This window comes from Drosophila ficusphila, unplaced genomic scaffold, assembly GCF_018152265.1.
Source record: "Drosophila ficusphila isolate 14025-0441.05 unplaced genomic scaffold, ASM1815226v1 contig_607, whole genome shotgun sequence".
Classification (NCBI taxonomy): Eukaryota; Metazoa; Arthropoda; class Insecta; order Diptera; family Drosophilidae; genus Drosophila; species Drosophila ficusphila.
Genome location: NW_025064537.1, coordinates 1,895,356 through 2,036,479, shown reverse-complemented (window position 1 = coordinate 2,036,479; position 141,124 = coordinate 1,895,356). Strand labels below are relative to the sequence as shown.

Genomic DNA, 141,124 nt, shown 5'->3' with positions numbered 1-141,124 from the left:
AAGCCATAGTAACTAATATGAACTAAACTGACAAAACAACAAAAACTAAAGGAAACCTTAAATAAAACTATTGTTAAGAAAAATTTTAAATAAATCACTAAAACGCTCATTAAAGTATTGGCAGGGAAAACATTTTATATTACAATTTCGACATTTGTCCCACTGTGCGTTGCAGTTGCAGCTGCCGCCGCCGCCTGTGCCCGGCGCATGTCAACATGGGTTTCATAAATGGCAGCGGACAGCGTTTTGTCAACGCGTTATGTTCTGGCTGGTTGTTGCTGTGTTTTTGCCGGTATTGCTGCTGATTTGGCCGCTTATGCCTTTATGTGTCGCCTCGGTATTCAGTTCAATTTTTTGCCCATTTTTTCGGTTTTCCTTTTTTTGCTCGCTCTTTCTGCTTATTTATTTAATCTCTGTTTTTGTTGTTTTTTGCTCCGCATTTGGCAACTGGTTATGAAGTCTCATTTTTGTATTTCTCTTAATTAAAAACTGCACTAATTTTTAATTAGGTTTTTTCAGGCCTTTTTCGATGCAGTTCGAAGTCGGTTCGTTTGGTCGGCTACTATAAGTTTGGGTTCGCTTGCTCGATTTGTAAACTCACTTAATAATTAATAATTTATTTGGCTTGATTGCCTGTCGATTTATATAATACTCATTCCAAGCGAATACCGATTCGAATCAATTAAAAATCGCTTCGGTGGAAAATGCATTTGTATATGAAGTATATTTAAAAGAAATTTCCAAAATGTATTGAATTAAAAAATTAAATATTATTGACTTGAAAATCAAAAGTTGTATAGGTATTGCACACAGTATATAAGTCGGAACGGGCCGGATCGGTCAACTATATCGTATCGTAAATTGAAAAAAAAATTATCACGCCGTTGTTTTTTATCATATCGACTTGATTGCTTCCAGATGGCGTTTTTTAACTACTATTGAATTTCGGAATAAATTTTATCAAAATCGGATAACTCTATCATAAAGCGGCCATAAGAAAAATCCAAAAAAATATAAAATAATAGCAAACATATGATAACGCCGTTGTTTTTTATCCCACGAGCATGATTTTTAGAACATACAATTTTTTAACTACCTAAAAAGTTTCATAAAAATCGGACAACTATATCATATAGCTGTCATATATATATCTATAAAAAAAATTAACGGAAATAAAATGATAGCATCTTAGTTTTTTTATCAGCCAAGCGTAAATTTTACTCTTGAATCTCGAAATAAATTTTATTAAAATCGGACGGCTGTATATTATGAACAATCGTCGAAAGTAAAAAACTTAATAGAAAAATCGACATATGTAGCTTCGATGTTGCTTAGCCTGGAAGGGTATATAAGCATCGGCTTTCTGAAGCTAGCTTTCCTTATTTTTTATTATTCAATAATAACATAACATAAAAAAAATTTTCTTATCCAAAAACGCGTTAAAACACTTTTGTATTCTATGAAAAATTCAAATGAAAAATAATCGACATTTTTAAATGCTTAACATAGATCTTGAATTTTCATATCCTCAGAATAAAACGAGTAAACTTTCGCCCCATCAATTTTGAATCATTTTTCATTGGGCTAGATTTATTAAGTCGAAACTTGAGATGTACAAACACTTATACATTATTGCATTGTACTTGTACCTTTCGAAGGCAGGAGACGCGAAAAATTAATGGGCCTGCGATGGAGCACAACGCTTATAATGATTTCGACCCCAATTTATCAAGCGATTTCCCAGCGAGAAAGTAAAAAGTCGCCGGGCATCCCCTTCAAGTTCGACTCGAAATGCTAAACAAAATGAAAAATAAAGTTTTCGGCGTGTGTATACGTATATAAAGCACGAGCAATCAAACAATGATGATGCGCAAGAATTCACATTTTCGAAATGGATGGATGGGCCCGCCGGCGAATGAATTATATGGAAATATATCCTGGGAAGGCGGATCAGAGTGGGAATGGGAATAAGGATGAGGATGGTGATGGGGATGGCAGCGGAGCGCGGCTTGTCAAAAAGTTTCTGACTCGAGAACTTGAGGCATGTTTGTTATCATTATCATTAGCCCGTCGATGGGGGGTCTTGAATTTTTCAGCGTACTCCAAAAAGGGGCGTGGAGGCCTGGAAAAGGGGGCGGGTACACCCACCCACCCATCGCAGACGGTCATGAATTATGGCTGTCAGTTTTTCTTAAGGTGGCTGGCAGGACTCGAAGAAGGAGCGGGAGTGGAAGGACGACGAGGCGGAGGCACTTTCATTAGCTTTAATTTGCCGGAAATATTTTTGAGCCCATTCTGGGGCAGAACCCCACTTCCAGCTAATCTCTTGGCATTTCTTTTATTTTTTTGTATATTTTCCTGACTCGACCCTTGGGGTCGGCGGTTCTGCTTTGCTGTTTCCTCTTCGACGCTTTTGGAGCTGTTTTTAATTCGGTTTACAGATTATTAGCTGCTCATCGCTTAATGCAAATTCGATTAAGGAATTTTAGCTAGGTGTTGTCGAGTGCCCTCTCCTCGGACTTTGGTTTACTTTGGGCTCTGCATTCTAATTATTGCGGCTTCGGCTTTATGTGCTTCTGAGTGACATTTTTTGGTTTATGTAATTTCATTTTAATTTTGGTAACTCAATGACATTTTACTGCTTTCCCTATCACCTACGTGTGATATACGGAAAGCGATAGTCGCCGTCATATTTTCTTTTATGAGAATAGTGAACCCTTCTGCAGTACATGAACGACACTTAAAAAAATGTGTTTTTAATTTTATTTTACCAGAAGAAAGGGACATCTTCAGTTTTTAAGTGCTATAGGTATTTTTATTTATAAATTTAAAAATTGATTAACAGTTAATTAGATAAGTAATTATCAAAAGTATAAAACTTTTCTCAAAATTTATCCAATTACTTATGACCTATTCCCAAGAATGAATACTTTTTAATATAATATTAGTGAGTTAAAAAAAAGTTTTTGACAGGTCTTCTGAAGGCAGTTATTCTTGATGTTTTTCTATTAAATATAATTTAAATTCTAGTTAGTTCTGTTCATATAAGATTGTTTCAAATTGTACTTGTCAAAACAAATGTCTTATGATTTCATACCTTCCTCAGTATTGCTTTAACCACAATATAATTTCATCAGACGTACATGGTTTTATTTTCAGTGTGCTAACCATCTCGGCCACAATTTGTGGCACGCGTGAGCCGAGCTGTGATTCCTGGAACAACAAGTCCAACTGTCGTCGAACGTGTTTGCTTAGCTGGGGAGTGGGATTGGGATTCGGAATGGGAATGGGAATGGCCACGGGAATGGGACCGAGTCCCGCTTATGACATGTTCATTGAGTTCGCTCCATATATGCCAGTCGGTCTCCAACTCCGTTCACGCTGCTGTGCGACATAAAATTTTCATAATTTTATCGCTTTTCTTGTAAACGCAGCACTCACGCATTTCCCGGCCGCACGTTTCCAGCGGCACTTGATTATGGAAAATAACAATAAAAAGTTGCCCCTTGTTTATGACTTGAATGCATAAATTTACAATCGCCCCCGTGACCCCGCCCACTCAGCCTCGAAACCCCAAAATCGGGTAAACTGTGATAAGAACCCTGCAAGGTGAAAATCGGTAGAGCCCTTAACTATTTATTATGCACATGAATTATAAAAGCGAGCATATCATATTCAATGAGCATTGAGTGCAAAAGCTAGCAAAAGGTTTGAATTTATGCGCAAAAACTTCGTTGTGGTTTGCCCAGATAAGCAAATGAAGGCAACTTAAAAAGTATCAAGCCTAATTGGGTTTCCAAAGTAAACATTATGTGTTGACAAGTAACGCTGTTTCCACATTTGAATTAATTAAAAGTCTTATGTCATAATGATTGAATACCGAAAAAATGGTATGAGTTTATTATTTAAAACAAAATATTTATTACTATTTTTAATAAAGTAGCAAAGTAAATGAGGTCTTTACATATATACCTTTAATTTTAACGATAATAAGAAATTTAAGTTCAATATAAAATTACCTTCATTTATAAAAAAAAAAAACAAAAATTTGTCGTCAACCTGTATTTTTCCCTTTTCTCAGTAATTAAACGTTTATTTTGCAAAAGCAAGTGGGTCTGAGCTTTTTAAGTAATTATTTCCCTTTTCGCAAATATGCAACATAAATAAACATTTTTCCCAATATAAAAAATTAAATGTGTCAAAAGTCAAATTTTATAACAACCATTGTACGAAAGGTACAAAAATTAAAATTTAAATTCCCAAGCAATATGTTGCTGTTTTTAAACTCCCAAAATAGTTCCTAAAAATACAAACAGGGAGGGAGGTTGAGAAGTGCCCCAGGACTGTGTTGTTAACACACTTACCGGGGTGACTGTGTCCATGAATCACTTTTTAAGTGACTGTCGCACACGTTGCCCGTTCCCACTTCCAGTTTCCCCTCCCCTCGCAGGATAAGGGATGGTGTCAAAAGGACAAGTGCAGGACAAACCGTTATGAAAATTCAATTTTGTGTCGAATTTATTAAAAGCAGCTTAAAAATGCTAAGCGCATTGAAAAGCAGACATTTGGGAATTCCGGCAAGTGTGGATTTGAGAAAATTCATGCCCTTTCCTTGGGGGCGGTTTCCATTCCGTCCGTAATTTTTTGGCCGCAGGCTCGGCACCGCCCAGCCCTAATAGAATAATTCCTGGCCTTAAATTAATCAAATAAGAGTTCGATCCGAGTGGTCCGAAAGTATTGTTCATATGGCAGATGCTCCAGATGGCCGGTTGGAATTGCAAATAGATTTTAAAGAGAAACTTATGGAAACTCAATTATCGAAGGAACTTCCATGTATAAGAATAGCTCAAACTATTTTAAAATAAGTTCTAAATGATACGTATATATAATATATAATTTCAGGTTGATCTATTAAATACTTTCATACCATTTATGAGCTTATTTAATTTTAGAAAAAAGCGTAAAATAAGATTAATGATAGTCAAGCAATTAATCTAACATAATGTCAATCAAAACACGTCTTCTTTACAACTTAACTCAAACAATTTCCACCAGAAAGTCATCTTCCGACATCCACATTCCATCTAATCTCTGGCATCGAATGCCTTTTTCCACCGTAACTAATCCCAAACTTTGCTCACTTTTTAAACATTTAATGCGCACTCACATATTTTCCCTTTTTATGCAAATGTACTGCCGGCCCAAATGGCCCAGACCGACCACGCCCACCTCACACCACCCACCGCCCAGCAACCCTTAGAATCCGGGAACACTTTGCTGATTATTAAAAGCATACTTCTGGGCGGCGTTGAGATGACGATGATGAGGACAAGTGCATAATTTTCCAATTGCTTTGTTTTATGTGCGACTTACGGGGGTGTCGTTCCGTCCGTCTGTCCGTCCGTTCGTCCGGACATCCCTTTATCCGGACACGGGTTCGCTCCTTTATTGCCGTACAATGTAAACAACAACATCGCCACAAGAGATCTCGGAAGCGTTTCAAAATTTCATTATTTTAATTTAATATGCAAAAGGGGAACGCCGCTCTCGCCTTCAGGGGGTTGTGTGCTGAATCTGTCCTTTTAACATATTTTCATTTCCATTTCTCGCCCGCCATAATTTCCCTCTTCATTGCGGGGACTTTGAAGCCCATTCCGGAAGGTGTGGATGGAAATGCGCAGCTTCGAACGCAGCCAGCAGGTTGACTTCCGCACCACCCATCAAGAAACCAGCGGTGCTGATGGTGGTGGTGGTTTCGGGTTTCAACCCCTGCGCTTATGATTATGATATTATTTCGAAATTATCCGCTTAGCTTCACGGAGTGGAAGCGGACCATATGTACCGCCACTGTCCCGGAAAATGGAATCATCTCACTGTTAATAATGATGACATATGATTTCCATTGTCGCATTTGTTGGCTCCGCTGTTAAGTGAATTGGACGCTTTGTCATCTTTTTTATTGAGTCAAGTCAAGTCAGTTATGGGTATTATCGGGGAGCGGGTAACCGGTTGCGTTAAATTTGTTGGCACATCATTAGTCAGGGGAATGTCGAGAAAGGTGCTCAAATTCAAACACGAAAGCGACAAGGATTCTGTCTGTTGCCGCATCTGTTTTGATATTTTCAAAGTTTGTTTTTTAGAGGGGTAAAAGGAAGGGTTAGACACAACACATCATACGGACCACTGACAATGTTTGGGTTACACAAAGTGGGCGGATGAGCCAAACATTTTGATTTATGATTGGCGAGCCTAATGTCTGCCATTAGCTAAAGTCAAATTCCCGTCCGGATGGGTAACTCGTTGGACATATTTTAATAAAAATGTTTTACAAACCGGTGACTCCATGGAAAGGAAAATCCAATGGAATTCAGCCGAAAACTATGTTTAAGAATGCAGTAATTTGGAACAAAGTCAGAGTTCGATTAATTGTAGCATACTTTTTGTCAAGGTTTACAAAATTTATAATAACAAGAATCATGTTCTTTAGAATAAAAACGAAAGGGGCCGTCCATAAACCTCGTGGCGCTCCTAGGGGGTGGGGGGGTTCATCAGAGAGTCACGCTTTGTTGTAAGGAGGTTGTAATTTGTATATAGCATGCGTCACATAGGGGGAGGGGGTCAAAAAGCCAAAAATTAGCGTCACGAGGTTTATGGACGGCCCCAAAGACGTTGTGTTAGCACAGCTGTGCACAGTAAAGATCATATTGAAACTGCAAAGATTTTAAAATATTTATTAATTTAATTTAATTTACCAGCATCCATATTTTAGGAAGGAAACATATTTAAAAAAAAAATGAAAGGACATTCTTTTATCCGTAATAGGCTTTTGAAATCTCTCGAAATACTTGGCATATGCGACTTTTGTGAAATTAACCCTTTACACGTGAGCAAAACATATAAATGAAACTGTTAGGCACAATCTATTTATTAAATTGGATTTTTACAAACTTAACCTTTTTCCTAATAGTTTCTGCGTCATTCTACAAGTTCCCCTACCATTCCTGCAGAAGTTAAGAAGAAGGCAGTAACTTTTCATTAAAATTCATAAAACTTTAGTCGGTTATTGGGTGTAGATCACGTTCGGACCATCAATCACATGACTGGCGAGACACGAGTGAAATTTTTAATGGCCGCCAATCAAAGTCGGGCTAAAATTACGCCAGAAAGTGACACAAAATCCCGCCACGGGTGGCGAGTCCTTCGATATCCACCTCTCCACCTCCTGAATCCTGTCGGCTTTCGCAATTTCCACCTGCTGTGCGGCAAATTGTTCCTTTCGCCTTATTGAAAAACGCAAAATCTTGGGGGTGAGAGCCAAAGGGATTACGTTCGCCTCTCAGGGGGTGCCGGGTTATTCGAGGCAAATTAATAAATGGACTGAGCAGGAAGGTCCTTGCGAGGGCCTTTGAGGTGAGACGGTGGCAACCGCTTGACAATGGACATTTACAAATTTCGTGTGATTTGTTCCTGACTTCGCCACTTCCGTGATGTCTTGCCGGGATTTCAGCCCGCTCCTTGGCTGGTTGCTCGCTGGGATTATAAAAATAAAAATAAAAACTGCCTTTTGCCATATGCCATTTAAATGATAAAAGGATTTCGTTCTCCTCCCCCAAAACACAGACACACATTCTGCAACACACCAAAGTTAGGGCTGACCGCCCCCAAATGGACACGCACACGTGGTCAATTGCGTTTGGGGTCAACCCTTTCGCACCAGCGCCATCATTCTGCTGTCCAGCCCTTCTCCCACCTCCAGTCCAGACGCCCAATCTTAGGCGTCGAGGACACTGGAAAAAAAATACTGGACTTTAAAAAATACCTGCTCTTTAATTTTATAAATTTTTTTGTAGTGGGATGCAACAGAAACCTCCGGTTTCATTGTTTTAACTTGAATTTTAAAGATTTTTTCAATGCCCAAATAATTGTTGAAACACCTTTCAGTACAATTAAAAAATATGGTAAAGTTGCGCTTTAGCGGCTTTTGCTAAAAATGGTCTAGGATTTTTTTTTTTTTTTAAAGGATACCTTGGGGCCTAAACATTAATAAAAAAGTGGCGGAAAGCTTGATTTCTAATTATTTAGTTGTAAAAATAGCAAAAAAAAGCAACTGGCCGTAGCTTTTCTGGGTATTCACTCAGTACTATAAAATCACTCTGAGTCATTTCGCAACCTTTAAAGCGTTCAGTATTAAAATTGACAGTGCCTGACATGGTAAAATTGTTTAATTTCTTTTGTTTTTAAATTTTCACACAATTGCAGCACTCTTCATCCACAACACATTCTCAACGGTAAAGTTTTTCGCTAGAAAAACATGGCAATGTTCTAAAACGGGTTGTCTCGCGGCAGTAATAATTGCTATTTTAACACATAAATAATTAAAATTTACGCTTTCCGCCACTTTTTTTATTAATGCTTAGGCCCCAAGGTATCCATTAAAAAAAAAAAATAAATTCCTAGACCATTTTTAGCAAAAGCCGTTAAAGCGCAATTTTACCAAAAATATAATAATACCTAAATTAAAGTAAACTAAATAAAAGATCAAGCTTTATTTGAATGTGAACTGTTTTAATACAATTTTATTGTAAGGTTATATTTGTTAATTCTTTTGTCTGTTGGTAAAAATATTTTTTAGGCTAAAATATAATATTATATTCATAAAATCTTTTTCTATAATTTTTTTGGCATAGTAACTATACAAAAATATGTATTAATGTCTGTTGTTGGAACATGTGAAAAATGTAGTATTAATTTAATATTTGATTTAAAAAGGGCTTACAGTTGATTTGGATACCAAATTCCCAGAGAAATGATTCTAGGAATAATGGAACTAAATAACATACTCATCTTATCTCCCAGAATTCTTGTAACTATCCTTTTCCCCTAGATTCTTTCGCTCAGTGTGGAGCTCCGGCTTCGGCCCGAAGTGTCAGCACATTTTTCAAAGGCGCATATAAAATGGCAGTCATACATTATGGCCATATCTGGTCGGGCCAGTCGGAAGGCAGAGCAACCGTTGTCAGTGGATCGGGGAAATGGCCAGTGGGGGGTGGGATGGGGCTGCATTGGGGTTCGTGTAACCCCTGTTTTTTATGTGTGTAATGCCTCGGTACAGATTATGCATTAAGCGCTTATTTAGCATTTTTCTTACATAATGTCGCTTCCACTTTGCAATGTTCCGATCCCATCCCCAAAGTCCAGCTCGAATTCTCGAACGTTGTGGGCAAGGAATGGGGGTTTGAATGGGGGTTTGTCTACACTTATATGTAGCCATAAAAAGTGGACACTGTTGTGTGCCTTCTAATCTGTTTATGCTTATGTTACCGTTAGTACATTAACCCCTAGGTGGGAAAAGGGGTGGTCAACGACTTGGCTTAATCACTTTCCCTATACAAAAGGGGGAAACTCCCTCAAGGGATAGTAAACTAGGGATAATATCCAGAATATTTTAGCTTGATAGGAATTGAAAACTGAAATTGTAAACTCTTAGGATACCTAAATCAAGAAGAACATAACTGCAAATAAATCTAATAAACTTAATTCTAATGTTTATTAAAAAAGAAAATCTTGAAATACAATTATCGTTCTTTCATGGAAGGTAAGGCTAGATTTGAAATGTAATTTCCCATTCAATCGGGCTCAATGCAAATGGATTCGCGAGCGGACAGAACGCAGAAGGAATAATTGCTTTTTGCTAATTAATTTGTTATTTTGACTTGCTCCTCATCTGCCCGCTGGCATTTTCCCGCTTTTCTCCGACTGTCAGACGGGCTCATTTCTTTTTGCCTGTCCGGACCGGGCTTATTTCGCTATTAGCGAGGAGCGCTGGTAGGCAAAATGGATAATTAAATAAGGCGAGCGCAGTTGAGGGAATGCTGGCTGCGCCGATTTAATGAAAATTGCATTTTAATTTCATAAGCAAGGACTCCGGAAAATCGCCGCAATTAATTGGACGGCCCCAAGGACGGAACCTTCATAATTTCCGCATCCGGGCTAAATGACCGTTGCGGCTTAAAATAATTGCCCAATTGGCTTTAAGTGGACACACGAGCACTTCATAGTTAGCAAACCGCCCATCCACCCACCCACTCAAAATAAAAAAGGAAGCTCTGTTGGAGGGAAAAAATGGTTGCTTGAAAGTGTCCGTTTTTTACTTGATTCCCTTTTTTTGTCTTTGGTTAGCTGTCGCTCACGTAGGCAGTGTCCATGTAATTAAATTAAAATGGAAAATTTACTCGTACTGCGGATTAAATTAATTTTCATTTGCATTTGCATAAGTTCCTCCCCACTAGCCCCCTGCTCCTTTTTCCCCTCTGGGTTTTTCCTGGCCCTCGTCCACTCATTAATTCCTTCATTATGCCATTTATTGCTGAGTTGGCTAGAAATGTGCCTTAGTTTTTATTTCTGGCCCATGTTCATTACCAGAGACCTCAGCTAAGAATTGAGTTGGCGGACGGAAAAGCATATGGGCCCAACAATGGGAAAAGCCTAAATGAGGCTAAAAACAAATAATAAATATAACATATTTTATTTATTTATTTATCTTTTTTATAATTTAATATTCATTTTAAATAATAAAAAAAATACTGGTAAATTATGTACAATACAATAAGGAATAAAGTTCCACTTCCCTATTAAACAAAAAAATCTTTAAAATCCTTTTAGAATTACATTTTATTATTATTATGTTTAGTTCAATGAGGTATCCCTTAAATTGTGTATTTCTAACGTTATTATTACAATAGTATTACTCAGTCGTATGTATTTTTAATAATCTTCAATGACACTGTAGCATATCCACGGGACATTATCTTTCTGTCGCTTTTGAAGGGAAAGACTCATGTACTCCTCGTCAATAAAGACTTTCTAAAGATAAATAAATGATTAAATTATAAATTACAAAGGACGTGTTAAGTTTCCTTACCGGATCAACATAAACTTGGGAAACAAAGCAGTTTAACTTCAATGGTCTCCGAACTTTAGGATTCCCTTTCAGTTTCAATACTTCGATTGCCCGCTGCAGGAAATCTGCGCTGATGAGCTGCACCCGAGGATTAAAGTGCAAATCGATGGACTGAAGCTTCGAACATTGTTGAAAACATATCACAAGATTATCTGATATTTCCATGAACTTTGGGTAAGACTTGACTTCCAGGCTCTCAAGATTGATGAGGTTTTGCAAGAGATTGAAGCTAATGGCATTTTGGATTCCGCACCTCAGATTTTTCAAGGATGTAATTTCCGCAATTCTTGTCACCTCTTCAGTGCTTAAGTATCTGTAGGTAATAATCAGCTCCTGAAGAGTGTGTGTCACGCCCGTCGGCAAAGGATCGAATAAAGATTTTACCGACAAAACCTCACAAGGCAGCTCAATAACCAAATTTTGACGGTCCAAGTGCTGAGCTCCTCCATAGTCATAATACAAAGGCATCATATCTCGGGAAATGTTGTCCGGCAATCGAGTCATCAAGTTTTCATTCTCTTTATAAGCCATGGGAGCACTTGTGCATCCGATTATTAAAGTTGTTAGTTCAAATAGCTTCAAAAGAACACGAATGTCTTCTATGTTTTCGATGCTGTAATTGAGCCATTGGAATGATTCAATCTTCGAAATTTGCTCAGCTTCATTTCGATTTATGGGAAAATCTTTGATGGTTAGTCTTTGTAGATATAACCCGCTAGCCGCGACCAACATTTGAAAAAACTCCTCGAAATTGTCACCTCGATTCTTAAAAATTATCAGTTCCTGAATGGAAATTTTGTTTGGACGAATATCGAATTCAATTTGCCCTTTTGCAGGCAAGTTTGTTGGGACTGCGAAATTCAAGGCAACTTTGCTAAGAAGGGTTTTTAAAACACCTTTTTGATTAAAGCCAACAATTAGACGGTTATGTTGGTTCAATCCTGCCAGCATGGAAAGGTCTTCGGGATTGGAGAAACCGCACTTCAGGGTCCTCAGCGAGTTGATGGCAGCCACTTCTTTTAGCTCTAATGGGTTGAGAAAATAGGCATCTTTGCCAGAGTTCGATTCCATTATGAGTTCTTGAAGAGTTTTATTTTCCCTTGTGGCAAGTTGGGCCAAAAATGGACGAAGCGATCTTTTTCTGTCGTATTCCAAAATTCTAACTGAAGTTAAGGCTTTGAGATTTGTTAGAGGAGCAATGTCTTCTGCCGATTTGGATCTGTACGAGAAAAAATCACTGCAAACTGTTAAGCCTTTGTGGTTCAAACTTATTTTTTCCTGATTTAAACTGATGGTAATTTCGTCGAGAACGGAGTTAAAAATGTCAAAAACTGTTTTAGGAAAACTTGTACCAAAGGATTGTCCGATTCCAATGTAGGTCAAATGTTGCAAATGTTCAATGCTCCGAGGGTCGATCAATGTACCCCGAAATTCTCGGAGAGATTTCATATTGACCAATTCCTGCGTCTCACTTAAATCGAGTGAGCCGTAACCTATATGAATTTTCTCCAGATGGTTGTTGACTCTGGAAGAAAGTGCTTTGAAAAATGTTTTTAAACTGCCTTCTTTAATGGTTATTACAAGGAGTTCCACCCATTCAATGTTGGCTAAAGGAACCAGCAGGTTGTCATCTTCGAAGCTTTCGATAATACTCATTTGAAGCCTAAGTAACTTTAGGCTGCGATCCAACATTAATGTTATATCAACGGTGGACAAATATATTTCTTTTTCGGAGGCCTGTAAAACATTCAGTATACCAGGACAAGCTTTGCGGAATTTGTGCGATGTAATCTTGAGCTCCTTTAGGTTTTCTTTAGCAAGGCCTGAGAAGTTTCCGATGTCCTCAGCGTCAAAGAATCCGCACTCCACGACTTGCAAGGATCTTATTTGGACCAACTGCCCAGCTTCCAGGGAGTTGATCTTCCCACTAGAGAGCTCGAAATATCGGAGCACTGGCTCTTCCCTTGAAGCCAATGCTTTAAAAAAGGCATAAAGGGAACCCTCTGTTGGTTTAGTAATGATCGTAAGCTCTTCGAGCTCTGAAAGATTACTAAGGAGCTCTACGTTATCGATATTGGAGAATCCACAAACCAATTTTTTCAAGCACCTACAAGTGGAAAGTGCTGCGGTTTCTTGGAAATTAATTACCGGAACTATTTGAGGTCTTATTGGCCAGCCTTTATGAAGTAGGTTTCTAAAATCCGAACTGAAATCGTTCATTGTTTCAATAATCAAAGTCGATGTTGGGAATGCTAAGCTTTCGAAAAGTTTGACCAGAGTCCCAGGCTTAAAAGATCCGTTAATTTCAAGACATTTTAAACGTGGCAAAGTTAATAATGTCCTATAATCCGAGGCATCCACGTTGTTAAGCATAAGGCGAAGTTTGTTTTTGGGGTCATAATCTATTAGACTGTCTTTTGAAAGTATTTTTCTCTTCCATGGAGAGTTTAGAATACTGTAAATTTGATTCGATATATCTCCGAAATCTTGCCGAGAAAGTATCTCCAGAAAGGTAAGGTAAGCTAGATTGGAAATGGGTTCGATACTTTTTGGCCCAATGAATCCGCATTTTAAATGGTTTAGTGACTTAATCTGAGATAGGGCTGTGGTCTCGTCAAAGTCCAAGGGAACTTCGGCTATGGACAAGTGTGTGAGCAGCGTAGGTTCCTTTTTGGCCAGCGCTCTAAAAAGTGATTGAAGAGTGCCCGGTTCGTGTTCTCCGCCAATCTCCAACTCCTCCAACCTGGGCATCCTGGCCAATGGAGCGTATTGCGAGGCGTCGCAGTCCAATTTCATCTTGAAGTTAAGTTTGCTCACCTGATTGCAGTACGGAGTGATCTCGGCCAGCCGTCGACCTCCCGAATTGCTATCCATTACTTTGAGATCACGCAGGTTTTTATTACTTTGGCAGCATTTGATTAGTTCTTCAATATCCACCATTGCATCCAAGAAAAGCTCTTCTAGGTTTCCGAATCCCGAAAGGTCGTGTATGCTATAACCTACATGTATAGGGGACATAAGCAGATCTGTATTTGTTTACTATTGCACAGGGTGTTATAATTTCAACATATGTATTTATAATATACATTCTTAATCATCGATCTAGGAGCGTATGCACGTCTATCCGGATTTTTTTCTATGTAAACTATCTCTGTTAAGTTAGCAAATGTGTCTCTCAGCGTCGAATCGCTTAATTCAATTAGAAGTGCAACTTTACATTTCATTTAAATTGTTAAATGTAGGCTAACAAATTGAATTTTTTGAATTTTTTTTTTAATGAAACAAGTACAATTAAATTTTTTAATATAAACAAGTTGGAATTATGTTCTCAGTCAAAATGAATAAGGTGTCTGACTGAGAAATAAAAATCACCAACTTTTCAAAACGGCATACACAAACAACTTGGATTACCAGGCGCATTAAAAAAGCTCCCCGTGCAGTAAAAAAAAATACGCATACAATACGCATAAGCTGTTTTACTCACTGAGCGTGTTTTGTATGGTTTTAAGTTATTTAATATTATAGGCTCACCAGAAATTTTCATCCTCAAAGCTCTTAAGCTCTTCTTTCTTCTCAGCTGATCCATGACGGCTGCAAACACCTCCATGTGCTCTCTGTAGTGATGCTCTGGTTCGTATTTCAACTCGACTTTCCACAGTTTATCATTCTCTCCGATGGCCAAGATAAGGGATTTCCAATACGACTCTTTCGCCTTCGCAGACAGTTTTCCTAGTCGAGCGTAGAGTTCGGCAAAATCAATACTTAAGTCTACTGAATAGCTCAAGTAGAGTATATGGATACTTTTATAAAAGCCCTTATCCCACTCGTATAGGATATTCCGAAAATTTCGATGGCAAATAATAAAACTAATGAAATCAGAGTACTTTATTTCTTCGGGTGTTTGACTTGTGTTATTTTTCTCGCAGTTAATTTTCATTTGCTTTAATAACTCGTAAAAGCAAAAGTGGTTCAGGTCTAGTATGTTTTTCTGATTCATTTTCCTTTGTGAAGTATTTTTTTACTTATATATGTAGATTGACCGAATCTTTTTCCGCGAAACTTCACTCCGCGAAATTTTAATAAGACTGATGAAAAAAGCTCATTAATTTCGACGGCTGGGGGACCGCTCTCTGAAAATCGTGCCTTATCAGCTGACAGATAAGCTACTCGACTTGTGGATCTCTTTCCCTAAGAGAACCTTGCGATTTCTCTTGGGTTTAACTGCATATGTGGACTCCATGGATGCCAAGAATAATCTTTAAGGAGGGGTGAGGTTTTAAAAATTTTTTTTTTTAATTTTTTTTCTGAATGACCAATATGTCAAGAAGATTTTGTAAAAATTTTGAGTCAATTAAAGTCAAACTAACGGAGTTACAGCGTTTTTAACAACCGTATTTGGACGTATGTTCACGTATAAAAATACATACATACATACTTTGAATCGATTTTGCCGAAGACGTTATTTTGAAAGTCGGTGAACATCAGAACTCAAAATCTACTGAACCGATCCTTTTCAAATTTTTAACACAAATTCTCAATATAAATACGCAGGTAATCAGGAAGAGTTTTTTTTAATTTTCAATTTTTTTTCTATTTTTAAAAAATAAATTAACAGCGATTTTTTAAGCCAAAATCGCACTTTTCACTTTCAAGTGCTCGCAAAAATAGACAAAAAATAAATTTAAAAAAAACTCTTCCTGATTACCTCGGGAAATTCATTATCTTTACAACGCATATCACATTTTATTTTTAAGATGATCCGTTAACGCCCTATGATGTTCACCGTAAAACAACTTTTTCTTTAGGCGCTTCGGAAGATTAACCGCCACAGGCTTATTTCTTAATATTTTTTAATAATTTTTTTCTAATACTCTTCAAAGTTAAATAGTGGCATGCAATTAAGCTCAATAATAACCCACTTTGCATAATGATCAAATGATACAAATCTAGTGTCTTCTTCGCAGACAACTCACTATAAAGATCTTTTGGTCAGGTCTCGTTTCGATAAACAACCGCTCCACATTAAGCTTTGGTTTAGTATAACCTCATTCAATAAATAAAAATTAGAAAAAATATTTAAAATAGAAATATTGGCATTCAGCTTAGTTTGATTACAAAATTATTATGTGCTATTAACATTAAGTTGGATGGTCCTAATATTTACTTAAAAATCAATTTTACCATATATCGTTTCAGAAGTCTAAGCTCTGTTAAATGGTTAATAACATTTTTTTATACCCCTAAAAATGGAAGTTGGTTGAAACACATGTCGTTTTGGGTACCCTTTCCAGTAGAAGATATCCAGAATGTAATACTGGTATCCCCCGCTACACCTGCCACACCACTTCAGTTGGCAACGTGAAACGTGGCAACCCGAGTTTATGATGTCCTGGTTAAACTGGCGTGCATAAACATTCCATTCTCTATGGCATCCCCGAAACTGAGTATTTATTGTGCGTACAATGTTCAAATTCCAAATTAAAATCCTTCAACGAAAATTATTACATTTCATTTAAACCGAGCGAGCAACTTAGGGCACATCATAATTAATCCCATGCCAACCCAGACCAGAAGTGACGAAGAGAATGGCATCACAAGTTGATATGGGGAGTGGGTGGGTGTCATATAAATTCCATAATACGGTGTAATTAAATTTGAGTCAAACTAAAGCACGTAAAGCTCCCCATAATTGAGCGACATCCTATAAATGTCAGGCAGATGTAAACACTGGAAAAATTAAGACATTTTGCTTGTGTTTGATGAAAAACTGAACGACACTCAAGCAGTTTTAGAAGGCTAAAAATGTAATGGAATCATTAAGGGTTTTATACATTTCTAAAAACTGTTTAGTTTGAATGCCAACCCTTTAAAAAGTTTAAAATTGTACTGTTCATTAAAAGCTATGACTTATTAAAATATAAATATTTTATGTTTTAACTGGTTTATATATACAAAAGTGAAAATAAAACCAAAATGATTTTGTTCCTGTGTGGATACATTTACAAACTGAAGCTGAGTACGGAACAGTATCTTGTTTGGCATATGAAGTCATAAACCAAGAGTGCAATTAAGCCCGTCGGTTGACAGGGTCTAACCACTCCCCGCGCCGCTTTGTCCAAAGGAATTTCCCTTATTTTCAGTTGAACTTATTTTTACGATTTTATTGTTTATAATTTACGAGGCGGCAGGCAGTGTGGGGAAAATTCCCTCAAGTCAAAGTCGCGGACACGACATGGCGGACCGGTCAAGTGGCAACCTTTGTCCGCTGACAGCGCTGACCCTCAGTTGACCCCCCGCTGACCCCCCGGCGACCCACCCCGCTGACCCTTCACAGGTCGGCAGCTCATTACAAAATGTTGGCGTCGGCTGTCAGCTACACATGAAAATTGCACAACTTTTGCCTTATTACGAACGAAATGTACAGCGAATCAGGAGCAGGAGCAGGAGCCGGCAGGACCACGGAATCCTTCCTCTTGCTTGGCAGCAATTTTTTCATTTTTTACCAGTTTCCTCATTTTGTTTTAATTTTGTGCCTTGCTCTCTCACTTCTCCTTCGCTTCCGCCGCCTCGCTCTTTTTATTCTAATTAAATTTTTTCTGCCCAAGGAATAGGCGGTGGGGATGGGGTGATGGCGGCCCAACAAGGCGAATTTATTCTTCTGTAAAAACAAGAAAAATTACGCAAAATAAATAAATTTACATAAGCTCGGCGTGAGCTGAGGGGAAAAAAAGACAAGCAAGCATTTGTACATAACAATAAATAAAATTGCATTTTCATTTAGGTTTTTCCTTCTTTGGGTCTGACTTTGGGTTGGGTTCTACGTCTAGGTTTGGCCCGCTTTGTCCAATTTCTCAAAGAAAGCCAACCGGAAAAACAACAAACAAAAGTAGGGTTACGCAGTAAGATCGCTCGGTATTTGCTTGTTATTCGAAAGTAATTAAAAAAGGAGGCTTTAAGTCCGTCCATACTTAGCAAAATGGCAGGGAAATAAAAAAAATCACTTTTCGCATTTAAGATCTTGAGTTTGCTAATATTTATTGGGTTTTCTAAATCGTATTTTACTTAGTGTAGGGCTAATAAATATATTAAAGATCAATATAATTACTTTTTGTTTGCTTTTAAATGCATTTGATTTTTATATATCAGCTGAAAAAACTCAGCTTTTAACCCAAAAGCTCAGTATCGGAATGGAATCCTAGAATAATGTCCTTGGTTTCTCTTTTGGTCATTTCGCATAGATGGCGCATCCTTTAGAGTTCTTTAAATTTTCCCTTACGGCCACACTTCGATAATGGGAGAGAACCAAAATTTAAACAAAAGACTTTGTTTTTTAGCCTATTTACTGGTGGTATTTAAATCGGCGGTAGCAAAAACATTAATTACATTTAAAAAATGCCAATTATTAAACATAAAGAAGATATTTATAGAACGCAAAATCAATGTGCAAAAACCCCAAATTTCTATAAAAAGCTTTTGCAAAACTTACTTAATTTATAGTTTAAGTTTTTTAACATTTCTAATTGCGTATCCGTATTTTAAAAAATACTGAATATTGTGTTTAATTAATGCCTGAAAAGCTTAGAAGTTGTTACAGTTTAATCGCGATCGAATAGAGGATAAAGGAATCGTAGTATCTGGGGTTTCAACTTAGTCATTATACTTGCTTCCTTTCCAGCTGCCGGCAAATTTTGCCTGCCCGTCGCTATTTTAATAACGTGCATGCTGCGCATTTAGGATAACATCTGAATTTATGTAACGACACAGGCACAAACAAAGATGGCAGCCAGACAGGCGAAACGTGAAAAGCGGAAGGAAAAGTGGGGAGAGTGGGACAGCGACGATTTTTCCGGGGCGCAGCAAGAGATAGAGCGAGAGGGAAGTAGGGTCGAGAAGAAGACTCAAATGAAAACTGATGCGGATTAGTATTTAAAATAATGTCCTGCAGGGATATAACTTGTGCCCCCCCCTCTCAAAAGCCCGAGCCTCATTCCGTTTTCTTGCTGCCTTTATTTTTCTCACTTGATTTTTTATTTTGTGTTTCCTTACACTTTTCCCCATTTTAATTCCTTTGCAGCGATTTTTTCTTTCGGGGAATGTTTCATAAAATTTATATTTGCAGATAAGTGAGCTTGTGGGACGTGGGAGGAGGAATGGACGGGACTTTTTATTACGAGACAATTTACATATTTTTCTTGTTAAAATTCCTCAACACTCTCTCTCCAACTGGGTCCTTCGTGTCATATGAATTTTCCCCCATTTTCCTGTTTCTGAATTAATGTTAATTTTTATTACACTTACAGTGCTGTCCCTTTTCCAAATACAGACCCACTCCACTCATTTAAATTCAAGTTTGTTTGTCTCAACGAACAAAAACGGGAGAAAAAAAGGAAAAGCAGGCAGGGAAAATAGCGATTGCGAAGTCCAGATGAAAATGTTAATAATAAAACAACAAAATCCGAATGAATGCGTTGCAAATCGAAAAATAATAAAAATAGAATCGCTCGCCTCCATTGTCCTTCCAGGTTTTCTCCTGTTTCCTGTCTGCAGGACATCAACTCCCCCAGTCGATGCCTCATTACGTATTCCCTGAACAAATTCTATTAATTATCGTTATGTCCTTCTGATGGGTGGCTGCGAACTGAGGACACCCGCTGTTTGCCCGCTCGTTTTTTAATAAAAGTTACACGGGGATTTTAATTTCTCTCGGTAAGCTGACTTAACGTCCTCTAAAAGAAATTCTTAGTCTAAAAAGTCTTGTGCATTTTAATTAGTTCTTTGCTGTATTTTTTCTACAAAAATCACAGTTGGAAAATATGTAAAGTATGGTGCATTTTGTAATGATTGTATTTTTGAAAAACTGTATAAGTTATTTGTATCTCAAGAAACAGTTTTTCAATATATTTACTTGGCTAACGGCATCCATTCGACAATCGAGCATCAGAAAATAATTTTGTGTGCATCTCCCATGTGGAATCCAGTTACTAAATTATTCCCAATTCAATTTCCGATGGCCAAATAAAATCACAGGCAGCCAACTAAGGAAATGGGACATCGAGCACTTCTACTGGGATATTCAGAGATGAGCAATTTGTTGTTCTCGTGCTGCTGCTGCTGCCCGTCATGGAAAATTCTAAATGTTTCAATCAACTATTCGCAATATTAAATATTAACGTAAAACTCGAGTGGAGTTGTCTCGGGCTGACCCTTTCGATATCGGACCCAAAAAGGTCATCATGTGTCTGTGAACACACTTACTCCAATCACATCACATATATACGAGGAGATGCACAAAACAAAATATTTTGAGGACTTAAACAACATGTTTTGATTATTTAACCAAATGAATTTTTTTCTAACAAATAAATCAAAAGAATTTAAGTTTATTGGGAGTAATGGAAACTTTAAAAAATGATACACATATAAATCATCATTTATAAGAATTGTTTCCCTGTGTAGAAAAGCTAGCAAAGTAATTTTGGACATTTTTCATCATAAACAGCAATGACTGAGCTTGCAGTTGTTAGACTCAACCCCTTCTGGGAATTTCTTCCTTGGCCGGGCTTTGATTTCGAATTGGATTTGAATTTGGAATTTTTGGCTTTCAAGGACCGCCGGAGGTCCGCAGGCGGTTGGCAGTTCGAGTTGAATGGAAAGCGGCAATGGAGATCCAGTTGGTCAAGTTGGTCAACGCATAAATATTTCCCTTTGTTCAGGAATCGCATCGGAGCCAAAAAAGAGCATTAAGTGGGTGTGCAAGTGTGTGTACCTGTGTGTCCTGTCCAGTCTGCACTCATCTCTCCCTCCCTTTCACTCCTTTTCCCCATCTACCCCCTGTCTGCACCGACACAAACAAACAAGCAGAAGGATACGGAGTGGTGGGGATCCCATCCTGAAAGGATGCTCAGATATGAGCAACGGTCGAGTGGTCAAGTCAAAGTTATTGTCGTGTCATGTAAGTGCCAGCCGTCCACCTCCCATTCTCACCCCCTTGCGTGTCCTGGTCAGATTTTCCAATTTCATCTTCATCTTCCATACAGTAAAGTACCCCATTTTGTTTTTCATGTTCGAAGCACCGTGGGCAATAAAATTGTTTTTCCAGAAATGTGTGGAATATACTATTCCTGCCGGTAGAAACAGATATTAAGGTTGAAGTGCAAATTAATATTCCCTCAATAATAAATAATTTTTAAAAACTTATATTATATATTCACTAAATCGCATTATTAGACACGAAACATAGAAAAAGGCAAACTGAAAACCATCTTTAAAGCTTTTGCTTTAAAATGTATTTTATTTAAACCAACAAAAAAAACTTGTTAAAATGAAGTCAAGGAATAAAATAAGCTGGTATAGAGTTTTATACCCAAGGAGGCTGTAAAAAGTACTTTCTAGTCAAATAATTTAAACATAATTGTAACCATACAAAGTATTAAGAAATGACCCAATAAAAAACTGGAGATTATAGAAAAACTTTTAAATCATTTATTCCCGGGGAGATGCCATCTGTTCTTTGAAATCCGACGACAGTGCATGATAAAAAAAAGTTGTCACACGTGCGCTGAAGTTAAATGTAAACACACCTGCTGACACAGCATCATCAGAAATTCACCGAAACTTTTCATAAGTTTGAAGAGCACTGGGGAAGATCGTGTTTGGGAAAAGGTTTCCTCCGGGGTTGGGTAAAATGTAAATATCGGTTGTAATGGCCGCAGTCCCAGGAGGCGGAAAAATCAACTGACCAGTAACTTCGTCGCAAACTTTTATGGCATCTTGCGAAAGTTGAAAGTGACTTAAGTGAAATTTCCACCTCAGGCGGCTCGATTCCTTTTTCCAGGATTTTCGAGGGGTCACGCCATGAACATGAGTAAAAATTAAATTGATTTTCCTCGGACATTGTTCGGACCTGGACTGAAGTTCTGTTCGCTTTTCTTTTTGCCCCTTCAATGGACTTTTGACGACCTCATGGACTTCATTTTGTTTTTTGCCAATCCTTCAGTTGTGAAGCGCTTCAACTTCCCTGCATTGAATATTAAATTGGTGAGCAAATAGTGTGAGACTGTATTTTATTGACTCACTTCATTCAGCTTTAGTTATTCGCATCTGGCCAAATTTTTACTCAGCAAATATTAAGATGAAAGCCTTTCTTAAATCTTTTAACGAATCCGCACTCCCTCTCAACTTCCACTTGACTTAAGCGACAATTTCATTTCAATTAAATTATAATTATATCTTCAGTTTGGCCCCATCAAGTTTCACTCAAACAAAAAGTACAATTTTCATTTTCACCTTTTTGCGAAAGGCGAGGAGGGCGTTGATAATTCCCCAAAATTGTTTGACACTTCAAAGTCATTATGAAGATAGCAATCACCAACCCCGCTTCTCAATCCCCACAACTTTTCTCCAAGGGTCCTGACATTTCTTCACGGCCTGGCATTCACTCCAGCCCCCATTCCCACAGCCCGACAATCCTTCAGGACCACCCCACCTTCGTCCTTTTGACACTTTGCTCAATCCTTAGATGGAGCTCGCCACGTCTTCCTACATACCTACATACCCACAGCGCTTTTTGATGTAATTTTGGCATAAGCCAAAAAATGTTGCCTTCCTCGAGATGTCTCTGTCTTCATTCCCCAGCGAACGGTTTCCGAATGCGACACGCTCTGACGAACTCATCCGGGGAAAATGAAGAAAATTAAATTTGGAATTAAAATTTTGGCTTGGCGCGCATAACTTTATGCCTCCTCGTTTCCTTTCCCCCTCAAAAGGGTTTGCTGCATGAAATGGAGTCTCTGCGGGAGTCTTAGCTCTGTTAAGACAGACTCCACAGGAAAAGAAGATTTTGTTTTGCTTTTGTACATTTTTATAAAGTTTATTTCAGGAGAAATAAAGATACGTGATAAACTTTTTTAAAATAGATTTCTAAGGTCGTTTATTACAATTGTAAATTGATATTACACGATGTTCCCGTCTTCAATTTATACTTGTGCTGGCCGTGTAAACTATGTTACGTAATGAATATCTTTTGAACGACATCGATGGTCATAGATGTGATCTTTTTCTAACTGAAATTATAATACCCTCTGTAAGGGCCCGAAACGGCCCGGTTCGAACAACTATAGCATATAGCTTAAAAACATATTATTACGTCGTTATTTTAAGTTTAGAAAAATTGAAAGATTTCGTCATATTTTTATGACGGTAAAAATTATGCACATACCTCGACCATGCATTAACCTTAAAATTTGTTAGAATAATAGATCAAATTAGTTATTTTTAAAAAGATTGGACCACTAAATATATAGCTGGCCCAGAAAAAAATCAGCAAATGAATTAATATTATGTCTTAAATAATATACTGTTTTGCTGACATAGCTTCCTTTCTTTTAAAAAATGCTGAAAAATTGTATTATTATATTATATATAATATTATATATTATATTATAGGTATATTATATTATATATTATATTACCTACATATTATATTAATATTGTGTTTAGAATGTATTCAGTTCGAAATATTCAATACTTTGTTTTACTTTTTTAGAATTGTTTACTAATACATATTACATTTCTTTTTTATAGAATTCGTTAATTTCGTATTTGCCGCCTATTTATTATCAGCGAATCCACCAGTCGGCTAATCTGGTAAACAAATACGATGATGACGTTTTTTGTGAATGGCGTTTTATTATCAGCTGATCGCGTCTTTGTGATTTCAAAACAAATACATATTTAACAAAAAAGATTCTTTCAAGTTGTTGAGCTTTTTTCATTCTGGCTTTCACCGCTTCTGGTTTGGATAAAAAAATTCAGTTGCAATCTTCATATCTCCAATCCATTGTTTTACTGCAAAATGTAAGGCATAAGAATATTAATAAAAATAAATAAGATACTAAGATATATACAAAACCATATATGGTGAAATTAAGTATGTGCGTCAGCAATTAAAACTTGTTTTTAGCTTTTTTATTTAGGTTGTTTTTTATTTTATATGTAAACAACAAACGAAAAACCACTTTGATAAAAAACAACAAATTTGAATCTTTTATAGCTTTTTGCATATATCTGTATTCTAGTGAAAGATAAAGATATAAAATTATGCATGTGCGTTCGTCTACTTTTGTAGAATTTCATTTTATTATAAAGGCTATTAAAAATGACTTTCTTATTATAATTTTGCTGTTTCAATAGGTTGACTAATTTTTATAGCTTTTTAAGATTGCTTTACTCGAAAGTCAAAAGCTTTTCGTGCAGCATTGTACTTATCAACCATATGTTCTTTCATGTATACGTGAATATAATATTTTAAATACGTTATCACCTCAATGTTAAAACAAAAGTTAAAGATGAATCAATTGCATATAAGTGTTGTTTTGAATATCTTAATTTTCTTGTTATTTTACAGATCGTGGCAATATTTGTCGGGGATTAGTTCAGATGGGATGTCGGCGATTTGGTGGCGGTCACCATTCACGTGGAGGCCCACCTCCACACCATCATCATGGTGGACATCGTGGTGGTAGACACTCTTGGCATCCACACCCACCACCCCATCATCAGCCTCCCTGTGGACCCCCTGGTCACCATTGGGATGGGTATCCTCCTCCTCCACCCCCTCATCATTTCCCACCTCCAGGTGGATATCCTAGTGGTGGACACCCTTGGCATGGACACCCTCCTCCACCTCCGCCACCTCCCCAACATCCCCCTCCCCCTTCTGGACATCCGGGAGGCTGTCAGTACTGCGGATGCCCGTGGGGCGGTTCTGCCCAGAACGGGAATCCTGGGATCGGAACCCCTCAAGGGGAAACCCCAACTAACGATCAGCAGGGTAACAACGATCCTGGGAACACGAACCCTGGCAACGGAGAACCAATACCTGGACAAACCAAATACGAAATCATTGACCTAAGAAATCCCTGATTGTCTTTCCAAAGTATTTCCTCCACTACATAATATCTTTTGCATTTTATTGCTTTTAAAGAATGTCTTTCTTTAAAAGGCCAAGCGGTAAACGAAAAAATAATAATATGATAACTACTGTTGTCACTCCTGTTTAATATGAACTCTTTACTTTAGAATATTACTGTTTAACAATGATTTTTTTAATAAAAAGATTTAAAAATAAATCCCTATAATCCTCATAATTTTAAACAAAAGAATTACAAATTACAAGTAATTTATAAAAAATTTTTTGGTTCGCAATATTCTTAGATATCAATCAAATAGATTTTATTGTGATTTTAAAAAAAAGTATTTTGATTTTTTATTGTTGCCAGATGTTGACAACATTTGGTGGTGTACATTCCTTATATAGGTAGATAAATTTTTTCGTCAATACCTAGTTGTATCCGACCTAAATACGACATTCAGGTACCAATCTCCCGTCTACCTGCTCAGATTGGGGAAAATGCTATAAATACGACAGACCTTTATCGAAAAACTTCAGTACTTATGTAAGTGTCCTTCATAATGAAACTACTACTGGTGCGTTGTCTGTTTTGTAAAAAGTTACTTCGTAGATTGATAACTGTATTTAATATCCCATAGATTTTTTTGTTCGGCCTAATAACCACTGCTGTGGCTCAATATGGATTTGGCCAAGGAGGATTTGGCAGTCAAGGGGGTATTGGTGGACAAGGAGGATTCGGCGGACACATAGGATTCGGAGCACAAGGAGGACTTGGAGGCCAGGTTGGAGTTGGCCATGGAGGTTCTGGATCATACGCTCCGCAAGGACCACCAAATCGATTCGAGCCAAACTACGGAGGAAATCCTATTATACCCGGAACTCATCATGAACATGGTGCACATGGTGGGGAATTCGCCCCACAAGGACCCCCAAATCAATTCGAACACGGATATGGTGGGTATCCTTCCGGAACTGGTGATTTTCACGGAGATCACCACGAGCACTCCGAACATCATGGTGAACATCACCGCGAACATCACATCGAACATCATGAACACCATGGACACCATGAACACCATGGACACCACGAACATCACGGGTACCCTTAACTCTTTGTGAAATACTAATGAGTGCAAAATAAAGTTCAAATTTAAATGCATTATATATTAATTTTGACTTTACCTCGGGTTTAATGGGTCCTATGTTGATTTCAAAACCAAATTTCATTAATAGTATATTTTTCAACGAAGGTAAGATACAATAATAAATCCTAAATTATATTTTATACTTTAACGTTGTTGAAGAAGAAAAACTTACAAAAATTAAATCTAACATATAAGAATAGAATTTAAAGATATAAAACTTTTTATGTTTATTAAATTATCTACTGAGCGATGCGATGCAAGCTATCGCCCTTAAATCATACAGATAATTTTGTGTACGTTCTTAACTATATTTTCATTCTGTTACTTTATTTTTTTTGGATTGGATGTATACTTTCACACCCCATTCACCGTTGGTCACCGAAACTACTCAAATTTCATTGTCTGAAATCAAATAAGTGAGCCACAAAAATAGGACACATATGGGAAGGAAACCCTTTGCCTTGTCCACTCCATCCGAGACTTCTATAATTTATTTTGCAGATAAAGCATATACTATCCCGCAGAGGGTGGGCATCCACGTCCCATCTCAACCTTTGCAATCGGAGAAAAGGCTGCTGTCGACCGCTCCCCAGCGACATTTTCTGACCAACGCGACTGACAGAATTGAAAAATAAGCGACGTCCGACAGGGGGGGAAATGCTGGGGGTGGGGGAGGAGGTCAGGTGGGAGGGGGCTGAAGGTGAAAAATAAAAAATGGCGTCCAGTCGAGTGCTCAACCTCAAGATTTATAAGGAAAGAGAAAAAATAAAGGTGAGGGCAGGAGAAAAGAGCACACGTTAAAATAATGCAAAAGCTGAAAAGGACTAAAAAAAGTTGTGGAAAAACACACACCCACACACACACACTAAGAGCGAGAGGGAAAACCGCACACACTTATACACGCAACAACAGAAATGGAAAGGATAAAATTAATTTTTCTCCTGCTGCTTTCCTCCCACCCGCGCTTTTCCTGCGAGAAGAAGAACGGAAAAGTGGCCCGGGAAAAGGCGGATGGGTGGGTGAAAGTGGGCGGGAAAAAGGGTGACCCACCCAAGCGGCAACATTGCTGACGCTATCAAACACCACAAACACATTTAGTTTGCGGCGAATTTGTTTTTGCGTCGCTCACTTTTCTCACTGCTTCTTCTTCTGGCAATTTGCGCCATAAAAATGTGCAAAAAAATTGCAACAAAAAATGGAATAAAAATGCCATGGGAAGCAAGTAGAAACTTGCGGACACATAAAAATGGCATAAAAATATTCAACTTACCTGAGAGCGCGAAGTCTTAAAAACACTGTTAGGAAGTTTTACCATAGCCTGTCTATAATATTAAATTATTATTATTTATTAATATTACATTTTATTATTATAATATAATACGTTAGTCTATAATTCTAATTTAAGAACTACTTTGTATAATGCCAAGTGCTCATATTACTTTTCAATTCTCTGCATTTTGCTTATTATAAATGATTTATAAATATAATTGAGTTTATGAACAACTCCTTTCTTTGCGTTTGATTAGATTTTAAGCAATATGTATTAATATATAGGGGAATGTTGTCAGGGTTGGGCCATATTTTGACCTATGTCCATAAGATCTGAACGAATGACAGTTTAGAATAAGTTTATACATTTTTGGAAAGGTACAAGCGAGAGGAAGAGTTCACCAAAAATAGAGAATAAAAAAACAGAAACAAAAAAAGTTATAGGCGTTTGAAAAAAAAAAAAATGTAGTCAGCCTTGGGCCATGTAGTCAGGGTTGGGCCACCTTCAGAAAATCGTTGACAATATCGTAACCTGGTGGAATAAAATTGAATTCAGGTAAATCTGATATTATTTTGTTCATTCATTTAATTATTTGGGATTTTACAGTAAATATCAAATTATTCAGAGTTGTTTTTCGTTTGTAGCGAGAAACACTAAGGAAAAAGATAAAAATGATTCATCTTCTTTCAATCCATCAAAATATTTTTTTAAGGAAATCTATTTAATTTATTTTGCATATTTTTGCTACCAAAAACTTAAATATTACAACAAAAATCGAAAATACACGAATAAAATGTAAAAATTATGATGGCCCAAGCCTAACTACAAGAGTGGCCCAACCCTGACGACATGCGGTATTAGTCTATTATGGTATGATATAGCCAAACTATATCTAACAATGAAACTATATCTTAGTATTTTGTAATATAACAACCATATAACGTATTTTTATGTTCACTTTGCGGATGACATGTTGTAATCTTGTGTTATTCCACCTTTTCGGCCAGGTTAAAAAAACTTTTTCGAGCACTTTTTTTCACAGAACAACGGCACGTAGAAAAATGAAATCCCGAAATAAGTTGTCACGTGGAAAGTTTCGAGTGACCGATAGAAGTTTCTAGATACCCACTAACAGATGGTACTAGAACGAATATTCAAAATATTGAGATGGCCCAAGCCTGACAACGGCCCAACCCTGACAACATTCCCCTATATATAATTAAATAGGGGTTTTTTCAGTTACGAATAAAATATGTCTAAGTGCTTCGAATTCTTCAAACGTTTTTACTAGATAGAACTGTATTTTTCTTTGGCCAGAATTCGGATTCTATATCGGATCACGTTCACCAACGCCTTTTAATGGGCGTGTCACTGTCGTGCCACAAGATTTTTTCTGTATCCCTGCACTACATAGTCTGTACTACAAAATATCTATAATAAATCTACTTGTTCTGAAACAAAAAGTGAATAACCCAGCGAAGCCTCGTCAAATAAAAAAGGCAAAAAGGAGAGAATTTAATACAAAAGTCATGCACATGTGAGGGGAAGGGGTCGTAGAAGAACGTAGCCGTGTCCAGTTCAAAGGGAATAAAAAGTGGAAACCAATAACGGAAAATGGGGATGCAGGGGCATCTGGGATAATCCGCTGGAGTAAGTAAAAGGAAACAAAGCAAACCGAGGCGAAGTGAAGCAATAAAAATGAAATGGGAGTGCCAGGAAATAGGAAGAGCAGCCTGTCAAATGGGAAATATTATGTCCCCCCTTTTGGATCAGATAACCGGATGAAAGTGGAAATAGGATGACCTCACCTACAGTCTGGTCAGAAGTTCTGATCCCTCCAACCCTGGAAAATATTGCGCATACGCAATGTGCGGCAACGCCATTTGGGTGGGGAATTATGAAAGTGACCGCAGGAGTTATGAATTTGTTTCCTGCTCTCGGCCAATCAAAAAAGCACCCTGGCCTGTCAGCCAACCAGAGAAAGGGCTTTCTGAACCTGCGCCTGTTGCATAAAGTTATGTGTTCATATCATAATCCATAAAGTTCCATACACCACTAACAGAAAAAAAGGAAAACCTGCAAGGCAAAGTTGTCGTTGGCTTCAAATTACAACCACAAACACAACGGAAATGGGGGCGAGTGTGGTGGAAAACCGCCCTTAGAACGCACCAACACACACACAATTCGCTTAAGTCAACAAAGAGGGGGAAAACCCAGAGGAAGAAACGCTTTTTGGGGGTGAAACGGCAAAACGGGCGGCAGCACCCTCAATGCCACCCAATTATAACCTTATGGGTGGGTGGCTTATTTGAGCTGCGAATTCAACTGCGTCGCTCGCTTTGTTATTGTTTCATTTTTCTCGTTTTCCCTTCGATTTTCCTTCTATTTATTTACGTGACTGTGGGTGGGTGTGTGGGTGAGAGTGTGTTTGTTGTTGTGTGGGATATCTACAGGACTCACAAGATACACGTACGCACCAGCATTCGGGCAAAGTTACTGCGATACGTGCAACATCATAAAAAGGACAAAACAATAACAATAAAAATCATATATACTCATGCCCCACCACCCACTTCCACCACCCCCCACTCACATACATATACACCCCACCAGCCATGTATATGTGCATGGGTTATATGAAAATAAACGAAAACCGTTAAGATATGAGCGCCCGCAAGGAATACAGGATGGCATTCCCCCCGCCGCGCCTTCAATTCTTTTCGCTGCGTTCGACCGTCAATGGTCAATGCCTTCTGTTTACGACTACACGCATACATACATAGCATGTGTCCACAGAGACAAAAATTACAAGTAAATTACACAAAAACAGTAAGCATTTTCATTTTAAATGATTCTTAATAGCGTTTTATTTTATTTTGTTTTTATGAGACGGGGATGACTCACTATCCTAAACGAAATCCAAAGGAAAGATATATAATATCTTATAGACTTTAAGTATTAATAGTATTCTAATGTACATACACAGAAATATAAATATTTTCTAATAAACAACAAATTCCTTACGTTATATTAAATGCCAAAATAAAAATATTACTTTACTTAAACAAACCTACAAACTTGTCAGTTTCCCCTCATTTGGAAGGAGTCATTTGTCATTCCCCTTCATAAAAAGGGAAGCAAGTCGGATGCTTGCAATTATAGAGGTATTTCTAACTTGTCAGCAATTCCAAAGCTTTTCGAACGTGCAGTAACCCCCCACTTGCAGCACCTTTGTAGATCAATCATATCTCCATGCCAACACGGATTTATGAAACGCAGGTCTACCACAACAAATCTTCTAGAGCTCACATCCTTCGTGATAGATGGCTTTAAAAATAATTTCCAAACTGATGTCATTTACACAGACTTCAGTAAAGCATTTGACTCTGTAAATCACTTCCTAATGATTCGCAAACTTGACATGATGGGGTTTCCAGCAGATCTTTTAAGTTGGATCTTTAGTTATCTCAGTGGCCGAACTCAAAGAGTCCTTTTCAAAAATTCCTTAAGCGGTCTCCTCAGAGTTACCTCTGGTGTACCACAAGGAAGCCATCTGGGACCATTACTTTTCACTTTGTTCATTAATGATCTTCCATCGATCATTACGCATTCCCGCGTACTTATGTACGCGGACGACGTAAAACTCTGTCTGCAGTATAATGATTGCTCCCGTCATTTAAGCCTTCAGGCAGACCTAAACAATTTTCAAAACTGGTGTCACGACAATTTACTAAAATTAAACAGCTCCAAATGCAAGCTGATGACGTTCTGTCGGGTCAATCCGCATAACGTCACCTATTCGCTAGGTGGTGGTGCCTTGGAAAGAATAGCGCTTGTTGACGATCTTGGCGTCCTATTGGACCCCAAACTTAAATTCACTCTGCATATTTCGAGCATGGTTAATAAAGCTAGGGGAATGCTTGGATTTATTAAACGATGGTCGAAGGAATTTGAGGATCCTTACGTTACCAAGGCTTTATTTATATCGTTGGTCCGGCCAATCCTCGAGTATGGGGCACCCGTTTGGAGTCCTCAATACGGAGTACATGCTGATCGCATTGAATCAGTACAAAAAAACTTTTTAATTTTTGCACTACGCCGCCTTAACTGGAATGCAAACCTATTCCTACCCTCATATTCGCATAGATTGCTCCTCATTAACCTGCCCTCCCTTACTAACCGTAGAACGATGCTTGGTACTGTATTTATTCATTACCTTATACGTGGTGATATTGACTGTCCTAATTTGCTGAGTAGACTAAATTTCTCGGTACCAAGTAGATTAACTAGAAATTATGTTCCTTTAGTTTTAAATCAGTGTAGACGTAATTATAACGTGCATGAGCCTTTCAGAGTACTTTGTTCTGACTACAATAGACTTTTTCCTATTTTATCCTCTTCTGACTCTCTGCAGCTCCTTAAGCAATTAGTTTTAACATTTCTGGCACAAAATTAGATTGCTAAATTTAAACTTAAATTAAATTTAAAATTTTTCTTCGTTTTTAATTTTTTTTCTTAATTAACATCGCGTCAAATTTAACTTTTCTTTCGCGTCAAAATTATCGCGAATCGTGCCGTACGTTACACGGCGGTCGCCCCTCGGTCGGTTGGGCGGGAAAGTGGGCCGTGGGACTACGCGCGAAAAAAAAAAAAAAAAAAAAAAAAAATTATTTACTTATCGTACTTCTTAAAAGAATAATAACTTAGAACATGATTCAGTTAAAATATGTTAATTTAAGTTTTATCTTTTCTATTTTTATATAAAATTGTTCTGATTTTAAAGGCTATTTTTAAGCCCAAAGATGGATAATTAAAAGCGTTTGTCTGCCTGCGTTTATCTATGTCCCTTGTGGCATATGGCATGTCAGCGTCTTCTTGGCTGTTCTCCATCGATTTCCCTTGGCCACAAATAAAAACACATTAGACCGGCTAAGAACCTCATTTATGAAGAGAAGGAAGGACTAAAGGGAAGGAATAAGGGCTGTGCAGAGCCAAGGATACGGCGCTCGCTGTTTGGCTTGATAAAATGCGTTAAAACGAAAATTAAGCAACACAATTAATGGACTCGCTTTATCATACAATTTTAATGGCTCAAATAAATTGGCCAGAACTGGAGCGGAGAACAGAATGGCCGAGGACTGAATCTAGAGCACACACATACACAGCGCATCGTGAGTAGATGTAAAAGTTTCTGTATTTCTTTGTGTGCCATAAACACATTCCCACAAATGGATATACCACATATCTAAGCATATTTATATATTTGACTAGCTTCCATTTTCACGATTCAATTTGGCCCTAAGCTTAATTAGTTTCAGGTTGCTGTTCTTAGTCCATTCGAGTTTTATATCCCAGATGATCCGAGGCTCTCTAATGGAGTCATCTTTGGGGAGGATTATCCGTGGATATAGAAGGTGGATATAATAGGTGCTATGAGGTATTGGGTAATCGGTTTCCTTTATTTTTGTAATTAGCTACAAGATCTGTATAATTGCAGCTGCAAAACCAATATATAAATGATTGTACTACAAATGCAAGTATAGATGGAAATACTGAATAAATATGATTGTTAAAATAAAGCATACTATCAAAAAAATGTATTCTCTTGAACAATGAAAAGAAATCTAGGAAAAGTTGTGGTTTGGAGATCCAAGTAAAACAAATCTAAATAGTATGTCTTAAGATATACAGTAGAATCCTGTTATAACGACTCCGCTTATAGTGTCCGTCCGGGTATTGCGACGAAAACTCGATGGCTTGATTGGTCCCCAGACAGACTTATACACTTAAATCCTTCTGCTTAGTGCGTCTTCCGGGTATAACGACGAAAAATCGTCGGTCCCTTGAAAGTCGCTATAAGCGGATTCTACTGTACTTTCTTGTTTTTATATTATGTATACAGCCAAGTTATTTACAGCTCCTAATACAGAGTAACACGAAGCTGTTGAAGTATGACATCATATTTTAGGAGCCAACACCCCTCGTCACCTCATCTCATAGCTCTCCACCAAAAGAAAACCACACGACATGGCCTAAGCCCGGACTGGCCAACAATGTTATAAAAGTGCAAACAAACATGGCTTGCAGGAGGAGCTGTAGGGAAAATGCCACCCGGCCGGGCAGAAACCGAAGAGAACTTAGCTAAAACGAGCAGCTTGGCCAAAGCGAGCAGCGAGGATTCAGGAGCGGCGGCCGCAGAAATATTCGAGGAGGAAACGCGCAATCTTTTTTCCGGCACCACCCACCAGTGATACGAAGGGTACTATTTTCTCGAAAATTAGGCACCACCTTTTGATTGATCAATAAAATCATAGTAAAGATATATTTTTTAATAATAGCTTAATTTTTTTACTAAAGATCAGAGCTCCAACTTCTTTGTACTTTGCATTCAACAATTTTACAAAAATGTGTAAAATACCTAATCATTACACTTTATACAAAAAAATTGGGTGACGCCCTGACAATTTTTAAATATTTGAAAAGGATAATAAAGTTTTTTTTAATAAAAAAATGTATTTCTTAAGATAAAGTATAATTTGTTAATGATACGATTAATATACATATTTATATGATATGATAAATTGATTCATTTTAATAAAGTTCAAAGACCAGCTTTAAATTATTATGTTAGAATATTTGTGGTAATGAATTAATTTTTTTAATAACATTATAAAATGTACCTAAATAAAATGAAGTACCCAAATAAGTACGACATTCCACCTATCTAGTTTTTTCACATCACTGCGTCAGCGAGAAAGTTGGCGAATTCGGATTGAGGAGAAAGCGGGAAATTATGAAGCTGAAGACGTGGGTGGTTGGGCGGAGAAAGTGGGCGGTGGTCGGTGGGTGGTTTAGTGGTTGGTTCAGTGGGTGGGTCAGTGGGTGGGTCAGCGGGTGGGTCAGCGGGTGGGTCAGCGGGTGGCCGAGTGTACAGGACACTGTCGACCTGAGCAAAGGACAACAGAATAACAAAAGGAAAGCAACGCACACACTCACACTGCAAAAAAAATGAGAAACCGTGTGGTCCGCTGGCTCGGCAAAATAAATCGCTGGACATAAAAGCAGGCGAGTGCGAGCGAGATAGACGAAGGGCCAGCAGACGGAGAAGAAGAAGAAGGTGCAGGAGCCGAGGCGCGAAAGAGAAGGCAATCACTGGCAGAGCAAGAGAGAAGGAGAGGCAGCGAGCGCCAACAGAAATAAAAAATTGAATGAAATATTTTTATAACCACACATACAAACACACACATACACAGCAAACAGCAGGAAATAGAGGGAAGAAATATAGTAAGAGAGAGAGAGAGTGGGAAAGAGAGGGGGAGCGGAGAGTGGAGAGCGAAAGAGACCGGCAGCTGAAGGATATTGATGGGGCGCAACAGTAAGAGGAAGCCATGGAAGAAAGGAACGCCAACTTGCTTATCAAATATGAAGGAACCGAAAGTGGGTCGAGGTTTTGGGTGGTTCGATGGCTGGGCGTTGGCATCATAAAAGCCATGAGCTCACCTGCGAAGGGAGGGGAAGGCGAAGGGGGAAGGGAGGGGGTTGTTCCACCCCGGGTAGTTGGGTCGAAAGTTTTATGGATGCCCGATGCCACGACAGGTGGTCAGAGTCCGCCCACTAAAACCCACTTCCCCACGTCTATCGCATATTTTCCCTGGCTCTTTGGTCATAAAAACGGGGTGCAACGGGGGCCTTTCGAATGGGAGCTGGCACACGTGCGGATAATAAAAAATGTTTTACTTTTCAATCGACCAATAATATGGCGTTCAATGGACGGGCCAAACGTGCTAAGCCCAAACAATGGACCAATGGACCACCCATCCGAAGCTCAAAGAGAGAACGGATGCTCCACACAGACACACACGTACGTAGTTCAATCATCGTTAAAAAGAATTTCATTTTGAAAAATGCCAGAACTTCAATAAATTATATTGCTTCTGGACCTCTAAAATGGGAGCGGCATGCGGTGGGGGGTCAGAGGTCAGGGGTTGGAGGTTGGGCGTCGGATGCTCGTGGAGGGATGTGCCCAGCTACGCTATCATAACCACAATACAAAGAAATCGGGTGGGCAAACAAAAAAGTAAAAAAGGGAGCATCCGCAAGACACTCGGGTGTGGACAGGTGAACCAGGTCATCGGGGGGATCGAAAACGAGGATGGGACCCGGAGCCAATGGCATTCTGAAGCGTCAGCGTCTCCAGCTGCCCGCTCGATGGTTATTGGTTCGCGTTGCAGTAATATAATATACACACACCAACACACACACACACCCACACAGACGCAGATATGTGAAATAAAAATTGTGAAATGAAAGGAAAAAACGGAGGAGCTGAGAAAAAAGCGAGGAGAAAGCCATAGAAAACTATTGGAAATGCGAGGACAGAGAGGGCGGATTTTAACTCAACTTTGTTGCAACGCGACATTTTTGCCCCGAGGTTAAAGGGGGCGGCAAAAGGGGGCGGGAGTGGGTGGAGGCGGAGGTGGGCAGAAGTGGGTGGGCGCCATTGTCATAATGACGCGCATTCCTGTGCACTTGGCCCCGGATTGCAGGATCCCTTTTCGCCAGCTCGGCACTCGCTAATTAAGTCATGGAAGGTCCTGTTTTCCTACCACCAACACTGCAAGAAATTAAAAACATATTGTTGAAGTTGAAGTTTTTATTTCAGTCAGTTTTTATATTAACATTTTTTTTCCAACTTCTCCAAGGATTTCGTTAAACATACGAATTTAGTAAGAAACTCAAGCATTTTGTAAATTGAGAAGATAAAATAAATGCTTCTGTAGCATTAAAAATATTTGTATGCATATGAACAGTTGGTTTTATAAAATATAGACAAGTAGTATACAAATGTATGACGTAAGGAAATAAAGTATACTTTAGTTGCAAACTATTGCAATTTTCTAAAATTGTTTCGTAAAAAATCTATACCACTTAAGTAGTGATGATTTTAAACATTTAAAACTAAATTAGTATAAATACATAGCAGACACTATCCTTCGATTCACTCCAGAATTATTATAGGCGGCATAGTTCAGTGTTCATCCTCCCCAAAGAAATCTAGTTGAAATTCAAACCATTTAGGTTAAAAGAATTTAAATTTCTCAATCTTTTGCCTGAAGTTTCTGATTGAGGATTTTGCAACCAGCGTTTAAATGTGAAAACGTCCCAAAGCGAGGTTGTCCGACCTCCAGCCAAATATCCCCGAACGATATGACAAGTGTGAAGTTCCCCGCAGCCCGCGGAGCTGCGTGTGTAAATTCCCCAGAAGCTAATCAGGCAAGCCTAACGAAATTTGCTCGGAAAATCCGTCAAAGTCACAGGCGTTTGGCCCGCGGCAGCCATCGCAGGCCATTAGCCTATAAAAGCGCCCACACATGTCAGCCGAAAGTCCTCGAGGCGCACTCCACTCGTTGTCATCGCTATCGGAATCCACAGGAGTATCAGCATCATCATCATTTTAGAAGCCAAAACACGACAGAAACAGTGCTGCGGAGTAGGAGTTTTTATAGCTGAATAATTTGTAATTTCACCGAATGCAAACAAAATTTATTTCCAAAAAAATATTCTAGCAATAAAAATTGCGAAAGATAAGTGTTCTTTTATCTGTGGACGATGCAATAAAAAATTATTGAAAGACGTTTCTTATTTCTATTGATTTTTTTAAGACTTTTCTTTTTGTATTTATTTATTCTTACTATTTAAGATCCTTAAATTAAATCTACATTTTTGGTAAAAATTTTTTATAGATGATTAATTTGCTTTATTAGTTTTGTTTATTCTTTTAAGTTATTGTTTAGATACTTAAACCTTAAAGAACATTTTAAGGCTTACATTTTACTTTAGTAATAAATTCCATATTTTTCATATTTTTAAAGTTGTTTAAACAGCTACCTTTTTATTTTCCACCCCTTTCTTTTTATAGTTGACAGCACTGAACTGAAAGAAAGGGGAAATCTGATACTGGCCCGAAAACGCGTCAAACTTTTGGCAGCCGCTGGCTGACTGGAAGGAAGGGAGTGGGTTTCTAAAAAATGTGTTGCATGTTTATTTGAAAAATCGCTAAAGGATAACTAAGGGATTCGCCTCAAGGGTATTTCGCGAGCTCGAGTGATTTGTTTGCGAATTTACATACACACGCTCTTCAGCGCAGAACTCCCAGGGTGTTTTCCAACTCGTTGAACAGCTCCCCGATTTCCTTTCATTCATTCTTCCCAGCTTATCCCACTCAATACGGCGTGGCAATAATTTTGCATAACGAATAAGTTGAATAAGTAAAAGTATCCAAATTGAATCAGTGCAGAATGGAGCCCGCCGAGGGACTGAGGGAGTGGAGCCCAGGCAGGTGGCGGTGTTAAGTGGCAAATTCAATTTCGCTGGCAGTTTACAGCTCCGAGTTGACATTTATGAGACGCCATTTTTGTGGCGGTTTTGCAGCCAGGGGGTGTATCGATTTCCGTCGATTTTCGGGGGCGGAGAGCCATGAGCCGTCCCCAAATGGCAGCATCATTAACTAACCTGCCCCGGAGTCGGTAAATAATGTAATTTATGAATTACAATTAAAAATGCGACAAGGGGAGGAGGAGGACGGAGAGCCAGAAAGGCCACATGTGTCCGCCCTTTCTGGGGTGCTTACCCTCGGTCATCGTTGTCTGGCCATTTTTGTGCTTTGCTCATCAGTCCTGATCCTGCTCCCCCCGCTTTCCCCCCGCTTCCCCCCTCTTCCGCTACTTGCAACTGTAATAAAACTCCCCATTTGGTCATTTGGCAATTATCCCGATAAATTAGCAGCAGGACAATGGAAGAGCTGCGTCGCATTGCCAGCCAACCTCCCACTCGCCGGTGACCCTCAGCTTCCTCCTTTCCTTTATTTTGGGAAAACGAACAAGGGTTGGCACAATCGGTAACGCGAGTCCTTGGATTTAGCGGTTTCAATTGCCCGGGCAGTTTAAGGCGGTTTAACTTTGCGATTCAATGCGATTATGCACGTATGTAGGTTAATTTCGATCGAAGCGGTTTGCCATTTTCAACAGAAAATTCGATCTTCTGAAATTGTTGTTATTGTATTCACAAGTCCAAATACAATAAAGAAAACACAACTTTTTATGACCCATTAAAACGTATTGTATTACAAAAATAAATTGGTGAAATATACATTTTATGGTAGGTTAATATTTTAAGCTCAATATTTTAAAAATAATTATAGACTTTTTAAAAAGGTGCATAGAATGTTCGAAGCACATGTTATCGGAGCAAACAAAAAAATTGCAAGTTTAATTTCTTGAATTAAGATATCTTATTGGAAAACATTTGGTTAAGTTTCATAGATGATGTTGAATAAAGAGATGAGAAATGTAGATTAAGTCACAAACCCCTATCGTTCAATGAATATTATTGTTTAAACAATTTATTTTGTAAACCTTCAAAAAGATCAATACAATTATTTATATTTCCTAAGAAAATGTTATTTTTTTCCGATTTTCCTTTTTGCACGAACGTAACAATAAAAACAATTAATCAAGTATTAATAATTTGTATTTATTTACAAAGACTTTGTAAATTTAGTTTAATTTTTGGTGACAGCTCCTCCAATCGTAAAGCCTCTTGCAAAGTCCCTTTTTTTTCCTTGGACAGTTTTTGTTGGCAACATTTTTCAGGTGTGGAAAATCGGCTTTTCAGGTTAACAAAATCAACTTGGTAACGAATTAAAACGAACCGAAAAGCGAGTGGCCAGCAAAAACAGACACAAATGCAAACAAAAAGGGGGTGGGATGGAAAAGGGGAGGGGAAAGTGGGAGGGGGAGCGTAGGGGCTTTGCAAAAATGCAAAATAAACGAGGGGCTGGCAAAAACGAAGGCAGCGAGCGTGTAAAAGGCCTCGCAAACTCAATCAATCAACGGACAGTATAAAGCGCGTATACGCAGTGTTGTCCATGCCAAAGTAACAAATGAACACACACAGACACACTCACAGCGAACGCACACTCACATGCATGCAAACACAGACACACACACACTCACTAACACACACACAGACACAGGTTGTTAGCCGCTTGTTTCGCACTGCTTGCCAAATACCACAAAATCTATTTCGATTCGCAATCAAAATCCCAAATTCCATTTGTACTATGACGAGTCCGTACGATGGAGTCCGGACTTTGGTCTACGGCCGTATACGTACTATATTGTGCGTGTCTGAGCGTGAGTTAGTGTGTGTGTGTGTGTGTGTGGAGTAGGCCGGAGAGACTGCGATTGGGAAATCGTGGCCAACTTGTGCTTGAGTGCTTTCGTTTGTATTTAGTGGTGGACTTAAAAATACAAAGGCCCCTAGTCCAGATCCGACTGTACTGCACCACCACCACCACCCCCTCAATCCCCCCTCCCTTCCACACACACCCGAAAAAGCGGTACACCCACAAAGGCCGTGGCCACAAAACGCATCCGGCGCTGACGTTGAACGATGAGTCGCCGCTGAATGCCGAACGGAGCGCTATGCCCACGTCCATGTCCTAGTCCAGCGCCCCCTAAGAACAGCACTGGGAAAAATAAGCCTAACCTACCCGGTACATATTGTTTACTATATCATAAGAAGCAACATTGTAACCGTAATAAACAAATTGTAATAATATTATAAGTTTGCTTTTAAGTTTAATATTTTAAGACTTTCTAAATGACAGAGGGGCACTCTTCACTAAGTTGGAATATTAAACATAAGTATTATAAGGCAGTTACTGTAAAATAAAAGAAAATTTATAAAACAAACTTTACTTATTCGCTAAAAATCACGATATTTAATGCCAATACACATAATCTACTTAATGATAGAAAAAACCCAGCTAAAGTTTTATAAAAGCAAAAATTAAATTAAACAAAATTATATTAAAATTTTACTATTTAACATGTTATTTTATTCCCTACATAATAAAAAGTAATAGTAATGTTGTTTTTACTTGTGTGTACATTTTGTATCAAGTCATAATGCTTATGAAATTGTTTTCGATGAACTTCCATTTTCGCTCAGTGCATTCGTTTGTGATCCGCCAGTTGTGCATTCAGCTGCCATGTTTTCCAATTTTCGGGCACTGCGTCGCATTCAGATTCGCTCAGATGCAACAGCAGTGGAACAACAGCAACAAACGGCGAGGGAAAATCGTCGCTCGCTTTTCCCGAAATTTAGTCATTGTTCGCGAAATTGCTTATAAGCGCGGCCCTCGTCGGCGACTCTCCCCTTTTCCCTTTTCCCCAATTTTCCGAACTCAATCTGACCTGCCATGTCGCCGCTTTAGTTTTTGGAAAATTCGGATGGAAGGGCGTGAGTGGAGCTGATTGCAACTCTTTGGCTTTGGTTTCGGCGGTTGGACAACCGCAGCGAGCCGCTTTTTGATCGTTGGGCACCTAAGTAAAAATATTATTACAAAAAGGGGTTCCCCAGTGGGTCAGCACACAACCTGGTCCAATCCCCCTGCCCCTCGAAAAACCACTCGCGCTCAATCGCGAGTTTATTCGCGGGAAAAAGTGGTGATATTAACAAAACGATTGAGTGGAAGAACCACACACGGGATAACACCTCTTACAATAATTTAGCCTGCTTCAGCTGAGGGAAATAAATAAACATTAAATACAGTTGTATACGTTATAGTAAATATTAAGAATTATTATGAACACAGACCAATTTTACTCTTATTTATGTTTTAAAAAAGTATGCAGAAAAAAAAAAAAATTGCTTGGTTATGAATTTAAGATAAAATCCAAAATATGTACTTAGGTATAAAACGTTGCAGCCAATCTCAAAAATATTAAGCTTTATTGTTTGAAGAACATAATTCTAGAATCATAATAATACAAGAAAACGAGAAAGGTTACAAGTATTTTCACTTTTGTATATATGAACAATTTTGATTTATATGTTTCCTTTAAAAGTTACAATCTAAGCATTTTGAAGACATATAAATATTGGAATATGTTTAACAACTAATAAATTACATTACTTTCACTCAAGCTCTAATTTAGTTTGCATTATCCCTCCGCAGTGACGGGAATACCAACACTTGGCTTCGTTTCCAAGGAGGTTTCCTGCGGCTGCACCAGCGCCTTGGTGGGCAGAAGGTGCTTCAGGGGCTCCAGGATGCGCGGCTGCTCCAAGTAGGTGAGCTGCTGCTGCTCCAGCTGCAGCAGACTTATGCCCAAGTGAACGGTGAGCGACTGCGGCGGAAAGACACCGTGGACGCAGCGCTGCACGTAGGGCACCAAATCGTAGGCGAGGCACGAGCAGAGCCGCGTGAACGCCTCCCGTTCGCTGCCGGCGAAGGCCTGCTGCTCCTGGCGGTAGAAGGCGAGCACGCGCTGGGCGGCCAGTTGCAAGGAGTGCTGCAGGCAGCGGGTAACATCGGTGGCCAAGGCCAAGGGAGCGCACAGCCGCAGCTCGTTCAAGGCACTCAGGTATCCATTGCACAAAGCGGCTAGCGGATAGAAATCCAGCAGCGTTTCCGGTGGGGCAAAGGACTCCTGCTCGGGATCCACCTGCTTGCGGGCGTGGGAGTGCAGCGCCACCTTGTTGATCAGCGTGAATCTCTCCAGCTCCCGATCGAACTGCTCGTTCACCTGCTCCACACTGTTCTCAAACCGTCGACGAATCACACCCACGAATATGGGGGCCATCAGCGCACGGAAATCTGCGCCAACGCGACTGAAAGACAATCCGAAGTACATGCACTGACCCAGAACCGTTTCCACGGAGCCCACTCCCAGCTGAAGATCACGCTCTAGGGTTTGCAAAAAGTCGTTGATCTGGGAAACAAATAACATCCATTAAAATTATAATTAATCCATAATTACAATCTTAGAAAGTACAAACCTTGTTGTGCAGCCAGGCCTGGAAAAGTCGGTCTCCATTACAGCTGACTCCCTGCAAAGGCTTCAACGAACTCTGCGTTTTTAGGTTACCCTCCTCTTCCGGAAAAATAGCACGGTATTGGGTTATGATGTTAAACAGGTTGATGCGCGTGATCTCGATGGTTTTGGTAAGGTGTTGCTGGGCTGTGACGAAAAAAAAAATCAAAATCTTAATCAGTGAAAACTCCAAGAGTAGCCAATGTTATTGTTGCTTCTGTATTGCCTGCGTGATTTAAATGGAGTTAACTAATTACTCCTTTAAAGGCTCTAGCGAAAAGGAAATGTATTATATCTTAAATAAAAAAGCGTATTCATTAAAGTTCCTTAATGGTTTAGGAAACAAACAGTATTCTGTCGTATAATTTACATTCTGTTACTCCACCCGGGAGCTTAGAGCCTCTACAATTTCTTGTAGAAGATTCATTATCATTGATTTTCGATCGTACCGGTGATAAGCCAGTAGCGACTTATCCTAGCGGTGGGGTGCTGTCATGATTGAGCCAAATTATGCAGTGCTAATAATTCTATTTACCATCTCCACTGGGAATGGCTTCCAAGCAGGATGTCAGCCAGGCGTCCCTGGCCTGCAGAAACTTGAGTCGCAGCTCGTTGTCCCCGAAGGCCTGCATGCGTCGCAGATAGCCCACGATCTGCAGGCACTTGGGCAGTTGCAGATCCGTTCGCAGTTGGGCCACCAGTTGCACCAGCATGGTGTGCCACAAGGCCTCCACCGAACGCACGATGCTCTGGAAAGGATTGAAACTGGTTACAAAAGAAGGATTAAAGCGAGCGTAGACCACCCACTGTAACTACGGGAATGTGACCCTGGTGCTGGCCCAAACGCGTGGCATAGGCAGCCAGCTCAAGTGCCTCCTCGTAGCGTCCTTCGCGGATGCAGCGCTCCATGAGCTGCGGGAGCTCCAAAACTTCCAGCAGTTGAGCGTTTTTCTGCAGCGTAATCGAATTAAGGCGCCGCTGCTCATTCAACTCAGCAGAGTCCTGCAGGAAGCGCTCACACTGGACACTGAGGTCCGGCAACTTGTCCACCAGCGTGTCCAATTGCTGCTCCGAACGCAGGAATTCACTGAAGATTGAACGCGAGTTTTCCGCCGTGGTGATGAATGTTCTGTAGTTCGAGATGGCCAGGTCTTGCGTCTGCTCTAGGATGCTGCGCGCCTCGTCCGCCAGCCGCGTCTGCTCCTTCTTTAGCTGCTCCACCTTGCAGGTGCCCAGTTTGGCCAAATAATTGTCCAGCTCCGGATTGCCACGCAGATTGTCTGGTAAACACATAGAACATGAGTTCGGTGTCTATTTGAGATGTTCTTGTCAATAACCCACCTGGAACTCCATCGGGAAATATCAGCTTTAGCACCCTTTCGTTCTCCAAGTCCATTTTATCCGGAAAATCCATGTATTTCACCTTTTTAAATCTAAAACTAGCGAATCAACCAATTTGTTTTCGTCGACGAAAAAACAGCTGATTGCGTTCTGCCCCAAAATAGGTCTTTCTCAACACTGGTTACAACGCAAATATGAGAGACCTAGTGCTGTGAAGCCCAATCCTAAAATCTGTCAGGAGCTGGCTGATATGGCACCAGACAACGACTTTTCAAAAATTACTGGCCTTAAAATGTGAAATGTGAAAAAAAAAATAAGAGGTATTTCTGGTAAATATTTTTTTATATCTGCTGTATATACACTAGTCGGCATAATTATTTTGACAAAATAAAAGTGAAATATACTCGAAACTTGATCTTGCTTCGTTTAACTTTTTGGTATCAATGAAAAGGTAATTTAAGTGCCGTTTGAATTTTTGTGAAAATCTACTTATTTAACTTTTTCCCTCGTCTTGAAAACTAAAATTTTTGGATGCAAAAAGTTTCCTAAAAGAAAAATAATAGTAACTGCAAAAAGAATAAAAAAAATTTGCTTATTGGTGATATTTCTTATTGGGATGGCACATAAAAGTGATATCGTTCGTGTATTTTCTCAATTATTATTATTTATAAGTTTAAGAACATGTTTGGTGGATTTGTTGATGGTACCGATTAAAGGTGTTCTGCCAGTCGCTCCACAATCCACGGCATGAAGTAGGAGACGTTTGTGTTGAAGGCTCCGCCTGCCGATCCGCACTCGATTCTTCCATGGGCGATGATCCCAAACTGGAGGCGTTGCGCTATCATCGGTCCGCCGGAATCTCCTTGGCAGGAGTCCACTTTATGACTTGTGGTACAGAAGAACATGCCGTTGGAGGAGTAAGGACATTCGCTGCTCTGCACTTGGATTTGGATGAGTTCCGTCGACTGGTTGCCGTCCTCAGTGACTCCCCATCCAAAGCTGTGGTAATTTGCACCCAAATCTGGGAATTTCTGCAGACTGGCGGGGAGAATGGGTAGACAAACCGGCCGAATATATCCTTAAATTTTAGATTTTAATAATGAAAGAGAATGGAATAATAATCAAAAATAATTGTATGGAAAAAAGCTTGTGAACTTGTCTATTACACAGAAAGAGTAAGCAAGAAAATGACTAAATTTGTATTTTAATGTAGTGGATTAGAAAAATGGATTTTGAATTTTGTTAAGACCTACCTAATTTCCTTACTGAGCCGTTGAGTTTCAGCAAAGCAATATCGTTGACCTGTTCATAGAGATTAAATTCCTCGTGCATAATAATACGTTCGATTCCATAGTTTTCCAAGCAGTCATTCGGCGATGTTACATTTTTGGTTCCCAAGCAAACCCTTAACCTGTTAAAAGTCAAGCAATTTTACAGCAAACATATATGCGAGTAAGAGATATTATATAGAAATCTTCTTCAAATAATACATTGTATAGGACCATATTTAAACAATAATCCAGTCATTATAAATTATAATGTCAACTGGATAATTATTAACCTGATTGTTATATAATATGTAGTTAAGGTACATTTTTATTTTATGGGAATATACATAAATATATATAATATTTGTTTACACGAGAAATTTAAGAAGAGAACTGATAATAATCTACTTCAAAAATATATATTTAGAATTTGCTAAGCTAATCCGATTTAAAAAAAAAATTATAATGTTGTGGAAAGGTTTGTAATGTGTTAGAGGCTGAATAAAATGCCACATAAATGAAAATAATAAGTTTACGACAATACAAATTATTTTGGGTAATGATTAATTAAGAATATGTGACCTTAAGAAATTGAAGGTAATAGTGAAATTTTAATAGAGGTCCTAAAGTCATGTAAAGTATAATATATATTTGGCACTCTCAACTAACTGTAAACAAAATAAATTACTCACTCTTGATTTCGTGGACACAACTTTATGCAGTGGGCGGCAGTTAGGATAAAGTCTAACAGAAAAGAGAAAAGAGAAAAGATTACTAGTATCCAATAAAAATGAAGGATGCGTACTTGAGGTTATTAAAGTTCCTCCACAGCGACACGAGGATAGGTCATCTAGGAGGTGGAGGAGTGCCATCCAGGGAGCTGATTCCGCAGGCGCCCTTATTCCGCCCATCATCCTGCGGGGCGGCTGACAATTCCGTCGAAGAATCATTGAGGTTCTGTTCAAAGCGTCGCTTGAATCTGCACTTGCATTTGCATTTGCACTTGGGCAAATCAGGAACAGAATTCCCCACAAAAGGGCGCACGACTTGATCATTTCTAATTTTTTATTCGACTGCAACTGAGAGTTTAGATTACAATTTTTCCCATTTATATGAGAAGGTTGTCATTAGACTGATGCGATTATCATACAACTGATCTCTTATCAACTTATTGATATTGATTTCTGGGAAAATATAAAAGTGCTCTCGTTTAATCCGAAAAACGTCGAAACAAGGGGAAATATTTAAATAAAATCATTGTCATTTCAATGCTTAGGAAAAGTATTGTAAATAATAATTGTAAGTATAATTTCATTTGTTAATAACCATTGGATTTTACAAAAATGCCCAGATGAATTTTACAAGTTAGTCTTCATTTACAAATGTAATAGTTCCCACAACAGTTTGGCTTGAATTTCCTTTTGCAACGCCTTTCTTGGCGAATCTTATCTTTTCGAGACGCACATTAATTCGCCGGGTCCCAGACCCCGATTAAAGCACTCAGCTGGCGTGAACCTGCTCCTCAGGCGCAACCGCAGCCGCAGTTATTATTTTTGCACTTTCACTTGCTCTGGCCCAAATATCGATGGCAGTGCGGTGACTCGATTCTTTTTCAACACCTTCAGAATAAAATTATCATTTAAACGCATGGCTTTGATTTCTGTTTAAATAAAAAGAGGTGAAAGTAAATATTAGTTCTAAAAATATTCGTTTTTTTTTTTGTATACAAGAGGTATTACAAAATCGTATAATATTCGCCAGTTGTGAACTCACCTACACCTTTGCGAAAATTTCGCAATCGAAATAATTTGGCAATCGCCGAAGAAAACCAGTTTTGGGTTTTACGGGAAAGGGAGCGGAGAAAGGGAGTTAAAGTCCATCGGGGACCACCCACTCCACCGGTGGAACCGAACTCTCTCCACAAAGTAAGAAAGGCACCCCACCAGCACCTTGCCACCTTGCCACCCACCGCAAATTGGTGGCGCAATTCTTACTCAATGGGAATCTTCGTGGCCAATAAAAAACGGAGGACGAGGAACTGCAGTAACACAATATTCTTCGTGCCGCGCCTGGTGGGCGGAGATGGGAACAGCGGTACGCGGTGGGCGGTAGGCGGTGGGCGGTGGGTGGTAGGCGGAACCGAGGGGCGGGCGAGGACATAATAAACACACAACGATAATTAAACCGCGGTTAGCCTGGCCAGCAGTCCGCTTTCAACAGATCGCTGCTGATAGCGAGGGCGGCTTAAAGAGAATTTCCAAGAATAATTCACATACCATATAGTAAATTATTACAAAACAAATAAGTTTATTTTGGAAATGTTCACAATAATTTGTATAAACAAGTATTTTATTGAAATGTATATACATTTTGTGAAGTTTAATAAATTATTTTATTTGGTTTCTGATTTAATATCGATTTAAGGGGTATGTATGAAGCTCTAACATTTTATTTGCATCATCTCTATACTTCTTACCAGTAGATTAGTACGATCAGTAATATTGATTATATATTTTATCTTGGATAATATGTTTTTGTATGTGCAAATAATAATATTTCACAGATTAACAAAGTTTTCTTTTAGTTCATAATAATAATTTAACGAAATCTACATGTATATGCAATTCAATTGAATATAATAACGATAGTATAAATAGTACAATTAATTAAATAAATAATAATATATATAACAATAACAACTTAATACTATTTTTTTGCATTTGCATTGCAGCTCTTACAGTCGACCCTCGCTAAGTGCGGCTCCCGCAATCAAGTCCCGAAGATGCGCGCCAAAACAAGCTCTGTTCTCCGTTGGCGGCGTCTAATCCTCGGCTGCTTCAGCGGCAGCGGCGGCGGCGGCGGCAGAAAGCAACACACTGGCTGGCTGCAACACCAGCGGTCGCAAATGAATCAAAACAAAGCCGGGGGAGCAGCAAGAAGCGCTCGGCTCGAGTCCACTACTGACCTACTAAGAAGTCTGCGCGACGCACTCTCCGCCTTTGGAGCATTGGAGCATGGGAGCAGTGCGAGATCGAAGGGGTCTCGGGTCTCTCCGGTTCCCGAAGACGCAGCCCCCTCTCCGGCTCGATTCTTCGCGTCTTCGAGTCTTCGATTCTTCGGCTTCGGCGTTGCGTGTGGCGCTTTTTCTTGTCGATGTACTCCTCTGCTTTCTGGCTTTTAGTTTTTTTTCTCTTTTTTTGCGCTGGGTCGTTTTTCAGCGTTTGTCGTCGAATAATAAATAAGAAAAAGTTTTCCTGCAAAAGCAAACCAAAAGCAAAAACAAAAGCAAGCCGAACCGTAAAAATAAAAAGCGTTTTCGCTGGCGCAGCGCTGAAATCCATCGTCGCCTCTCGCTCTTCGCCACTCTCTACACTCGGAATAAAAATGGGGCTGAAGGACAGATAAAATATCTGTTTTTTTTTTTTCATTTTTAGCAACATTTGAAAGAAACCATTTTTTTATCTTTCTATTAACATAAAACTTTACTCTTTAACTAATAATTTTTATTTTTTTTACATTATTAAGTAAAGTAAATGCATCACCTTGGGTAAGTTACCTAATGAAATAAATTTATTTCGAACTAAGAAATAAATTTACTTTTAAAGTAATTTGTATTATTCTGCATGTTTGCAAAGTACATTATGCATTTGGTTAATTATTTTATATGTCATACTAATTTAAAATTTTCATCTGAGTTTCCTTATATGAGCTTCCTTTAAAAGACGTTAAAGACATTTTGCTAGAGAAAATTTGTTTTTGGATGACCTATTTTTACATGACATCTTTATTCTAGAATTTATTAGTATTTTTTTTTTAGTTTTAATTATTTGAGTAAAATGCTTAGATACTAAAATGATAAATTTGAGGAATCTAATTTAACAATTTAAAATAAATGTGCACCTTGACTGTATTTCATATTAAAAGATAATGGTATACAGTTCCTTATGTCTCGATGCCATATATATTGAGCTCTTTTGAACTATGTTCCGTTTTTTCCGAGTGTAGTGGAGCAGGGTGCGCGGCAGAGGAAGAGAGAGACGGTAGCTTTGCCGTGGGACTTGGAGCTCGATCAGCCGCTGGTGGCGTCGCAGTTGCAAACGTGAGTTCGAGGCGTGTGAACGTGATTTTAGGCTTTTCGCTGGTGTTTTTGGCTCCACTCGATTTCCTCGATTTCCCGATTTCGGCGCAGTGGGAAAAGCCCCCCTGCCCAAGGAAAAACAGAAGCGGGACCCCAGAGGTCGCGGAAACTGCATGCGATTTGCAGTTGTGTGGAAATATGGACTTTACCACTAATTTTCATTGCCCTGCGAGTGTGTGTGTGTGTGCGAGTGTGAAATCTGCGTGAAACATTGCCAAATCCTTCGACTGATTTCTATTTGCACCTATTTTGCATTCGGCATTTGGCATTTGCCATCGACGCGAGTGTCAATCGAGTGAAAGTAAACAATGGTGCGCACCCAAATGGATAGGCGATCGCCGATCACTAAACTAATAACGGTAAGTGGGGTTTGTCCCCAAGCGACTACCTTGCATAACAAAGTGTCAAAAGTTTAACAATTGCAATAAAACAAGGAAGGTAGGTCTTGTATCGGATGTCAAGTTCCATTCATTAAATAATAAAACTTCATATTGTTCAAAAACGTAAAGATCACACTAGCAACCAAAATGTAAACAACACTGAAAAGTTCTATTTAATTTCGGTTTTTAAATAAGTAGGTATATATAGTAAAACTATTTCTATGAGTGTATATATTCTTATCAGAAAGATAAAGGCTTATTTCAAGTTTAAGTTTTTTAGTACTCGCCAGGAAGTTAAATGTATTACAAGTTATGAGGAAATGTGTTATTAAATCGGATTTCAAAGGGGGGTCTAATTGAATTTCTGCGGCTAAAGTTTGTTAACAAGAGTTCCTAGCTAATTGTATCCCTTTTAAGTTATTAGGGAATAAAATAAACTTATTTCGCAATAATTTGGCATTTTGATGTTTCTTACATAAACAAAAATTTAAACATTTATTGAGTACAAATAGTTAAATTATGGAAAATAATAAAAACTGTCAGCTGTTGTTACAGTTCAAAAGAGAATCACCTTTGGGCCGAACAAAAATGAATAAATCAACCCAAATTAGTGTCCCCTGTGGCCACAAGCCATTGATGAAAATGAAATCGCAATTAAGAGGTGGTCACACGTCCCCTTCGGTTTTATTTCTGTTTTTTTTTTCATTTTCGAAATGTGTTGAAATCGATAAACGATAGGGCTAAGCGTTTTGTGCATATTAACAACTTCTGTCCAGCCGTCCGCGAGTGGGCTTTGTTTTCTTTTAACGCATGACTACGCAATCATAAAAGCATAACCAACAACCAAAACGCTCAAAGTTTCCGCTGTGTTTGCCGTTGTGGTTGGCGTTGCCGGTCCCAAACAGAGGAAGAAAAGAGGAAGAGAAAGACAGATAGAGAGAGGGAGAGAGAGAGAGAGAAACGGAATAAAATAAAAAGTTTCACTTTCTTCGAGAGCAATGCGGCCGACCGGGATTGAGTCGCTTGGATTTGGCCCAAGACCAAAAATCAAAGCCGAAAGCGAATCTCCAGCCCAAAAAATATCGACTTGCCAAAATTGGGAAGCGACCTTTTCCGGCGGCGTCCCATCAGTGAAATTTCTGCGTTTAATTAGCCATTTCGCCATGAATATGCATTGCCCAGATGTGGGAATGAAAACAATAATGGTGAGCTTGCAGCAAGACGAGTCGCATCGAGTTTGTTGCCTCAGTCTTTTGTTTTGGCCGCGCTGCAAACTTCGTCAGGTTTGTCGCCTGAGTCTTTTGTTTTTGGAGGGGAAAATTTCACCACTCGCCAGCTGCTCGCCTGGCAATTAGCAGAAACAGCAGCGGCAACGCCAAATTTGGTTAAGTGTAACATCAACTTCATTTCCAGAGCCAATTGAATTTATAAATAATTCATTCTAGACACTCGCCAAGAGAGTTGCAGATGGACAGATGGACGGATAGACGGGCGGACGGGGGCAACATTGTATTTGGGAAATGAAGACATAGACTGGAACGTCTCCTCCTCGTGCTTCTCCACTCCCCCTCCCCCTCACCCTCTTTTCCCCTTTCCCTCCCCCTTTGCCGCCCCCTTGACAGACTGGGTTTTCGTAGAAAGTCGCTGACACATTAAAGTGTTGCAATACGTTTCTCTGGCGACAGCTCGGCATCGTCTGCGATTGACAAATGTCTTCCTCGATGCGAGTTGACTTAATGCCCATTTGCACTGCACCGCAGCATCGACACTGCACCGCCGCATCCAGCGATGCCTACTATGGGCTCTGAGAATCGGCTAAAAATAGCCAGCAGAATAGGCTTCACTTTAGACTAAAACCATTCATTCTGTCGATAATAAAATGTAGATGAATATGTAACAAATTGGAATAAGTTCACGGAAGTAGGTCAGCTTGAGCAAAAAAAAAAAAAAATATTGATATGATATGATTTCATCAATAATTTTTATAGGGCTAATAAAGCATCAACTTTCAGTATCAATAGTATATATTTATAGTATGTTTCTTAAACAAAATATACTCCTATTAAAACTGAAACTCAGAATCTTTTGATTCATTAGCTCTTTATGAAATAATTAATTGTGCATCTGCAGTTAAAAATTAAAACAATTTTGTAGTAGACTAACTTAAAAAGGTCAAATCTATTTGGGAAGGTATTCTATTTCTTTACAATGACCGATTAAAGAACTTAACGAAACTGTCGGGCAAAAAGCCATTTCGCCAACACAGACTGCAGCAGTTGCAAGCTCTCACGGCTGATTGGACATATTGATTTGTTTCGCCGACTTGGGACGCTGACAGCAGAGCAGCATTTGCTCCAATTTCCCCGAGGCTCGGCGCTTCCAAGAAATACGACAATGTTAATGAATAAGATTCGGCTTAATTGTCCCGCTGCACACGACAATCGACAATCGGCACTAATGCCAGCCGCCTTATTTATTTTTTGCCGAACAAAGCGAAAGTAATTCTGCTTTCCATTTCAGGCGACTTCTCTTGCGGTCTGACCTGATTTGATTTCCAACACAAATTAGTTCGCAGAGAGCCATTTGCCTCGCACCCAAGTTGCCAAGTCGCCAAGTTGCGGTCTCATCCTCAGGTTTCGGATCCCATATCACTTTCTTCTCATAATTGCCGAGGTCTGGCTGCCGTGGAGCACTTGATTGAAGTGCTTTTCCAAATTGGAGAAAAGGGCATTACTGCTGGGAGGAATTCCACCTTGTCATTGATATTTAAATGGGATTTGGGCTCATGATGTATGAGAAGACTTTCAATGTAATTCATGACTTCGTTGCGTTCTACTTCGGTTTTGTTAACGAAATTGTGAAATACTTTGTAGCTCAAAAGGGAAAATAGATAAATTAATTTATATTTGTATTGATGCTCGAAAGCTGGAAATTTAATTCAATTAACAAGGGAACCTTAATTGTTTTCATCACTCTACAATTTTTTAAATCATTCATCAACTTTTTGTCCCCATTTTTTGCTTGTATAACGTTTTCATATTGTTTACAAGTTTGGTTTATTGTTTTGTTTTTATATTATTTTCTTGTGCCATTTCTTCAAGACCACTTAGGATAACATTGTTTTGTTATTTTATTAGATGTTTATTTAGTTACCTAAGAGATAATCTTCTTACAAGTTATAATTCCTGGAAAACGTTAGGAGGTTGCCTAATCATTGACCTTGCTTACGTATGCTAATCGGGCTGGAATTTTCCCGAAATACAGAAAGGCGTGATGGCCACAGACGAATGCTCGGTATTACCTAACAGCTTGGCCAATCGCTTTGAGCCCACATTTTGGACACACATCCGCCAAGGGAGCCGATCACTTTCTTTTCTTTTCGTGAATCACCACCAGCGATCGATATGTGTTAGCCATATGTGATTGTGGCTGCGGGTCTGGCCGATAACCGAACACCGAACACCGAACACCGAGTGCACATCAGTTTTGGCCAACCGGTTCGACTCGGCTGAGTGAGATAGTCGGGGAAAAAGAGCGCAGACATGGTCCGAAAAGCCCTATTAGGACCGAAACTGAAGTAAGTCCCGGCTTTCTGCCAGCAATTGTGCAACCGAAAAGGAAAGTTGAAAGGGCCCTTGGACAAATGCGGGGAGGGGGAAGGGGGGCGGGAAATGCCGCGGCTTTTCCTCCGCGCCGCAATTTACTTTTACTTGGGTAACCCATTTCGCTTTTGATTGCTCTTTGCATTTCACTTTGCCGGCTGCCAGTGGCCGGTGGCCGGTGGCCGATGGCCAGTTGTTGCAAGTTGTCCGCTGCCGGTTGCCACTCGGCGGTGGCAGCTCGGGTGGCGGAGTGCCGCGGAGTGGCCACGGTGGTGCAGGGCGGGGTGGATCAGTCGGCGGCCAGTCTGGCATGCTGGCATCCGATGCACATAGAGAAACAAGTTGTCAAGAAATAATTACAGCATTGCCATTAAACCTTTTGCACATTTTTATAAAGAAATAATATTGTAAATTAATTAAAAAGGTTTAATAACGATCATTATGATCATTAAAGATTCTTCATTTTTCCTGGTTATCACTACTTGGTTTTTTTAATTCATATTTTTATTAAGAAATATTAGAATTGTGTACAAATTACAAACTTTTTAGTTGATCTATAACTTTCAAGCCAAACTCCTTATCTACTTAGTTATATAAAACTATATATTTATTATATAACTTATAGACGTTTGTGAAGAATTTCATTCGGGTTTTTAAAATAAATTACTCATACGAAGCGTATGCCAGTGAGTTTTGTTAAGAGAAAGAAGCTTATTCCCAGTGGCAAATTGAAAGTATTTGTTATTTTGATAAAAATTGTATAACAAATATTTTCACATGTCAAGAGAAGTTTAAGATAAATTTTTAAAAGATAGTTAAAAAATCAAAAAAATGAAAGAATTTGTATTAGGCTTATGGCTGCAATTAGATTGAGTTCTTTTTTTTTGTTGAAAAATAATTGGCTCAGTGTAATGGCGGCGGAAATTGCGGCCATTCTCTCTGGCTCTGCAGTCTGGAGGTGGCATGCAAATGCACATCGATCATCTTTATGACTTGTGATTGTCCAGTTGGCTTTGCGTGAAAGTAAAATTTGATTTTCTACCGGCTGCAGTCGAGTGAGAGCAGCCCGGCCTTTTCAGTATTTTTTTCTCTGATTTTCTGTTCAGTCCTCCCAGGTGCATTGAGCCCACTTGACTCCACTCAGCTGCCACAAAAAATGAAGTTTTGGCGTCACGCCATTTGCTTATCAGCGAGCGGCTGTGGTTTCAATTAAGATTTCCTCCGCTCAGCTGGAGCTGCCGACTTTTCCCATTAGTTTGGGGGGTCATTTGCCCAATCAATCCAGCTGGAAAGAAAAGCCTTTCCAACAGCAGGAAATGTCGGATAATAAAATTCACACACAAATATTGATTAATCCACCGGCAATTAAAAGGGAGATTACCAGAGAAGTGAAATCTAAAATCATAAGTGGTATTCGCCTTGCAATATACACTTTTTAATTGTGAATGTGGTAAAACATCGGAATCATTCTGAATTAATGTTATTCTAATCTCTAATGTTATAATAATCTCGTGGGAATACACATAAAAGTATTTTTATTTCGGTCAAGTTTATTTCACTGATCCAAAAGCTATTTCTTAAAATACAGTAGTATTTGTACTTAAGAAAAAATGTTTGATAGCTATAGATTGACAAAGATAACTTTTATACATTTAAACGATTTTTAAGTTTGGCTTGTAATTACTTGGTTACTTGGTTACTCTTACTACAATTGAAACATCCATTTATTTTAGAGATACATTATATTTTGAAACCCAATATCTTTCCTTGCAGAGCCATGTTCTTTGGAGCCTTTTGCTGATCGTTGTGGTGGCTCTACCCTTGGCCACCGCTGGCTTCGGATTTGACTCGGCCAATTCGTGCAGTCCGAATGGCAAGATGTCCCGACGGGGTCGAGCCCAGATCCTGGCGGCGATTCCCTGCGACCTGGGGCAGCAGGCCTTCTGCCACCTGCCCGGATCCGCGTATCCGTGGCACGCTGTCCGGCGGTTCGTGCACGAGAACCAGGGACTGATGAAGCGCATGTACGGCGATGTGAGGCACATCTCCATTCTGCGGGACGAGATCCAGAACAACGAGGTGGACGCGGAGGACATGGAGGAGGCGGCGGAGCGGTACAGCAAGGATGGCGGTCGTCGCAGTGCCAAGTATCTGATGAATGGCAGGGATAGGGATCGCGATCGTGATGATTTCGGGAGCTTCAAGAACAACGATGTGCTGATGGAACCGCACTTCCGTCCGGTTTCCACGAGCACTACCAGTACAACCAAGGCGACGACGACCACAGCTGCTCCAGAAATAGTTAGTAGCTCCACTGAAAAAAGTGAGATCACCACCACAACATCTGGAAATGCCACCACTTCAAGTAAACCCACTGCAGTTCCACCTTCTGCTGAAGAAACTGAAATTGAGGCGGAAATTGTGGAGATTCAACCGAGTCCGGAATCAAATAGTGTATATGAAGTGGTTTCCTCCTCGATTTCACCCACTTCCTCCACTGCGAAGCCTTCGGATGCAGGTGGTGAAAACATCCAAATCATCGACTCACCGCAGCTGGGATTGCGTAACCTCAGTGGAGAGGCGAAGCCATCCCAGGAGCCACCGACTGCCGCCACTTCGAAACCCACATCTCTGCCGAAGAGTTCGCCAAGCAGGAGAAGGAAACCCGCTGAGACCACAACCACTGCGGGAACTCCCAAAGCAACGAGCACCACGTTGCCTACAACCACAACTTCACCCACTCTGCTGATCCGTCGCAACGTGACCAAGTACTCACCCGCATCCGTGACCACGCCCGTCAGCTTCGCCTCCCTCTTCTCTGGAACCTCCAGCGGGCTCTTCAGTCCGGAGAAGCTGCGCAGGCCACTGACCACCAGCAGCACCAGTGCTCCGCCTCCAGCTCCAGCTGCAGTTGGACCTCCAGCCGGCGCCACCGGAAGCGCCACCAAGTCCGGACTGCTGAGGGAGGGCCAACTCTTCCAGGACGCCATGAAGCAGGAGCCCGTCGCAGTGGCCAGCAATTTGCGGGGAGTGTAAGTTTACGAGCCATATAAATAAAAGTAGTAATGTTTGATCAATTCTCAACAGCAGAAAATGCTAAGAAATAATATCAAGTTAATAATTTATGATTTATAATTCAGATGACACTGGAGCCAAGATTCATTATTTAATATTGTTCGTTTTTTTCCGATTCCAAATTTTTATTTAACATTAAATTATTTCCTATCACGGTTATTAAAATTAACCTTAACAAATGACATGTTTCTTGAAAATTGGAAATTTAAACTAAGGCAAATATTAAAGAAACATAATTAGTTTCTTTAATACTTTACTGATGTTACAGGAGTACAATTATTAAATAATCGTTTTCCTCCTCCAGAAATGCCTGTCCTGTCAAGGACGAAGTGGTGGCCCCCTTCTGGGCGAACAACACCCGTGGCGAGGTGCTGGCCCTGCTCAACCTGTACCCCTTCGAGCAGTACGTCCACTGGGAGAAGTGCACCCACGAGTTCAAGCAGATGTTCTGCCGGGACGGGTGCAGGTGTGAGCAGCAGTACCGCTTGCACCGCCTGCTGGCCTACGATCCGCACAACGAGTGCCGCGGCATCTTCTCCGACTGGTTCCGCTTCCCGTCCAGCTGCATCTGCAAGTGCTACAACATCCCCATGGAGTTCCGGGCCACCTCCCGCAGTCCCCGATCCGACAGCCGCTTCGACGCTCCCAAGTCCGATCCCATCGAGGCTGCAGAGGCGGAGGTCCAGAAGGCCATCTACGAACACGCCACGGATGAGTGGTACCGCCCACGCGACGAGTTCGACTTCTTGGAGGGATAATCCATTCGAAATCCTTAGATACATTGTACAGTAGATCTAGATTTTGTATACCTAAGTTGCACAAGCTGTCTTTAATTAGTTTAATTTTTCTTGTTATCTGTTACTGAAAACCTTCAAAAGACTTAAATTATTTCTCTGTTACCGATCAATTTTAAAATTTGCAAAATTAACCATTTCAATTTATAATTTTATCAGTTCCAACACTCCATTTCATATAAAATCGAACAATCTTTAGCCACTTCTATGCAATCTTCTACTTTAAGTTATTTTTTAAAAGGCGGCATTATGTTAATGTAAATATAGGCCAACATAATGCCCGATTTAGGCGAACACTTACAGAGCGAATGTACCTTGAAATACTTGCGAACGCATCGCGGCCATTGAGCTGCGTCCGATAGTATTCACTAGATTTATTATTTATTTATTTATCCAGATCCTAGCTGTAAGCAAAACCATAAGAGTGGCCATAACATTAACCCCAAATCATTTTGATCCCAGAGAAAAGTTGAATGCATTTTGGAAAAATATTTATTGCAAAATGTAGTCTGTATATTTAGAATGCTTACGTATGTATAAAATAGATTTTATTGTATTTAATACGTTGATATATATTACTGTTTACGAGGGTACGTTGATAAATTAGATTTATAAATTGTATTTATGTGTAGAAAAGGGTTTCCTTTCTCAGCAATTTGAAGGCAATTCCAGGCACTTCATTTCAGTTTAACCGTTTACCACTTAAGGCTAGTGATAGCTTTTTTGTCAATCACTCAATTAAATAAAAATTCTAGTGTTGCTTAACTAGCCGCGTTTTTATTTTCAGGATCGGCCAAGGGCCCTTTTTCCAAAATAAGTAAGGTTGTAAGTAAAGCTCGATTTAGAAGCAGTTCTCAAAGAAAATTCAATTAGTCGAATCTATTTAATATTCACAGTTGAACAGTTGAAGGTTTAAAGCCAAACTCTCTAATGCCACCGAGTTTATCGAATCGTTAGGTGAATAAAATAAAATATATCGATGCTTTTCCTACAAATACATAATGATAAATTGCATTCAAACAGACTTTAGGCTTAGAATGTTGCCTTCGAGGGAAATCTAGTTCCAGGCGGTATATATAAATAAGATATATAAATTGTGGAAGCATTCCTCTCGTTTGTGATCGGCATTAGCTGCCGCACAGGGCAGGCGAACCGAGAACCGCGAACAGAAACTACATCTACAGACATAAATTAGGTGACAGAGACAAGAAACAGGTAGAAATACCGCGCCCTAAATGCAAACCACTCAGTTGCAAGTCGACGCCCGTTGAATACTCTGCGTTAAACGTTAAACAAAACGAATACGAACTCGATACTATTGATGCGCGTTGAAAAATACTAGGCGTGAGTGTCGCGTTGTGTGCTAATAACTAAAACTAGGAGGACCCCGAGTCCGGGCTGTCCGGGCGAACCGATCCAATCAGGCACTCGATACGGGCACCCAAAGCAGCTTGTCCTGCTCCTTGTCGACGGCGTCCTTGATTTGGGTGCACATGTGCTTGATGCTGACGCCGGGGATAACGGCTGCAATAAAATTAAATAGTTTAATATTTGGAACAATTTTACATAGTTAGATTTGACTTGTAAACTCGTAATACCGAGCATGTGTCAGATTTCTCTTAATGAGAAGAAGCATACTTATATCTTAAAAATTAACTTAGGCATGGATTACATATAATATTTGAATAACATATCAACTAAACAAACAAGCAATAACGAATATTAACCAAAGGGGTTTACAACGAATTTAAGCAAAGGCAGACAACGGTACACGTTTATATTAATGTAACTGAATTTGATTGCATGAACCATATATTCACATCATAAAAGAAACCAAATATAATTCATTAAGAAAAGGATAGTTCATGTCGAGTTTACAACCCAGACTCAAAAGAATACAACTCACCTGATATGTACTGCTTGTAGTCGGTTTCCAACTTCATGGCCCGCTCGTACATCTCCTTGGCCGCCTTGGCCGAGATTTTGTCGGTGCCGAAGTCGCGAATGTCTCGGATTTGCTTTGCCGACTTGAAGCGCAGCAGCAGAACAATGGGGTAGATTTGTAGGCGCTGCAGGCGCTCCACGGCGGAGATTGAAACGTCCAGAATGCAGTGACGACGATCCTGCAAGAAAAATATGGTGTTTACATGTTCCCACTGGCTTGTAGTGTAGCTACTCACGTTCTTGCAGGCATTGCTGATGGCCTCCACGGTGGTGCACTCGAACTTGTTGCCCCGCCGCCGGTAGTCCACAAAGATGTTCTCCTTCAGACCCTCCTCCATGGCCTCCTGTGAGCAGTCCATGGCCGTCACCTCGCAGAGCTTGAAGAGGTTGGAGAAGTCGATGGTCAGCCGGTCCATTAGGCACTCGGACAGCGGTCCAATAATCAAAACGGGTCGGCGAATGGGCGCTAAACAAAGCAAGGGATTGAACTCATATACCTATATTTAATTCAAGGTATGGATACTCACAATCCAGCAGCTCCACGCGCTGGTAGCTAAGGGCACCACCATCATCGTTCAGGAGGCCCAAGTCTGGAAAGAAGCTAAGCTGCGTATTGCTGAAGCTGGCAATCTCCGTGGAGTCGCGGGACGAGCTTCGCTGGTTCTTTTTGCGACGAAAAAACGATCTCCTGGCAGAAGTGCTGCCGCGTCTAGCGGTTCCCGTATCACAGTCCACCACCTCACCCGAACGCAGTTCCTCCTCCACCCTGCGGGAATAAAAAATTAAAAAGGTTGTTATTAGTAAACTTAAAAAAATCAATTATTGGATAAGAACACAAGTATACACAAAATCTAAAAATATTTTAAAGTGGTTTACAACAGAATATATTTCAGTTAATTAAATCAAGAGATTAAATATAAAAATTATTCTAATTGCTCACTTCATTTGACTGGGTATAATGCCGCATTCCTTCCGATGGCCCATGGCGTCCAGCTTCCAAGCTCGCCACAAGCCAAAGGTGCCGTTGAAAACTGTGTTGTCCACGTAGAGCACCTCGTCCTTCACGAAGCGCAAGTCGTCCTCGTTGAGCTCGCCAATCCGGTCAAACCCCACGCGAATGTAAAAGGAGTCCCCAGGCTCATCCTTAATTTGCTTTAGAGCTGAAAGAATAAAATGCAGGTTAGTTAAACTTAAGTTAAAATTAAATTCTTTAACTACTCACTGTGCAGTTTATTTTGCACCAGCATGGTGACCGTATCCGTGAGCTTGGATATCTCGTTGGCCGCCTGCTCGGCGGTGACTCCACTTAGGTCCACCCCGTTGTACTCCAGTATCTGATCGCCCTTGCGTATGCCTGCATGATCCGAGGGCGATCCTGACGCCACGTCGTGCACATAGATGCCTACTTTGTTTCCCCCAAACAGCTTGATGCCCAGGTTCTTCGACTTGTCCATGTGCAGAGTGACATACCTCAGAGCTGGAACAATAAATTAGTTCATGTAGTATGCACGTTACTTCGGATTCATTGCTTTGTTAGTAGGGGAGAAGCTTTGGAATCTAAATCGTATTCATTCATTCATTTGTGCTTAAGTTAAAGTTAAGTTATACACTTTACTGAGAAGTTAATAATTAAATATAACTTCCAAACAAACAATGTTCTTCTTGGTGAAATTAACTGAAGACTCTTCGCTATTTAGACGCCGAGAATATGTACCTTGCAGAGCTGGAAACGCTTCCTGCTGCACGGTTACCTTCTGCGCCGAGGGGACGGACTTGGGGAACAAGCTACTGCCCCGGGGAGTGTGGTTAGTAGTGGGTGGAGTGTGGTGGCTACGTACTCTCTGCCGGAACGGAAGCGGGCGGCGGCGGCAAGGCGGGCTTCGGCTCCTCGTCGTAGACCGTCGACGTGGCCGAGGCGGTCGTCGTGGTGGTGGTGGCCGCCGACGAGGGCATGTCCTGGCTGCTGCTGATGTCCGACTGGTTCTCCAGGCTGTCGGTGAAGCTCTGGTCCTTGATCGACTGGTGCGAGAGCGGGGCCCGCGACCCGGACCTGGTTGAAGGTATCTGCGTCTGCAGCGGCAGCGGGAACAGCGAGTTGCGAGCCGGGGGTCGCGGGGAGTTGCGCGGAGTGGGGGAACCGGAGTGGTTGACGGGAGATTCTGGTTCCAGATTGTGTGCTCCCTCGTACTCCATCGAAGGGAACTCTGCAAGAAGGATTGCGATTAGAAGAATGGTACTTCCTCCTCGATCAGATATACTTACTCTCCGGATTATACTGCACTAGCATTGTGAAGGAGTCGCCGCATTGGCGCAGCACGTTGGCCGCAATCTCCTGCGTGGCGGCACGCATGTTGATGCCACATACTTCCAAGAGTTGATCGCCCACCTGGAGACCGGCACGCATCGCTGTGCTCTTGTCGGCGACGGTGGACACAAAGATGCCGCCGCCGTTGTTGTTGCACTGAATGGTGATACCGAGCGACTTGTCGCGCTTGTCGATGGTGACTCTTCTAAGGTCTCCGGGGCAGAGAAAATCCGCGGGCACGTTGGAGTTGCGCTTGCCACTGCCTCCTCCTCCGTGGCTGAGTACCTCCACATGGACCTGCGGCATGGGCGATCCGCGGCCACTTCCGCCTCCTCCTCCTCCCACTCCCACTCCCGATCCGGTTCCATTTCCGCCCGCCATGCTGGCGCCGTAGCTGTTGTGGATGCTGGAACTCATCAGGGAGATGGGAGCCCGATCCGAGGACGAGGCCGACATGGATCCTCCAGAAGCGGGCGCCGTGCTCGTCACGTAGTGGTGGTCAATGCTGCCGGAGCTGTTCTTCACCATGCTGCTGCTCTTGCTGGCCACACTGGGGTTGGAGGGAATCCGCAGCCGCTGGTTGTCCTTCTTGCGCGGAAAGGTTCCGCCCTCGTAGATGATCCCGGCCACGCCCGACACTCCTCCCCCGCCCACTCCCATGTAGGGGTGTCCGTAGTCCAGGTAGGGAGCGTGCGGATGCGGATGGGGGTGCGGCAGTGGCAGCGGATTGGTCTGCGCATGGTGGTGCTGGTGGTAGTCCAGGTCGGTGGGGATTCCGACGCTGTCGTGCGGCGCCACCGCCGCGGGAAGCTGCTGCAACTGCTGCTGCGGCGGCGGCGAGGGCAGAGTCAGCGGACTGGACCGGCGGTTGCTCCTCACACCGGGTCCGAAAGTGGGAAAGAGCTGCGTGTGCCTGTTGCCCGGCATGTGGTTGGACTGGAGGTACCCGCCGTAGCCGCCGTGGATGCCGGAGCCAATGCTCTCGCTGTCGCTGGGGTACTTGGGTACATGCCTCACCGCCTGCGGCATGGGCACATGCCGCTTGGCGTACACCCCGTACTCGCTGTTCGCCGGACTCTTCGCCGACAGGATCGACTCGATGGAGTTCTGCGACTTCAGGGATATCACGTCCGGCGGCTGGCCAACTGGCAGCGGGTGGCTGCCCCTCGGCGGGTTCACCGGCATGAACACGGCATTCGGATTGGATCCACCGCTGTTCTTCGGCAGTGGCGGCGGGTGGAAGACGTCAAAGACCTGCTGCTTGCGCACTGGAAACTCCCCGGCCGCCGGTCCCGTCACTCCACCCATCGAACCGGATCCCATGGCAAATCCAGCGGCATTCGACGAGACGTTCATCACCTGCTGCTGGGCCTGCTGGCCACTGGTCTTCGGCTGGTAGAAGTCGCCGCTGGGCGTGATGTTCAGCGACAGGCGGTGGTTGCTGTGCGGCCTGGTGCCGTAGCGCTCCTGCGAGGGCATCTTTACCCTGGCGTTGGCGCCCATCAGGGGAGCTCTGGGCATTGGCTTCTGGCTGATCTCCTCCGGGGTTCCGATGCCGCCGTAGAGCGAGTGCCTCGGATGCGTCGGGTAGCCGGCCATGGGCATTCCGCCAGCGGAGCCGGGAGGAAACAAAGCCGAGGCTCCCGAGCTCACCGGATTGGAGTTGCGGTTGGGGTGCGCCTTGATGGCACTCCCGTTAGCCCCCCGGATGTGGGCCAGCGGCTTGGACATCTGCGGGGGCAACGGCGGAGGCAGCTGCTCCTGCATCAACGCCGGCGGCTGCTTCTCCGGGACACCCACCTCGCCCACCAGCTCGTCGTCCTTGTCCACGTTGATCGGACCGGCAGTGAAGAGAGACATGAGGGCGCGCTTCTTCTCGTTGCCCCGCATGGTGCCCGTTGGATTGTCGTGCGAGATGTTGGTCCGCGGCCAGGTGCCCATGCTCTTGGAGGCCTCCTTCTCCTTCTTGGTGCGCTTCTTGCGGTTGAACAGGTTCTCCTTGCTCTTCTCCGAGCTGTTCTCGCTCAGCACCGAATCCAGAGCGGCGATGGCGTCGTCGTGCTCCTGCTCGAAGTTGTCCTCCGGCGTTCCCGGCTTGCTGAACTTCAGCTTGCGGAAGAAGAACTCGGCGAACCGGGACGGATGCTTGGTGGCGCTACTGGCTCCACTTCCTCCACCGCCGCCGCCGCCGCCACTCGACAGGTGCTGCATCGAGTCGATGGAGTCCGTCTGCGCCGACGAGGTGGTCATGCCCGGCGGCAGCTGATCCTGCACGTACTTCAGGGCAAACAGGTTGAGTCCATCGCTGCGCGGATCGTTGAGCAGCTGCATCACCTCCTCGATCGACTGCACCGAGTCCATCGACTTGTTGTTTATGCTCAGCACTCGGTCCCCGACGTCCAGTTCCGGTTCGAAGAAGGCCAGCGAGTTCTGCTCGATCTTCGCGATGAACACGCCCATGTCCAGCTGCAATCCGTGCGGGCAGTCCCGATCGCGGGTCTTCAGCTGAACGGAGTAGGCGTGCCGCTTGCTGTGGCGCGTGCGGGAGACGAGCAGGAGGGAGTGGGGCGCACAGGCGCGGATCTCGTCGAGAACCATTCGCTTGGACAGAGACTGGCAGTCCAGGTTGTTTACCTTGCAGATCACATCGTTGATCTTGAGCTTCCCGCAGGCGGGGGAGCTGCTGGTCACGCCACACACCAGCTTGCGCTTGTTGCTGTCATCCAGAATGATACCCAGATCGGAGGTGTGCTCGTAGCCGGACAGCTCCACTTCCAGGAGGTCCTCGCCCTCGTAGCTGCTCAGTCGGAAGCTGCGTCGGGATCCGCTGGCAGTGCTGTCCAGATTGTGGCGTTCCTGCTGCTCCATCTGCTCCTTCAGCAGGTCAATCTTCTTCTGGGCCTCGTCCTTCTGCTTCTTGATCTTCTCGCTGTCCCGAATGGCCATCAGGGAGTCGGAGATGGCCTTGTCCCGCTCGTGGCGCATCTTGTCGCAGAGCGTCTTCACCGAGTCGCGCTCCTGCACAATCTTTTCGCGCTGCGAAATGGCCCAGTCGCGCACGCGCTTCGCCTCCTCGGCATCCTGACTGGAGCGCTCCACCTCGGAGAGGGCCTTCTCCAGGCTCTTGCGCAGCTTCTCCAGCTCCTTGCTGTTCTCCAGTTCCTTCCCGCTGGAGAACTCCTTCGACCAGGAGCTCTCGCGCGACTTTAAAAGGTCGCGCTTCTTGAGCTCGGCGTTGGCCAGCTGCAAAGCCTTGATCTCTCCCCTGGCCAACTGCTCATCCTTCTTGAGGCGCTCGATCTCCTTGTTGGCCAGCACGAGATCGTCGGACATCTTCTGGTGCTCCTGCAGCACGTTGTCCTTCTCGGAGAGCAATTGGTTCAGCTCCTCGGTGAGGGCACCCACGTTCTTGGTCTCCTTGTTGAGCAGGACCTTCAGGGTCTGGTTCTCATCGCCCCGTTCGCGGTAGTAGTTGCGATCCTTCTCCAGCTCAATGTACGACTTTTTGTACTTCTCGCGCTCCACCGCGACCATGTTGCGCTCCTTCTTCAGCTCGGCCAGCTTCTCGATGCAGCTGCCGTCGCATCCCTGGGTCTTCCCGAAGTAATACGGATTTCCGCTGGCCCCGGGCGGCACTTGGCTGTTCCCATTCTGAGCCTGTTGGCTCTGCTGGTTCTGGGTCTCCAGCAGCAGGCGCTTGAGCCGGGCGCTCTCCTCCACTATGTCCGTGAATTTGTTGCGATCGGCCATGTAGTGCTCCTGGTAGAGATTCAGCTCTGTGGCCAGCTCTTCGCAGCGGCGCTTGGTGCTCGAGTGCTGGTGGCGCAGGGTGTTCAGTTCCAGGAGTGCGGAATTGTACTGCGCCTGTAGCAGATCGTACTTCGTTCCGTTTCCCCCGGGCACGCCCGATACGCCCACTCCGCTGTTCACGACCTTCGAGGGCCCGTTGTTGTTGGCCATGTTGGCGGCCGTGGTGCTGCCACTGGAGTTGGACGGCGGACGAAGGGTGTTATCATAGCCCACATACTCCGAGCTCTCTTCTAAAATTGTAAGTGGGGAGTTACAGCTGATGGATGTTTGGTAGAGATCTCCAGACTTACCCTCCTGACTGCTCGTGCTGGTCAGCGAAAGATCTCCCGATGCCATCTTCGCCATCACAGCATCTTTAGGTAGAACTCGACATGAAGGTTAAGCTGTGGATAATAAGGTTTAAAGACACAGGATTATTTAGTGTGCAGTTTAAGTTATGTAAGTCATCGCAAAAAAATATATTTTTAAAGCTGTTAATCTCTGTTTTACTTAGTTAATGAAGTTGCACTTATTACTGGTATCAGGCCATAATGACCTATTTTCTATGTGTATTCCTATCTTTTAAACAACTACTCAAAACCCGAACAAGATAGCGACTTAGATTTATTGAGTGCCAATTGGAGTTCTATACGAGTAGAAAAGATTACAAATTTGAATGATATCAATTTGATATGGTCAAATTATAAATAACATTTCACATTTAATCGCAATCCTAACGTCTACCTGTTGATCACCATGATAGTGCAAACGTAAGCGTAAAAACTCTAATCCCACTATGCTTATTGTTAAAAAAAAAACCAACGGCAATGGCTGCATTAATTATCTTCGTCTGAAAACCTACAGCCGTGTTCAAAATAATAGTACTAGTTTTAAAAACCTACATATCTTAAACCTAATTAAAGTTTAACTCTGAATACAACAAGGTGTTTTTCATTTCAATATGTGAAAACGTATATAATTTTTAAATGGCAGACAAGTTTGAACTTTTAGTCACCGGTCATTTTAATAGTTAATTTAAATCGTTTTTAAACTAATCTGTTGTTTTGGCCACAGCTGTTTATCGGAGGCTTGGGAGTAAGTAGAAAAACCGAAGCATTGGAAAAACGAAACTTTCACAATTTTTTGTGAAACCGCGATTTTCACAATTGAACGAATGAAATTTAAATACAACCGCAGAGTGGGACGGAAAATCGGAGGGAGGAGTGGGCAGCACTAGGTTTTTTGAAGCTTTTGGAGCAGTTATAAAAGTTAGTGCTTGCGAAAACGAAATGTGTGGCAATTAAGCACTCGAGTTAGAGCATCGGGACTAAGCCAAAGCAAAGAATTAATTGAAGCAGCCGAGCAGAAAGCGTAAATTAATAGCAACATGTATGCACACGCACACACACTCCCCGATACCGACTCATACACACACACACACTCGCGAGCAAAACAAGTTGGCCGAATGAAAAAGAAGAAAAGCTGGCAAACGCACAAAGGTGGAAAGCAAATCGAATTATATAAACGCTTTTCGGAGTGGAGTTTCGTTTTGCAGGCACTTATCTTGGCCAACTAGCATGCTTATTGGGCCAAAAACAATGCGTATATATTCGTATATATTTTCTTTTGGTCGAAAGTCTTTCACACACACACGCACGCAAACGCAACAGCTGAATGGGCGTGCGAAAGAGAAGGGGCGAGCTCCACCCCAATTCCGAGCACGCGGGAAAGAGATGGAGAGATGCAACAGGCGGATGAAGAACGGGACGGCCGACTTTTACCGTTTTCGCTCGCGCAACAACAACTACGCCAGCGCATCCGGAAGTTCCTTAACAACACGTCGAAAGGTCAAAATCCACGGAGATCGGTGAATTTTCCAAGGACGCAAGAGTCCAAAGCGATGACGAATGACCACCAAAAAAAAACTCAACCGAACGAACGAAAAACAAAAAAAAACAAACACAACTTCACGAAAACGTCACTAGAGCTGGCACGTAGAGCTGTCAAATCCTCGATAGCTCATCGATAACAACAATAGTGAAGGTCCAGCTTTCGCCATCGATGTTTTCACTGACAGTATCAGTAATTTTTATGTACAAAAAAATCTCAGAAAATAAAAATAAAAAAAAGTAACGAACAACCAATGACTTCTTTTATAAAATCAATTTGAAATCTTTTAAATATATGCATAATATATATGCATTATGTATGGATAATAAATATGCATAATATATGAACAATACTTATGCACAAAGTATGGATGACAACATTCTATTCTGTTAATGAAGGAATCAAAAATTATGAAAAGTGCTCCGTTAATACCAGAATCCCTAAAAATGTAGACCAGAAATTCGTTCTCTAATAAGACCCTCAATGCCTCAATTTTTAAAACCACTATTGACCGAACAAAATAAATAAAAATTAATCAAATCCGCCAAGCCGTTCACGCGCGATTCCGTGTTCAAGGGAAAAAGGGATTTTTTTTTTTAATATATGCAGATTTAAGCCTAACAGTGTTTAGTTTTTGGCATAAACGCTGTGTCATTAACTTTTGGATTAATAATATCATTTAAGACAACATTGAGTTGTTTTGAAGTTTAAATAAGATGTAAACAACACAAAAAAACAATTATGATTTGTTCATCTGTCATCAATTTATTCAAGAATACCATTAATTTTAAAATAATTGTTCACATGTGAATGACCCTATTTAAAAATTCAGCCTATCGATAGCTTAGACGAAAACCATTAAAAATTCGATTTCTCAAATATCGACTAGGCGGAAACAGACCTGGCTTATCGAAGTACCAAACCAAAATAATGTCTTTGCTAAATTATCATCCGTTAAAATAACAGCTTAAAAAGTTAACAAAAGTCGGTTAGACTTCTTTTTTATTAGCTTTGAAAATGTACACATTAACTGATTGATCCTTATAATCTTTATGAAAGACAGATTTTGAATTTGAGTTCTGCTTTGCAATTAACTAAATGATATTTTTATTTATTCATTTTCAGGCAATAAGCTAAGAAAAAAATATATCTATCAATACTTATTTCTTTTGGGAGTTTTCACTCAAATATGATCATAATACACAATATTTAGTTCTACTGTTTAGTTGTGTTTCTTGTTTTTTGTTTTCTTTTTAGTTTTACACGTTTTTCATCGTGCGGTTTCTGCACGTATTTCTGCGCAACTAGTTCATCAGTTTTTCAAAAATGGTAAAGCCAAAAAAATCAAACATTGCAGGCGGATTCTCTGATCAGAGCATAAAATCTCTTGGGAAAGACGGTCAGCGGGCACAAAAGGTTTCCAAAGTCGTGAAGGATGTCGAAAATGCAGAGTCGTTTTCGAACTTTGTCAGTACAAAAAGATCGCAGGCCAGCTTGGGCACTCGGAGCCCAAGTATTCCATCCGACGAGTTTTTCCCATCCCCAACTCCCAGTGCTGTCTCTCCACAGCTGAAGGCCAAAAAGTCGAAATCTTTCATCAGACTAAAGGTGAGTAAATCACTGACCTCGATAGCTTCAAGAAAACATACGTCCTCGGCTTTAACAAACCGGAGTTCTGATGGGAGCGACCAGCCTTGGCAAATTTATAAGATCATCAAAAAGGAATCAAGTGAAAAGGTTCAATTCGAGCAAAGTAAAAGTTTTGAAATATCTAGTTCTTCGGAAAGTGAGTTTGTCGATGAGGAGGGTTTTGCACCAGGAGAGAATGACAGCAGTTTTCACACGGAGCTCAGCTCTTTGTTTAAATCTGATGGCCGAATGAGTGCATCCTCCGACTCGAACATCAGGATGCGATTCAACCTACTCGATGGCATCAGGAATCTGCCCGATTTGGACGAGATTAGTGCCCGCTCGAGCTCAGAACACGATTTGAAGCGGTCGGAAAGCGATATGGACCTCGGAAAGTTCCGGAACCCTTTGACATACAGCTCCTCCCTCACTTATACGGATGGCACATTGGCCACAGACCAATACGATGAAGCTATGGACGACACAATGTTTCCGATGTCCGATGAATCCGATGCACAAGGTCTGGCTATGATTTCGTCCTCCGAACTGGAATCAGACGACGACATCGATTGGGGATCGGAGAACAAACAAGACAAATCGAGTATCGTACCGGAATTCGCTGATATTACAATCGGGTCCGTAGAATCTATTCCCAAGCGAGTTCGCCAGACCGTTTGTGTCGATAGCATTTGCGAAAACGTTCTGACCGAGATAGTCGATCAAGTGGTGGAGAATTTAGAAAACGAAGACCTTGTGAGAAGGAAGAATCTGGACAAGGGCAAGCTCTTGGATCGACTTCGCGAGGAAGTCGATGACCACTTCTGGGAGAAGTACGAGAACGACTTTCTAACCAAACGAATGACCGAATACTATCTGCGCCGCTTCAAGTATTCCCTGATAACGCCGAGCACCACTTCCGAGCTCAACGACGCCTATCGAGGGCGGTACATGAGTGCCCTTTACGAACTGGACCGCTGGATGCTGAAAGAACGGGAGGCCGAGGAACTCCTTCTGGCGGAAAGGGATCGACTGAACACGGAGTTCGAGCAGAAAAAATCTGAGGAAACTGAACAATTCGAACGGCTGGAGAAGCTATTCAGAAACACCATTTATGGTCGTGCCGCACCTTCAGATCGCCTTCAAAATGTAAGTCTTTTTACAAAAACAGACTAAAACTTTGGTAACAATTAATTGGTAACGGGTAAAGGAGTAAGAAAAACTATTTGTGTGCATTTCAAAGTTACCCGGATACAATCGGCGTAGAAAAATATTTATATAAAATATTTAGGTAGCGTAATTATTATCATAAAGAAAAACCTTGTATATGAAATAATACTTTTAAAAGCTATTTGAACATTTTATTAGGTTACCGAAGGGCTCCTACGACAAATGAGGAAAAAGCGCGATGCAATCTCTGAGACGCGCACAGTTTTGATCGTAAAGCAGCACAACTATGCATACATTAAGAAGGTAATAGTTACCTATAGTAACTAGCTTAGAAAAAGACCTTAAATGTTATTTCGCAGAAAATCAATAACACAGATACCCTATCTGGAGAGGTAAAAATAGATACGTATCTTTCCACCGAACAAGGTGTTCAGGATTTGGCAAATACTTTGCATAGTAAGTATATCAACGAGCAACAAGAAAGTCATTCGAACAATTTGATTGATTTGCTTATTTTGTTGATACGTTGATACGGACAGTCAAGCAGACTTGTCTAGATCGACGAAACTATTTATTATTGCATAAATAACGAGTTAACCAACTCCGTTTTAATCTAATTACCATCTTTATTCTTGCAGATAGAAACGAAGAGCTGAACCGAATGTATACCCTGGTCAAAAACAAAATTCACACAATTTCACATATGAGATGCAGACGCAAGTTGCTAGGTCAAAAGTTTCGGGTAGCCAAAGTCGAGCTGCTTGAAAGGCGAGGACAACTTTTGGCGTTGCGTGATCGAGTTCACGAGAGCAATGTACTACACAACAAACTTCGGGCCAAAATCCAACAGGCTCGCTTCAAAAGTGGCCTAAAATCGTATCCCAAGTTGTTAGCTGACTTCGATCAAACGAAGAAATTAGTGCTGATGAAGCGGAATGATGTAAAACAACTGAAGAAACAACAAGACAATCTGATAAAAAAAGTAGACAAAATAGAATTGGAGATTCAAGAATCTTGTTTTAGTATCCAATCAAAAGGTACACCTAAAAAAAAACGAATGCAGTACCGAAATAAATAAATCAAAGAGTAATTGAAACATGGCCTAAAATGTTTTAAATATTTTTTCATTGACTTCCCTTTTCTTTTACACTGAACACTTTTGTCAAAATATTTGAAAAAATAGATCCAAAATTTGGACAAATCAAAATTTTTGTGATCCACCGCCATCGAATGGCTTTCTTCCTCATCCGACTGGCAATTGTGGCCGGTGTGGTTTATGGCACCCAGGAGCTGGGATTCTGGGATAGTGCCGGTCACTCGCAGGATCTCCTGGATGAAGTGAAAAGGGAAGTGAAGCCCGTGTCGGAGAACATGATGAACCGGTTCTGCTGCTGGCGGTGCGAGAACTGCGACAGGGATAAGGGGGTGAAGCCCTGGCAGGAGTCCATGGTGGATGCCTGGAACGAGTCGGTCAAGAAGACGTTCACCACCCTGGGCGTTCACGTGCCCTTCTACTACAACCGCTTCAGGGAGGATTTCCAGAAGGGCATTGATGACTTCATGAACGGCAGCGAAGATTGAATTAAGTTAAACACGCATCAAATCTATATTCAATGTCATATTAACAAATAAAACCGACCTTTCACTGAACGCAAAATCGAATTGGTCGTTTTGTTCTATAAAATTAGAACAAGCCCACTAGAACAAGAAATATGCAATGCTGAAAGATATATATTCACTATTCTTATTATTTATTACTTATTGTTCACTAATTCTTATTAGTGATTTGTGTAGACTTTATTTATGCATGCGTGACTTCTTTTTTGCGGGCTGAATTCCCCCAGGTTGAGAAGCAGAGGAATTGGAGGAGGTCCCTGCGATCGAGGACTTGAATGGTTTAGATGCTACCACTGACTTCCCACTGACAGCTTTATAAGGTGGAGCATTTATGGCTGGACGAACTGCAGTGGGTCGAGTGGTTCCACCAGGAACTCCAGAAGAGGAGAAACAAGTCACGGATTGACTTTGATTTAAGACCCCGGCACGAGGCTTGGAAAGCGGAGCAGCACGAGCTGGAACCGAAGAGCTGTTAGAAGTAGGACCCACTACTTCCGCAACAGGAGCACCCGGATTAAGGGGCAATCCGATCCTCGGGTTCGGTTGGGTGGTATCAGAGGCTCCGCCCTTCAGCTCGGGAGTCGCTCCCACTTGGCACTGACGCCAGGCTGGCAGCATTAGGCCATGGCTTATGCTCGGCATGGGCAGGGTGGGCTGGCCGGGAACCAGGGACTTCATCAGCTGCTGGAGGGGTCTCCTCCTGAGCTCCTCTGTCCGCTCCAGGTGGGCCATCTCCAGATCCTCGACCGACACGTTCGAGTGGTTTGCCAGCTTTGCAAAACGCTGGGCCTCAACGAGCTTGTCCCTTGCCAAAGCTAAATATTCGGGAGTGTTAGGTAAACTCCTCCTTTTATATTAGGTCTGAACTCACTGTAAGCCAGATCTAGGATTAGGCCACGAGCCCGTGGCTCCACCTCCAGTCGAAGGTCCTTTAAAAGACTGTCCACGAACGCCATATCTGCCTTAATATCCAAGTCGCGTTCGCTCAGCACATAATTCGGTTTTTTGTCCATTGCTTGGGAGAAAGTTTTTACGGACTTTCAGAATGATTTTGGTTGACAGCTAAGGTGACTTGCAAGTTTCATCTGTCAACTTGATGACATAAAATCAACTCAGGGTTGTTTCAGGGTAACCAGGTGACAACTCTTAGCATCGCAGTTCCGTTAATCTTTTAATATTTTTATCGATGTATCGTTTTTTTGGGTTGATTTTTTGAACTTATAGATTTTTAACAAAACATGGGATTCTTGATATAGAATTTTACTTTCCTTCCATCTTTGGAACAATTTTTGAGTTATTATAAGCTAAATATAAGACTAGTATAACTACAACTTTTGTATTCTAATGAGTTCAATTTTACCTGTAAATTAAAGTTTTAAGTTAAGAAACAAACTTCAGGTCACATTTATTTTAAGTTGTGTATACTCTATGTTTATAAGATAGTATACTAAAAATGCTTTAGGGTTGATAATACTGCTATGCCTCCTTAATCTATACTAATATTATAAAGAGGTAAAATTTGTTTGTTTGTTTGTTTGTTTGTTTGTTTGTTTGTTTGTTTGTTTGCAGGGAATAGGCTCCTGAACTACTGGTCCGATTTAAAAAATTCTTTCACCGATAGAATGCTATATTATCGTGGAGTTAAATAGGCTATAATTTATTTTGAAAAAAATTAGGGATCCGTAAGAAAATTGCAATATTGTCGCATATAAAGTGAGTTGCTACCTCATCACACTGACAAACACGCTCCCATAGCATTTTAACTCAATTTTTGTGTTCACTTTGATATTGTGAAAAAAAAAGAATTTTTATTCAATTTAAGTTGAACTGTGAAAATTATGTGGATCGTGCATTTGAGAATAAATTCACCACTCTGTCCATAGTCCAAAATGCTTAGAGGACGACGTGCAAACATTGGCCGCAGACATCCAAGCCAGCAGCCAGTATATTCACAAAACTTAAGCGAAGAAAGACAAATGAGCACATGGAGATCATTGGCATCATTCAATCGCATGGCATTCCAATATGACCCCACTGCGAACTACAGTGATAATGAAAATTTAGATATTGGACCAATGGCGACTATATACCGATATTGCAGTGCGTTAAGGTTTAAAAGAGAAACGGCTGGATTGTGCTGCGCAAGTGGAAAAGTCAAACTGGAAAAGTGTTAAATCACCATCTTTCTATACTTCCATATATTTGAAAAAGGTTGCAACATGGATTATTATGTTGTTAAATTGTGTTGACCAGCGAAGCGGACACAGGCCCTCTAGTTGAGAAATATGGGTGAGCTTCGTTGTATAGTCGGTTTTCAGTGAAAATAGCTGGTCACAATTATAGTCCAGACGATCAAGTTGAAATTTCCTAAGGTTTGGTTTACCAGTTGGGAGCCAGTTGAACCGATCTGATTTTTTTCCTTTGGCGGTGCTGGATAGCAATCGACCCATTCTACATCTAAACTCCCTTTGGCGTTTTCATCTTTTAAAGGAACACAAATACGGGGACCAGGAATCGGAGAAACAATCGGAGTTCTATTGAAATTCCTGGGTCTATCCTTTCTGGGTTTTGTATTACCAATATCTGATCCTTTAGAATATAAGATTTTTAAATTTTAATGTTAATAAATTGGATTTGGTAGCAACTCACCAACTGGCAAACCAACTTTGGGCTTTGAATGCAAGAAGGTGGCTCCTGGTTGAGGAACTCTGGGATAAGGTCCTTGTGGAATGTAGATTTGCGGAAAAAGTCCGCCCACCGGATACGGAAACGGTTCTAAACTCGCCAGCGGAGGTCTTCGGGGAATCATAAAAGGATTCCAGCCAATCGGATTGGCGGGTGCCAATGGATACTGGAAATTATAAAAACTGCTTGGTGGGGATAGAGGTCTATCCCAGTTGCTCGGGCCTTCATTATTCGGATAGGTTTCTCTACCGCGATTCCTGACATGCACATATCCATTTGTTATGGCCACATGTAAAAGCAGCATCACCAGCAGCCTGCCATTAAATGCGGACGAGTGAAGCGACATTCTGCAATGGATTTAATTTAATATACTTGAGCTTATCTAATGGACGACAAAAAGTCTCACTTTTGTGTTAAGTTAAATCAGCAAAAGTGAACTTATTCACCCACTGTCATAATCACTTTATCAAGATTAGTCGAATGGTCGAGGAAATTGATATTATTTGTTAAAAATTAAACATTTTTGTTTTTAATTAGTTAAACATTTTTTTTTTTTAGTTGGACGACAAATTGTTAGAGCAACAACAAAGTAAACTGTGTACATGACTCATGCTATTTTTTTTGGATTTATGTTTGTTTCATTAACAAAGTATGGGGTAAAGTCGAATTTGATAAGAAATATTTTTAATGATTCATGTGCGCTTCCTTCCAACGTAGTTTTGGGTCACCATTTACACTAGAATCTTTTCTTACTTTCGTTTTTACTTCCGTTTAATTTGAAATCCGATCGTTAATTCTGGCGACTGCGAGTTGTGCCATAAATATATCTCAGACGACTGAAGTGCTGAACAAATTGCTCATGCCTTATATTCATGCAATGTGAATGATAATATCATCCAGAAATTCCAAGGCACTATAGAAGACCATATATTCTAGTATATATGTTCTCTTTTGTCACCACCATGGTCATCTCTTTTTGGTTGAAAGTTAATAGAGTTTTAAACCAACCAGAAGTTAGTAGTTTATGGTTAGAAATGTAAAAATTCATTTATTAAACTAAAATTGGTTAAATAAAAAATTGAGTAATGACATATTTAGTTATCATTAAATTAGCTCTACTCATTTACCATTAAATGCAAATTATAAGTAAACGAAACATGATAAGAAATTTTAGATTAGGAACCCACAATTTTGAGCTTCCCATTTAAATATTCTGACGTACAAGCCAGAAAGTGCGCATTTGAAAAGTAATTCGGGGGAAAAAAAAAATAATAATAAAGCTATTATGATAAACTGAACCTAATTTTATTCGTATTTTAGATGAAAAAACAACAAGTAAATATATATTATCGATTAGTTTTCCCGAAATTCCTATTACTGACATGAAATACTTGTTTCATGACTTATGAGAAATTCTAGACAGAGATACGTTTTGTAGTTTGAATTATCCAAAGAAACAGACTCCTGACTAAGAATATGTATATCTTATGGGGCCTAGAGGGTTTTCTTTAATGTTAGCAATTTGTAGCGCTAGGTATCACATTTTGTTAATTGAGTTTATAAATATGGGAACTTTAGGCTTAAGTTGGAATGGTCTTATAAGTAGGTTTTATCCCTTGCGTTTTTAATGCCTAGAAACGGAAAAAATTATATTGCCACCCCAGTTTTGAAAATACAGTACTGTTATTAATCATGCAGATACAAATGGTAAGGACAGTGGTTCTAAAAATTTGAAAAGTTGTTTGAATTTTCTCATCCGAGTAACCTGATTTACACTCGACTATATCGATTTTCCCAGGTTTAATTGCAATTATCGTCCGATTTAAGGATTGTAGCTCATTCAATGCACGTAGACTTGGTCAAAATTCTATAAATATATATACTTTATATGTAATATTAATGATTTAAAATGTTACACACAAACAATCAAAGTCTAAACTGTTCTACCCAAAAAAAATGAACATCTGGTAAATTGATGTAAATATATTTTGGGTTCAAATATTGTTTACAAAAACAACGAGCTTAAACAGAGTACAGTGGAGATTACCCCTAGGTATCCTTAAAAAGAGGAATAGAATTGAGCGATGACCTGGTGGATTCCTTGTGTGAATCCGCAACTAAATTGAGCCACTCTTCAAAGTTTTTGTTGAAATCATTGTCACTGTCCCTCCCCATAGAGAATGGGTTACTGCTGGGAATGTGAAAGCTTCGGAAATAATTGGAGCCGAGTTTGCCCGTCAGATTTTCCATGGTGGCCGATTCCGATTTGTAGGTGAGCGGATTCTTGCGTATGTTGGTCTGAGCTTCATCCCGGGGATACGGGGCGGAGTCGGCTTTGGGTGAATCGAGTGAGCCTCCGATATTTAAGTACGAGGAAGGAGGATTTGTCCTCGAGAAGGACGAAAACGAACTAAAGAGGGAGGAATAAGAAGGCAGATTGTTGGATCTTGAGGCGATCCCGCTGCCAGAACTGGAACTAAGCCTAGATCCCAAACTGGAACCAAAACTGGAACTCGAACTGGATCTGGAACTGAAGCTGGGACTCCAACTGGATCTGAAACTTGAACTCGAACTTGAGCTACTGCGACGACTTCCATAGGACCTTCCTACGGCAATCTCCGTATTTAAGGCCAAAACCAGGAGCGGCAATACGATCAGGGATGTCTTCATTCTGAAAAGGACCCAACATTCAATTATTTACAATAGATACACTAGTTTCTTCAATGATACTATAAATTTAAATAAGAATGAGAACCAGAGCCTTACACCCACATTATAACTTTCCCTCTTTCCGAAATCAATTTCGAAAGGTTAAGGGGTTATCCTACTCTTGACTTTTCAAAAAAATTTTTTTCTTTCAAAATTTGTTATATATTAGTAAAAAGTGTAAGGAATGTTGTCCGAAAATTTCAAGTCGATCGGAGGAAAACTGTAAAAATGGGGAAATTTAAAGCGCGAGTTTTCCAGAGTGTTTCAAAGGGTTTAAAACTTTGAACGCGTTTTTCTCAAAACAACTTTTTTGAAGTCGGTAGTCAAATTTTTTCGAAAACTATTGCATCGATCGACGCTTCCTTTTGCACACTTCTTTTAGACATGTTTTATTGTCGTTGAACGAAGGATTTTTATTAGTTTCAACTTAATTTATACGACGAAATAGGGTCAAAATGTAAAAAACAACACTATTTTTTATATAAAAACGTTATAAAAATTTAATCTGTAATAAAAAAAATCCTTCGTTCAAAGACAAGTCAGACACATACACTCAAAAAATTTGGATTTTTGAACCGCCAGGCCACTATTTTTCATATGGTCAACATTCAGGCATTCTCAACGGCTCGTTTTTTAATATTTTCTTTTAAAAATTCTACAGACTGTAGTTGAAATATTATATATTAATATTCAATAAACAAACATGGTAAAAATATCGCAGGCTCTTTGAAAAAATTCACGAAAATAGAAACCTACAACTATGAACTAGTAACCTTATAAAACCATGGCTACGGGTCAAGACAGTTATTATTTTTATTTAGTAATAGGTATTATATTTTTAAATTATGTGCCTTAGGATCTTGCGCTTTTAAAATCTGCTGCAATATACGTAATTGAAACAAGTCAAAATAATACGTTCGAGTTCTAAAATAAGAGAATTGTAGGGCCCTTATCAATTTTTTTATGACTTATCTTAAAGCAGGCTCAAAACTTAGTCTTTTTAATTTAAATTATTTTTTTGTTAAACTATTTTAAAAGGGCTTATATTTTTAGTGCTTCTGCTTTTAATAAGCTTTAAAGGGTTGACTTTGTTTTTCCTTATTTATGTAAATTTGACTTACTTTTGTGAGAATTATTTCTCTCGTTGTTTCTGTCGTAAGTATTTTTTTATATTGTTCCGTGCCAAGTTTTTTGAACGACTGATTGAAGAATAAAATAACCCGCCTTTTAAGTACGTATCTCTCTGCGTCGGATTGCGCTGATATTGCATTACTATTATCGTTGGGGTCACAAAAAAAACACATTTCACATTATAACGAATTACAAGGAAAGCCAGATAGGCGATCAGGCAGAAAATATAGCGAATCTGTTTTAAGGGCTGATTAAATAAAGTATAGCTTCAAATATTTAGAGAACTAAATTAAATAATGTAAACAAAATTCGATTTACTTTTCTTTGAAATAATTATAAAAAACTCTTCTTTTAACTTCTTTCGCTCCGTATAAGTGCGTAACAAAGTCAATATTGAAACAAGAAAGGAAACAAGAAAGGAATTATGTATATACCCTTGCAGTCATCAAATATGCCGAACAAAACACATAAAGGCTGAACAACATCGAATCTATAACGATTTTTCTATTTATTTTCCATATTTTCGACTATTGTTCATATGACGGCTATATGATATAGTCGTCCGATTTTGATGAAATTTAATGTGTAATGCAAGAGTCGTTAGACTCTATATTAAAAAAATCATGATTGTCTGATGAAAAACAACGATGTTATAATTTTATTTTCCATATTTCTATACAGATTGCTCGATCTTTCCTATGACAACTAAATGATAACGTTGTCGCATTTTAATGAAATTTTTTTCTCGATTCAAGGGTTATTAAAAAACTCCATATTTTAAAAATCATGCTCGTGGGATTAAAAACAACGACGTTATAATTTTTTTCCATTATTTATATATATATTTTTCGATCTTTCCTATGGCAGCTATATGATAGAGTTTTCCAATTTTGACAAAATTGAATCGGAAATTTAATAGTAGTTAGAAAATGACATATGGAAAAATTAAATCGATCTGATCAAAAACAACTGTTGGAGAATTTTTTATTTCATTCTCTCTTATGGGAGCTATCCGACAAAGTCGGCCGATCCGGCCCGTTCCAACTTATATACTGCGTGCAATAACTTCACAACTTTTGGGAAAGTTTCAGCAAGATAGCTTTAAAACTGAGAGACGTACAGATGGATTTGGATTCTGATCGTGATGCTGATCAAGAATATACATATATACTTTATGGGGACTGAGGTGTCTCCTTCACTGCGTTGCAAACTTCTGACTGATATTATGATACCCTTTGCTCTGCAGGGTATAAAAATACGACTCTTGTACAGAAAAATTTAATAATCGTTGGAGAAGTACTTTATTTGTTTAATGTTTATCGGCTTAAAATTTTAAGAAAAATCTATTTTCGTATGTAAAGATCCCTCCCCTTCCCCTTAAGGAGTACTATACTTTATAGCTGAAATTTTAATTATACGTTTCATATATTTAATTAAATTTTTAAATTAAATTAATTTAGTGTAAAATTTGCCAAAAAATCTTTTATTGGCATATTTTGTTATCAGTAAACTACCTTTACTATCACTTTTAAATTGAATGAATTATAAGTAAAGAAACTGATAAGAAATTTCAGTTTAATAACCAAGAATTTTGAGCTTCCCATTCATAATGTTGTGACGGCAAAATGAGAAAGTACGCAGCTGAATCATAATTCGGGGAAATCAAAGAAAAACAAACGTTATTTCTATTCTGCCATACTGAACCCGACTTAATGCTTATTTGATATGTCTTGAATCAACAAAAAGTATGTTTTTTATGTAAATATTGTCCGTTAGTTTTCCTAAAATTTCTATAACTGCTCCAAAATATCCGCTTTTCGTTCGTATTTTTTTGGCGTGAAGTATTTCCTTCAATGCGTTAAAATCTGTTGTGCCTATTTAAACCTTTTTTCAACTATCTTAATAAGTGGAAGAACTTTGGGTTTAGGTTTCGAGCCTCTAAAATCTAAGCTATATCGAAAAAAATCTTACAATTAATTTAATTGATTTAATTGTCACCAGTATTAATGTTGAGATCTCAAAAAGTAGGTATACATGCTTGATAGTTAGAATTAAAGATTCTTGTTTCTGATACACAGCTCATGCCCTATTTTATGCCCAAAGTCGGAGAAATTATATCGCAACAAAAGTTTCGAAAATACAGCAATAATATTAATATTAATATTAATATTTTTCATTTAAGTAACCTTATACTGACTCGACTATATAATTTTTTGCCTGTTTTTATTGCCAGTAGTTCATGCGAATCAAACTCATATTTATGAAAAAAGGTTCAGTTTAACAAGTATTTTTTGTATCATGTCGTCTTGGTTAAAATACTAATGACTGTTATCTTATTTGTTGCATATACAACACAATATATACAATCAAAGTCCAAATTATTTTCCAACAAAAAAATTAAGATCATGTAAATTTAGTTTTTCTGATGCTCATTTATTATGTTTTTAAATGCTGTTTACAATACCAACGAGTATAAACAGACTACAGTGGAGATTATCCCTAGGTATTCACGGAAAGAAGAGCGAGCAATTGCAGCAGAATTGAGGAGGTCATCATAGTTGTCCGTGGATTCCTCGTTTGATCCTGTAATTGAATCGAGCCACTCTTTAAACTTTTCGTCGGAATCCTCATCACTGTCCCAATTCCTGGAGAATGAGTAAGTGCTGGGAATGTAAGAGCTTCGGAAAGAACTGGAACCGGATAGCTTCTTTAGAGTTCTCTTGGTAACCGATTCGGAATTGTAGCTCGGCGGTCTCTCGTGTATGTTTGTTCGAGCTCCGCCCACAGGATTCGAGGCTGAGTAGGCCGGGGGAGGTCCTTTGGGTGAATCGTTTGAGCTTCCGAAGCTGAAGTACGAGGGAGGAGGCTTTGGTTTCGAGGAGGACGAAAAGAGGGAAGAATAAGAAGGCGGACTGTAGGACCTCGAGGACGACCAACTGGAACCAAAACTGGAACTCGAACTGGATCTGGAACTGGAACTGGGACTCCAACTGGATCGGGAACTGGAACTTGAGCTACTGCGACTGCTGCCATAGGACTTTCCAACGGCAATTTCCGTATTTAAGGCCAACACCAGGAGCAGCAACACCATCAGGCTGGGACTGAACCGTTTCCGGGGTGTCTTCATTCTGAAATGGATCGAATTATTCAAATATTTACTATTATTTATATTTATTATTTGGAATATTATATGAATTAAGTAATATCTTTTATATTTTATTTTTATTTTATATTATTTTATTATTAAAATAAACCTTTTTTAATATTGTAACTTTTCAAGTTATTCTACATTTGAATAAGTCTTAAAAAAACTTGGCAAAGATACCTCTGTTTTAATATAGTTTTGTATTTTTCACTTACTTTTTGTGGGAATTATTTCTTTAGTTGTTTCTGGCGTGAGTGATTTTTGATTTGGCTCTGTGCAAAGTTTTCGGAACGACTGATCGACGAAAGAAACAGCCCGCCTTTTAAATATTCCTCTGGATCGGATTTCGGTGATAATGCTCAGCTATTATCAGAGCAGCGGAAGCGTGCGAAACCAAAAATGTGTCTATTGACGCTGGAGTCATAAACCAAACGATTTCGCATAATACAGATTTAACGGGAAAGCCAGAAGCGGTAAGGCAAGTTGTACTGTAAATATTTTGACAACTTAATTAACAGATGAAAAGACCTCCCTTTTTCATTTTTTTTAAATTATAATAAATCACTTTCGCTTCGTACTCACTTTTAGAATCTGCATGCTTAGTTAAAAGAAAAGGCGAACACGCCTCCAAGGAGAATGGAAGTAAAATTTTGGTGTAGAAAACTTAAATAAAGCTGTCATTCAAATTGTGGGCGCCACATAGTTACGCGGCTTGTGGGCGTAAAATAAGGCGTGGCAGATAAAAAAAAAACGCATTTTGTTGCGTATTCATGAGTAAGTATCCAAGCTTACGATCCCAATTGTTGTGACATGAAAACTGCGTGCGCCCCAATAACTTAACAAACTTGTGCTGTATACGAATTAGAAGTATACACAAATTAATCCCAATATTCTATCTCTTATAGTTTTCGAGATCCCACCGATAGATCGGCTCGTCAAAAGTTTCTGACCAAGAATATTTATATATTTATATATATATTATATAAAACAATACGGGTATTATGGAGAAAAAAGATTTTTTCGATATAGATAAATAAATTTATTTTATTTAGATTTTATATTTAAGATTGTATTTGGAAAAAACAGTTTGCAGTTTAAAGTTTCAAAATACAAAATCTTGTAAATTTTTTAAAAATAAAAAACCATGGATATTTTTAATTTTTGGCGGCTAAAAAAAACGAAAAATTGTCAATTTGTGGGAATGACACCACTATTGTACAAAACATAAATATCGTTATGTTCTTTTATGCCAAAAATGTTTTCAAAATTTTAAATAAACCAACAGGGTGGTTTTGTTTACTATATTGTATTTTATTTTTAAGGGCGGAAAATAACTTTTTTTCAATTTAATAATGTAAATGTCAGTTAATTTAAAATTTAGTTTAAGGTTTGTCAAAAAACCCTCTTCTAATAGCGTATTTTGTTATCAGTAAACAAGCTTTACTATTACTTTTAAATTGAATGCGAATTATAAGTAAAGAAACTATGATAAGAAATTTCATTTTCAGAGCCCAGAATTTTGAGATTCCCATTCATAATGTTGTGACGACAAAAGTAGAAAGTACGCAGCTGAATCGTAATTCGGGGAAATCAAAGTAAAACAATCATAATTTCTATTCTGCCTAACTAATAATTCGTATTAAATATGTTTTGAAACAACATAAAGTTGACTTTTTTAGCTTATTATGTAAATATTGTCATTAGTCAGTCATTCCTATGACTGGTTTGAAATTTCATGTCCTTTGAAAATATTTTAAACAGAAACAGATAATCGTTTCGTATCTTGGCTTGTCCGACAAAACAGACTGCTGAAAAGCAATATTTATATTCTCGTACCTTTAGGGGCTTGACGTATTTTCTTCAATGCATTGCAATCTGTTGAGCTTAGTAATACATTTTTTCAATTGTATTGATAAGCAATAGAACTTTGAGTTTTATCAAAGCAAGCGAAAAATTAACTAAATTTATTTAATTGTTGAAATCTTAAGAACTAAACTAAACTGCTAAAAAGTAAGGATTAAAGATTCTTGTTTTTGATAAGTAGATCACGCCTTTTCTTTGCCCAAAAATATTTATCGCAACACCTGCTTTGAAAAGCATTGATTAATATCATGCGAATTCATTTAGTGAGTTGATTGTAATTTTATTGGAGCAACCTTGATCTGACTCGGCTTAATCGTTTTTCCTTGTTTTTTTTTGCCATTAGCTTCTACGTATGAAACACATATTTATGCAAAAAGGTGAACTTAAACACGCATTTTGTTTATTGATTTGGGAAAAAATAATGATATCCCAATAGTTATCTTATTTATTACAAATTTTACACCGCAACCGATTACAGTCCAAATTGTTCTCTTCCATAAAAATTAATATAGGGTAAATTAGCTTTTTCGGATGCAAATTTATTATGAGTTCAAATGTTGATTACAATAACAACGAGCTTAAGCAGACTACAGTGGAGATTATTCCTAGGTATCCGTGGAAAGAAGAGTGAGCAATTGCAGCAGAATTGAGCAGCTCTTCATAGTTGTCCGTGGATTCCTCGTGTAAATCTTCATAGTTGTCCGTGGGTTCTTCGTATTTGATTTCAGCAATTGCGTTGAGTAGCTCTTGAAATTTATCGTTAGAATCCTCGTCACTGGAGAATATGGAACTGCTGGGAATGTCAGAGTTTCGCCAAGAACTGGAACCCGATAGCTTCTTTAGAGCTCTCTTGGTAACCGATTCGGATTTGTAGCTCGGCGGACTCTCGTGCATGTTGGTCCGAGCTCCGCCCACAGGATTCGAGGCTGAGTAGGCCGGGGGAGGTCCTTTGGGTGAATCGTTTGAGCTTCCGAAGCTGAAGTACGAGGGAGGAGGCTTTGGTTTCGAGGAGGACGAAAAGAGGGAAGAATAAGAAGGCGGACTGTAGGACCTCGAGGACGACCAACTGGAACCAAAACTGGAACTCGAACTGGATCTGGAACTGGAACTGGGACTCCAACTGGATCGGGAACTGGAACTTGAGCTACTGCGACTGCTGCCATAGGACTTTCCAACGGCAATTTCCGTATTTAAGGCCAACACCAGGAGCAGCAACACCATCAGGCTGGGACTGAACCGTTTCCGGGGTGTCTTCATTCTGAAATGGATCGAATTATTCAAATATTTACTATTATTTATATTTATTATTTGGAATATTATATGAATTAAGTAATATCTTTTATATTTTATTTTTATTTTATATTATTTTATTATTAAAATAAACCTTTTTTAATATTGTAACTTTTCAAGTTATTCTACATTTGAATAAGTCTTAAAAAAACTTGGCAAAGATACCTCTGTTTTAATATAGTTTTGTATTTTTCACTTACTTTTTGTGGGAATTATTTCTTTAGTTGTTTCTGGCGTGAGTGATTTTTGATTTGGCTCTGTGCAAAGTTTTCGGAACGACTGATCGACGAAAGAAACAGCCCGCCTTTTAAATATTCCTCTGGATCGGATTTCGGTGATAATGCTCAGCTATTATCAGAGCAGCGGAAGCGTGCGAAACCAAAAATGTGTCTATTGACGCTGGAGTCATAAACCAAACGATTTCGCATAATACAGATTTAACGGGAAAGCCAGAAGCGGTAAGGCAAGTTGTACTGTAAATATTTTGACAACTTAATTAACAGATGAAAAGACCTCCCTTTTTCATTTTTTTTAAATTATAATAAATCACTTTCGCTTCGTACTCACTTTTAGAATCTGCATGCTTAGTTAAAAGAAAAGGCGAACACGCCTCCAAGGAGAATGGAAGTAAAATTTTGGTGTAGAAAACTTAAATAAAGCTGTCATTCAAATTGTGGGCGCCACATAGTTACGCGGCTTGTGGGCGTAAAATAAGGCGTGGCAGATAAAAAAAAAAAACGCATTTTGTTGCGTATTCATGAGTAAGTATCCAAGCTTACGATCCCAATTGTTGTGACATGAAAACTGCGTGCGCCCCAATAACTTAACAAACTTGTGCTGTATACGAATTAGAAGTATACACAAATTAATCCCAATATTCTATCTCTTATAGTTTTCGAGATCCCACCGATAGATCGGCTCGTCAAAAGTTTCTGACCAAGAATATTTATATATTTATATATATATTATATAAAACAATACGGGTATTATGGAGAAAAAAGATTTTTTCGATATAGATAAATAAATTTATTTTATTTAGATTTTATATTTAAGATTGTATTTGGAAAAAACAGTTTGCAGTTTAAAGTTTCAAAATACAAAATCTTGTAAATTTTTTAAAAATAAAAAACCATGGATATTTTTAATTTTTGGCGGCTAAAAAAAACGAAAAATTGTCAATTTGTGGGAATGACACCACTATTGTACAAAACATAAATATCGTTATGTTCTTTTATGCCAAAAATGTTTTCAAAATTTTAAATAAACCAACAGGGTGGTTTTGTTTACTATATTGTATTTTATTTTTAAGGGCGGAAAATAACTTTTTTTCAATTTAATAATGTAAATGTCAGTTAATTTAAAATTTAGTTTAAGGTTTGTCAAAAAACCCTCTTCTAATAGCGTATTTTGTTATCAGTAAACAAGCTTTACTATTACTTTTAAATTGAATGCGAATTATAAGTAAAGAAACTATGATAAGAAATTTCATTTTCAGAGCCCAGAATTTTGAGATTCCCATTCATAATGTTGTGACGACAAAAGTAGAAAGTACGCAGCTGAATCGTAATTCGGGGAAATCAAAGTAAAACAATCATAATTTCTATTCTGCCTAACTAATAATTCGTATTAAATATGTTTTGAAACAACATAAAGTTGACTTTTTTAGCTTATTATGTAAATATTGTCATTAGTCAGTCATTCCTATGACTGGTTTGAAATTTCATGTCCTTTGAAAATATTTTAAACAGAAACAGATAATCGTTTCGTATCTTGGCTTGTCCGACAAAACAGACTGCTGAAAAGCAATATTTATATTCTCGTACCTTTAGGGGCTTGACGTATTTTCTTCAATGCATTGCAATCTGTTGAGCTTAGTAATACATTTTTTCAATTGTATTGATAAGCAATAGAACTTTGAGTTTTATCAAAGCAAGCGAAAAATTAACTAAATTTATTTAATTGTTGAAATCTTAAGAACTAAACTAAACTGCTAAAAAGTAAGGATTAAAGATTCTTGTTTTTGATAAGTAGATCACGCCTTTTCTTTGCCCAAAAATATTTATCGCAACACCTGCTTTGAAAAGCATTGATTAATATCATGCGAATTCATTTAGTGAGTTGATTGTAATTTTATTGGAGCAACCTTGATCTGACTCGGCTTAATCGTTTTTCCTTGTTTTTTTTGCCATTAGCTTCTACGTATGAAACACATATTTATGCAAAAAGGTGAACTTAAACACGCATTTTGTTTATTGATTTGGGAAAAAATAATGATATCCCAATAGTTATCTTATTTATTACAAATTTTACACCGCAACCGATTACAGTCCAAATTGTTCTCTTCCATAAAAATTAATATAGGGTAAATTAGCTTTTTCGGATGCAAATTTATTATGAGTTCAAATGTTGATTACAATAACAACGAGCTTAAGCAGACTACAGTGGAGATTATTCCTAGGTATCCGTGGAAAGAAGAGTGAGCAATTGCAGCAGAATTGAGCAGCTCTTCATAGTTGTCCGTGGATTCCTCGTGTAAATCTTCATAGTTGTCCGTGGGTTCTTCGTATTTGATTTCAGCAATTGCGTTGAGTAGCTCTTGAAATTTATCGTTAGAATCCTCGTCACTGGAGAATATGGAACTGCTGGGAATGTCAGAGTTTCGCCAAGAACTGGAACCCGATAGCTTCTTTAGAGCTCTCTTGGTAACCGATTCGGATTTGTAGCTCGGCGGACTCTCGTGCATGTTGGTCCGAGCTCCGCCCACAGGATTCGAGGCTGAGTAGGCCGGGGGAGGTCCTTTAGGTGAATCGTGTGAGCTTCCAATACTAAAGTACGAGGGAGGGGGCTTTGGCTTCGAGGAGGACGAAAAGAGGGACGAATAAGATGGCGGACTGTAGGACCTCGAGGAAGACCATCTGGAACCAAAACTGGAACTCGAACTGGATCTGGAACTGGAACTGGGACTCCAGCTGGATCGGGAACTGGAACTTGAGCTACTGCGACTGCTGCCATAAGACTTTCCAACGGCGATCTCCGTGTTTAAGGCCAACACCAGGAGCAGTAACACCATCAGGCTGGGACTGAACCATTTTCGCAGTGTCTTCATTCTGAAATGGATCCAATTATTCAATTACTTACTTTTATTTATATTTTTTATTTTGATTATTATTTGGATTAAGTAAAAGCTATTATATATTTAAGTCCTGTGGTTTAGCAATGTAGCAATATAAGTAAACATTAATTTATCTAAACAAATTGAAAAAATACGTTCGTTTTAAGAATATGGATACGCGTATCATAAAGAATCTTATTGCTCTTATAAATATTTTTTATGAATTCTCTTAGGGGCGGACTCAAAACTTAAAGTGTCTCTTGATTTAAAGACCTTTATTTTAATTTTAAATTAAGCGTTTTTAATATTTTAAACTTTTCTAGTGATTCTGCATTTGAATAACCCTTAAAATCCTTGACTAAAGATACCCCTGTATTACCATAGTTCTGTTAATTTAACTTACTTTTAATGAGAATTATTTCTATAGCTGTTTCTGCCGTGAGTGATTTTTGATTTTGCTCCGTGCTAAGTTTTCAGAACGACTGATCGTAGAAAGAAACAGCCCGCCTTTTAAATATTCCTCTGGATCGGATTGAGGTGATAATGCTTTGCCATTATCAGAGCAGTTTGCGCGTGCAAAATAAAAACATTTTGCTAGTGTTTGGGGCTTCCAAAAAAACACATTTCTCATTATTAGGAATTACAAGAAAAGCCAAATGGGCGGTCAGAGCGATGATTTAGCGAAACTAATTTTAAGGCTAACTAAAAAAATTACAGCTTAAAATATTGAGACAAGAAAAGCTTACACATTTTAAGGTAACAATTATAATTAGCGTTCTGTATTACCTTTGTAAAGAAAGAAAGGAAGTTTTGCTACTCATACAACTTTTTTTTTAAAAAAGTGTTAGCAAGAATATTTTATCGATCGGGCAGGTTAGAAATATATCATATTACCTAGTTATCTTTTGAGCTAGGGTTTTATGTAATTGTTTTCTCGATGTTCCTAAAACTGTGACAAGTAAAATAGAATTGAAACTTGAGGAGAGGGAAGACTTTTAAATATTGCTTGCTGCGAACTCATTTTTGTCAAATGAATTTTTGCACGCTAGGCTTTTTCTTGCCCGATGAAATTCCTGAGGCATCGGAAATCGGGGAAGCCCCTGGGATAGAGGGCTCCAGATTTGCCTTGATATCCAAGTCGCGTTCGCTCAGCACATGATTTTATTTCTTTTCCATCACTCAATGGAATGCTTTTCATTGGTTTCCAGTAGCAACTGATTGGCAACTAAGATGACTTGTAACTTTAAACTGTAAACTTAGTGGACAGAATTTCAGTTCTGGGTTGTTTAAAGAAGTGGTGACAACTCAAAACAATACGTGCCTGTATTTGGATAGAAATCTATCGTTTTTTACGAGTTTTTAACTACTCAGTATTCAATTAAATTATAAAAGTCGTGGGTTATATTTTTTATCAGGTTTTTGTTGGGCCACTGTAACAAATACATATCTAGGAAGTTTTATTAATTATATATAAAATTCTTAAGAGTCATTTCTTAAAAATGCTATCGCAGGCAAATGAAACCATTTGAAGTATGTGACTCATTAAAAAAGACTTCCCGGTTAGCACTTCGTCTTTAAGTAAGAATTGGTTATAAAGATGTTTGCAGTATCGGTTTTCAGTAAAAACAGTAGCTCGCAACTAATATCCCCAAGCTCTGGATGAGGGTTAAATGTCCAAGGGTCCTTTGTGCCAGTTGGGATCCAGATATACTGATATCTTCGTAATCCGGAGGCAGTGGTGGTGCTGGATAGCAGGCGATCTGTTCCACCTCTACGGTCTGAGTGGAGTTATTTGGATCCGGTTGAGTCACTTTTATAGGAGCACAAATGAGGGGGCCATCAGGTGGCGCACTGGGAACAACTGCATCTGAGGCAGCCAGCGGACCAGAAGATTCAAGAGCACCCTGAGTTCCAGGAGCAATAGGAGTTTCATTTGGCTGAAGAGGAGTGAATGGATCAGCCGGTGTTGGTAGCAGGGGATCCAGGGAAGGAACTGGTGGAGCTGGGGGAACTGGTAGTCCTGGATATTCAGAGGTCGGAGGTGCCGGGGGAGCTGCATACGAAGGAGGCACAGGCAGAAAAGGAGAAACCGATTCTGGATTTCCTGCTGCATTCATCGCTGTAGTTCCAGATCCCAGATCAGTTGTGTTCACTGGTCCAGGAGGTCCGTTGTTGATCACGATGATCTTGGTATCACTTCCGTGGCCACCGGAGGAGGAAGCTGAACTGCCAACCACTTGGGTGTTAGTCGGAGTAAGGGCGTGTCCCAGGATGGCTCCACCCACGGCTCCAGCGACGAGACCAGTGCCTATAAGAAAGTGATTCATACTAGTAAGTAATGTGCTTACTTGGAAATTATTATGACTTGCAGAGGGAATTATAATTTGACTCGTATGTATATATGTACATATATGTATGTTCATTGAATCTTATTTTAATGTTGAATAATATAATTTGTGTTGATATTGTGTTTTTCTTATATGTATTTCGTTCTTATTCACATTATTTCAGTAACGTTAGAACGCTATTTCGTTTTTGGCTATTATTACGCATTTTTTAAAATTTTCTGATAATATCCACATTTGGATATGAAACAACATTCTCTGGCTGCCAAAAAAAAAAAAAAAACACTTTGGTATTTAAAATGATGAATTAATAATGTATTTATAATTATTTTTAATTCGCTCCAAACTCACCCAATCCCAAGCCTGAGGAAGATTTTTGAGGCGCCTGGGGATAGTAAACGGCTCCTGCTGGCATGGATGATCCTGCGGGCAAATAGGTGGCTCCTTGCGGAAGTGTTTCAGGATTGTAATACGTATTTCCTGCACCAGTGGTGCTGTTGTGGTTTCGGTTGCGGTTGTTGTAGTGGGATCCACGGTAGCGGTGCCTGCGACTAAAAGTTAGGCCGCCTAAAAGTCCCCCACTATCCGAGTGGGAGGAGTACGAGTGTGAAGGAGAAGAGTAGGAGTGAGAAGGCGACGAGTGGGAAGAGTAGGACTGAGAAGGCGACGAGTGGGAAGAGTAGGAGTGAGAAGGAGAAGAGTGGGATGAGGACGAATGGGATGAATGGGATGAGGACCGATGAGATGAGTGCGAGGAGGACTTTCTTCCTCCCAATCTAAATTTAAATTTGGCATCCACATCTCCGGTGGCTAGGATCAAGACTAGGTAAAGCACCACGATCAGGGCGCCACTGCGCCGCTCTAAGTTTAAAAGCATTCTGAAATGAGTTAAAATTATTTATATTAGGTAACACAATGTACCGATCTTAAGGCCAGGTTCCTCTCAACAATTTTGAAAAAATGAAAATTTTTTTTTTTCATAAATTGCTACTATATACTTGTCGAAATAGTATAAAATAAGTCCCGAAGGTCAGCAAGGCCGAGAAGTAGGTGTAAAAGAGTGAGGAGCGCTGCTGGTAGTACGGCCGATCGAACGCCTTAAAAACTTTAAACTGAATTTTCTCCGAACCACGTTTTTTCGCATGGATGACACTCTCATTTCAAAACTATGGCACTTATCGATTTGAACCAAACGGCATTTTACTCTTAATATGTCTGGCTATGGCCGGTACCAGAATCAGAAATATTCATTATTTTTTAAAAAAGTTATAAACAATTATAAGTGAAAAAAAGGGTTAAAAAAAATTCAAAAGTCCGCCATTTTTTTATTTTTCATGGAAAATTTTTCATTCTGGTACCGACCATAGCTACTTCGATGCAGAACACGAAACTATTTTGGTTTTTGCATTCAGATAATTATTTTTCAAGTAATCGTGTCATCCATCTACGATTCGGAGGAGTTTCAGCAGTCATTTTCAGGACCGCCATTTTGAAAAAAAAATTTAAAAAATTTTTTTTAGTAATTTCATATACATACTTTCATATATAAAAAAATTGAATACTCAACATTTTTTGTTATGAAAATAAAATTAATTGAAAAAAGTACGTTTTTCAGAGGAACCTGGCCTTAAGAAACAAAACACTTTAATGCAAAATCGGTCTTAGGTTAACAATTTTCCTCATAAATACGTTCGTGTTTTGTTTATCAGTGTGACGTCGAGTTCTTTATGCATCCTCAAGTTCAGCAGCTATAGCAAAAAACACCAGCTAATGAGATATATAAATGTACATATACTGAAACTCGCATAATTCGCAACACTCTTATCTCTTTGCATGAGTTTCTCTTAAGTCTGCTTTCTCTTAACCAAAAATTGGCATAAATTGATCGCTTATCTTTATCAAATCTAAAAACAAAAACTCTATAATTATAAAGAATTAACTTTCATGCTGTATTTTATTTTCGTATCATAAAAGAAATTGTAAATGAGATAGTTAAATAAGAAGACATAATTGAGTATGTTTATGAAGATTACAAATTTCTAAAACCTTTTTTGTTAGCCTAAATTGAACAGGTCGTTTTTATAAATGACTACTATATACAAAATATTCAATTAAAGCTGCCCAATAATGAGTCTGCAGATATGACACATGCCTAATCAATTTTAATTTGGTTTTTGCTGTATACATCGGAGACATATTCAAATAAAATCCAGTTTACAAAATCAAAATTAGAAAGTTTTATTGTACAGCAATTACGCATTGAATCGGATTTGTTGCTTGAGCAGATTTGTATAATTTTCATCACAATTTATTATTTGCATTTTTTCCTCAAGGTATACATATAAAAACAAAAAACAACACCAAATTATATATTGCAGCTGTCTGCTTTGGAAGACACAATTTTCTTAATTTCGATGGTCAGCACCCCACCCTTGTCTTTAAATGGAAACCACTTTATATTTGATAATTACTTCGCTTTATTCCGGCGCACCAAATTTTGTTTCGGTTTGTACAAAGTTTCTCGATCAACTGACCACAAAAAATTGCTATCGTTTTGTGTTTTGCTCTGAAGAAGACTTCGGGGAGCAAAGCAGCAGCTGAGCAGCTTGTATCTTACCCATTATTGAATATTATAAAAAAGATGTATGTTGAATCTAAAAATAAAACTACACAGAAAGAATTTCATACCACAATATTAATATATTTTTTAAAAAGTGCTCAACAAGGTAAAAACATTTTTTAGGTGTAATTTTGTTATTTTACAACTAAAATTTTATTATTTTTATTTTTTCTTTAAGCAAACTAATAATACAAAGTTTTCAGTTTTTAATACTATTTCGATGGATTTAAGAAAGTTATTTTCGCACCGCTTAAAAGACGAACAAAAATTTTATTTGTTTAATAAATCCAATGTTAATTATTTTCCTACACACATTTAAAATTTAAAATTTTTTTGGATGTTCTTGTCAAACATTTTTAAACCGTTTTATTGTTTTCATTTGAAGGAATTAGAAGTATTAAGATAAAATCTTTAGAACTGAAGAAGGTGCAGACATTTTTTTTAGTTTACGAATTAAACTTAAGTTTGAAAAAAATTAAAATAATAAAAAAAAACTTGTTGAATAAAAAAAAATTTGACTTCGGTTTGCTGACGACAGATTCGTCTGAATCAAGTTACTTGTTCTTCAAACGCTTTCAAAAAAAAAATTATCTAACATAGAACCAAAAACTTTCTTGCCCCACATTCGTGTAAATTAAATTATTGCTAAGAAAAATATAAAATTTTAAACTAAATTCATAAATGATTTAAAAAAAAAAAAGCTTGCATATAATACTAGTTTTCAAATGATATTGCATATGTTATTATTACCTATGTATTACCTTAAAAAATATATTATGTATTATCATATAACATTTTTTTTTAGTTTTGGAATATTAGAGTATTAGTTGTCAATTTATCAACTTGAAACACTGTACCATCAGGAAAGCACATATAATGAAATATTAAAAAATACCTTTTTTAAGCAAGATTAAAAATCATTAGTTTCATTCAAGTTTTATTTAATTGTCGCTCTGTAAAGCTAGCTTTATAAATCCGTAGGTCCCAATACCCCTTTTAGAAACCGACACTTGTGAATGTTGATAGCTTGATTTATTTATTGGTGGCTTACTTTAAGGTCTAACAGAACTACGAGTATATATCAAAAATTCGATTTTTTACAAAATATATAAGAAGAACCCTCTGGGGGGTTAGACATACAAATCCATTTGAATCTCGTATTCCACAAAATGGAAATAAATTAGATAAAGCTCTGCGGTTGCAAATGACACTGCGTCCTTGAGTGGGGAAGGGCTTATGTGGAGATGGGTTCTCAGTGGAGGCAGAAGGCCACCATCAGGGTCAGCACCGTGGAGATGAGGCTGAAGTGCCCAAAGGATCGCTCCGCCACACTGTGCGCATCCTTCAGTCCCGATTCCGCTGACAAGCGAGCCTGCGTTAGACCTGGCATCTTCATGATGTCCGGCTGACCTCCGGGAATAATGGGGGCCAAGGGCACAGATCCCTCGGGAATGGTCACGGGTGTGGTGGCTTGGAAGGGGGGCCAGTTGAACGGATCCGGGGGCGGAAACCGGAGCAGGAACAGCTTCTTGAACGGCCGGTGCCGTTCCATTGGCTGGAGGAGCGGCTTCCGGCGGTGGTGCCGGATAGCAGGCGATCTGCTCCTCCTCAATCGTCTTGGTGGGATCCTGCGGATCTGGCTTCGGTATCTTTACGGGCACGCAAATAATCTGGCCAGCCGGTGGTGCATTGGGGTCAGCTGGTGCCCCTGGGGTCGGTGGAACTGGGGCATTGGGATCCGCTGGGCTTGCAGCAACTGGAGCAACTGGAGAACCAGGAGCAACCGGAGTTCCAGGAGCAACAGGAATTCCAGCAGCAACAGGAGTTCCAGGGGCGGGAGCAGGAGCCGATGGATCAGCAGGAGCTGGTGGGGATGGACCCAAGGGCGCCAATGGAACCCCACCAGCAGCCGACGGAGCAGGAGGCACGGGAGCAGCTTGAGCACCAGGAGCAGGAGGAGCAGCATAGGAAGGCGGCACAGGCAGCGAGGGAGAAGCAGCTGGCTGAGCTCCTCCAGCATTAATCACCGTAGTGCCCGATCCCACATCCGTGGTGGTCACCGATCCAGGCGGTCCGTTGTTGATAATGATGATCTTGTCGTCGCCACCTTGGTTGCCACCGCCACCATAACCTCCTCCGCCACCGGAATAGGAATGGTCCACCACTCGGGTTTGAGTGGGAGTAAGGGCGTGACCCAGGATGGCACCACCCAGAGCTCCAGCAATAAGACCAGTACCTGCAGAAAAAGTAATATTGGTAAAGAAAGATTTCTACTTCAAAAGAGTGCCTTTAACTCACCCAATCCCAAACCAGAGGAAGACTTCTGCGGTGCTTGAGGATAGAAGACAGCTCCGGCTGGCAGGGCTCCTCCGGCGGGCAGGAAGGTGGCTCCCGCCGGCACTCCACCGGCGACGGGTCCTTGTGGATAGTAGGTGGCTCCGTGGGGAACTTGTCCAACCGGGTGGTAAGTGGCACCAGCCGGGTAACCACCGGAGGGATAGCCTCCGGAAGGATGGTAAGTGGCTCCGGCAGGAACCTGACCCGCTGGATAGTAGGTGGCTCCGTGGGGCACTTGACCCGCTGGGTGGTAAGAGGCTCCTGCCGGCAAATGGCCTGCTGGGTGGTAGGTGGCGCCAGCGGGAAGTTGACCCGCCGGATGGTAGGTGGCGCCAGCTGGCAACTGCTGGCGCGGATAGCTCGACTGCACGTTGTGGGCATTTGTGGCCGTAATGGGTTGGTGGTAACCACCCGAAGATCCAAATCCACCGGTGGAGTTATTGCGGCCCCGGTAGCCAGATGTGCCGTAGTAGTGCGGACCACTCGAACTGGAACTGGAACTGGGACTTGCAACTCCTGCTGGGCGCGGTGCATTCTGCAGATTGGTGTTGCTGTGGGTTTGGGTGGCTGCCGAGTAGCTGGGGGGCGCTGGCTTGTAGGAGGGATTGTAGGCCGGCGGACGCTCGTGGATGTTGGTGTGAGCCCCACCAGCAGTATTCGAGGCGGAGTACGCCGGCGGAGGTCCTTGCGGCTTGGCAGGCACATTCCATCCAATCGGAGAGGCGGGCGCCGAGGGAGCAGCACTGTGGGTCTGCGAAGTGCTCACCTTGCTCACCGGCTGGGAGCTACCTCCGTAGGACAGCCTCGCGTTATCCACGTTCGGAGCTGGGCGGTGCGCTGGTGCCGGGTGGTGCGCCGGAGCCGGGTGGTACGAAGGTGTGTAGGTGTGCGTCCGCCTGCTGCTGCTGGAGCTACTGGAGCTACCGCGGGATTTGCTGCCGCCGCCAAACTTCCACTTGGCATCCACATCCTCGGTGTTTAGCGCCAAAACCAGGAGCACCACTACCACTAGGCTGCCATTGAGCCGCCTCGGATAAATCGTCATTCTAAAATAGATTCAATTCTCAATTACTCACAATGAATTCGGGGTAAGTCTAAGTTTATTTTAAATATTATAATGTATGGGAAAACCCTTGGACAGTCATGATCAGCTGTCAAGTTTTAAATACGTAAGTAGAACTAAAAATTTTTGTTATTTTGTTAATATAATTTGTTAATGTAACTTTAATATTGAAATTCGTTTTATATTTAGACTTATTACAGGGTATAAAAGCAACTTATATAATTTCTTTTTATTTATTCCCCTACGGCACCCTGATTTCGTACGCGGTGTCAGTCATCATCAGTCAGCTTGGCTTTATTTTCATGTTTGCGTAAAAACAATTGATTCAATTTACACTGGTAATAAGTCAGAATTACGATAAAGCAACTGCAAATTACAGACTAAATTTGTAGGTCTATCGCTTTTACAAAGCTACGATTCTCCTTACTTCTGGCACTTTCCTTATCCACTTGAACTATTGAACAGTGACGCGTGTCACGCCCCGATTACCAAATTTACAGTAGGTTTGGTAAGGCCTGCCTCCTTCTTTTTGACCAAATTAGAAGCGCGTTATGCGTGTCTTGGGCGTCCGACTAATGGTAATTAACTTGCTGATTTGGGCGGCTTGTCGCGTTCGCGTGGCTACACTCCATTGAGTTTCGCCTTCAGTTCGCCAACACACCCAGCCTGAGGCCCAGAACTACAAACAGACGGATTTGGAGGTCAAGTCTTGGGGTTACAAGGCTGACGGAAGTTTTTTTATTGGGCCAGAAGCCTAATAAAAAATTACAAAATTGTTGCCAAACTAAAGTGGATTGATACAATATAATTTTGAATTCATAAAATCACTTTTTTTGCCTTTTAATAGCACCAAAGAAAAACCCTTTTTGTTTATTAGGCTTAAAATCAAATTATTTCAAGAAACAGAAACAAAGTTAAATAATCCATATTTTTTCTTTGTTTGGAACACAATTAAACCGTTATTTTGTTGAGAATTCTTTTTTATTTTTTCTAAACAAATGATTCTATTTGCAATTGTAGCAAACTTTTGTTGAGATCATACACATGCGTTCGAAGAAAACTGCAAGCGGTGCTAAAAATGCAATAAACTAGTTTGATGACTAGTTTACAGATTCTAATAATTTTTTTAAACAAAAAATTCTAAATAAAATGTAGCTGTGTTTTGTTTAGATCTGTCACATGCATTCGGGGAGAAATGCAAATGTGATAAACTAGTTTGAGCTAGTCATCAGTTCTAATATTTTTCTAAACAAACAATTCTACCTGTGATTTTAGTAGTCTTTTGTTTGGATCTGTCGCATGGACCCGGTGAAATGCATCTTCATGCGATGCTAACAACGTGATAAACCAGTTTGATGACTAATAAAACCACTGAACTGCAACGCATGCGCAGCTATGACGTCAACGGGGAAATCGTTCCACACGAAGCTGTTTACATCACGATTGTTTACTCATTGTCTCTCGATTTCTGCGAATTATACTAGCGCCGGATGGGACTTCTTATTTATTGAGAGGTTTGGTCCAGAAATCATGCGCTTATCGCTGTACAAAGTCAGATGTCAAAACGCTTACAGATTAGCACGCGTTAGAAGTCAAAAAAATTATATAGAAAATCACCAATCGTCATAATTGTACAAAAAAAAAAAACATGAATTCTAAATGTTTTTTAATATTCTGATCAAAAATGCCCAGCCATTAATGACTCTTTACGAAAATACGCACAAAATTAAGGTTACTCATTGAGAGAAATAGTCTAGAAAACGTTTTCTTATCAGATGCCTCTTATCTTGTGTCAGATGTCAATGTGCTCGGGTTTGACCACCAACGTTTCAATAGAATTGGTTTCTTCAATAATAAATGAATCACTTATTTGTTAAGCCTTGAAGAGAGCTTTGTTTGAACATGTCTTACATAATATATGGCAGAAATGCGATATCCCAGAGACGAAAGATATAAAAAAAAAAGTTAATGGGGCGTCGAAAGCCGGTTAGTTATGTGAGTTTTTGAGTGGGTGATTTTTAAAAATGGTTATGGCAAAAATAGTAATGTGCAGCTGAGTAAATAAGCAGCTCTCAAAACAAAATTAATTTATGTATGTTAAATTTAGTATTATTGTTTTTCAAATGAGATATAGCAGCTGTTTCTACAGATTACTATGAATGATCTGATGATCTAATACTTCAAAATTATGACACTAGCTTTCAAACCTATTACAATTGTTGCAATAACGTGCCAAAGCCGGCTAAAGAACTATACTGAAATGATACTTTTTCTATTAGCATTTTTGTATTTTACTAAAATACTACTTGTGTGCCTGAAATTAAAAGTCTAAGCTAGTCTTAATGAGTTAATGAGTTTTTCCCAATTCCTAGAATGTTTAGTTCGACCTCCATAAGTTCCGTTCTAATTGGTTCTGCCTCAATGCATCAAATCATAAATTTACTTTGTTGAAAATGTGTACATATGTATAATGTGTTCCCGCCTTTTCAAATGCGTTCTTTCTCATCTACAGAGATTTATTCATAACAAAATAGAATTTTCTAATTTTAAATCAACCTGTTGAGTGCACAACGCAAATTCGTCTATGTAGTAAATAAAAAAACTCCAATGTTCAGAGGGCTGTATGCACTTTATACCAAAACATTTGGTAATATAATATATTTGGCCATTCAATACTTTAAAGCATTTATGAACCTCAAACTGATTTTGATGGGCAACAGCCTTTTAATATGTCTGGCTTGTGTTGGCGATTCCTCAAATAAAATTTTTTTATTTTGTTTTGGAGTGACCTTCAAGGCGTACAAGCAATGCAAAAAAGAAATAAACAAAAAGCTGTCCCCGCAATTAGCTTTTAAAATTTAAATCAATGAACTTGCTTTTCAAGCCTTAAAAAATTCAAAACAAGTAATTTTTATAAACCCTAATTTTGACACAACACCGCACGTTTTGAGATGTATTAATCCTTAATTAGTTTAATATTTACTTTTGTTTGCTTTTTATTCCGCTTGATTTATTCACCGCGTGCGATTTTCGCTTTTGTTTCGTGCAAAGTTTCTCGAACAACTGAATTGAGCTGAAAAACCGTCCGTATTTAGCGTTTTCCCCTGGAGCGGACTGCGGCGAGCAGAGCGGCAGCAGAGCAGCGACAGCGGGAGCGAATCCAACAAGCTGCTGGCGTGCCAGTGGTCAGCACACTAAAAAAAATCAGCATGCATTGACCCTTTTTATTTGAATTTTCGAACGACGAATAAAAACTTTTAAAAATATTTAAAATATTAAAAAAAATATTAAATAAATAATATAATGTAAATAATAAAAATATTATTTAAATAAACTTTTTATGCTTAAAATATTTATGTTTTAAGTGCTACAGTGTTACGATTTTTTTCTGTGGGCTTACCGAATGCTCCCCACCGATTTCTCTTTATGTTTGACGTTTTTGGTGTTACTATATTGTCTCTTGGGCACTTTTATTTAATTTTAGCTTTTTAGTGTGCGCCTCCTAAGGGAATTTCTCATATTGTTCTTCAGCTTTTATCTTTGTGCTTTTGTACAATCATCCAGGGAATTAAGAGTGCATAAGATAAGGATTAGCGTAAGAGACAAGATTAACACGATAAACCCAAAAAATAAAAAATTAAATACAAAATTTACAGTCCTTGTCTTTTGTTTTGATCAAAATTAAATGAAAGATACATATGTGGTTTTAAAGGAATCTTTAACTATTTTATTCCTTGGCAGTCTGTTTAATTTTATACATTTAAAAGCTGATTTTAAAACTTACAAAACACTTTTATCCGGAAATAAATATATTACTATAAAATGTTACTATACTATATACATATTTAAATTTTTTTATTTTTTCCAACTTGTGTGAATGATATTACTTGGCAAAGCTACTCAGAACTTATGAATGTCAAAACTGTACGTCATATTCTCTTCGCGTTCAACCGTTCTTTTTATTTACTTTATTGCTCGACTTTGTTGCTGTAGTTTCTACTGCGGTTTTTGTTGTGGGTGTTGGTGGATTTAATGAGCGCCAAGTGAGCTTCATTGCTCTTGTTGGATCATCGCACGCTCACACTCGCACTCACAAAAGGCTTTTGTCTGCGTGTTTTGAGCTCGTGTCGCTACTTTGTTTTTGTTTTGACTATTCCCATTACTTGAGGTGCAAACGGGTATATTGTTCAAGAGAAACGTAGAGAAAACGAAAATGCACGGACTGAAATTTTTTAAACTAAAGTATTGAGTATTTTTGTAAAGTGTCAACAGTACAGTTAGCTAACTTTATATTTGCTTTTAAGCGAATGTTCGTGTTAAAAACACAGTGGGTAATATACTATATCACAACAGAAAATGGTACAAGGTATCTTGAAGTTCAAACACTGTCATAAATCCGCTATTCTAGTTTATTGTTTTCGTTTTTATTTGCCATCAACACCAAAGTCAACGTCTCAGTCGACGGTGACGTCGCTGCCAAAGTCGCAGTTGGCGTAGCGCTCTGCCTGTTGTATTTTTAAGCTCAGCTATTATATTATTGTTTAGGGTACTACGCTAAAATGTTGCCGAATTATTAGTAGTCATGATAAGAAAGAAAAATATTATAATTTAAGTGGTATTACAAAAATTAAGTGTTTAAATCTATAACTTTATTAAGTAAAAGGAAAGATATTTTTAAACCGATGCTCTAGGTTAATATTTGTAATTTCATGAAATTTTCAATTATCGAGTTTTTAAAATGTACTTAGCACTAAGATTTTAAACATTATACCACCATTAACATAGAAACAAAAGCTACAGTTTGTAAACCGCATAGTAGGTAAAATTAAACTGTTAACAAAATATGTTAACGAACAAAACCTAACATACTTTTAGGAAATAATTTTTCCGAGTGTATTCCCAACTTAGCAATTTTAATAAAGTCAAGGATGTTTCTGACGTTGTTTTATTTTTGTGGTCTTCTGGTTTGGGTCACCTTTTTGCGTGGTGACAACTAAAACTTGGTAAAGGTGAAAAGCTATCCCTTTAACTTTTAAATTTAACTAAAAGCTATATATTACTCAAGACTACTATCGTGACTAAGCTTCCTAAATATAAATAATACCAAAGTTTTTTAAGTCTAAACATTTTCAATACTTAATAGTCAACCTTTGTTTTGTTAATCAACAAAAATTAGTGATTAGCATTAAAGACTTTATCTTTAAGTTTTTCACTCCCCAATACAGAGGACCCATGTAAAAAAGTTTTGTACACCAGATGAAAAACAGCAGTTGCCAATAAGTTATCAATGTTTATTTAACTTTATTTTACTTATAGTCTATCTTAGGAGTACTCAAGAGGAGCGCACTTCCAGTGCGGCAGCTCTTGTGGCAACAAAGTTGGCCAGCTCGATTGGGCCACCACTGCCGCCATTGCTGACCTCATCACGTCCACCGCCTTCCGAGCCATTCTCCGCACCACTGACAATATCGCCGGCAACAATGGGTGGCTCAGTGGTTATGGTGGGCTGGATGTCCGGATTGTGGGGCGGTGCTGGAAAGCAAACCACCCGCTCGACTTCTCGCATCACCTCCGAGTTTTCGGGATCTGTTTCGTTGAGCATGATGGGAAAGCATATGATGCCGCCATCTGGATATGGTTGAGGAGTGGCCTCGAATTCCGGGGATTCCTCGCTGGAAACGGACTCACTCTCCCCCTCCCCCCTCGCCCTGCCCCTCCTCCTCCTCCTCTGTTATTGGATTTTCAGGAGGCACTACAGCAGAGGCTTCCCCCGAAATGGTGGTTTCGTTCTGCGCAACTCCCGCCTGTTGACCATTGTTCACGATAATGATCTGGCGACCATTTCCCTCCGGTGACGGAACTTCCTCTCGATTTCTGTGGTATGCGTGGTGACGGTGGCCAAACAGCAGGTTGTTCATCATGTGACCCGCCAGCATTCCGGTTAGGAAATCCCCAGTGCCTGTGTAGTTGAATAAAAGGGGGACATATAAAACTACTGAATTATTTCGGTTAATATGGACTAAGAAATTATTAAGTGACTTTGAGGTTTTGGCTGTAAAGAAAAGCTATATCTAGATTTCTTATACAACTGAAAAGGTTTTCAGTCCGATATGCTTCAAATTGAGTGGTTATTTTAATGAATATTAGTACGCTAAGTAATAAAATATAGAAACAACTTGAGTAGCATAAAAAAATATATTTTCTTTTAGATCTTTTATACTATTTACCGCACAAAATGAGAAATTGTTTTTATTTTATGTTAAAATAATATAATAAATACTTTATATTTTTTTTAATATTGAAAAGATTTAAAAAATTAAATTATAATTTTGGTTGCAAGTAGCCGGTTTTATTCAAGTGTTTATTAAAAAAATCAATCAACTGCTCTCATACATAAACTATTTTCTGCGTACCAATTTTGTTCGCTTGAACCGTTCTGATTTTTTATACAATTACATATTTATTTATCATGTTTATTTTTATCTCACTTTCATTTTCTTTTACGAGTTGAAAGCTTCACTTAACTTAAATATCACTCTAGATACTCACCCAGTCCCCTATTCATTCCCACAGGTGGTTGGGCGTAGTAAACCGCTCCCGCTGGCAAAGCCTGGGCATTTGCGTAGTACGTCCCGCTTCCTTGGCCAGGATACGATCCGTAGCCGTAGCCCGCTGGCATTTGCTGGCGCGGATAGCTGGGAATCTGCTGTTTGGAGGGCATTATCGGCTTCGGTGGTGCAGGTGGTGGTGGTGGTTTTGGCACCGTCATCGCCGTGTGCACCGGCGAACCGTTCACCACCCGCCTTCCACCGCCCGACGAAGATGGTTTCTTGTACTTGCGCCATCCGCCGAAGAGGCCTCCAAATGAACCACCGCCACGCCCCCTTCCGCCTCGAGCTTCAGCGGAGTGAAATATGGATGCTGCGATTAGCAACAGGCTGAGTGTCAAATACCAGGATCTCATCTTGATCGCGACGAATTGAAACTGATCTTTACTGATTGAATGGTGCGGACGAACTGGAGGCAGGCGGCACAACTGCGACGCGTTTATCCGAGGAAAGTGGCAAATGCGTGGGACGATGCCCTACGATTCGGCATAAGGCATATTCGATTTATTGTAATATTCAAAAATTAACAATAGTGATTCAAAACCAAATTTTAATATTTTTTTAAACAGTTTAAAAAAACATAACTGTCAAAACAATTTATATTGTGATTGCAATAAAGAAAGTAAGAAAGTATTTACGTGTTTTGTGAATTTATCCAGATGATTGAAAAATTGCTTAATAATACTTAAAGTTTTAAGGAATACATCTATTTACATAAATTAAGTGTCAAAAAAAAAATATGTACATTATTTATTTTAGTTTTTGTTAGTTTGAGTTTTCGACCGAAAAAATTAGTATCTTATACGTGTTAAGGTAGATGCGCTTTATAAATTAAGGATTAAGTTTGTAAAAAGTAATATTATTATTAATTTTGTAATACTTTTATAAGCTTTAGGGTCAGCCTATTTGTTGTGCAATACAAATTTTGTATGGACCTTGGTGCTCCGATCTCCGATTAAATCTCGGTAGGGCATTCCATCATTTTTCTTTTCAGACACACTCGTCCATCAGAAGCCTGCGAACACTTGCCCGTGGGCTTTTTCCCCTATCACTGAAAATTGAATGAGTGTCGACGTGTAATAATTCAATTGGCGCTAATTGAGACGAGCTCGCAAGTTCTCGGATTTTCTCTTGGAGACCGAAAAAACGGAATATCATGTTTTCGGGCGATGTTGATGCCTGCTGATGATGCGAAGGCAATTTGCCAAATGTGTCGCATCAAGTTTCATTACGGCGAAAATTCGAATCTTTAGCCGTTGAGGCCTGGATAGGCACAAAAGATAAACAACAACAGAGGAGAGATATGTACGTATGATATATGGTGTACTTGGGTCTCGTCACGTTGAAGATGACGACGGCGATCGCTCATGAACCACATGTTGACCCATTTTGAAGGCAGTGCATTTGCATCTGCACCTTGAGGACCAGAGGCCATTGGAATTCCTCGTAGATGTCTGTATGAGAACTAAGTAGGCTCACTTAATGAATTTGGAGATCTATACAGCCAGTTGTTTGGATAACAAAATAATTTGTCCACATACTTTCGTTTTTTGTATTCCGCATAGTTGGCATTGTAATGATTAAAACTATGAATAGTTTTTAACAATTATTAAGGTTTGAAGTATATTATAATAATACATACAAATAAATAAAATGCATTGTTTGTAATATTAAACATGTTAAAAATATAAATAAAAATCTTAACGAAATATTTTTGTAAATCCTCAACTTAGAACCCTTAGGTAACGCCTTCAAAAGTAAAAATAAATTTGAAACTTTTATTGGAATCTTTTAACTATGGAGTTTGTGGAGCTCTCAGATGTGGCAAGTACCAAAGAGGATAAACATGAACGATAAGTCAACCTTGGTTTTTTCCAGAGCCGATGTGTACTGCCAAAAGATTCTTATCGACAAGTCAATTTGACTTGTGATCTTGCAACGAGTAGAACCAGCTGTGGATTGTTTGCGTATTTTATTAACTACTTAGAACTTTTCTTTTGTCTTTTACCGATTCCCACATTTTCAATTTACGGGTTGATAAGTGCGGTTATACTACTGGCATATTTTTGCGTGCTTTTCATGCTGACTAAATATTTGTGGGTGATTTACTAATATTGTCTCGACATATGACATTTTCTTCTTAATACTGTCTTACAGCTTTGTGCCGAACTTAGTGACACTTATTCAATTTGCGCCTATGACAATGTTTGGTATAAGTTTTCTAATTTCTGGGCCAAGTTTTTTTGCATCCTATTATATCAGTGACTGGAAGGTCTGTAATTCTCCGGAAAAGGTCTTAACTCCTGTGCAGTTCTCCAAAATCGTGGGGGACATTTTGAGATACTTTCTGATAGGAGTTATGACTATCTGCACGCAGGGATATCGAGCTGAAGGAGTTACCCTTTGGTCCTGCATGTCCTTCATTTTAGTCGGAACGGGATACCTGTTCGCAGTTACCAAGAAGTCATACCAAGTTGAAAAAGGGAATACCGACGAGCATTTAGCTAAATTTCGGGTGATCGTTTTCCTGTATATTTTCGTAATAGTTTTACTGGTAATTTTTGTCGTGTCACACACAACTTACCAACGGAACTCTGAAAAACGGAAACAAAAAGAAAATATCTTTTGGGATATGGACAGCGGTGATGAGATCTTGGGCAAATATGAAAAGCAAAGAGTGTTTACCAAAAAACAAATTTGGCTAAGGACAATTAACGGGAGGAAGAACATGAAGGACTTGCATGTGATCTATAGAATTATTATGGTATGTAAAGATCCAGTTCTTAGACAACTGTTGGTTTTTAGATAGCTTAAAACTAGATAAGCATATCATCAATTTTCGATTGAATTAAGATCTCCTCTTCAGATGCCCATCTACTTTATCGCATCTCTTTTCATTCCGGTTATAACAAAGGACAGATTTTTGGTGGGATTTCGAAAACATGTATGCTGTATCTGCCTGATCGTCCTGCCATTCATATTCCTCCTCCATGGTTTCAAGGCTTTCGTCTGGATAATGATGCTCCTTGTTTGCTGGCTACTCAGCATCCTGGTCTTCATTTCCACCCATCCCTTGAGACGACCCGACAATGTTTGGCTCTTTGCGCTTCTGGGCTTGATCACCAGCTCGGCAGTCATGAATTTATTTTTTGGCGGGATAGAGAACATCACCTGGCAGTACATCAGCGTTCATTTCGATGTAATGCCCGATGTCGTGGCTTTAATGTATTTTGAGTTGGGCGGCATGTTCTGCCAGGTGATTGTCGTGAGGTGTCTGCAGCTGAGGAAAATGTGGGATGCCACCTTTGGAGTCGTGATGAGCATGGTAACCTATTCCATCCTTTTGGCTTTTCCTTTGCTGTATTTCCAGGGATGCTACAACCCCAGTTGCAAAGTAAGTTGTCAACTTATATTATAGTTCTTTAAAATCTGACCATGTTTATTCTGCAGTTAATTATCACTGCTTCAACGGAGACAGGCATTCATTTTCTTTTCCTAATCCTGTCGACCAGTTTGCTCCACATTTCTATGAGTGGCTATGAATTTCGCCTTTCGCTGCTCTTTTACCTTTTGACATTGACAGTTTTTTATGTGACAATCCAATGGATGGTACACTACGGTTGGATTCTTTCTCTCGCCACACTTTACGAGCTTAAAAAATAATCTTTTACAGTTCAATAAATATTTACTCCATTTCTCCATTATATTTTTATTATATCTGGTTTATTTAATGAATATTAAATGAAGGAATATTTCCCTATCAATATTGCAAACATTTCGTAAGCAAAGATTTCCCTTCACATCATGTTTACTTATCTCCTTCCCTTGATAGAAAATCAAAGTTTGATATTAAGTCATATTCTCGGACAACTTTCTCAGCTTTTGGCCGACATAATCGCCATAAATTATCATGGCCTATTGATTGCTGCCGCCCATTTAAACTTAATGCTCATGACGAGGCTCTGACCAGAAACACGCACTTACTCCATTTACAACGTTTAGGCCTTTTCAAAGTCATTTATAACGAAATGTAGATGCGGCTCCTCCTCGGACCAAAGGAGCCGTATGTCATTTATAAGAGCTGAAATTAGTTTCGAGAGCCGGGGGACCAGGCCAAACTTGTAAAATATTTACGAGCTCAAGTGAGCGTTGAGGAAAACAATCAGAATCGGGTCCCAAGTCCTTTTCTGAGTGGTTGGTGCGAGTGGGTGGCTCACGGGCATAAAAAGTAACTACTTTGTGGCTTATGTGTGGAGTGCCCAAAAATATGGTTTGTCTCTGTGTGGGTGTGTGTGTGTGTGTGGAAACTAAAACAAAAACATAGTATGCTTCTGGGCATATTCGAAGGTGTTAGTCATTGCGTGTGAGTGTGTTTGTGTATGTGTGTGTTTGTTGTGATTGTGTAATAAAAAATATCCAGCTGACATTTTGTGTCAAGCACCTTTTTCATTTTGGCACTTCAGTATACTCGTCGCATGGCCAAGTCGTCCAGCTGGACAGAAAGTGGGAAAAAGGAGGAAATCAGGGGGATTCCCATGCCAGGAAGCTCAAAGGATATATGGTTTCGATGTGGTCAAAGAATAATAAATATTAAAGGAAGTTGAGGTGGCTAAAAGTGCTTCAGGGTTTTGAAGAAGCAATATAATGTGCTTATGTTTTGCATATTTAATTGCCTTTATTATTTTATTAAGAGATTTACAATTTGTTGAAAAGGCTGTGTAGCATTATTTTTGATATATTTTCTTTTTTATTAATTATTTAAAATGTAATTGAAGGACATGTGATACTTTAAAACCAATTGTATGAGATGTTAAACCAGTTATATTTTAGTTTACGTACTTTAAAAAAGTTTAGGATATTCCAATTAAATTTCAAATTAATTTTCCGGCTTTAATGCCAAATTACATTTGCTGCAATGACACTTATTTATTTGAAAACGAAAGGCGCTGTGCACCAGGTATCTGTAAGTCGGAAAACCCGCTTTTTTTTTTTTTTGGACTGCGAAGGATTGGGGTGATGTTGTCCCCGGTTCGCTAGCTGCTTGAGTGATGACAAATTACATTTGTCAGATTTATGACCAATTATGAGCGTGTTATATATCACCCTGGAGGGGAAAGGAAGGAATTGGGGTCCCTGGCAGTGGGCATGGCCAAATGGCAGCGAGTGCCACCTTAATGGCAAGCGCAATGAATAAGTCGCCGTCGTTTGTTTGCGGTCTACAGCACATCCACATCCACATCCTCATCCAGTTCCACTTCCAGTTCCACTGCCACATCCTTGGTCCCAGCCACATCCATTCAGACGCATATATGTCGGTCTAGGTTTGGTAATGCCGGCACGTTCTTAATGCCCTCGCACAATATCGCATTTCGCACATTTTCTCGCGCCCATTTCGCGTGCCCCAAATCCTCAACTCATCAAAAATTGTGCCGTATTTCTTCCCGTTTTGAGAAATGCCTTTGGATTTCTTTGGAGAAATGGGCGAAGCCCCGAAGAACACAACATATCGCGTGTCTTTATTTTCACACTTTCGCCCTGTATTATTTATGCTTTTAATGCGTCGCAAATGGCCAAAAATCGCATTTATTACACGCGCAGTTAAACTTCAATTACGGTGGCTAATCATAATGCATATGTCTTAAGGGTTTGCACCGAGGGCAGCTATCCATTTTAGCAAGGGGTGAATAAAAAGCTAACTAAATATAGAAAATATATTTATTTTATTATAAATAAAAACACTTTAATTCTGTATGCAATTGTTTATCGGGAAAGCATACTACTAAGTTGCAAATAACTTAGAATTTATCTAATCTTAAAATTTAGATTATCTATAATCGCAATGCATGTATGTTATGAATTTATTTATTGCTTTGTTTTACTGTATATTTAGATAGACAATTTTTTAACTCTAACTCTGAGGCCCCTTAAATTCCTCAATCAACTCTCGTTCTAAATCATTTCCACACTTTGTTGTGACAAAACACAGAAGGCGCGGCGAAATATGCAAAAAAAAAAAACGAGAAAACTCCCATAAAATAAGTCTAAGTGCGCAAATTAAAATCGAAAACCATAAATTACACAAAAACAAAAACAAGTGGGTGAATGGAGGGGCGGGGCGGTGGTTGTGGGTGGGCGTGGCGGCAGCTGCAAACAAAAACAACGCAGGCAAAAGCATTTTATGCTTCACTTTACAATTCAATCAGTTTCAATTTCCACCTGCCGAATACATTTCCGTTTTACAGTTTACAGTTTATTTCGGCTGGCGATTGCCAAATGCGGCCGGCTGTTTCTAATTTTTTAATTTCGACTTGAATTTCAAAATTCAATTAGTTTTCGCCACGCACACTCCCGCAAAAGCCGCACACAGACACAAATACAAGAACAAAAACAGGTTCGAATTCAGACGGGAAGGAAGAAAGGCATAAAGCAGTCAGCCAACAGATCCTGTGGAATCGAGGGAAATAGGGAGGGTAATCGAGTGGGGGAAAGGGGGGTGGGAAGGGGGCAAGGGGGGATGAGGGGGTTTCGGGGGTGGTGCACACCGCAGATGTCCGCCTGTGTCTGCTCCGGCATTGTTGGTTTCACTTTTTAGATTTATGCTTTTAGATTTTAATGAAAAGCCACATTTATGTAGATGCCTCCGCACTTCCAGAAGCGAAAAGATATAGACTGGACGTCAAGGGGAAGCGGTGGAAAGTGGTGGAGCCGGGGGAGGGGATGCAAATTTTGTGGTCCTCCTCGGTTTTCGGGGTCTTGGGGGTCTGCCCAATTTAAGCTCCATAACTCAGGCCGCAGCGAGAAAGAAATTAGTTCAGCCAACGGAGTTGCTCCTCTTTCTTATCGAACGTGAGAATCGCAGATTTGATTTGTGACTAGGCTGGGAAAATAAGGAAAACTGCTGGCTAGCTATGTGAAACAATATTCAATTTAAAATTAGATCTGATAAGATAAGGGGTAGATAAAATGTATTTCATTATTTGAAAGTCACTCCCAAGGAAAATCCCGCAAAATATTGGTATATAAATGCATTATATAACTGTTACAATACATACATGGAAATATATTATATTAAATACATCAAGTCCGAATTAAAATAATTTAAATATTCACCGTGATTAATTATTCACTCAATCTCAGTTCCTAAGAATTTGTATATTGGACTGTAGCTGAAAATAAAAATTAGTTTTAGGTTTCATTCCGCTTTTTAGACGTTACATTTGAAGTGCCATAGATCAATAAAAAATTGGCTTTTTAATGATTCCGCCAGCAGGCCCTTGAGTGCTTTCATTAAAAATGAAGCCAATATAGACCATTGATTCGTTTCAATAATAACTGTAATTCACACGATGAATTCGCACTTGAAAAACAATCGGCTGTCTGCCAATTAGGGGAAAAATTGCAAAATCCATACGGCAGAAGTCGGCAGTGTTTCATAAATATTTTTTGCCGCTTTTGTTGCCATTGCCCACTCAAACAAGCTGCAGTATCTACGCTCTGCCAGTCGCCTGTCCATCTTTCTACACGCAACTGTTGCTGCTGGCAACTGCAACAGCAACACTAGCAGCAACACCAACTACAGCAACAGCAACATTGGTATTTGCAACAGCATTGGAAACGCGTAAGCCGCTGGCAGCTAGTAGGCAGCGGCAAATAAACAGTCAAGGATATGCGCCACGGCCACTCCCTCGCCCATCCACACTCACACACACACTATGGCACGGAGTGCGTCGCAAAAAGTGTAGCATACAACTCAGGGCAGCTCCATCAGCAACATCTGCTGCTCCTGCTACTGTTGCTGTTGCTGCTGCCTCCTACGGTCCTCTGCTGCATGGCAACTGCACATTACCGTTTCGTAGTTTTTCATGCATTCATTTCGATAGTTAGCCGGCTGCAGGCAGCTCCCTGAAAATATTGCCACGGCAAGGACAGTGCACCGAAGTGAGTCGGGCATTAAGGGACTTTTCCACTCGCACAGTGGCCTTTAACAAAAAAGCTACTTCAGGGATTAAAAAATAATTGCATTTACTTTATGTATCTCGTATGATTTAAAAAGGATAACAAAGAGATGAGATTTTTAGCCTATTATGACTATAAAGACCACTTCAAATCTCAACGAAAACTGTTGGTAAAATGTTTAACAGAGTAACAACATCGACTAAACTAATTTTGTTTGAATGTGTCTGTAAAAAAAAAAAAAGACTACATTTTAATTTTTAAAAATACGATTTATTACACAAATGTTACAATTATTACAAATGTTATTACAATAAAGTGTTGTTGCTTATACTTTTAGTTACTAAAGGACCTCGAATTGTATTAAACCGAACTCAATTAGAGTTCCCTTTGGATTTATTTTAAATAATCTGTTGAAAAGAAAACCGCATTCCACTCAAAATGAATTAAAATTCCTCCCGCTCCTCTGGAAAAGGTCTGTTGCCATGGAATAATACCGCATAATAGCGGTGGCCAGTGTGCCACTGCCGGGGATCGGTTCAACTGATAAATAAGCTCCCTGGCGTCCCTCTTCTCGGGTGTCTCCTGTATCCGGCGTGTGTGTGCCTCGGCCTGCCAGCAACTTGACCCCGGGTCAAATGCAACAAGATGCGGTGCGTCGAGTGGCGCTGTTGCTGTTGTTGCTGCTGCTCTTGCAGCTTCTGTTGCTTTTGCTGCCGGTGTTGCAAATGAAATTTTTCTTCAATTAGTTTATTTTCACACCAATGATTTTGATTTCAGGTCCGATGCCCACCAGCCCGATCTGCCCCTGTCTGCCCAATTGTGTTGTTATTGCTGCCGTTTTTCCCAGCATCCTCGTGTTAACGAGTTTGCATGTGGGTGTGGGTGTGTGTGAGTGTGGCAATTAAGGCGCCGCGTAATTGTTGCCAGTTGCTGGATGATGCCGTTGCCGTTGCCGTTGCCAATGCCGATGCAGATGCAGATGCCCATGCCCATGTCGATGTTCATGTCGATGGCAATGCCGATGCAACAATATCATTCCGTCGAAGTGAAGTCCGGCCATTTCTTGCTGAACATTGAGCATTTTGTTGCGAAGCGCCAATTTTCGATTGCCTTCCACTTGATGGACCGCCAACGAAAGCGGCGAGTGGAAAACTAAAAAAAAATAATAACGAGCCAGCAAGCCAGCAAGTGATTGAAGTGGGAGCCAATTTGAGGAGTGTACATGCATAAACACGAAATCAGAGTGGATGGCAGGTAGCACCCATCACATTACCTTTAGTTGCTGGCCCATTACGTATACGCCACGTAAGGCGGCCAGAATGAATTGGATTTGTCAGCGAGTGCGCCACCAGGAGATACTCGCATGCTCGTATCAGCGGGAACCTTTGCCGGCATATTCCAGAAATGAGCATGCGATACACGTGCTGGCGCAATTTGTCACATGAGCCTCTAAAATATGCCCCAGGGTCTTTGGAAGGAGGAACCCGAGAGCCAGCCACTCACTCCCACTTCGAGCGGCTCGGCAATTGTGTTTTTAAAACCAGTTTCTCAAGAAAACCTCAGTAAAGCTACTTAAAAGAGAGAAAAAGCAATCATAGCATTAAAATTGTATTCATATAAAACCAACACTTCAAATAGTTCCAAACAAACATCAAACAACATATTGAATTCGCCACGAATATTTTTAAAACAAATGTCGTTAGATTTAAAATAATAACTAATGTATTTGTTAATAGCAATAAATACCTAATTAAGTTTTGAAGTATTTTAAACTTGACTTTGAACTAATTCTTAAAACTATATCAGGAAAAGTTTGTAAAATGTTTTTATAAAATAAATTTATAGGTAGGTTGCTGATTTTATGGTTTTGCAACCAGATAACATTTACGTTTATGTTTTTATTTTAATCGTAAAAAAATGTTAACCTCTTACCGAATTTGGATTTTTTTTGCGATTTCCTTTTCAAGAACCTCTTTTCAAAGCAATACACATTTAGATGGCAGGCAGCTTAGCGTTGAGAAAAATATGAAGTCTAGCTAAGATTAGATGATTTTTCAGGATAAGAGCAGAAAGTTGGTAGGCACTGTTCGGATCCAGGGGATGTGGCTCCTTCCTCCGTTTACCGACGTCTGAGTATGTGTATTTAAATGAAGCAATCAATAAATTCTAACAAAATGCCATTTCGACTGCGAAAGTTTTCAATTTCGAGTTTCGCTGGTTGCATTGCCACCGACTCTTGAGTTCAAATGTGCGTCTGCATATTTACATTTCTTTCGGAACAGCTGTTTTTTGTTAAACAAAAAAACACACATGGCGTAGACACCGACATAATTTAATTTCACATGCCTCGGCAGCAGTAAACTTTTGCGCCTTTGCCCTCGCGTCTCATTTGCAAATTTAAGTTATGTAGATTATAATTAGAAAAGTTTTTGGCCCCAACAAAAACTTTGTTTACAGGCAACACCAGACCCACCCGCCGTTTTCCACTTCGTGCTCTGCCCGTAAAGTCATAAAATTATAGGTAAACGCTTACGTGCATCGCCGAAAAAGCTTTTCCAGCCCCGTGAAAAGCGAGGCTCTGGGACCGCTGGGCAATTTGAATGGGCGGGCTAATTAATTACCACAGAATTAAAAACGGTCCGCGCACTTTCAGCCATTTGAAAGCACAAAACTCGCATTGAGCAGTACGAATATTATAAATGGCGCGCAATATGAAACTAATCACTTTTAATTGGCCTACAAAGCAAGTTGAGGGACGAGAAACCTTTTCGAGCCAACAAGTCAGAAAGAAAATGTTGGCCAAGTAATGTCCGCTCTTCAAAACATTAAACCGAATTGTTGGGGAGAAGCCAATGAGTTTTGGAGCCGTGGAGTTTATGAACCGGAAATTATACTGAATAAATGTGATTAAACCAAGTTTCGATTTATTAATCTGCGTTAGAAGAGTATTGGTATTTATTTTATTGTATTAATTTTTGATTGGATTGGCACCATAAGTAATTTATGCAAGTAATTCGCTCGGATTTAATAATAAAAATAATAATAATAACATAATGAAGAAGTTTTTTTTTACCAATTTGAATTCTTAGCTGTCTTTTTAATGAAAAGTAAAATGTTTTCCTGATAAGTTAAAAAAATGTATTTTAAACTGACATTTGAGCATTTCACCTGTGCAGCTTACTTTTGTTTGGTAATCTCTTTTCAAATACTAGTTCTTTTTGTCACGACAAAAATAATGCAAAAGCCACAAAACAGGCGAACAAAACATACGAAATATTCATTACGTATACGACGTGTGGTGTGCACCATTGTTATTGGCTTTGTCTGCGCGGTGCGCTGATTTACAGGTGTTTTTTTCGCATCATGTTTTTGCCGTGTCTTTTGCACCTCGCGTGCTTGTCGACTTTTTACGACTCACGTGCACCCGTGAAACGGATCGCATTGTGTCCGTGTGCGAGAGCCGTGTTAATTATGCTTTTAAGCAAATTAGCCAGTGCATTGATATACGCGAATAATGCGAAATCGATTTTGGCGAGCAAGCCAATAAATTACCCGCAAAACAAGCGCAGGCGTCAAAACAGAAGTCAACAAACAACAGTATAAAAAAAAAACAGGTGCCAACATGTGTGTAAATTTGCTCGCTTTTTTGCGCTTCGCCACAAAAAGATTGCTTAAAACCGCGCTTACTCTTTAATTTATTTCTCGATTTTTATTCACTGTCTGCTCGTTTTTTGCGAGCCTGGGCGCCTGGCAATTTGATAATTACAAAGGAAATCCTATTAGCTGCGCTTATTTATGCTAATTTCGTTATTTTCGCTTAATTTTTGAAACATGAGTGCCCTGTTATCTCCGCGAACCGAAAGTGGAGGAGCGGGAGGAGTTGGAGGTCTTTAATTTCATTTAGCGTCTCTGACAGCATTTCAAAGGTGGCAGTGACTGTGGCAGCGGCAGGCCGAGCACGCACCATTCAAATTAAGCAATGCGTACATTATAATCTTCTATCGGACGGCGGACGGACAGGCATCCTGCCACCTGCCACATGCCACCTGCTCATACGAGCCGTGTCGCCTCCAATTGTGTCACATGCGCACTGCGGCAACATTTGCCAGGCGAGGCGAGGCGAGGAGCATAACAATCACGCTGCACACGCCCATCTATTAGAGCAAATGTCCTCCGCCACTTATCCTCCAGCTCCTCCGCCGTGTCCTTGGCCAATTTTGTTGAGTTTTTACCTTTCTCACGACGAGCGATAATTCGGTGACATGAATAGACCTGGAAATTTGGTGCTTGAAATTTTCCCGCGGCCTCTTAATTGGCAAACCTTATTAATATTTAATTATGTCTGATATTCTGGGAATATTTCTTTCAGCGCTTTCTTCACATTACCTCGCACGTTAAACACTCGAGGCATCAGTCGAAGCGTGGGCTAATTAAAAATTCGTCGTTATGTTTTGATATAAAGCTGGTTTGATGTGATGAACAAGATGTTTGGAGGAGGGTTGAAGAGATTTTAAAGAAGGTGAAGCTTAGGAGGAATGATTTTCTTACATGAAGAACACTTAAAAATTCTCTCACTATAAAATTCATTCAGTTTTCACACAATCAAATTTATTTTAAGAAACCGGTTTTGTCCAGAAAATAATCTCAGCTAATCTCAATGTTTTGTAACTCCTCAAAGTTTTAAACAAAATTTATCTTCCGTGCAATCCGGCTAAGAAAACCCTGAAAAGGACTTTTAATCAACAGCTTGCACTCTGAAATTTAATTAAATGGTGGCTAATTTCATATGCCCTTCAACCAATTACCAATTTTATTGCCGGCCGTAAAGTCGCCTTTTGTAGCTCGAGATTTTGCCCCGTTCTGCCGGAGATCAACAAAATTTGCCTCATTGTTTGAATTTATTATTAACTTTTATACCTTGAACGGAACTTTATTTACCAATAAATGTGTTGACTCCCTGTCCGAGTTGCTCAGTAAATTTGATAGCTTTTTAAGCCAATTTCCGTTAACGCCCCAATTGTTGGCCCATTTATGCCTTGTTGTCAAAGTTGAAGGTCATTAAAATGCCAGTCTGTGTCCCGACATAGTTCCTCATCCGATTTGCGAGCTTAAGGATATTCCGCTTGGCTTTGCCAATTGGCTCTGGATTTACTCTAATATTTTGATGTTTTCAACCTTTTCTCTGTTCTGTTCTGTTAGGTTCTGTTATTTTCTGTTTAAACAAAGTTGAACTACAAGTTGAAAATTTCTGAGAAACCGGAATCCAGTGTAGCTGCCAGGGCTTGATTTAGTTTTAATGGCAGTATCTCTGGCTGCTGCTCTTTGTATTTCTGGGAAATGCTTGGCATTTTATGACGAGCTACAAAAAGCTGGAAAAGCTGCCACAGGAGCCGGCAACTTCGTAGCTCCGGCACTCACATGCAAGCCCTGATTTTGTCATCCCCGCCTGGGGCTAGTGAAATAAAAATGAGCTACCGAACTGCGACGACATCGTCACAAACCCAACCGCCAACTAGCCAACAATAACAATAGCAACAACACAAACCTGGCTAAAAGGGGCGAGGGTGGAAGGGAACAACAAAAAAGAGGAAAAATTACTAGCATAATAACGCAAATATTTTACGATACACAACAACCAAAACAACGAGACTGGGAAATCAGGGAAAGCCAAGAACTTAAGTAGCTCCGGGCGCGCAAAGAAACAAAGTAAATAAAATTTTCTCTTATTTTTGTTGGCCAATATCTTTGCCGGCTATAGCAACTGTTCTGTGAGGGTTGTGACGCCAGTTCTAAGAATCCTAGGAGTAAATATACAAAGTTAAATACCAAAGCAACGCAAGATATACCTATTCTTTTTTGTAAGCAAATAAATGTCCTCAAACAAAATTAAACGGATTTGGGAACTTGCCCTTAAATGTGTGTTTTTAGGTGTGTCCAAACTGTCAAGAAATAACAATTTATTTATATTTAATTTATTTGTTTGAAATGTAACTTCTGAGTTGGTATTTACTTAATATTCATTATTACCTTATAATTTCAATTGAATCAAAATTAATTGTTAATATCTAAAATACTATTTGATGAAAAAGTGAATGTATTACAACATTTTTATGAACTAAAATAACGTTCCCTTAAAATACTTGCTATGTTTATAGGGAAATCAAAGTTCACCATTGCTAAAATCAGAAACTTTAACTGTGCGTTTTTTGTAGCTTGGCTCCTTATTTATTTTCTGCTGGCGCACGCATAACTTGCATTGAGGTTAATTTTTGCAGGGGGTGAGATTGGGGGAAGGGGTAGTGCGGTACTGGGGGTTGACTGATGGATTGCAGCAACCCCAGCCAGCTGATTGTCAATCGCCCGCGGCGGAGACACAATCAGCTGCGCTCGCTTTGGGCCAATGACGCTTCATTTAAAAAGCAAATAAAATTAAAATACGCACGAACGTGTGTGTGAATGTACGGAACGCCCACATTTTTTTTCGACAGATCAAACAGTCGAATTATGGGCAAATACACGACTGCAGAGGCGCTGCGACTCCGCCGGGCAAATTAAAAACAAATATCGCTGGCGAAAAAATCAATTAAAATCAAATAAGGCTTTGGGTAAATATGCAGCTGATTTAAAATTATTTTCATGTGCAGGGGCGCCAGCTGATCCCTTTCTTTTTTTTCCGCCAGACGGAAAAAGTGAGGGGCCATTAAAGCACACAAATTAAAATTATTAAAAGACCCCACCAGACCGAGAGGACTCAGAGCCCTCAGAATCCGCAGGACACTCGATAGTGTTTCAATGGCCGCCACTCGAAATGGCATTCCGACCACCGCCCATCGTCCTCCGCCCCTGCCACGCCCCCTTTGTCCTTGCAACTCAAGTGCCGTTGGAGGGGAATTCGAAAAACGCGAAATCGGGAGGGTTAAAGCTGAAAACTCAACGAACTCCGATCCGAGGGCAAACAAGAAAGCGGACAATTAATAAAAATGGAATTTACTTTTATGTGTCTCCTTGCAAACTCCCCCAATCTCTCTCTGTCTTTCTCTTCTTGCATCCTGAAAGTCCTTCGAATGGCAATGTCAAACAAGCTTCGGTCCTTCGGTGCACTTGTTGGCAAATTATTCCGCATCTCATCATAATGATAATTGCGTGGAGTGAGTGTCAGAGTCGAGAGCGAAAATGTTTTCGCCAAGATTGTCGGAATCATCGATTGAGGATTGACCGATGCGGCCGACAGTCTGAGAGTGATTTATACCGAAAACAGTCAATCAAATTACGGCCTCGACGGAAGAGGAAGGTCCGCCGAGAAACAAAGTAGCATTCGATTCGCCGACTGATTGAAGCCTTTGTTGATCAACATCCTGTGGGGAAGAGCCTTTATTTACTTCAATAAAAGCTGGCGAAAGGAGCGAGTGAGCGGCAAACAAAGGCGCTTACAACGCTGTCTGATTGTCGTTTTATTGATCAACATTGGCGAATAATGCTTAAAGTTCTTTTTGAGAAGAATAGTAAATTGATTGGATGCTTTAACGACTACGCCTCTTGTTACATCCTCACTTACTTATTTATTTACAGTTTACTTTGTTTTTCTTTAGGTTAATATTTTAAAGGTGCTTAATTTTTCGTCCGTTCCTAAAAATAGAAATTTATCATTATATTAGAGGGAGTTTTTCTATACTCAAAGATAAATTGACTTATACGCTATTCAAATATTTTTCATAATTTTTTTAACCTTTACAATATTTATTTTATTAATAGTTATTACTTCCACAATTTTTTAAATAAAAATAATTTGGCCCAAAGTTATTTGAAAGCATTGTCAAATCGTTTAATATGCAGAAATTATGGTAATGCTGATATCAGCTTTGCTGATATTAATAGTAATCATTTATATTAATTGTAATAATCAATTTATCGCCATTAAAAGGATACAGATACGTTGCTCCGGACAAGTGTAAAATGGAAGATATTAAAATGATCACCATCATGTTTATTTCCTTTTTTTGGGTGCTTAAAAATAATTTCTGACATATAGCAAACATTATCCCGCTGGCTGCCTTTGTTCCGGAGTGGATTCTCGCCTCTTCCGGCTACAATTTCCCCGACAATTAAGTAAATTTATATTGAAATCTTGAAATCGCCCCGCAAGTGCCACAAGTAATCTGGGAAATGACATCAGACTCGGACCCGGCCTTTGTCATAAGTTTGGCCGGTTATTTACTCCGGCAGCGACATCTCATTTGGTTATCTCGGATCCGCCAAGAACAGGCACTTTGTTGTTGCCACATTTATTTTGGCGCAACCTTTTTACTTTTCGCTTGACCCAAAGCCCGCTTAAGTGGCTCAAAAAATGAAGGGGCCGCAGAAACTTTTCTGGCCGCGGCGAACTAAAAATTAAAATTAAAAATTATTACACGCAAACCTTTTTTGTTTCGACCGGCACTTCCTTCTCAAATTACGGCGACAAGGTATTCGGCTTAGGAAGTGGGTAGCTACCAGTCAAACAAAGGCCAAAGGCAACCCTTGAGCAAATAATACTTAAACCCTCATTAAAGAAACTGAAAAGTAAAGAAAAAAACAGCGGAAAATTAAAAGCAGGAAAAAATGTCACCCTTGCTCAGTTAATATAAACAAAGACCGGCAAATACGAATGCAAACTTGCTAGCAAGTCAGGCAAATTTGGCCAATTTGTTCTGTTCCCATTCCCATTTCCATTCCCGTACCCATTCCCCCTTTTTGCCCAACAAAGTAATTAAGTTTTGCTTGGAATTTTTCTTACGCCTTTGTGCCGGACACTACTTGGCGAGTTTTACGTTTTACATTTCCCTGTCTTTCAGTTCGGCAAATAATTTCCGGCAGAGTACAAACAACTCGTAAATAGTTGGGCATTCGGTGGGTGGGTTTTCCCGGGTTTCCCAGCTTTCCCGGCTTCCCCTTCGCTGCGGGCTCATTAAGCCCGGCTCTTTAACGCATTAGGGTGGCAAATGGGCTTTAATTTAATATCTTCTGTCAATGGGCCACCAATAATGTGACTGGGAGGGCGCGAGAATGTCGGCAGGCGGGTCAAGTTGGCTCCGAACATGGCCCGAGGTCCTTCGTCTGCGGTCCGGATATCTCTTATCCTTGTCGCTGGTCAATGCACGCCATAAATAATTCGCATATTTCGTTGTGTTTTTAAATAAAAATGATGAAATTATGCTTCTGCATTTGGACAATAGTGACGAATGGGTGTCCTTAATGGGAATCTTAAACTTTCAATAACCAAAATAATGTTATTTGAATCTAATCTAAATATATTTAATTCTACTAAAAATTAAAAAAAGGGAATTAAATTTCACGAACCAAAAAAAACTATAAAAAAAGTGCAACAAATGAAACAATTTGCAGTTAACCAACTATTTTATAATTTTGTCAGCAATAAATTTTTATGTTAAAAAAATGTTAAATGTTTTGTTAAAGTAGCTGTTTCCATTTTAGTTGTACCACAGTGATATTTTCGAATGCTTCGCTTTAATGTTTTAAAATGTTAACTATATTTTGCATTTAAATGGTAATCCTTTATATAATCCAGGGGCATTAAGTTCGATCCGCTCGCTAAAAAGAGTAGTTAACCGTAAATACGTTTAAGTGCGTGTGTATGCCCACTTTTGTCATCATGTATTTAATTACTCAGGCAGTTTTCATTAAATGTGTTTGGGTCCCGCATCCTTGCTGGGTTTCCAGGACTCGTTCTCCTGCCGCCTTCGACCATAAAGTATGCGAAATATCTTCCAATTATTTTCGCCGTGAATTGCATGTGCATGTGTGCGTGCTTGCTTGTCCATGTGTGAGTTCAAAGTGTTTGGCCAGCAGACGCCCGAAAAATGAGTAAAAGGAGTATTTCCCCGCAAAAAAAGGAGAAATAAAAAGTTTCTGCTGGCATTTCCCCACCGCCCATCCATCGCCACTGTAAATTTGAGTTGAGGATGCATTTTTCGTGCGTTAATTTTTCATTTTTAATTATTCGATTATAAAGACCTTAAATAATTGAATGCCTGCCCGACGGCAATCACGTTCTGCAAGCCAATAAAATACACGACAGTTCTGTTAAAAAAGCGTAGAGATAACAAGACTTTTTGGCTACGTGTTAAACATTAAAGTATTTTATGAGGTGAGTTGAGATGTTGTCGTTTTTACAGGAATGTATTAATTAAAAGTTGAATTAAGTGTGAATAACTTGAGAGAAATTGTAAATAAATAAATACATAATTGAATATTGCTTAGTAATTTTTAAACGAAAAACCAAATAATTGTGTTGCAATATATTTTTAGGAACAACTTCATATGAAATCCTTTTGCTGTTAGATTTAAGTTTTCCACTTAAGTAAAAGTATAATTTAATGGAAAGACTTTGGAAAAAACAATTTTTATATTCGTTTTTAATTGTTAAAAAAGAATGCTAAATATTGTGGTGCACTTTCTTTTTAGGAACAATTACCTATGAAACCCTTTTTGCTGAATGGCTTAGCCTTGAAGTGGAGAACTACTCTTCAAGGCTAAGTCCTCGCAAATATGTTTATTCACAAGCTTCTTTTGCAGTCAAAGCCAGAACTGGCCACAAAGTCGCAAAATATTTAAGAGAACACAGAATGCAGGAAAGTAAGAGCGGAACAAAACAAAAAAACAAGAAAGGAATTGCAGAAAATAAGCTTGAAAAATACCAGAAATGAGAAAGCAGTGCAAGGTACGGCATTTTATTTGCCACTCGAGCAACTAACTTTATAACGACTCCAACTATTTCCGCAGTAAATAAGTTTGCTGAAAAATCACCGAGCACGGACCATGGCCAACTATTTGTTAACGTTTATAAACTAAACTAAACTCGATGCTTAACGAAAGTAAAGCAAGGGCAAACGCAAAGGCAAAGGCAAAGCCAAAGGCGTGCCAGCCCCCAAATTGTTGGGCTACACATTATTTTTATAAAAATATGTTGCTGAAAATGCAAGCACAAGGCAAACATTTGTTTCGCATATTTGTTGCCGTCCCCTGTTGTGTGTTGTGTGTATGTGAGTGTGTGAGTGAGCAAGTGCTCGTGTATGTGTGACGAAGGACTAAACTATGTTGCTGCCGCCGGCGCTCGCCTTGAATTTTCCGCAGGAACCGACGCCAGGGGAAATCTTGCGCCAATAACTTGCAACTGCTTATGAGACGAGCCGGAAAACTCGACAACTGCGCGACATCCATATGAGTTAGTGTTAGTGGGCGCTCGCTCGCCCGCTCGATTCGAGGGGCGTGGCACTAAGCTCCTGCGGGAGGAGCACTGCCCGGAGTATCTGGAAAAATGTGCTGCTTTTTATGCGCATTATTGTGCCACTCCGAGCGCTCAGCTGCAGGAGACACTCGCGTCTGCCCCGAGCGCTGGATATTCGTTTTTCAGCAGGAGCCACACAGAAAAAAATTACTATCACAAAATGTTTTTGAACTAAATAAAAGAACAAAAGAACAATAAAATGGAATTTGGGTTGGGCTTAACCTCGATAACTTAAAATAAGAATAAAACAGTAGAGTAATAAAAGTGCATATAAAGTGCATATCTATAAATTGCAATATTTTAATTGGTGAAGAATACTGATGATAGGACTGCACAGCGAAAACATCATTAAATTTGCCCAGTTAAATAGACAAACAATTAATTACCAAGCTATTATTTTCTTTACTTTTCAAAATATTTTTAATGCAAACACAGTTTATACAATAATTTTGTGTAGCTACATCAATTAAATTCATTAGTGATTTATAATGTTTATTGTTTTATCATTCAAATAAAAGTTTAATATTTTGACAATGCCGACATTGTTATGTTAACCTAGCTGGCATAATTTATAATTAACATATTACAAAAACATATATTTCATGTTACTGCCAGTGAAATATAAATAACCTTTTAACTTTCAAAGATTTAAAATACATAACTTTCCAGATTCCTTGTAAAAATGTGTGTGCATTTATCTAGTTTCTAGTAGGAAGTTACTCTGCACTGAAACCTGCAGCAGTTTCTTACCATAATTGTCGGAAGCTTGTCGTGTATTCAACAATGTTTGAATTGAAACTGAATTTCCCAGGCGCCGACCGAGCCAAAGGAAAAATAGCTGACAAAAAAAATATATCGCCAACTTGCAAAAATATGCTTAAATTCGGCAGCAAGAAAACGAATTCTGAAGGAAAAGTTTTTCTTATAACGAGGGGAGAGTCAAAAAAAAATGTGTGGATTTCATTATCGTCGGCCGACAAAACTAAATGCGACTTGATTGATTGTTCGGTACACTTAATTTAATGAATTATTTAAGCAAACGAAAACAAAGCTAAATGCTGGCAACTTTTTTTGGCCTTTTTATCCGTATACTTTGTATACTTATTTTTTAGACTTTTTGAACTTTTTTGCGACTTTGAAGGACAGCGCAAGGCAGAGAAGAAGTAAAAGTAAACCATTAATAAAATGTTTCATTTATTCATTCATTTATTTGGCCGTTCTTCCTACGGCTGCGTGTCTGCTTTTCCGCTTGATTAACATAATCCTCCATTTATTATGAGTATATGTACCACCAAATCGGAGGATGGATGTGTGTGTGTGTTGTGTGTGTGCGTGCGTCGCTGTGATTTAATTATGTAATAGTTTGACTGAAGTGGACTTTGGCCTAAGCTGCGTGCTGTCTCCCATTGTGTGTGTGTCGGTGTGCGTGTGTGCCTGTATTATTTTAATTGATTTGTTTTGCTGCTGCTGGCCTCGTCTGGTTTTGGCCAGGTCCAAAGCCCGCCCGAAGACGGCTTAGTCGAGTGGTACGGCCGCAGCCAGATTGGGAAATGGTTGAGCTAGTTGATGGGAGTCGAGATTAGTTTCCTCCATCTGCTTGAAATATGAGCAGTTGATGGCTGATGGACAGGACAACTGGCTGGTTAATTAACTTGCCTTTCACATTTACAGAAATTATTCAAGCACTCAATGTGCCTTCAACTCGTTTTCGTTCGGGTGTTCAGTTGCATTCCACTCGAAAACGTCGTCCTTATTACAGTTTGTGCTTCTCCCCTACGCAAAGTATAAATGAAAGTCACAAAAAGTTGCAAAATCCTATCTAACACCCGCCCCTCACACGTAAACAAACAAACAAAAAACTGTCAAGACTCTAAATACTTTTGAATACTTCTTTTCAACTCGCAGCGAATAGAAAAGAAACCCCGAAAAGGAAAACAATAAATAATATAAATGTGTAAGGAATTCCAAAAAATTAGCATAATTTCTGGCTGTTGCGATGTCCGCAGGGAGTCCTTTTCCCCCCACTCCTCCCCTTTTCCCCCCTCGAGTACCGTTGGCATATGGGCCACGATTTTGGCCAACTGTCGGCAGCTCCCTGACCTGACCCGACCTGATCTTGGCCACTTGCCGGGCATTAGTGTCCGGTGCTGGCATTGTACTCGCCAAACTTTTTCCCTTCGTCCATTGTGATTCCGAATTCGGGACTGCTGCGATACCCAGTGGCCATTAAAGCAGGTGAGTGTAATGGAATAATGTCATAAAATGGTTAGTGCCTTTGTTGATTTGAATACTTTAATAAAAATAAATCAAAAAATTAATATCAATAATCAAAATTCAAACAAATACATTGCATTAAACTTGTGGTAAAGGAGAATATAAAAAATTAATTAATCACTTTCAGAATTGCCCTTAAATTTTGTTGGTTTTGTTTTTAAGCACTAAAACATCCTGCTCAAAAGGAATAATTGGCTATAATTCATAATTCTTAAACATCTCGTCAAAGAATACCAATTAACTGTTTCGTTTATTAATATGTTATTATATACGCTATTATATATATTTATTCTTCTTTGGTTAGGATACCATCTCGTCGAATTTAAAATTGAATTCTTTTGTTTGTTCGGTTCTTTTCAGTTGGACAAAGTTTAAACTTTGGTACTTGTCCTGCGCATAAGTCAAACACGTGCCGGGAAGAAGTTGCCAAGTTTGGTTCTAGCCACACTCTCGGCCCGAAGAGAGTCTCACACCTGCTAACTGGCCAAGACAAATTTAAATTCCGCACTTGCCTCCGCGTCCGGAGGGTGCAACAATTCTGCTTCGACAGAGAGTGTCGGCAGCGAGACAGTGAAATGAATAGCTAATCTTTAGAATAAATTAAACGAATTTCCGCTCATTCTTTCCCGCTTCTCCTATTGGTAACACTTTTCCCGAACTGCGTGCGTGTGAGTGTCTGCATGTGTGCGTATGTGTGTGTGGGCCAAGTAAATCGCATTAATTTGGTATGCTGACCACAAAACTGGGATTTATTAAATAGTCAACTGGAACCCACACCAACAAAGGGCTGTGGCCAAGTGAGACGTGCGTGACACACACACAAATGCCACCGGCAAGTCTTACTTAACTTATTTCGTATGTGTGAGTGTGTGTGTGTGGGTAGGATTCGCTGCATGCGATAAAGTTAAAAGGTTCTTCCACACACGCAAACACTCAAACAAGACTACACATATATTCACACATGATGCCGGGACACCGAGCCCCTGACCCTTTTTTGTATCTGTGTGCGCTTTTCCGCTTGCCATTCAATTGCTCACTGCTCACAGTGGAAAATCAGTTTGAGATACAATTCTCGTCAGTGCCCCGAAAAGTGTGCTATAAAATGCTTTGATTGTAAAGTATGCGGAAAATAATGAAATCAGTGATCAGCGGGTGGGAAGGGACAACAATAGATGTGGCTCTATATATAATTTATTGCCTGCGGGAATGATTCGATATATTTTTAGCTTTCTGGGCAATCTTTAAGTTTCGTTTAAGTCGGCTCTAAATAGTTTACCAATCTGTTTCGGGAAGTAGAATGTTTATGAATCTTGGAATAACTTTAAGTGGCTTCTCTTTAAACTCATGAAATGCAATTTCTACAGGCTTATAGAAAAGGGAATAAAAGTTCAACTCTTTTTTTTCTAGCATTTTTATATCTTTGTCTGTTTGCAAATAGTTATTAATTAAATAGAGAAGTTCAAGTAAGGAAATCTTGTAGAACGGAACTTGGTTTTACTTTTCTACAGATTTTTTAATTAAGTTAAATATTTATTTTAAATACTTAATTACTATCTCCCAAACCACGGTGCCTTCCAGACAGTGCACAGTCTTCCTGCCCCTCAGGATGAGCTGCAGTCCTTTGCCTTTCATTATTCCGACCCCGAAAAGTGGCAAAAAGGGGGAAGGATAAGGAGTCAGGGAGCCAGGGAGCCGAGGGTCGTGGGCTTACACATCCGCCGCCGATGGCGGTGCAGGAGGCTCCATTCGAGCCACTGAGTCAAAAGTCTCTCGACTGGAATGCAAATGCCGCCCCACCGAGTCAATAAATAAATTCAAACAATTTGACAACTTGCTCAATGGAACTGCTCGCCTCGCCTCGAGGAAGTGGATGTGAAAATCGGGTGACTGCCCTTGATTGTCACTGGGTGCGTGGCTAGCAATTGCGTTTGAGCGAATTTAAATTAAAGTGTCATTCGAATTGGCAGCCCCTCAACGAAAATAAAATTTATAGTTTCGGCAGCTCAGAATAGCAGTCGAATTCGATGTACGGGAATGGTTTGGCTGCCCCTCTCCGGTTTCAATTTCTATAAGTGTACACGCACACGTCCGGCTTAGATTTATCACTTTTGATTCGGGGAGTTCAACAAAGCCTTCATCCCAAGCTCTCCCTCGTTTTTTTCGGGGCAACTTGTATTGATTTAAAACATTTATTTGCTTCCCCAACTCGCATTCCCCTTGCTTTTAACAGACTGATTCGATTTTTGTTTGTGCCCGAAAAGGAAAAGTTTTAATTTAATTTCGTGTTTGGATGTTGCCCAGTTTATCAGATTAAAAACTTGCCTTTTTCCACTTGGCCGCTGAGTTGAATGTCCACGTTCCTAGACTAGATTTGTTGGCAGCCAAAAAAAAGAACAATTCATTTGGCAGGTGGCAAAAAATGTTTAAAGCAATTTGTATTATTTATTTCACACGGATTAACATAGATAATTTTTTAATTACCTATGGCTGCTATAATTCCACTAATTATTTCACTTGATTTGAGCTAGTTTTTTGTTCCAATTTCAAATTATTTATACAACATTTCGCAACTTATTTATGTAAATGATGCGAATAATTATTTTTTTACCATGCTTATAAAAGTATGTCCGCGAAACATATTTTTGGATTGATAATTTAAGGCAGTTTCCTGTAAATTATTTTCAGTTTTTACCTGTACAAAAAACAGTTTACAATCAGGTTAATTTTAATTTTTTATCTAAACAAAAAACAATTTGTTGCCAGGTTAATATTAATTTGTGCAAATATGTCAAATTAGTGGTAAACTAACAGTTTTGATTATGCGCCACCTAATTAGTCAACAATTTATGCTATTTTTATCCGCTGCAATCAGTACACAAGAATTCACCCTTTTATTAAAACAGAAAACAGTTGAAATTTTTTGTGTGGTTCATAAGGGGGATTTCCGTTCCATTGGCTCCCTCGTCCAATCAACCAAACCAATATCAATAGGAACCATCGAAGCGCATCTTATTGCGATAATCAGCAATCACTGCTCAATGCCATTCACCTTTGGGATAGATTTTTATAGGAATTTATCCTTATATGCACTTCACTCCAAAGGCACTCACCCAAAAGTATTTCTTTTGAAGGGCTTACAATTATCGAGCATGTCGAAAGCCAGTCAACACCTTGCTTTTTTGCTTGTCTCAAAGTCTGACCACCAAAGGGAAAATAAAAATTACCCGAAGAAACAGAGACCCTCACAAAAGCCAACAGCTCGGAAAATGAATGCAGACAATGCACAGCAGGGACAACAAACTCTCGAAAAAAATACATGAGTTCGGTGGAGCATTTAGAACTAAGCCAGAATGATGTGTCTGACTTTTTGGCCAACCGAGCTTGGGTAACTGCGATGCAATGACCGCTTTTGATACTCGATGAAACTTTCATTTCACCTTCAGAATTCGCTTTTCATTCAGCCGAAAATTTTCAGAGCCCCACGGAAGTCGTATATTGCATTTATGAGCGAGTGCGGCGGAAATGAAAGTATAAAACCATAAAACTGACACTAGGTCCACACATCAGCCGCTCCCCTCAATCAACCCCGATTTCAGCCAGTTTCCATTTCGCCCAGTCTGCAGTTTTCCCATCGTTACCCGTTGCCCGTTTCCATTTTCCTTTTCATCTCGTTTCAGCCCACCTTTGAACGGCCCTCGATATTCAGCCATTCTCCTTTGCGGACAACAACGTACATTGCAATTTTCTTATAAAATTATAATGTCCAGTGGAAGATTTCTTTATTCTCTTATTTTGCAACGAGAATTGAATGAGTTTTCCGTTCATCTTCAGCATGGCCATAATGTGAAATGTTAACATGATTTTCCGGCTTTCTACTTTGCATATGCAGCCTCCTTTCTCCTCTTTCTCCTCTTTGCCAACTAGTTGTTGCCTGTTTGTGTTTGGCTGGGGGCATGTTTACAAAATTAGAAAAATATTTTTTCTTTTTCCCGGGTCACTTCATCGATGGCAGGGGACCAATCAATGGCAATTTCGCCAAGGAGCTGAAGAGCAGCTCGGTGTGGGTCTTGTGTGTGGTCAACCTATTAATTTATTTGCTTATTAAGTTATGTCTTTTTTATTGCCTTTCCCTGCACATACTCAAGACATTGTCCTGGAATTCGCAATTTGTGATAACTAATCTAATTAAGGGGGACATTCTGCTGCAAGCGATTGAGGATCTTTTGAAGACGGAAATGGTTCAGGAAAGCGGGAGCTATCCACAAAATTAGTTTAAAGTTTATATTGGTAAAGATAAGTGGGATATCCATAAATTAGTAAATTAATGTTAATGTTATTTGTATATTTATTCAGAGTAATTATTTTTGTACTCTTATTTATATTTAATTATTTCCAAAGATGACAATTATAAAGAATAATTATGTTATGTTTTTCCCTATCATAGTTATGTATATGATTTTATATATAATATTATGAATTAATATTAGGAATGAATATTAAAGCGCATCAATAAAATTAGAACAAGTCAGCGCTATTCTCATAAAATAAAACCCTGCATAGGTACATATAAAAATGCAGGAAGAATAAGATTTAATATTTTAAATTAGTTTTTATGTATGCACCTTAGTCATAATTATTGATTTGAAAATCAAACGCTTTTTAACCACACCTGCAGGCTGAGCGACAGAGACATAAAATGTGTGTGAGAGAGGGACAGAAAGCCGCTGGAGACTCCGCAGGGAATCCAGCGACACAAAAATGCCATTAACTAGTTGGTGGCGTGACAACTTTTCACATTTTGGCCGCTGGGCATCCGCAGGACACCTCAGTGCGGTTCTCCTCAGCTTGGAATGCCAGCCGGAGTGCCATAAACAGCGAGCGGAGTCGGGCGTCATCATCATTACCATCGTGGGTGGCATCCTGCAGGAAGAGCAGTGGGGTCCTGGCATCATCCTTATGCTATTATCAACAACATCAGCCATTGTCAAAGTTTGGCGCATTTATTTGGTTGCTCAATCAGCGCCCAAAGCGCTTTTCCCGTCAATGTTTTCCCGCCCACCACGCCCACTACGCCCCTTTGGGCCGCCAGTGCTGGCTCATTTTTATCAAAGAGCCAGCTAACTCCCACTTCCATTCCCACTCCCGATTTCACTTCCACCTTCACCTTCACCTGCGCCGCTGCCGCCATTTACAATAATTACCATCAAATGAACAAACAAACTTTTGTGCCGCTCTTGTCCTGGACTCGCGACAAAGGCAAAAGCCGTAGAAAACCTCCGCTGACCCCGCGACCCCCACTCCGCGAGAGAGCCATCCTATCCACCCATTCGAGCGCCATCCACCCAAAAGACCAAAACTCTGTTACTTGCTCTAATAACACTAGTCAACAAGGTATTTACAGCCTTAACTTTTTCCAGTAGTACCAAAAAAATATATTAATTTTTCTTTGTGAAATAAATTTTTGTTTAATACCTATAAAATTTAATCCAAATTTTTTATAGTCTATGCAAAATAACTATCATTTAATACATTTTAAAACATTTCTTAAATATTTTTTGAATATACCTAGTATAAAGTATTTTTTTATTAAACTTACGAGAATAAGGAGCAGGTATTAGGTTTTCTGCTTTACCGTTAAGAAAATTTAAAAGCAATTTAATTAAACTAACGTAAATTCAGTTTAAGTTTTAAAATATTTTTCATTATTATTATGCCTAATTAAATTCTTTTAAAATCCCCTAACGCAAAAAAATATTTTAACGAGATAAGGAGTCGTTTCAAAACTTTAATTTCGTTGCAAATTATGCCTTTTATTAAAATGTCTATAACTAGGAGCTTACTGAACCTTTATCCTTCTATTCAGTGTGGTAGTGGAGAAGCCTTTCCCAGGACAGCACCACCGAAGCGGATTCCGAATCTGGTTAGCTGGTGGTGCTTATCGTGCAGCAAGCATCACTCAAAAGTTGCGTTCTTTTTCCCCGTCGTGTTTTGTGTTTTTTGTTTTCGCTGCTTTATTTTCACTTTTGCCAGCCAGCCGTGGCTGTCGGCTCAATTTTCCAACATTTGAACATTAGGCCGCTGAGGATTAACAATAAGTGGACGTGGTTGGGCGGAGGACTGGCCAGAATTGGGGGATTGAGGAACAGGAGAAGTTAATGAGGGACGGGGGATGGAAGCCGCACAACTGCTGCAGCCTGTCAACTCTGGTTAATGTCGAGGCCACTTGAGCCCAAACTTAAACTTCAACATAAGTTGTGGCACAGAACAAAAATATTCAAGGTAATGCAGTCATCAGAAAATGTTTAGAATTTAATAAATGTTAAATATTATCCCTAATACTTTATACAAAATTAGTGATTTAGTTGAATGCTGTTTTCTAAATTAATGAATCATAAAATTATTTTACTGTGGTTATATACAAATATACGTATTTTAAAAAAATCTTTTGTGATGTATGATTATGTATTTATCAAAATAATTGTAATGAATGAAGTAGTCGCTCCATGTACTTTCAATTATTGTTTTAAATTTGTTGTTACAAATTAATATTTGGAACAATATTTGGAACACGCATTTCTAAGCGGTTGTATACGTTTTCTTTTCAGTGAACTTCATTGGACACTTAAAGCGGAAGGCCAAGTGCTGCAAAGTAAACAGCATAATTTCGATTTAAATAATTGACAGAAGCAAAGCCTTAAGCCTGTCCACTTGCGCTCTCGGCCAAAACCGCAAATTAATTAATAACCGGTGACTTTTCGAGGGCAGCACATGTGCAATTAAAAACCGCGATAAAGTCTGAAAGTCGGTGGGAATTACGCCTCCAATTAGGTTTTAAGACGCGGCCGAAAAGAGACAGTCGACTGCCAGAAGTTTTCCACTCAGGCAGCGCGGCAATTAAACCGAGTCGAATTTCCTAGTTGGCCAAGGTAACAAGCTGCTCGCAATTAACGCGATTAAACATGATGCCAGCGTTAGGGGAGAATCTCCGGAGGAAGTCGGCGAGATCTGAGAGGTGGCAGCGGGAAATCTCAGAGGTCGGGGTGGTGGGGAAATCCCCCTCCCCCACACCTCTTCCACCTCCCAAGTGGGTGGCGTCAAGCAGCCGTGAGTCGTCAGTGTCGATGTCATGCCATGTTTGCACTCGTATTTGAGTTTGGGCCAAATGCCTTGCAGCTCCTCAATTTATGAGCCCCAGTCCTCTCCACCCCTGAAATCCCTCCCCCTTTCCCCCTCCCTCTTCCCCTCCCCTTAAACACTAACACTAGCTGACATGTGTGGGTGTGTTTTATGTACCTTGTAAATATTTATGCAACCGGTAATGACGAGTTAGCAACTGCCAAGTGGCTGCTTGAAGGTCGCAACTCGGCAATCTTAAGGCTGCAGCTTGCCATTTCGGCTGCCAGTGTGGACTCAAAATCTTGAGGTGTTTACCGAGGTCCGGGCGAACCTCCAATGGCCACATGATATGCCCCTAATGAAATGGTTATGGTAAACTAACTCTCAAGTGCTGCCGGAGGACAGACAATTGCTACTTCCTGGGTGCCGCTGGCTTTGAGGATCTTTAACTTAACATCACGAAAGTTTCAAGAGGATATGTGCGGTAAAGGAGAGAGCTTTTCTACAAAAATTGCAGACCAAGTTGGTTGGGCGGGGATTAAAGATAGGATTTAAGGCACTTTTAGTTCTTAAATGGGAAACCAAATTGTGCTTTTACAATTTAACTTGATATGGCCAAAGAGTCTGATGAAGTAGGGCTTTTTAATTATTGTAATGACTTTCCAACTCATTATGTTGCACAAATATATACAAAACTATACTTTTATTTATAAGACATCAAAAATGTACTATATCTTAAAAAGTTGTATAAAGTTTATTTCCTAACCAAACGTGAATTGATTACTTATATATAAATGAAAAGATTTAGGGGTTTATTAAAACAAAATCACAATGGAGCAACTCTTCAAATTTAACCTTTCCCAACCCCAATCGCAGGTAACATATTAAGATAATTTACTTAGCTCACACGTCGCCTCCTGTTTCGTAATATATCATTGCATTCCTTGATATACTTCCGATAGATTCCCAGAATCTCTTCTATTTTAGAGTCGGCCATCCATTTCTTTTAATACGGTTATCCATTATGCATCTATATATATTATTAGGCGTGGCATCGCTGCGCAGTCGTTGCTTGTTTGGCAGCCAGTCGCAGGTGCCACTGAGCGTATACTTAATATGCCATTTATTTCGGCCCAACTCAAGGCTAAGCGAACGAAACGAAAGCCACTGAGATGAAATGAAACGAAACCCATTCGCACAGATGCGACCATCCCGACGACACACATAAATACTCGCATCTGGAGGATCTCCGGCAAATGCGACTGCAGACGAAGAATGGTGAATGGTGAGTGGAGAATGGAGAAGTGTCTTGCATCCGATAGCCGAATCCGAAGGCGAATCCGAATCCGAATCCATTGTCGCCTTTATTGTTGCTCCGCTCCGTTGTCGGGAATCAATTTGGCAAAAGTCATTGCATTCAATTGTCACTTGACAAACGACAAATGGTGTTGATTCGCAGACGCTCGCATGCATAAGACCGGATCGATTGAGACTGCCGTCCAGTTGCAGGATTATTTATTTTGGACACATGTAGTTTGAGGACTCTTGGCCATCTGGAGATGGAGATGCCGGAGTGCCAAGGCGTTTAAAAAGTTATTGGCCACGGGGATGGGCAACTGGGCAGTTGGATAGCTGGGAGACTGGTAAGCTGGGGAAACTTCTGAATTGCCGGCAGCACTGGCCTGCCAAAAAACACATTTAAAGAGGAACTGGCCCAGACAGAGCATAAATTTTGAGAGTGCCGGGCCTCGGTTAGTGCATAACTTCTGTGGCATGCCAAAAGCCGCAAAACAGCAAAGGCTCTGCCGTCTGTCGTCATGAATAAAGCACTCACAATCGCACTCACACTTGTACTCGTGTATTCGCATTGGCACCCGGACCCGCACTCACACCCATTCAAAAGCACTTCAAAGGCATTCGGTGTGTGGCACACTTTTGTGGGAAATCAACTCCGGCCAGTCGGCGGCGACACAAGTTTTTCTGCGTCTGGGTCTCTCCGTCGAGTGAGTGACAGGTCGACGAACCCGGATTTCGAAACTAATTACAAACCGATTCCGCAATGTGACCGCAAAGCCACAAAAAATACATCAATCTTTGGCATGCTTCATTATGCATTTCAATTTTTTAGCCCGACTTGATGGCGCGTTTTTTGGGTCTTCGCCTTTAATCTGTCAAAGTTGGCTCACATCGATGGCGGAGCTCTTTTTATGTGACCTTTAAATTAAGCTGGCAAAAGCACAGCGAAATTCGCCAACCGATTACATAAATTGGTACGAAATGTATTTTTGGAAACATTTGGCATTTTTCCAATTAGTATATTACATTTCTGGGTTTTTTATTGAAAAACAAAGCGAGAAATAGTTGCGTATACTAAAACTATAATTCAGTTCATGTAAGGAGAGTGAATTTTAAATAAATTTATGTAATAATTTATCTTATAAATCCCAATTAATATTTGATATTAATAAATTTTTTATATAAATAAATAAATGTGATGTATTTCAGAAATACAGAACTTAATTAAAACAAAGCATTTACTGCTAGTGTGGGTAGTTGGTACTTTCAATGGTATGTATCTACCATTCTCACCTCATCCTCGAAACTGCTGAGATGCCATTCCTGCCCCATTTTGTACCGAATATATCCTTTGAATATCCCCGGCCGGAGTTCCTCGGGTGACGGTTCGCGTCTCACAGCTGTCGACACTCTGCTAACTGCATTTGCCCCCGATCCACTGGCCCGATCTCCCGGGGACGTGCCCCCTTTTGGGGCACATACGGTTAATGAAATTGTGCACTCAATCGAGCGGAACGCCGAGCGAAAGTCAGCAGAAATCGAGGCAGCCGACGATATGCAATGCCTTCCGATGATGATGAGTTCTGTGTGTGGCGCAGGCAGCTTTTGCTCTGGAGCTCTGCCATCCATCCCCAATCCGCCTTCCAGCTTTCACCTGCCATTCCCCCCACACCCCCCTGGAATGCCCACCTGACTGGCTACAGAAATTAACATCAACGACACTAAACTGCTATCGCTGGCAGCATAAAGCTTGCCAATGTGGGCTTGCATTTGAGTTCGAGTGGGTTGGCACAAACATAAAATGTTGTCTGTGCCATAAGCGAACCGCAGCCAATCCCCAATCCCCCATCTGTGTCCCCATTCCCATCCCCGATTCGCAGGTCCAATGTGATTTTGGATATTTAGCGTATTAGGTAAATGGCTCGCGTTTTTACTTGCCGCATCCGTTGCAAGTTGGCTTTGTGCAGCTCCGCCCAGGATGTCGTGCTGTTTTGGCTGTTGGCTGTTGGCTGCTCCCTCTTCGCTATTTTATATTTTTTTCCGTTCTCCTCTTAAATGGCATTTTGAATTTTAACGACCATAAATGCAAGCTTATCTTAAATGCTCTTTTATGGCTAAATTTATGTTTGGCCCGGTGAGCTGGCTTCTTTTTTCCAGACCTCTCGAGCTTTCGAGCTCTCTGTTTCTGTGGCTGTGGCTGCCAACTTAAGATGATGAGTTTCAATTACCCTTGCGTGTATGAATGTACACGAACTATCTGCATTCACATAATTCTCCACTTGTGGCGGCCTGCGGATACAGAAGTCTGTCTGGGCCACCGACTTGTGAGTTATGATTCCTCATACTTCCCAGATTAGCACGCATAAATATTCGGGCGAGTGCTGTGATGCCAATAAATCGCATATATTATCTATCCATAATTTACGTGCATTCAAAGGAGGGAAAAAAGCGCTGGCTTGTAGCAATTTTTCAGCCATCCCGCTCGCTTGTTTACCTCCAGGCAATTGTCCCTGCTCCCTTGGAGTATGAAAAATGACACTGCCGATGTCTATTATTAACACAAATGTATTTGGCCCAGTCGACTTCCCCGGCGAGTGTCCCCATTTATCGCACATGCTAAACGGCACTCGTGGGAACTATCTGGTGGGACATTTATCTAACATACGAGCCCATATCGGCAGGAGTATCTACATCTGTGCCGGAGGACGCCACTCTTTAGCCGGTTGATCGGCACATGTAACTGTCATCGGTGCGCTAATTAATTACCGAACAGCCGGAATCGAATCGAATGCTTGTTTAGGCCGACTAACCGAATTAGCAATTATTATTGAACTGTTTTATTTGTTCAGCCATTGGCAGTGAATTTCGAAAAATCTCTCCCAGCGGCCCATTAAGCGCGATTTGTGGAGCAGTGCGTCGATTTGTGGCGCGTGGCCGCAATTTTCCATAATTCACCGTGGGAGTTCCCAGAATGGCAGGACATTTCCCAAACATGACGTTCATATACGAACTTTTCAATTAAATTCATTACACCTTCTTCCGCCGCCTGTCGCCCTTCCTGTCGCTTAATTTCCCAGCAAACACTAAGTCATTTCCGGCCAAACGGCCTGGCCATTACCTTGATTATCATCTCAAGTTCGAGCCGGGCATGGAAATTCCTTTTCCCACTCCGCACCACCTGACACGCTGTTTGACTCGGCTTGAGGTGGTTTTCAAGCACTAGCCGAAAATAAATAAAGTTTGAAGGGCGTTGGGATCAACAGTGGGATATCCTATAAAAGATTCTCTTTAAATTTGTAATATTTTTTAAATGCAATTCCTTTTATGATTAAATAATGTTTTGAATGGTGTGTGGTAATTTGGTGCTATACCCTTTATTTGGTTTTATATTTCTTAGATACAAAACAAACAGCGGTGTGTTTATTTTATCGTCAAAATAATTTTAAGAATTTTTTATGATAGCTTATTGTACGTTTTCCTGAAAACCATATCCCCTTTCATTGGTGGTCCACCTGGAAAATAAAAATATCCTGGCTTTTTTCGTTCGTTCTTCCTTTTTTTTGTGACTTGCACGCGCCACAACAAAAGTTGACAAACCAGCGAGACACCGGGGCCAAAAGGTAACATTCTCGCACAGCGGCAGGATTCACAGGACTCACAGGATTCACAGGAAGCGGGCTGGAAGCGGAGCCACCTGCTCCTGGTTTTCGGGTCCTTTTGTTGCTGTCGCAGCTCGTGCTGCGCCCAGTGAATTATTTTTACGTAAATTGGGTGTGTTTTCTATTATTGCCCCAGACTTCCGGCGTGACACAGCGCCTGTCAGCGTTCCAGTTTGGCTGTGTGGCAGAGTGGCTGTGTGGCAGTGTGGCAGCAAAGCGGCAACAAACAACGGCCACTTGTTTCAAGTCGTTTAAGTTATTTTAAATTTGAAACGTGGTTCGTTTCGGACAATGCCGGCACTTGATATGAAATATTTTTCCCATTTTTCCACTTTTTCCACTTTGCGCTTTCGCCGGCATTATTTTGTGCCTTCTCATTCCCATCTGACGACCGCCTGTCCGGCCAAAAATATGACAACTCAGCCAGAAAGTGGCCAACATCCAGATGAGCGGAGGAGAGGAGCTGAGGAGCTGGGGAACTGAGGCGAATGCAGGAAGATGTCGAGGAAATTAAACTCATTGTCGACAAGCATTTGGGGTTTCTCGCCTTTTATAACTTATTTTGTCTCACAACATTCCGCTTGAGTTCCCGAATTTGCAGTCGGATTAGACAGTTATTTGCATTGAGGGTACAATGCATAATTCTAAGTTGGATATAAAGTTAAAAAAGAAAATGATACGAGCTAAAAAGTTATAACGACACTTAAAGAACTATTTCCGCATTTAAAGAATGTATTAAATATTGTAATAATCAGTGCTTCAACGCGGTAGTTTTCTAATAAATTCAGAGAAACTAAAAAGCTTAGCTTAGAGCGCTTTTTTTTAAAAATCCCCATTACAATTGAAGAATATTTAAGTGAAGTAGCTACAATTAAAATATTTATTTCCCCCAGACCTACAATTTATATTATTAATCCACACCTTGAGTCGCTAGCATGCAATATAAATCCACCCAGTCCACTTTTTCACGCGCACCGAGAAAAGCAATTAAAAAATATTTGTAGCCTACTTAGCGGGGCAATGGAAATTGCACTTTGTCAATTGCCCTCTCACCTAATCAATTATGTATTGCTTTGCTCTTTTAATTAGCCCACACCCACGCAGAGCGATCCACAATCAATTTGGCCTGTCACACTCGACATTTCACATAATTCGTCCGATAAAGGAGCAGTTCGCAGTTCGCAGTTCACAGCCAATTGGTAAGTGATCCAGAAAAGGCGGAGGATGCCCCTCAACCCGCGGCAAACTCACATAATCCCGGGGAGCCCGACATAGCCGTGGCATTTTGTTTAGAAACTTTTAATTAGTGTTGCGAAAGTTTTTCAATTAACACCACCTGCACAACTATTTATTCTGGCCGCCGTTCGCTGAACTGAGCGGTGCGGTGCGAAGCATCCAGCTTCTTGGAAACATTTGCTCCCATTGTTGTTTGTTATTTGTTGTTTGTTGCTTGTGTCGCGGCTGTCAACTGTAAATTATAAAAATATTTTGCACTTGTTGGCCGGCCTTGGTGTTGCCGCTTTTGCCCTTTGAGAGCACTGGCTTGCACCTCGAACAGCTCGGAATAATTCACTGCAAACGCCCTTTCATTCGGGGTTCAGGTTGGGGGAAAATACAAAGGAATTATTATAAAGGAAGCAACTGAACGGCTGAACGTGCGAGAATGAAAGGAAGTTGTGGGCAGCCGCTTTTGTGGAATGTTTTCTAATTGATTTTCACTCGATCGTAATTTAATATAAATTGCGCAAGTTTTGACAGCCAACACAGTTGGCAAACAGCGCGTTCCCCTTGTTTTTCAATATTAATTAGCTTGGCCGAAACAAAAACTGATGTTGCTGATGCTCTGACATCTGAAATGCCACTGAAAACGGAAAATTGCTAATGGAAACGGCAGTAAAAGTGGAAGTGGAAATGGAAATGGAATGGCTCTGCTAATGAACAACTTCTGAAGACCTGAGTGGGAAACGTGCCATTAGCCTCGAAATGACAATCAATTATGACAATTTCTCAAAATGATAAACAAGGCATGTGGTCCCATCATAATTAACTTTAAATGGCCTTCTATTTTTGGGAATACTGTAGGCGTTTACAATTATAGGTTATACCTTTAATTAAACACTAGTCAGTATATTTTTAGCCACCCTTTTTCTATTCAAATAAAACAATATTGATATTTTGCAGAGTTCACCGATAAATATTTGCATTGGTTTCAGCGTTATGAATTTTCAATCAATCATCGTTTGGCGAAAGCCAACTTGAAGGGAACTTAATGTCAAATTAAACCAATGTGAGCACACATTGGAAAAGTTTTTTCCCTTTCCCATCGAATGGCGGAAAAGAGCGAAATTATTGATTTCTTTTTCGACCCGGATCATTATAGAAAGCCGGCCCCGCTGCCTTTTGCCTATTGCCAACTTAATGAAATTTCTGCTTATGCGAATTCGCTTGTTGTTGACACATAAACAAGGCGAGGACATCAATAATAAAGGCCATTTGCCCGCAAATAGAGGCCAGAGATGAAGTCATTGAACCGATGACGACGCAACTTCCTGGTCGCCAAACAAAGGCGGCGATCCTGCGCATGCGGATTAGCAATAATAATAATAATAAATATTAAATGCCATTACAGCTGCTCCGGATTTATCTCAATGAAATTATCTAAACGACGTAATCTGCTATTCAATTGCGTGTCCGCAGCCCAAATGAAGACGCTCCGCCCGGACGAACTAATCCTCCGGGTCCGCGGACGAAGTATTCCCCGGAAAGTGCGGAAAGTACGGAAAGTATTCCCCAGTTCACGTAGAGCGAAGAGCGAACTGTTTAGAAAAGCTTTATTTATGCCGGCACATAAATTCAGTGCTAACAAGCAGCCAGAACAGACGCGCCACGCCGGCGAAGGTGCAAGTGAAATTTATTTGGCTGATTTTCCCTTAGTCGCACTTGACGAAACAGCGCGAAATAGTTGCACTTGCACTTGCAACTTGCAGCTGCAGCGGCGAGATGCGCCAAGGGTATAAAATTAAATTTCAACTTTTAACGAATATTTACGTGTTGCCAGATAAAAAGTGGCATAAAAAGTTTCCGCAAAGTGCGCAGTAGTTGCCCCAAGAACGACCGCGCCCCTTAACAACTCAACCCTCGACGGGCGGAAAAAAATGCAAGTGTTAAGTGTGAATTATAGTGCAGCATGTGGAATGCACGGGAGGTGCTTAAAGAACAAAGCAATCCATTTCGATGGCGCACACGTACCCCGCGAAACAATTCCGGCGATCCTTAAGAATCGATTAAGAGCCTCGCCTTTCAAGGATTTTCGTGGTGGGGAAGCTCCACCGACTAGCTGCCCACTTAACTCCACTTATCTATTAAACCACATCCACACTCGTTTTAGAACGTTTATTTAAGGTGCTGTTCGAATTTAGTTACGCTTCTGTTTCTTGAAAACAGGCATTTGATTTTAATCATCTTAATCTACTATTCTATGATATTATTATTCATAATGTAAGTTGGTTTTTTAGTTTTAACGGATGTTTCAGTCAAGAGTCACTTTTACGACTGTTTAGGAAAAATGTATTGAATAAGCAATTTACTCTTATGATCTCAATTCACTGGATGCAAGTATAATACAAAAACGAACAAAAGAAAGACAAGTTGTTAGTTTTATACCAAAATTAATTAAACAGACTCCATTCACGAATTTCCAACAACAACTAAAATGTAGATTGAACAAAGCATTTCCAAAGCGTTGAATTTCATTTTTAATAATATACAATAAAGCTTTCATATTTTCATCCATTCCTTTGTTTTTCTTCGAGATATATTTTAAGAAGCTTACGCCTTTTCAAGAAAACTATCCTTCTTAAAACATTTTTGGTGTCAAAGCTGGCATGAAAGATAAACAAGCAATATTGTTAAATAAAATCTAAATATTCCTCAGCATTGTTTGCCACTGTATTTGGTATTTGACTTGAATAAATAACCCAAGCCTCCTACAACTCATACACAAACTACAGTAAAAAGAAATAACCAGCCCTCAAACGATTCAGAAATGTATGTGAATATGATTGAAAGTAATTCACGGATGTTTATCGTAAATTGTCAGGATAAACGGTTGCCAATAGTGCTTAAATTTTATTTCTCGTGCAAGCAGTTATTGCGTTTGCATAAATGCCAAATACGAAATGCCAAATGGACAGAGCATGCTGAATCTTTTTATGCATTCCCAGTTCAACTTAATAAACACACATTAGTTCGGCATACACAAGAGCTCTAAACTGCAGTTCGGAATAACACAACGAAATGTAATTTGAATTCTGTTTATGCTTTTACGAATGCGAAAGTTTTGTTTTAATTGTTTTGTGTGCCGAGCGAGTATTTCGAATATTATATTTTGTGTCAAAGGGATCTGAGTCGTAAACACTGAGACAGACAGACAATGCAAATACATTTCGAATTACGCACAAATTGTTTCCCAGGCCAACCGAAAATTTCACATTTCCCAGGAGCCCTCATCTTGAAAAAAGGGGAGTGCATACTATAAGTGTATGGGGTTGTGAAATCCCTGGTTCACATGTGCATTAAGGTGTCTGAAAGGAAAGAGGGCGACAGTTTTTGTGTGACTGTAAACTGAAAACTGAAAACACAAAACTGAAAACTGGAAACTGTGACTGCTGGAGGCTGCAGGCCAAACGCTTGCCAGCCATGCAGAATTTTTCAATTTTCCTGGCAGCCAGCACAAATGTAATTTATTTTACCGCACCACACTCATTCGAGTCGACTCGAGTGCGGATTCGGATACAAGACACAATGCCGTGCCCCAAATGCCCCACGTGCCCCCTGGCAAAAGTGCAACGCAATTAACCTTCGTGTCTTTTTGGCAGTTGCGGGGCACTTGCGAACATCTTCAAATTATATCTCGGCTGAAGTGTGTGTGCCTAAGCCAGAGTGCGGCATTCGTTGAGATTGTTTGGCCACTTCAGGTGCTGCAAGTTTTTAACCAGCTCATGGCGGAGTCTCAATGGGCTGCAATTAGCTATATGCGTTTACCGGATCTATTTAGCTCCGTATTTACTCTTTTCGGCTGAAGGACTGCTAATTGCGCTCTTCAGCTTCCGCTTTTACTTGCTGCACTAACTTAGGTCTTGACTCTGCCCCATTCCTCTTAAAAAGATTCACTTTATGAAGTAGGCAGATTGCAACTGCCTTTGCAACTAACTGCTAAAGCCGCTTTAGTTGCTCGAATTTCCACCTTAAATCGAGTTATAGCAGCACCTTTCGCCGCGCAAACGCAACTTGGCCAAAGGGGAAGCGCCTGGGCCGCATTGACATTTCCATTACCATTCCAGGCCCGTGCATTTGTTATGCAATCCGTGCCAAAATAGAACCGGCGGAGCGAACATTTTTCCCATTTGGCAGGCAGAGCAGCCAGACAAATCCCAGCCTGACAACGCAGCGCATTTTAAGTATTAATTTGAGCAAATCTTCGACTATCTGAAGACACCGAATGCGGAATGCTCTAACCAAAAG

The 141,124-nt window shown here is 39.8% G+C and overlaps 15 protein-coding genes and 1 pseudogene across 15 annotated transcripts; 7 read left to right on the top strand and 9 right to left on the bottom strand.

Moving 5' to 3' along the window:
* Nucleotides 1-23,700: 23,700 nt before the first annotated feature.
* On the top strand, nt 23,701-25,089 carry LOC108098696 (histidine-rich glycoprotein). Its single transcript, XM_017201805.2, has 2 exons — nt 23,701-23,815; nt 24,366-25,089. Exon 2 carries the CDS (start codon nt 24,398-24,400, stop codon nt 24,881-24,883), a length of 486 nt encoding a protein of 161 aa, XP_017057294.2. The 5' UTR covers nt 23,701-23,815; nt 24,366-24,397; the 3' UTR covers nt 24,884-25,089.
* Nucleotides 25,090-25,361: 272 nt separating this feature from the next.
* Nucleotides 25,362-26,031, top strand: LOC108098697 (protein spalt-accessory). The gene is made up of 2 exons (XM_017201806.2): nt 25,362-25,447; nt 25,511-26,031. The coding sequence occupies exons 1-2, from the start codon at nt 25,433-25,435 to the stop codon at nt 25,979-25,981; spliced, it is 486 nt and encodes a 161-aa protein (XP_017057295.1). The 5' UTR covers nt 25,362-25,432; the 3' UTR covers nt 25,982-26,031.
* Nucleotides 26,032-41,062: 15,031 nt separating this feature from the next.
* Nucleotides 41,063-43,675, bottom strand: LOC108098707 (conserved oligomeric Golgi complex subunit 8). Its single transcript, XM_017201820.2, has 5 exons — nt 43,511-43,675; nt 42,977-43,449; nt 42,705-42,918; nt 42,135-42,316; nt 41,063-42,067 (listed from the first exon to the last, which is right to left on the bottom strand). Exons 1-5 carry the CDS (start codon nt 43,581-43,583, stop codon nt 41,297-41,299), a joined length of 1,713 nt encoding a protein of 570 aa, XP_017057309.1. The 5' UTR covers nt 43,584-43,675; the 3' UTR covers nt 41,063-41,296.
* A 545-nt stretch (nt 43,676-44,220) lies between these two features.
* On the bottom strand, nt 44,221-45,819 carry LOC108098690 (serine protease grass-like). The gene is made up of 4 exons (XM_017201799.2): nt 45,584-45,819; nt 45,471-45,522; nt 44,764-44,921; nt 44,221-44,588 (listed from the first exon to the last, which is right to left on the bottom strand). Exons 1-4 carry the CDS (start codon nt 45,726-45,728, stop codon nt 44,221-44,223), a joined length of 723 nt encoding a protein of 240 aa, XP_017057288.1. The 5' UTR covers nt 45,729-45,819.
* Nucleotides 45,820-48,856: 3,037 nt separating this feature from the next.
* LOC108098700 (protein spaetzle 4) lies at nt 48,857-57,532 on the top strand. Its single transcript, XM_017201810.2, has 3 exons — nt 48,857-49,275; nt 54,672-55,930; nt 56,278-57,532. The coding sequence occupies exons 1-3, from the start codon at nt 49,225-49,227 to the stop codon at nt 56,729-56,731; spliced, it is 1,764 nt and encodes a 587-aa protein (XP_017057299.1). The 5' UTR covers nt 48,857-49,224; the 3' UTR covers nt 56,732-57,532.
* Nucleotides 57,246-66,830, bottom strand: LOC108098699 (disks large homolog 5). The gene is made up of 10 exons (XM_017201808.2): nt 66,587-66,830; nt 65,117-65,209; nt 60,974-65,056; nt 60,550-60,915; nt 59,934-60,188; nt 59,652-59,871; nt 59,239-59,477; nt 58,948-59,177; nt 58,674-58,890; nt 57,246-58,291 (listed from the first exon to the last, which is right to left on the bottom strand). The coding sequence occupies exons 2-10, from the start codon at nt 65,169-65,171 to the stop codon at nt 58,188-58,190; spliced, it is 5,769 nt and encodes a 1,922-aa protein (XP_017057297.1). The 5' UTR covers nt 65,172-65,209; nt 66,587-66,830; the 3' UTR covers nt 57,246-58,187.
* A 1,079-nt stretch (nt 66,831-67,909) lies between these two features.
* Nucleotides 67,910-70,591, top strand: LOC108098709. Its single transcript, XM_017201824.2, has 4 exons — nt 67,910-69,470; nt 69,690-69,794; nt 69,851-69,947; nt 70,130-70,591. The coding sequence occupies exons 1-4, from the start codon at nt 68,022-68,024 to the stop codon at nt 70,567-70,569; spliced, it is 2,091 nt and encodes a 696-aa protein (XP_017057313.2). The 5' UTR covers nt 67,910-68,021; the 3' UTR covers nt 70,570-70,591.
* A 33-nt stretch (nt 70,592-70,624) lies between these two features.
* On the top strand, nt 70,625-71,148 carry LOC108098710. The gene has a single exon (XM_017201825.2). It carries the CDS (start codon nt 70,722-70,724, stop codon nt 71,070-71,072), a length of 351 nt encoding a protein of 116 aa, XP_017057314.1. The 5' UTR covers nt 70,625-70,721; the 3' UTR covers nt 71,073-71,148.
* Nucleotides 71,149-71,213: 65 nt separating this feature from the next.
* On the bottom strand, nt 71,214-72,179 carry LOC108098695. The gene is made up of 2 exons (XM_017201804.2): nt 71,980-72,179; nt 71,214-71,923 (listed from the first exon to the last, which is right to left on the bottom strand). The coding sequence occupies exons 1-2, from the start codon at nt 72,119-72,121 to the stop codon at nt 71,289-71,291; spliced, it is 777 nt and encodes a 258-aa protein (XP_017057293.2). The 5' UTR covers nt 72,122-72,179; the 3' UTR covers nt 71,214-71,288.
* Nucleotides 72,180-75,761: 3,582 nt separating this feature from the next.
* Nucleotides 75,762-77,694, bottom strand: LOC108098698 (putative protein TPRXL). The gene is made up of 2 exons (XM_017201807.2): nt 77,624-77,694; nt 75,762-76,464 (listed from the first exon to the last, which is right to left on the bottom strand). Exon 2 carries the CDS (start codon nt 76,461-76,463, stop codon nt 75,843-75,845), a length of 621 nt encoding a protein of 206 aa, XP_017057296.2. The 5' UTR covers nt 76,464; nt 77,624-77,694; the 3' UTR covers nt 75,762-75,842.
* Nucleotides 77,695-80,088: 2,394 nt separating this feature from the next.
* Nucleotides 80,089-87,037, bottom strand: LOC108098692 (uncharacterized serine-rich protein C215.13). Its single transcript, XM_017201800.2, has 3 exons — nt 86,346-87,037; nt 83,207-83,899; nt 80,089-80,761 (listed from the first exon to the last, which is right to left on the bottom strand). Exons 1-3 carry the CDS (start codon nt 87,035-87,037, stop codon nt 80,089-80,091), a joined length of 2,058 nt encoding a protein of 685 aa, XP_017057289.2.
* A 1,433-nt stretch (nt 87,038-88,470) lies between these two features.
* On the bottom strand, nt 88,471-91,903 carry LOC108089122 (sialidase-like). Its single transcript, XM_017187276.2, has 3 exons — nt 91,860-91,903; nt 89,740-90,266; nt 88,471-89,351 (listed from the first exon to the last, which is right to left on the bottom strand). Exons 2-3 carry the CDS (start codon nt 90,263-90,265, stop codon nt 88,660-88,662), a joined length of 1,218 nt encoding a protein of 405 aa, XP_017042765.1. The 5' UTR covers nt 90,266; nt 91,860-91,903; the 3' UTR covers nt 88,471-88,659.
* A 1,234-nt stretch (nt 91,904-93,137) lies between these two features.
* On the bottom strand, nt 93,138-98,493 carry LOC108089679 (basic proline-rich protein). Its single transcript, XM_017188062.2, is given in 4 exon segments — nt 93,138-93,482; nt 93,484-94,244; nt 94,307-95,391; nt 98,392-98,493. Coding segments are annotated over 3 exon segments (2,067 nt in total). The 5' UTR covers nt 95,391; nt 98,392-98,493; the 3' UTR covers nt 93,138-93,260.
* A 2,192-nt stretch (nt 98,494-100,685) lies between these two features.
* On the bottom strand, nt 100,686-102,418 carry LOC108088968. Its single transcript, XM_017187037.2, is given in 3 exon segments — nt 100,686-101,097; nt 101,099-101,367; nt 101,958-102,418. Coding segments are annotated over 3 exon segments (1,041 nt in total). The 5' UTR covers nt 102,373-102,418; the 3' UTR covers nt 100,686-100,740.
* A 1,395-nt stretch (nt 102,419-103,813) lies between these two features.
* Nucleotides 103,814-105,685, top strand: LOC108088739 (mitochondrial sodium/calcium exchanger protein). The gene is made up of 5 exons (XM_017186722.1): nt 103,814-103,837; nt 103,895-104,112; nt 104,174-104,780; nt 104,883-105,410; nt 105,467-105,685. The coding sequence occupies exons 1-5, from the start codon at nt 103,814-103,816 to the stop codon at nt 105,677-105,679; spliced, it is 1,590 nt and encodes a 529-aa protein (XP_017042211.1). The 3' UTR covers nt 105,680-105,685.
* A 2,924-nt stretch (nt 105,686-108,609) lies between these two features.
* LOC108089209 lies at nt 108,610-108,881 on the top strand (annotated as a pseudogene).
* Nucleotides 108,882-141,124: the final 32,243 nt, after the last annotated feature.

Excerpts from the sequence above, each read along its gene's own strand:
- LOC108098699 (XM_017201808.2), bottom strand. The coding sequence starts at position 65,171 with ATGGCGAAGATGGCATCGGGAGATCTTTCGCTGACCAGCACGAGCAGT. Across the intron at positions 60,916-60,973 it reads AGTGCAGTATAATCCGGAGA|AGTTCCCTTCGATGGAGTAC; the intron begins GTAAGTATATCT and ends TCCTTCTTGCAG. Across the intron at positions 58,891-58,947 it reads TCAGCAATGCCTGCAAGAAC|GATCGTCGTCACTGCATTCT; the intron begins GTGAGTAGCTAC and ends TTTTTCTTGCAG.
- LOC108098710 (XM_017201825.2), top strand. The coding sequence starts at position 70,722 with ATGGCTTTCTTCCTCATCCGACTGGCAATTGTGGCCGGTGTGGTTTAT.
- LOC108089122 (XM_017187276.2), bottom strand. The coding sequence starts at position 90,265 with ATGCTTTTAAACTTAGAGCGGCGCAGTGGCGCCCTGATCGTGGTGCTT. Across the intron at positions 89,352-89,739 it reads TTCCTCAGGCTTGGGATTGG|GCACTGGTCTCGTCGCTGGA; the intron begins GTGAGTTTGGAG and ends ACTTTCTTATAG.
- LOC108098690 (XM_017201799.2), bottom strand. The coding sequence starts at position 45,728 with ATGATTCTTCGACGGAATTGTCAGCCGCCCCGCAGGATGATGGGCGGA. Across the intron at positions 44,922-45,470 it reads TTGTGTCCACGAAATCAAGA|GTTAAGGGTTTGCTTGGGAA; the intron begins GTGAGTAATTTA and ends GACTTTTAACAG. Across the intron at positions 44,589-44,763 it reads CGGCTCAGTAAGGAAATTAG|GATATATTCGGCCGGTTTGT; the intron begins GTAGGTCTTAAC and ends CTAAAATTTAAG.
- LOC108088739 (XM_017186722.1), top strand. The coding sequence starts at position 103,814 with ATGGAGTTTGTGGAGCTCTCAGAT. Across the intron at positions 104,781-104,882 it reads TGATCTATAGAATTATTATG|ATGCCCATCTACTTTATCGC; the intron begins GTATGTAAAGAT and ends TCTCCTCTTCAG. Across the intron at positions 105,411-105,466 it reads GCTACAACCCCAGTTGCAAA|TTAATTATCACTGCTTCAAC; the intron begins GTAAGTTGTCAA and ends TTTATTCTGCAG.
- LOC108098700 (XM_017201810.2), top strand. The coding sequence starts at position 49,225 with ATGGTGCGCACCCAAATGGATAGGCGATCGCCGATCACTAAACTAATA. Across the intron at positions 49,276-54,671 it reads CGATCACTAAACTAATAACG|AGCCATGTTCTTTGGAGCCT; the intron begins GTAAGTGGGGTT and ends CTTTCCTTGCAG. Across the intron at positions 55,931-56,277 it reads GCCAGCAATTTGCGGGGAGT|AAATGCCTGTCCTGTCAAGG; the intron begins GTAAGTTTACGA and ends TTCCTCCTCCAG.
- LOC108098709 (XM_017201824.2), top strand. The coding sequence starts at position 68,022 with ATGGTAAAGCCAAAAAAATCAAACATTGCAGGCGGATTCTCTGATCAG. Across the intron at positions 69,471-69,689 it reads CTTCAGATCGCCTTCAAAAT|GTTACCGAAGGGCTCCTACG; the intron begins GTAAGTCTTTTT and ends ACATTTTATTAG. Across the intron at positions 69,948-70,129 it reads TTTGGCAAATACTTTGCATA|ATAGAAACGAAGAGCTGAAC; the intron begins GTAAGTATATCA and ends TTATTCTTGCAG.
- LOC108098698 (XM_017201807.2), bottom strand. The coding sequence starts at position 76,463 with ATGAAGACATCCCTGATCGTATTGCCGCTCCTGGTTTTGGCCTTAAAT.
- LOC108098707 (XM_017201820.2), bottom strand. The coding sequence starts at position 43,583 with ATGGATTTTCCGGATAAAATGGACTTGGAGAACGAAAGGGTGCTAAAG. Across the intron at positions 43,450-43,510 it reads ATTTCCCGATGGAGTTCCAG|ACAATCTGCGTGGCAATCCG; the intron begins GTGGGTTATTGA and ends TGTGTTTACCAG. Across the intron at positions 42,919-42,976 it reads GTCACATTCCCGTAGTTACA|AGCATCGTGCGTTCGGTGGA; the intron begins GTGGGTGGTCTA and ends AATCCTTTCCAG.
- LOC108098695 (XM_017201804.2), bottom strand. The coding sequence starts at position 72,121 with ATGGACAAAAAACCGAATTATGTGCTGAGCGAACGCGACTTGGATATT. Across the intron at positions 71,924-71,979 it reads AATCCTAGATCTGGCTTACA|CTTTGGCAAGGGACAAGCTC; the intron begins GTGAGTTCAGAC and ends CCGAATATTTAG.
- LOC108098696 (XM_017201805.2), top strand. The coding sequence starts at position 24,398 with ATGGGATGTCGGCGATTTGGTGGCGGTCACCATTCACGTGGAGGCCCA.
- LOC108098692 (XM_017201800.2), bottom strand. The coding sequence starts at position 87,037 with ATGAAGACACTGCGAAAATGGTTCAGTCCCAGCCTGATGGTGTTACTG. Across the intron at positions 83,900-86,345 it reads TGCTTAAGCTCGTTGTTATT|AATGAAGACACCCCGGAAAC; the intron begins GTAATCAACATT and ends GATCCATTTCAG. Across the intron at positions 80,762-83,206 it reads TGCTTAAGCTCGTTGTTATT|AATGAAGACACCCCGGAAAC; the intron begins GTAATCAACATT and ends GATCCATTTCAG.